The sequence below is a fragment of the Choloepus didactylus genome, chromosome 3, assembly GCF_015220235.1.
Source record: "Choloepus didactylus isolate mChoDid1 chromosome 3, mChoDid1.pri, whole genome shotgun sequence".
Lineage (NCBI taxonomy): Eukaryota > Metazoa > Chordata > Mammalia > Pilosa > Megalonychidae > Choloepus > Choloepus didactylus.
Window position 1 is genome coordinate 97,126,846 of NC_051309.1, and position 144,179 is coordinate 97,271,024.

The 144,179-nt window shown below is 36.1% G+C and overlaps 2 protein-coding genes and 1 pseudogene across 4 annotated transcripts; 2 read left to right on the top strand and 1 right to left on the bottom strand.

Annotated features, from left to right (window-relative positions):
* Positions 1 to 671: 671 nt before the first annotated feature.
* On the top strand, positions 672 to 85,969 carry MMRN1 (multimerin 1). 3 transcript variants are annotated; one of them, XM_037829008.1, is made up of 8 exons: positions 672 to 1,317; positions 36,512 to 36,631; positions 39,096 to 39,202; positions 66,332 to 66,445; positions 67,747 to 67,920; positions 72,142 to 74,130; positions 83,773 to 83,922; positions 85,179 to 85,969. In XM_037829008.1, the coding sequence occupies exons 1-8, from the start codon at positions 716 to 718 to the stop codon at positions 85,598 to 85,600; spliced, it is 3,678 nt and encodes a 1,225-aa protein (XP_037684936.1). In that variant the 5' UTR covers positions 672 to 715; the 3' UTR covers positions 85,601 to 85,969. The 3 variants fall into 3 exon arrangements, with proteins under 3 accessions (XP_037684936.1, XP_037684938.1, XP_037684937.1); XM_037829010.1 differs by having other exon boundaries at positions 83,776 to 83,922; XM_037829009.1 differs by having other exon boundaries at positions 67,750 to 67,920.
* A 17,659-nt stretch (positions 85,970 to 103,628) lies between these two features.
* LOC119528728 (ubiquitin-like) lies at positions 103,629 to 104,087 on the bottom strand. The gene has a single exon (XM_037829011.1). It carries the CDS (start codon positions 104,061 to 104,063, stop codon positions 103,629 to 103,631), a length of 435 nt encoding a protein of 144 aa, XP_037684939.1. The 5' UTR covers positions 104,064 to 104,087.
* Positions 104,088 to 132,169: 28,082 nt separating this feature from the next.
* On the top strand, positions 132,170 to 139,174 carry LOC119530364 (annotated as a pseudogene).
* The last annotated feature ends 5,005 nt before the right edge of the window (positions 139,175 to 144,179 follow it).

Genomic DNA, 144,179 nt, shown 5'->3' on the forward strand with positions numbered 1-144,179 from the left:
TGTTCCTTTTTTAATATTACTTGTGATCATTGAGATTAACTTCAAATAATGCTACAGTGGAACTGTATTTATGGAAATAGTGTTGTGTATATACATTTTTTTTCATAATTCATCCTGTGATGTGTGAAAGGGCAGAGATGCTATAACTGAGTTTTTTTTTTTTCGTTTTTTTTTTTTAACGTGCATGTGTATATTCTCTTGGCACAAAATGTGGCTGTCTGGGTGGGGCACAGTGGAAAAGAAGTATTGCAAAACATTTCACAATTTCCTCGAGTAGTAGAACAAAATGTTAAACTCCCTGATTCAGCCTGTCGTAACAAATTACACACTCCCCATCATCAACATGAAGTGTCTCTTTGAAATCGGTGATACATGAAAATAATTGTACCTAGGAAAGAAAGTTACTTCATGCCTTTTTCATGGGTTTTCCTGATAATAATTGCCTGTGTTTTTCCATTTAACCTTAGCATCATCAGAAACACTTCACCACTTCCACTGATCCATCCTACCAGAGGGCACAGGTCACAAAAGCCTACAGAAACAGGAAATCGAACTTCCCCAGTCTGCTAACAAAACACAGAAACCTGTTTCCTTTACACATCTCAAACTGGCAAAGCTTTATCCTAGCAGAATCAGTGTGGAATCAGCTGTCGAAGGGGATAGAAGGATTCTGTCCTCCAATTTCACCTGAGCTTCCTTGTTCCAAACTACCGCGATGAAGGGAGTAAGTCTATTTGTCCTGCTTTCCAGTTTGTGGAGAGGGGGCACTATGGAGTTTATTGGAGTTAACAGCACTATGCCTTCTTGGACTACAACTAAGGATGAAAATTCCCAGAAGGTTATGACCTCTGTTTCAGTTCTTCGAAATAAAACACAAAGTCTCCAGATGCTCCCAACCACACAGAACATATCTGCTAAGATAGTTACAATTCCTGAGGCAAGAACTTCAGAAGAAAGTCTGCTAAAATCAACGATGCTTCTCCCAGAAACAAGTGCGCCACCTCAAGGTGTGAGAAACCAAACTCTCGCACCTACAGAGAAAGCAGAAGAAGTGGTGATGAAGTCACAAAGTCTTGCCTTCCCAACCAGATCTAGCCTGAAGTTTAGTCCTGGGGCAGAGTCAGTGGTCCTTTCCAACTCTACGCTGAAATTTCTTCAGAGTTTTGCCAGAAAGTCGAATCAACAAGGTAGCTCTCTAAACTCAGTTGGTGGTATAGAAAATCAGACCCCACGGGAAACATACCTCAGCAGAGGTGACAGCAGTAGAAAACAAGGAATCAACTACCAAAAATCAAGTTTTGAAACAACTAGAGAAAAGTAAGAAAATTTCTTTTCTTTTTTTCTCTGACTATAAGGTGGATAAGATTGTGAGGTAAGGATTAAATTATCTAACTCCCAGAAATTATTTCATCTTCAAGATGAAATTGGATCATAGTCATAATTTCACCATTTCATTAGCTAAGGCTATATTAATTATTGCCTTATTTAACAGGGAAGATATGAACAAACAAAAAATACTGCAATTTTGCTATAGTGTCTCTTTTCTATTCACTGTATAGAGATGCTTTTACATGTGATAGACAATACCAAACGATATTGCATCATAGTGGCTGTTAGTTTTTTAAATTCAGCTCAAAAGTATGTTGGTTGTGCTCAGAAATACACCCATAAAATGAAAGGAAAAAAAAATCAATAAAATTGGTACCTGAGATGATTCAAAAATTGGAAACAGCCTGGGGCTGTGGAAAGTATATAGGTATTGAAGTTCCAACCCAGTAGCCCTGGGTTGTAATTTTGACTCCAGTACTATCTAGATCTGTGAGTTTGAACAGAGTCAATTCATCTCCCTAAACCTCGGTTTCTTCGTTTGTAAAATACAGATATGATACAGGTAATGCATATAAAAATATCAAGTTTGCAGGCTTAGCAGGCAGATTCAAGTTAATGAAATGTGGTTAGCATCATGCTTCTCACAGGAAAGTTGCTCAACAAATAGCATTTTACTAGAATTTATATATATATATATATATATATATATATATATATATTGAATTACATTGTCATCATGAATGTGGTACATTGGAAAAGTCTGTTTTTCAAAATGATTTTGATCTAAAGTGAGAGCAAATTCAATTTTAATTGTGGAAGTAAAATAATAAACCAAAGCTTAAAGACTTTCAAATTAGGTAAAGACAAAAAGAAAAAAAAAAGCCTGTGAAAAATGCACATCAATCTTCTATTCATTTAATGTTCAGGTTTATATATATGTTTGGAATGCTAAATGCTTATTATTACAAGCCTAAATTTTCAATTACCTTTTATTATAGACAAAGCCAAATAATTTCAAGACACCAAACAATGCCTTGGAAGCTTAATTGAGTTAACCACATTACTAACAATGTGATATAATTGAAGTTAATGATAGTAACTAAGACCTACCATTTGAAAGGCATTTTGTTGAAGGAGTTGTTGATATAAAGATGAGGAAATGCTGGGAAGAATACAAGCCAATCAATTCATATTTATATAGGCTTTGTTTTTCAGATACAGTTTTCACTGTAGGTCAAAGAGTATAGAAATTTTAAAAATATGGAAGTAAAGCTGATTTAACTAATAACCTGTTCACTTGGAATTGAATCAGTCTCAATTTACCAAAAAGAAAATTCTACAGATTATAAAATGTTCAACTTGGGGTAGGTAGATTTTGTCTATAATAGACATATTAACAGACATGCATTAATCTTACCCATGTTATTAGACAACAGAATGTTGTCTATTTAATAATAATAACAAATAATATTTATTGAGAGACTTTTCTAAATGATTTACAGCTATCATTTCTATTCATTATATATATATTTTTTTTTTTTTTAATCATTTTATTGAGATATATTCACATACTCATTATATTTTGTTAGAGTCTAACACAATTCTTTTTTTTTTATTTTATTGATTACATAGACTCAGACACTCAGGAAATTATTGTGAACTTTCAGGGATGCTGTTGTCAAGAGGTTTTTAAATAGAGTAGGAAATGCAATCAAAGAACAAAGGGGCAATTCAAATTAAAATACCACTTTCATTTTACATATCATGTAGAAAGTGACATTACTGTTTCATAATTGCAATTAGTAATCCATAGCTTGATAAATACTAGTTGTTAAATAAATGCTAGCTGTATTCCTCTAAGGATCTCTCTTTCGAAACTTGAGAGCACTTCCTCATTCAATGATTGTTTATGAATTGCCTATTATGTGCCTAGCATTGTACTAGGCTCTGAGGACACATAGAATTTAAAAACATAATAATAATTCCTATCTCCAAGGAACATGTCCTATAAAAAGTAAACACTAACATGTCTGGCTATCAGATTTCTAAGAATTCAGTATGTGTGAGGAGGAAATAAGCTGTTTAAGGTATAACTTGCCAAGCTATATATAACTATATAGCTCATTCTATGGATCTTCCAATAAAAATATTAAAACTAAAATTATTTAGATAGAAAAAGTATTAAAAGATTCTACAGCCTCAGGTTCTGGAGAATTTAGGGTTTTCTTCTGGTAGTGCTTTCCATTAAGTCCAAAACTTCTTACTCATTAAGTCAGGCAAAGTAAGACACTAGCAGGTTATTTGATGTTAGGGAAAAGCTAGTTCCTTCTCTTATGGGCATAGTGCTGATGCAAAAAAGTCTTGATAGGATCAAAAGAAGTTTTTCATACTTTCATCTCATTAGCAAATAATAATAATGGTAGGAAATATAATATCAGACACGTATATGGAATTTGTTCCTAGAACCATTCTAAGAGCTTTATATAAATATATTCACTCATTTAGTCATTATCAAACACCGTGAGGAAGATACTGCTATTATTCCCTTACAGAGAGGTAAAGTATTTTACCAAACATCGCTCAACTAGTAAATCTAAGGACGAAGACTCAAACCCAGTTTGACTGCCTTCAGAGTCAAAGCTCTCAACCCATAGATTATGCACCCCCTCAACAGGTACAGTCTATAACCCAGGTGGGGATGGGAGGCTAATAATCCCAAGAGTGACCAGTGCACTTTGCTTCTCATGAGCCTTCAAAGGCTATTTGTACCTTGCAGGAGAACTCCAGATTCCTTACAGTAGTCATGCATGCCATCCTTGACTTGCCGCCTACCTCCTAGCCTCATTTTCTGCTAAAACTTGTCATTTTCTCGTCCACAATGTACTGTTGCAAAACCTACATTTGTCCCCTCTTGTCTTCCCGGTTAGCATGATCATATTTTCCCCTCACTTATTCTTTCTATACCTAACAATAATAATACTTTCAGAAAGACTTGTAGGCTAAATTAGGCTGTTCTAAGTGCTCCTATAGCTCTCTTTTGTATTTTCCTATCACTTATTGCATTTATAATACTGTATTATAATTAGAGTGAACTTGTGATCTCCTTGAGTATAGGGAAATATTTTCAGTGTTGGTTTATAGTAGGTGCACAATAAATATTTAATCAAACAATGTAAAATTGGAGGGTCAAAATATGAGTATAAAGAAGAATACTTTCCAAGGAAATATTCTTATTTCTCTATTCTGAGAAAACCTGGTTGATCAGGGATAAACTCATCTTCCTCACCCCACCACCCCCTCCCTGCCCTTGGGAATTGTATGATAATTCTTAGTAAAAAGAACACTTCTGTCTATCGCACGCTCTTTTCTGCAAGATTTTTTTTTTTGGCATTTTTTTCTCTTATCTTCCACTCTCTTCTTAGCATTGCAGGAGCTCCCGGCTACAACAGAGCTGTGATTTCCTGTCTGGCAGAGTAGTTATTGGTCAGTGAACAAACACTTTGAAATAGGCAAGATAAAAGAATAAAGATTAATGTAATTATGGGTTGAACAGATATTTGTTGAGCATCTGATATGTCTGGAGCAGTTTACTTGTGCTGGAAATAAAATGGTCTACAAAAGCTCATCCATGCCCTGCCTCCATGGAACCTATAATCCAAAGGGAGGGGTGTGGGGAGGAAAAACAATTAATCAAAAAAATTGATGTTGATTCAAAAGAGGGTAAATATACTGAAAGAAGATTCTGAGAGTATATAATAGGGTGAATGGCCTAGGCTGGGGATCACTAAGCTTTCCCTGAGAGGGTAGTATTTGAAATGAGGCATGATATAGATCCAACTGCTTACCTAACTTCTTCAATGGGTATCTCTAAATGGACTCAATTCCCACAATTCCCAAGCCCTGCAAACACATACCTCAGTCTTCACCATCTCAGTGAATGTCTACCTCCATCAGTTAGAAACCTTGGATATATCCTCTCCTCCCTAGCCTTTATTTAATCTATCAAAAAATCTGGTATATCCCAAATCCCTTTTCTTCTCCTTCTTGTTTTCTTTATCCTATTCCCAACGAACATTATCCAAAACTAATCTCCTAACTGGTTCACAAATTTCCACTCTTGCCTCTTGTAATTCTCCACACAAGTACAATATCTTTTAAACATTTAAGTCAGATTAATGCATTTCATTGGATTAAAGACTTCATCTATTCTAAGAGACACATTATTTTGGGTACTAATCAGAAAAGTTATTGCCCATGGAAATATGACATCATGCTTTCTTGTCACTTAGAAATTTTAGATGTATTTATCTCTTTTAGATTTGGATAGAGGTTTTTAAATCACACATCACTCTTCTGCATATTTAAAAGGAAAATATAAATGAAATAGATTGGTTAAGGTATTTCTAAGGCAATGACAGTAACTTCTCTCTGACCCATAGTGACTGAAAGATACCATTGATTTCAAAATACGTTCTTGGTTTCAAAGATGGGTGTCTTAAAATCTGTGAAATACGGTATTTCTCTTGCTTGCTTAAAATCACTCAATAGATTTCCATTGCATTTAGAGTAAAATCCTAAATCCTGATCATGGCCCACAAGCTCTTTCAATATGGTCCTTGCCAACTTTATGATCTCATCTTTCATCACTCTGTTCTCCCTCACTCTATTTTCTCCAGCCACACTGGCCTGCCTTCCTGTCAGTGAACATGTCAAATTAATATACTCTTCAAAGACACTTCCTTTGCTCTTCCTGGAATGCTCTTCCATAAGCGTTTAGAATGAGGGACTCCTTTTCCTCATGTAACTTCAGCTTTAAATGTTCCCTCCTCAAAGAGACCTCTGATGGATTGTATGGTATGTGAAAAAGCTGTTAAAAAAGTAATAATGGGGAGAGGGGTATGGGATAGTTTTGGTTTTATTTTATTTTTATTTCTTTTTTTTGGAGTTATGGAAATATTCTAGACTTGATTGTGGTGATGAATGCACAATGGTATGATGATACTGGGAGCCATCAATTGTATATTTTGGATGGATTATACAGTGTGCAAATATATCTCAATAAAATTGCATTAAAATATGTAGGCAAGATTGAAGACTAAAAAAAAGAGAGAGAGAGAGAGACCACCTCTGACCCCACAATATAAAGTTTTCCTTCTTGCCCACCATTCTTAAACATACCATCTTTTTTTTTTTAATAATACTTGAAACTATTGGTTCTGTTTATTTAGACAGTTGTTTTTATTTTTTTGGTGTCTTTCCACAATAGGACATACATCCTATGAGACCAGATAACCTTATCTATCTTATTTACTATTCTATGCATAGACTGGAGAGAATGAATACTGGGGCTCAGAAGGGAGATTAAGACTAGAAATATAAATGTAGAAAACATTGGTGTACAGAAATATATGAAGTCATGAAGGCATTTTATAGTCAAAGAAAAGGGGAACTAGAATTATCTGAAAAACTCTAATGTAGAAGGGACACTTCACAAATCTGGGTTTGTTGCTCAGCATGGCCAATAGAAGTCACACCAAGCCAGGCTGAGGAGGAAAAGAGGGTTTATTTGCACTGGCAGGAGGATAGGGGGAAGATTTCCCAAATCAGCCCCCACAAAGTGATTTTTTGATGGGCTTTTGTACCCATCAGAGACAAAGAGAGATAATCATCGTATTTAACAAGCAGCAGAGGTTTAGAGCAGGGTTTACAACTTGTGACACCTAGGAAAGTTGCCTCTTAGTCTAGAGAGACAGTTGAAGGGCTTATTCATATCTGGGAGGTTTGGGCAATAGATTAAAGCAGATTCAGGTCTGGGTGCAGACTTTACATTTACATACTACTACTGACTTTACATTTAAATATTACTCCTTTGTGAGGCTAAGAGCTCTCATTATAGCCTGCTCTCAGCTTTGAATGTTAACATTTTAAGGCTACTTTACAATTTCCAGATTGCTTACAGTTTTAAGATTGTGTTTAAACAGTTACTGTTACACTAATACCCAATGGCCTAAGAGCAGAGGGAGCTCTCAGAAGAACCTCAGATGACAGAAAGGAAACTAGAAACATGGTGTCATATAGAGCAAAAGAAGGAAATATTTCAAGAAGGACTTGAATTGTCAACAGGGTTGAACACTGTGAAAAAGAGCATAAAATGAGGATAGAAAATATCTACAACTTTAGTGACATGGAGATGATAAGTAGTTAAGTGCTGTGCACTAGCATGAGGGTATTGAGGCATGAACGAAGGTGAGAAAAGATGAAAGCAGAGAAGGACAATTCTATTATGATTTTTTTTTTTTTATGAAAGGGAGTAGTGACATAGGTCAGACACCAGTGTTAGTCCAGAGAGTTTCCCATTTTTGTTTTTGTTTTTTTTAAATTTTATGTACAGAGGAGTGATAACTATGTTAAAATTGTAATGAAAAGAGCCAGAAGGAAGGTAAAAGAAAAATATGTAGGAAAGATAAGATGATGTTGTCTTTGTGAGTTTCATGACTTGATTTCTTTTAAAATTTCATTTATATTCTTTTTCTTTAAGCGACATAACTTTTTATGTACAAGGAAGTAACTTGTTAAGTGGATTATGACTTCTAATATTAATGTCTAGATTAAGTTCTAAATGTCTTTTATTAGAACACTTGCATATAAAAAATTGATGCCTCATTTTTAAAGTTAATGCTTTAAAATTATGAAAACTAACCATTGAATTAATTCTGCCATCTATTATATGAATTTTTCTGCTCATTTTTGTGAATAACAAGTAGGTTTCAGAGGTGAAAAAAATGATCAGTTGAATTCATGTGTTGTTTGCAAAGTTATTGTTATGCCTAATAATGTGCAAGGGGGTTAGTCTCATGTGCTATAAAACTCTAAAAGGAAGCAGAACATTATATTATAGAGTATATATTTTTATTTCCTTGGGAAATAAATGTGTCTACTACATTACTGCGTATGAAAATAAATACTAAATAAAGTACATTCTGTATCTCAGTTTTTACTCATTAATAATTTTATTTCATTACTTTGCTATTTCTACTTCCTTCATTTCTACCAAATATATAAACATATTGTGTGATACATGCTAGAATTTAATGATTGTTTATATAGTCTAGGTTAATCAAATGAGAGATTTTTTTTGTATTTCCCCATATTTCATTTTTCTGAATTAAAAAATAATATATATTATTTACTTGAAATGCTTAAGGAAGTGTATTCACTATAGAATTAAGCATCAGCTTCTGTTAGCCTGCTTTTCTGAAGACTTTCTAGTCTGTACACTTGGAAAGCCTGACACCTACTGGATTAGATACAGTTTACAATTTACCTGAATATGCTGAAGTTATACTTTAAGGGGAAAACAAAACAACAACAAAACAAAAAACAAAAAAAAGAAAAGAAAATTAGGTGAAATAAAACAAATTTATGAAAATGTTATATAAATGATTAACTTTAAGGATGTTCATTTGTGAAAGATAAATATATTATACATATTTTATTAAATTTATCACTTAAAAATACAATATGTATGGCTTTAAGTATTAGAAAATAGATTTGATATAGAAAAGTAACTCCATGCATATTTTGAGATGAGCGACACATTCAGCTCATTCTCCTAAAACTTTATTTTAGTATTGTATATACATAATGAAAGATAATTCTGAGGCACTGTACAATTGTCAATCATGGAAAATTCAATTATGTTCAACATACTGTGCCCTCTAAAGAAGAAAAATTAATGATGCCTCAAAAAAGACTTTAATTGCAAAAGTTGGTTAAAAAGGGATTTCTTCTTAAAACATAAAATAACCAGAAAATCAAAGTATTATAAAGTCCCCATGGTCTGATTTGAGTTTTGCATGATTGCCTTTCAAAAATCTGTTTCAAATATTAATTTATTTACATTATTCTTTTTTAAAACTAATACTTCTATCTAAGATTGAGTATTACATAGAATTTTGAGAAAGAATGAATTACATAAACGGCCTGCACTAAAACAAAGTGAATTTACAAACAAGTTTTGTTGTTTGTTTAAAAATAAAGCAGTCATTTTCTCATGGAGCTTAGTATCAAGTTGAATTTGTCTTTTGGACTATTAGCCAAAGGTAAATATAAAGTCTAGTGCTTTATTTAAATGTGATTTACAGATCAGGATTCTTTATACTAAATCTAAATTCCTGTTTCCCATCTCTAGTCCCTTGAACTACTTGCTCTTGTAAATACTCATTTCTCAAATTAATAATTTGAAAAGGGTCTTCCCTTTTCAGTTTTATTGGAATAAATAAAGATTTTTAAAAAAAATAAAGATTCCATAACACTTTGGAAGTATTAATATTCATGACTTCTTAAGATTATAGAGACATTTTGAATATATTTCATCTGAGAGCTAAGCCTCGTCATCTGAATTCAGCATAAACAGTGACAATAATCTTTACTGGTTTTCTGGAAATTATTATTGACCTGAAACATAAAAGCAGTTATGGGTAAGATGAATTTATCAGATCATTAAAGAAGAGAAAAAGAAACTATGTCTCTACTTGAACATGAGGCAAAAAAATTGGGGCAGATATATATATATATATATACATATATCCCTTCATAAAGAATCCCACTAAAGTCTGAATCATTTAATCATTATCATCAGCAGCAGCACACAGACTTTTACAATACTAACTGTTTTACAGATGTTATTAACTCATTTAGTCTATCCTGCGGGATAGGTAATATTTTCATCTTTGTTGTTCAGATAAGACAGCCAAACTTTACAGACGGCTAATAAGTTTTTAAGTCAAGATCCAAATGCAGGCAGCCTGGCTCCAGCATATATTGCCAACAACTATGCTACAGGGCTCTCAGTTTAGGGGAAAATTTACCCCATTATTTGACTTTGCTTAATTTGGCAATAGAAAATTTAAAAATGCTCCTCTCTTCTTCATTTGGCCCATGTGTGAAGTAAAAAAAGAGAATGAAAATCTTGTTCATCAGGTAATCTTTCATCAAGAGAAATGACCTTCTAAATTTGACTTTCAGTGCAGGAAAAAGCACGGGCTTATGGCTGTGACTCTGAGAGAAACCCCTTCTTTTCCCTTGTTCCTTTTATTCTCTTCCCCTTTCCTCCTCTCTTTTCTTCCTTCTTTCTCTTCATTCTTTCCTGCATTTATTGATTCACCCTTTCTTCTTCAACTCCTTCTGATTTTGGCAAGAGTGATGCAAAATTATTACCTATTACTTTCGATGGCATTTTAATGATGTTCCCTGATTAGGGTAGTGTATTAGGAAGAACAATTATCCTGGTTGTGTGATCCAAAATCTGTAGTCTTTTTTACTAACTTACAACACTTATTTATCCTTAGTGATTTAATAACTGAACCACTGAACAAAATTTGGCTTTATTTGAATATTTTTCTCCCTAATTATTGACATCAATAAAAAGAAGTTGTTTGGATATAATCTTGCCTTTAAAAATTTAGTTTTCTCTTAAAACAAACTAATTTTTACAAATTTATAGAACAAAAAGAAGGAATTGACCACATATGTCTGACTTATTATGGAGTCTGGAAAGAAATAAGCAAGTTATATTTACAAAAATAGTAGATATGTGTCATTAAAAATACATGACCACCTTTGATATGGTTCAGATATGTTTATCCCACTTATGTTTTTTTAATTGAGTGAAGATTTAATTGTTATGGACTTGACGGATTTATTGTATGGTATGCACAATTTTGCTCTTAGTATTCTGTGTTCAGGTAGGTTTTGTTGGGATGTTCTTCCATGTAATAGCAATTTTATAATGAAGAAAACAGTGTTCTACATAAAGTAAAGTGTGACAATATGAATTATTTTCTTATGAATAGTTAATATTTTTCTCTACATTAAATCCTGTTACTTAGTCCTTTCCCCAAGGCATTTATGAATCCATTAATACATGTATATGCTTTTGTTACTTCGTAGTTTGTAGTTTTCTTTAGACACAAAACAAAGAAGTGATCATTTAAGCTCTTATATTTTCTCAAGTCAGGGATGCAATGCATGGGTGTTAGATGAAGTGTGGGAAGTTGGTAGAAGGGTCAGGAGATAATCCTCTTTCTCAGGGAGAGTGTTAATTTGCAGCGGCAGCCAAGCTGTCTTGTTTTATTTTCCTCTTGTTCTCCTTTGAATCCCTAGATTCATCTCAATGAAGAGACTACAGGAAACAAAGTCATATCTTCTTCAATCCGTAAAATCTCCCTCAAACATAAAGTATTCCACAACTTCCTAGAGAAAATAGCATACCATTGACCTGAATTGTGGTGGTAATTTTGCTGATTTACTGTGACTTCTAGTGTATGGCCTCAGGACCTTTTATTTTCATCCTGTTGTGTCAATTCGAGCCGCAGGTTATCAGTATGAGTCTTTAGACATTTAGCCTTTTAGGAATTGAATTACAAGCAATTTATTAATCTGAGTATTTTAAGGATTAGTAAAATCAGACAATGTTAATTCCTAGATTGTTGGTCTTCATATTTTTAAAGGAACACTCTATCTGGTCATTGTTTAAAAGCATCCTTCATTACTTCACTCCACTTTCAGTTCAGTATAAGAAAGGAGGTGATTAGGCCATGGGTTGGCCACTTCAATGGCAAATGACCAATAGATGGTTTTTAATTTAATCTTCCCATTATCTCCCTGAAGAATTGGGTTTCTAAAATGTTTCAATCAAATGTAAACAGATGTGTTTTTTAAAAAATTAATTACCCAAAAGACTTCAAGTTTTATAAATTGAAATAGAATCCTTTCCCATCTTCTGTCCTGTCTAGTGGGCTAGACCTCTGCTACTAAATAACCAAAGATGTCTGCTTTTGCCTAGAACAAACCTTTCCCATTAACTTGGAAAATATCCAAAGAATCAATACAAGCTTTTTTCAGTACATGTTGCTGCACAAAAGCAGCAGAGTTATTACCATTAAAGAGAATCCCAAATGCAGTCTGCTGGGTGGAGGGCTGTGACCCCATGGAAAGCTAAGCACTTCAAAGTAACTGCTCTCCATCCACCATAATCAGTGTGGAAAGGTGGAAAGGATTTCTAGATGTAAGCAAAACGCTTGTCTGGGATCATCGCATTTGCCTTTAAACTGCCTGTCACCATTTTGTCATGCTTAATTTTCTATTTTTAAACCTGCATTTTCGGATAATTTGGTTTTAAAATTATATTTACATTTTTAACATCCCTTAATGAGCTTATTTCATTGGTAGCAAAAACCTAATTATGAGTCACACCGGGGGCCCTTTTCTGTGACTGGTTCTTCCAATTTACACTGGATCAAAGATTGCTGGGCCATGAGCAATCTGCTGATATGCTTCTTTGCTTACTCAACTACTTTAGTCATGAGATTATTTTAAAAGGACTCTTTGGGTGACACTGCCATTTAGTCTCACAAAAAAATGTAATTGTTTTTTTTTTTTTTTTCAAAACTGAGAGTATGTAGGGATGGTTTTTTTTTTTTCCTTTTTGCTGCTCCACTCTCCACTCTCCACTCTCCATTGTTATTCAGCAAATGTTCATGTGACAGACAATTCATGCTTTTTCTTGAAGTTAGTGTTCTCAGTAATTAGGATAATCGGTGGATTTGCATGAGGAATTTAGTTAAATTTCGTAAGATCCCTACATTGCGGTCCCCTTCATTGTAAATCTTCCTTATTTTTATGTTTTACTTTTTTGCTATTTCCTTTTCATTGTCTCATATCATTTTTGCCTTAAGATTCACTATGCTTTAATGAAATGTTCAGGGTGTCCTTTTTTTAATCTGTTTATGGAGCCTGAATTTTTAAAGGTCTCATTCAAAAGAACCTTACACAATAAGCTGAATAGTGCTTAATTTATCTGCCTCAATTAGATGGAAAACTGTCAGCCTTATTTGTAGAACATTTGTTCCTAAGAAGACTAATCATTCCAAAGCGGATGTTTATTACCTTCAGCATCCCTCCTGTGGAGAGAAAAGTGTTTCTTTTTTGCCTTTAACAGTTAGGTTAATTTTTGCATTATTTTATTTTTAAGCTGAATAGATTTATTACACTGTACCGATTTAGAGGCATGTGTCCCATGCAGATTTGAACTTGTAGTGATATGATTTTGCAGTCATACAACATTTCCCTTAATTCTATGTATTGCAAATTCCTTTTCCCTCTCCCCTACTCTTCCCCCCTAAAAAAACCTCAAAAAAAATAAGAGGCATGAATGCAAATTAAACTGAATAAATTAAGTCTCTATTTTTGCATAATATATTCAAAATAGGAAAAAATGAGTAATAGAAAAGCAAGGGGAACAAAAGTCTTGATTTAATTCAATTATTCAAACAACCTGCAGGGCTTTCTACAGTTTGGCGTGTAATATTTTATGATAAAATACCCTGTATTTGAGGCTGATCCTTCTTTTCCTAAAGTGTCTATATATTCCACTCTGCCTTTAAGAAATAAAGAAGCAATTTATGTCATATATTATAAGCACAGTAAAAACATTTTACAGACTTCTTCCTGTGGTAAATAGGTTTCATCCGTTTATATTATGTAATTAATTTTCTCATATGTTTTATGTTTGATAATTCATTTTCTTATGCAATTGCAAATACTTAATCTTCTGTGGCTGCACTTATTTATTAGTTAATATTCAATTCTCTCTCCACTCTCTACAAATCCATTTGTAGCATTACTATATATTTTCAATTGAAAATTCCTTGAGGAAAGGTAGTATATATCTCCATAACTCATTTTGGATGCTTCTACCAAAATGCCATCTAAAAATAGGTACTTGAATAAGTACTACTTTTGTCCTGGGATAATGACATTTTTGTGGCAAATGACTCTGTTGCTGTTAAAGTTTCTGAGCTTTATTTGAGCTTTGTGAATTCATATTCCTATTCTACCCTATTGTTAAAGAGAATGGATAAGTGGATGGATCTAATTACATTTTATTAGAAACTTTAGATTTGAGAAGAGTTTTAATGCAAGGAGGTCTAGTTGATAAGACAGGAATCAGAACAACATGTCAGCTGAGTCTTTCTGTAAGACAGGATTTATTTTATTTTATTTTTATTCATAATATTTTACATTGTACTATGCTTGATGCATACAAAATAAATGCACTACATCTATTACTACATATACCTGTGTTCCTAAACAATATACCATTCACTTTTATTTTTTAGTTTTACATAAAAACTGCATCATATTGTATTTACGTGACTTGTTTTGTCATTTAAGGTAAGTTTGTTTTATTGGATAATATAAAAGTTCCTTCATTTTTACTCATGAATAATAAACATTGTATAAATATATTTACAATATATTTAGTCATTCTATGATAGATGGACTATAATTTCAAGTTTTGGTTATTATGAATAATGCTGCTATAAATATTTAGGCATATGGTTCCTAGTATACCCGTGCAATAGTTTCTCTAAAGTATATATACTTAGAAGTGCAAGACATTGCCAAATTGCTTTTCAAGGTGGTTGTACCCATTTACACATCTATCAGCAATATATGAGATTCCAATTTTCCATATCCTCTGAACACATGGGATTATCATATTGTCAATTTTTGTTAATTTTGAGATATAAAATAGTATCCCCATTGTGATCTTAATTTGCATTTTCCTGATACTAAGGAGACTGAGTTTCTTTATATATGTGTAATGACCATGGATTTGTCCACTTTTCTATTATCCTTTTTTTTCCTAACCTCTATTTTGCTTATTGGTAGGAATTTGTTGTATATTATGGATGCTAATCCTTTTCATGTGTGTCAGATATCTTCTCCTAGACCATGGTTTCTCTTTGCAAATTACTTCTGGTGCCTTTAGATTTAAAATTTTTTTTAAATTTAATGTACTCTAATATATAAATCTTGGCTTTTATGGTTAGCCATTTTTGTGAACTAACCCATATTTTCCCCCAAGAACATAAAAATATCCTCCTCTATTTTCTTTAGTGGTTTCAAAATGTTGTCTTTCACATTTAAATATTTAATCCATTAGCAATCTGTCTTGTGAGATATTGGCATGGTCTTATTTTTCACCCATAGGTTGACCAATTGTCCCATTACAATTTCTTAAATAATCCATCCTATTCCCAGTGATCTACAGTGCTGTTTGTTGTGTTTTTCTTCATTCTTTCATTTAAACCATATTTCCTGGGTGGCTACTATGTGACAGCCACTATTCTTGAGATACAACAGTAAATATAGTAGATAAAATCCATGTCCTCAGTGCTTATATTCTAGTTGGGGGAGACAGACAACAGCAATAGTAAACATTTGCATAGCCCTTGTTATGAACCAGGCAGTGCTCTGAGTTGTCAACATGAATTTTGAAACCTTTTATTGAATTAATACATATTGAGGATTATTACATTTTCCTGCTGAATTGGTCCTTTTATCATTATGAAATTTCTCTTTTTTTTCCCCTCTGGTAATACTCCTTGTCTTGAAGTCTTGTCTTGATATTAATACAGCTAGTCTAGGTTTCCTATAATTAGATTTTAAATGGTATATATTTTCATCATTTATAACATATCTCTGTCTTTAAATATAAATTGCATCTATCATTAACAGCATATAATTGGGCCTAAAAAGAAAAACTTCCCAGTCTGAAAACCCCTGCCTTTTAAGTGGAGTAATTTATTTCCTTTGCATTTAGTGCAGTAATTGATTTTATTAATTTTGTGTCTACCATCTTGCTATTTAGTCTTTCTCCCATCTATTTTTGATCATTGATCTTCCTTTCCTGCTTTCTTTACTATTAAACAAGTGCTTTTTAAAATTTCATTTTATCTCTTCTGTTGGATTTTTATCTTTACCTCTTTTATATTTGTCCTAGAAATTACTACATGCATGCTTATTTATAGTCTTCTTTGAATTAGTATTAAGCCACTTCACACATCAGAAATTTACTGTACTTAGTAATTCCATTAACTTCCCTCCCATCATTTATTCTATTGCTCTCATATGTTTTACTTTAACATGAATTCTAAATGCCACAAAATATTGTTAATTTTGCTTTTAATGGTGACTTAGCTTAAGGAAATTAAGAAATCGGATAAATAAAAACACATTTTTAGATATTTTTCCCCATACTTATTTATTTTTAATTTTGATGTCTTCTATTCCTTTGTGAATATCCAAGTTTCTATTTGGTAGCAATTTCTTTCAGACCAAAGAAGCTCCTTTAACATTCTTGTTTTGAAATCTGCTGGTGATCAATTTCTCAGCATTTTCTATGTGAAATACCTTTATTTCACCTTCATTTGGAAGACTATATTTGCTGGATATAAAATTTCTACATTGACATGCTTGTACTTTCAGAATTTAAATATATTGTTCCATTGTCTTCAGGCTTGCATTTTTTCCTGATTGGGGGTCAGTGGTTATTATTATGATTCTAATATGTAATGTGTCCTTTTTCCTCTGTCTGCTTTTATGGCTAACATTTTCTTGATATATAATTCACATACTATAAAATTCACCCTTTCAAAGTGTACTATTAAGTGATTTTTAATATATACACAAAGCTGTGCAACCATCACTGTGGTAGGGGACAGTCCTAGCATGGCCTGTTGCCTTTCCCTGGGAACCACAAATGCCTGTTGGCATGATGGGACAGAACACAATCTCCTAGTAGACTGGGGGACTGCCAGTACATTCCTTCCCCTATCGTCCTGAGCATGTGCAAATATTTTGCTGGAGATGGTGTGAATCTGGTGGGCATGTTTTAGGATATCCAGCTTACACCCCAGTGGTATATCTGTCCCTGGCAGGGAGGGTACATGGTTCTTCCACTATGGCACACAAACACAAGAGGGAGTGCTGCATGGAGAACATTATCCTGCATCGGTCCTGGATTGAGACCCGCTGGCTATGGGGAATCGACACTCACCTGAAGCTGACCTTGCACTGTCTGTTCTCTATCTGAGGAAAAACATTGTTTCATCCAGTGCTGTGTGAGTCGCGCTTCTCTGGGTGACCCTAACACCTGTATTGTTGGAGGTTGACATCTCTTTAGGTGTCTCTCCTTCTGAACAGCAATCGCCACTATCTAGTTCCTGTACATTTTCATCACCCACAAAAGAAACCCTACAGTCAGTTCCCATCACCTCCCACCCCCAGACCCAGACCAAGGAACCCCACTAATCTACTTTCAGTTTCTATAAATTTGCCTATTTTTGATATTTCATACAAATGGAATCCTCGTTAACATTGTAGCATTCATCAGTACTTCATTCCTTCCTACAGCTAAGTAATATTCCATTGAATAGATATTCCACATTTTGCTACCGATTCTTCAATTGATGGACTTTTGGATTGCTTGCACTTTGGGCTATTATGAATAATACCATGATCATATGTGTACAAGTTTTTGTGTATACGTATGTTTTCAGTTTTCTTGGGTATATATCCCTAAGATCAAAATTTCTGGGCCATATGGTGCCTCCATGTTTAACTTTTTGAGGAACTACAGAACTGTTTTCCAAAGTGGGTGCATCATTTTACATTCCCACCAGCAATGTGGGAGAGTTCCAATTTCTCCACATCCAAGAGAGTATGAAGTGGTATCTCACTGTGGTTTTTGTTTGCATTTTCCTAATGACTAATGATGTTGAGAATTTTTTCACATGATTATTGGCCATTTGAATATCTAACTTAGAGGATTGTCTACTCAAGCCTTTGCCCATTTTGTAATTGGAATATTTGTGTATTGTGAGTTTTAAGAGATCTTTATATATTCTTGATAATAGACACTTATTAGATATATGATTTGCAAATCTTTTCTCCCAAAATGTAGGATAATTTTCACTTTCTTGGTAATGTCCTTAGACATGCCAAGGTTTTTAAAATTTTAATGAAGTCCGATGTTTCTCTTTTATTCCTACTGATTGTACTTTTGTTGTCACAAATAAGAAAACCATTGCCTAATCCAAGGTCATGAAGATTTAAGCAGATTTTTCTGCTAAGAATTTTACAGTTTTAGCTCTTATTTTAGGCATTTGATCCATTTTTGAGTTAATTTTTATATAGGGTGTGAGATAAGGGTCCAAATTCATTCTTTTGCATGTAAATATCCAGTTATCTCAGCAGCATTTGTTGAAAAGAATATTCTTTTCCCATTGAATTGTTTAGTACCCATCTAACTTATCAACTGAGCATTTTTGTAAAGGTTTATTTCTGGACTCTCACTTCTATTCCATTGATCTATATGTCAATACTTTTGCTAGCTAAACAGTCTTAAATACTGTAGATTTTTAGTAAGCTTTGAAATCAGGAAGTGTAAGTCCTGATTCCTCCAAAGTTGTTCTTTTTAAAGATTGTTTTCACTTTTCTGGATGCCTTGCATTTCCATGTGAATTTTAAGATCAGTTTGTTAGGTTTTTTTCCAAAAAGGCAGCTGAGATTTTGACCGGATTGCCTTGAACTGTACATCAATTTATGGAGTATTGCCATCTTAATAATTTATGACCTCCAATCCATGGGCACAGAATGTCTTTTCACTTATATATTTTGTCTTTCATTTCTTTACACAATGTTTTGTAAATTTTTGCACTTGATTATTTGTGATATTATTGTAAATGGAATTGTTTTCTTAATACCATTTTCAGATTATTCATTACTAGTGTATAGAAATACAATTGATTTTGTGTATTTATTTTCTGCCCTGCAACCTTGCTTCTCTTGATGATTAGCTCAAATAGCACTTTTTGGATTCCTTAGGATTTTCTACATACAGGATCTTCTTGTCTGTGAATAGAGATAGTTTTACAGCTTCCTTTCCAACTTGAATGTCTTTTATTTCTTTCTCTTTCCTAATTGCCCTGACTAGAATCTTCAATAAAATATTCAATAGGAGTTATGAAAGCAGACATCCCTGTCTTATTTCTCATTCTCGGGGTGCAGAATTAAGTCTCTCACCATTTATTAAGGCATTAGGTGTGGGATTTTCATAGATGTCTACCCATTATGAGGCTGAGGTAGTTCTCTTCTATTTCTAATTTATTGAGTGCTTGTCTGCTTTTGATTTTTTCTCTTTGTATTTTGTTTTCTGCCATTTGCCTATAATGCTTCAGTAAAGTTTTATTTCCTATTTATCATCTTGGAATTCACTGAGCACCTTAGAATTGAGAGTTGCTGTTTTTCATTAAGTTTAGAAAATGTTCAGCCCTTATTTCCTCAAAAGTTATTCTACTCCAAATGAACTCTCTCCCTTATGGAACTCTAATTATATTTATCCTAAACAAGTTGAGGTTCTGTTCATTCTTGTTTTAATATCCCCCCTCCCCCCACCATACTTCAGTTTGGATGGGTTCTATTGCCTTATCAACAAGTTTATTGCTCTTAACTTTGGCTTTGTCCAAACTTATGTTAAGCCCATCCAGTCAATTTTTAATTTCAACTATTTTATGTTTCTTGTTCTATTTAATGGTTTCTATTTCTTTTTTCAAAATTTCCCATTTGTTTATTAACTGTGTTCATCTTTTCCTTTATATTCTTGAACAGATTTATAACACTCATTTTATTTTATTTTATTTTACTATTAACTTTATCAAAAAATAAAAAAAAAAACATTTTCAAATAAAACATAGAAAAGGAATAAGAAAAACAAATATCCTGAAATAACTTCATTGCTTCCAGTATGCTACTACCATACCACAAGAAAATTAACAAACTATAGTCATTCCTGAGCATTCCCATATCATTAAGATTACCCTCAATACCTTATCTGTTCTTATTGGATTATTATTCCCCCTTCACTAGCTGCTGTCTACCTCTAGGTCCCCTATATTCTACAATATAATACATTTGTTTTACATTTTTCACAGAGTTCATGTTAGTGGTAACATACAATATCTCTCCTTTTGTAACTGAGTTATTTCATTCAACATTGTGTCCTCAAGGTTCATCCATATTGTCATATGCTTCACTACCTCATTCCTTCTCACTGCTGCATAGTATTCCATCATATGTGTATACCACATTTTGTTTATCCACTCATTTGGTTTAGTGCATTTAGGTTGTTTCCATCTCTTGGCAATTGTGAACAATGCCACCATGAACATTGGTGTGCAAATATCTGTTCATGTCCCTGCTTTTAGGTCCTCTGAGTAAATACCAAGAAGTGAAATTGCTGGATCATAGGTAACTCAATACCTAGTTTTCTTAGGAACAGCCAAACTGTCTTCCAGAGTGGCTGAACCATTATACAGTTCCACCAGCAATGAATAAGAGTTCCAATTGCTCCACATCCTCTCCAGCATTTGTAGTTTCCTGTTTGTTTCATGGCAGCCATTCTTATTGGTGTGAGATACCTCATTGTCGTCTTGATTTGCATCTTACTAATAATTAGCAAAGATGAACATTTTTTTCATTTGTTTTTTAGCCATTTATATTTCCTTTTCAGAGAAATGTCTTTTCATGTCTTTTGTCCATTTTATAATTGGGCTGTTTGTACTAATGTTGAGTTGTAAGATTTCTTTATATATACAATATATCAGTCTCTTATCAGCAGACAGTTCCAAATATTTTCTCCCATTGAGTTGGCTGTCTCTTTACCTTTTTGACAAATTCTTTTGAGGTACAGAACCTTTTTAATTCTGAGGAGTACCCATTTATCTATTTTTTCTTTTGTTGCTTGTGCTTTAGGTGTAAGGTCTAAGAAGCAACCTCCTAATACTAGGTCTTGAAGATGTTTCCCTATATTATCTTCCAGGAGTTTCATGATGCAGTTTCTTATATTGAGATCTTTGATCCATGCTGAGTTAATTTTTGTGTAGGGTGTAAGGCAGGGGTCCTCTTTCATTCTTTTAGATATAGATATCCAGTTCTCCCAGCCCCATTTGTTGAAAAGGCTGTTATGTCCCAATTCAGTGAATTTGAGGGCCTTATCAAAAATCAGTCAACTGTAGATCTGGAGGTCCATTTCCAGATTCTCATTTTGATTCCATTGATTAATATGTCTTTGTGCCAATACCTTGCTGTTTCGACTACTGTGGTTTTATATAGGCTTCAGAGTCAGGCAGTGTATGTCCTCACACTTCATTTTTCTTTTTAGAATATTTTCAGCAATTTGAGGCATCTTTCCCTTCCAAATAAATTTGATGACCAGCTTTTCCAAGTCTGCAAAGTAGATTGTTGGAATTTTGATGGGAATTGCATTTAAATCTGTAGATTAGTTTGGGTAGAATTGACATCTTAACTATGTTTAGCCTTCCTATCCATGACCATGGAATATCTCACCATCTCTTTAGGTTACCTTCTATTTCCTTTAGTAAAATTATGTAATATCTGTGTAGAGGTCTTTTACATCCTCGGTTAAGTTTATTCCTATGTACTTAATTTTTTTAGTTGCTATTGAAAATGGAATCCTTTTCTTGAGTGTCTCTTCAGTTAGGTCATTTCTACTATGTAGAAACATTACTGACTTATGTGCATTGATCTTATATCTCGCCACTTTGCTGAATTTGTTTATTAGCTCAAGTAGGTGTGCCATCGATTTCTAAGGATTTTCCAAGTAAAAGATAATATCATCTGCAAATAATGAGGGTTTTGTTTCTTCCTTTCCAATTTGGATACTGTTTATTTCTTTTTCTTGCCGAATTGCTCTGGCCAGAACTTCTAGCACCATGGTGAAAAAGAGTGGTGACAACGGACATCCTTGTCTCATTCCTGATCTTAGAGGGAAAGCCTTCAATCTCTCACCATTGAGTACTATACTGGCTGTGGGTTTTTCATATATGCCCTTTATCATACTGAGGAAGTTTCCTTCAATTCCTAACTTTTGAAGTGTTTTTATCATAAAAGGATGCTGGATTTTGTCAAATGCTTTTTCAGCATCTATTGAAAGTATCATTTGATTTTTCCCTTCTGATTTGTTAATGTGTTTTATTACATTCATTGATTTTCTTATGTTGAACCACCCTTGCATGCTTGGGATGAACTCCACTTGGTCAGGGTGTATAATTTTTTTTAATGTGTCTTTGAATTATATTTGCAAGTATTTTGTTGAGATTTTTGCATCTATATTCATTAGGGAAATTGGCCTATAGTTTTCCTTTCTCATAGCATCTTTATTTGGCCTTAGTATTAGAGCAATGTTGGCTTCATAAGATGAGTTAGGTAGTGTTCCATTTTCTTCAATTTTTTGAAAGAGTTTAAATAGGAATGGTGTCTGTTCTTTTTGGAAAGTTTAGTAGAATTCCCCTATGAAGCCACTGGGCTTGGGGTTTTATTTTTAGGAAGCTTTTTGAGAACTGATTGGATCTCTTTACTTGTGATAGGTTTGTTGAGTTCTTCTATTTCTTCTTTATTCAGTCTGGGTTGTTCATGCGTTTCCAGGAAATTACCCATTTCGTCTAAATTTTCTAGTTTATTGGCATAGAGTTGTTCATAGTAGCCTCTTATGAAATTTTTGATTCCTTCAGGGTCCATAGTTATGTCCCCCCTCTCATTTATTAGTTCGTTTATTTGAGTCTTATCTCTTTTTGACTTTGTCAGTCTAGCTAAGGGTTTGTCAACCTTGTTGATCTTCTCAAAGAACCAACTTTTAGTTTTATTTATTCTCTCTATTGTTTTGTTTGCTTGTTTGTTTTCCATATCATTTATTTCTGCCTTAATCTTTGTTATTTATTTTCTTCTACTTGCTTTAGGATTAGTTTGCTGATCATTTTCTAGCTTCTTCAGTTGTTCCATTCTTCCTTTTTAATGTATGCATTTATAGCTATAAATTCCCCTCTCAATTCCACCTTTGCTGCATCCCATAAATTTGGATATGTTGCATTCTCATTTTCATTCATCTCTAGATATTTAGCAATTTTTCTTGCCATTTCTTCTTTGACCCACTGATTATTTAGGATTGTGTTGTTTAACCTCCAGATATTTGTGAGTGTTCTGGTTCTTTGATAGTTATCTTCTAGTTGTATTCCATTGTGGTCAGAGAATGTGTTTTGAATAACTTTAATCTTTTTGAATTTATTAAGCCTTGTTTTATGCCCCAGCATATGATCTGTCTTGGAGAAAGTTCCATGAGCACTAGAGAAGAATGTATTTCCTGGTAACTTGGGATGTAATGTTCTATATACATCCATTAAGTCTAATTCATTTATCACATTAAGTTCTTAATTTCCTTATTGGACATCTGCCTAGATGACCTATCTATAGGAGAGAGTGTCATACTGAAGTCTTCCACAATTATTGTAGGAACATATGTTGCTTCCTTCAGTTTTGCCAATATTTGTCTCATATACTTTGGAGTGCCTTGATTGGGTGGGCATAAACATTTATGATTGTTATTTCTTCTTGGTGAATAGCCCATTTTATTAGTATATAGTGTCCTTCTTTGTTTCCTAACATCCTTAAATTTAAAGTCTATTTATCTGAAATTAGTGTTGCTACCCCTGCTTTCTTTTGGGTTTAGCTTGCCGGGAATTTTCCATCCTTTCACTTTCAATTTCTTTGTGTCACTGTGCCGGTTTGAGTGTTTTGTGTACCCCAAATGCCATTATCTTTGTGGTCTTGTGTGGGGCAGACGTTTTGGTGATGGTTGGATTTGCTTGGAATGTGCCCCACCAAGCTGTGGGCAATGATTCTGATGAGATGTTCTCATGGAGGTGTGGCCCCGCCCATTCAGGATGGGCCCTTAACTGTGTAGCTATATAAATGAGCTGACTCAAAGAGAGGAAATGGAGTGCAGCTGGGAGTGATGTTTTGAAGAGAAGCAAGCTTGCTGGAGAGGAATGTCCTGGGAGAAAGCCGTTTTGAGGCCGGAGTTTTGGAGCAGATGCCAGCTGCCTTCCTAGCTAACAGAGGTTTTCCGGAGGCCATTGGCCATCCTCCGGTGAGGGTACCTGATTGCTGATGTGTTACCTTGGACGTTTTGTGGCCTTAAGACTGTAATTGTTTAGTGAAATAAACCCCCGTTTTATAAAAGCCTATCCATCTCTGGTGTTTTGCATTCTGCAGCATTAGCAGACTAGGACAGTCACTAAGTCTAAAATGAGTCTCTTGTAAACCACGTATTTTTAGTCCATTCTGCCAATCTATATCTTTTAACTGAGGAGTTTAATCCATTCACATTCATTGTTATTACTGTGACAGCTGTTCTTGAATCAGCCATCTAATCCTTTGGTTTTTATTTGTCAGATCTATTTTTGCTCTCTCTTTATTTCATTTAAGGTACCCTTACTAAGACCCTTCAGTTCTGTGCCCTCCTCCAGACCTCCCTCTCCTTCCTTTTGTTCTCAGCTGGTAAGCTCTCCTAAGTAGTTCTTGTAGGGCAGGTGTCTAGTTTTCATATTCTCTTAACATTTGTTTGTCTGTGAAAATTTTAAGTTCTCCTTCAATTTTGAATGAGAACTTTGCTAGGTAAAGAATTCTTGGCTGACAATTTTTCTCTTTCAGAATTTTTAATGTATCATACCACTGCCTTCTTGCTTCCATGGTGCCCACTGAATAGTCACTCCTCAATCTTATATTGTTTCCCTTGCATGTGGTGAATTTCTTCTCTCTTGTTGCTTTCAGAACTTTCTCTTTCTCTTCAGTATTTGGCAATCTGATCAGGATATTCTCGGAGTGTGTTTATTTGGATTTATTCTATTTGGAGTTCATTGGGCATCTTTGATTTGCATATTTATGACATTTAGAAGGGTTGGGAAATTTTCCCTAACAATATCACCAAATACCCTTCCTAGCCCTTTACTCTTCTCTCCCCCTTCTGGGACACTGATAATTTTTATATTTATGCACTTCATATTGTCCATCATTTCCCTGAGCCCCATTTCAAATTTTTCAAATTTTTTCACCATTCTTTTTTTTTCTACATTCTTTATTTTGAAATATAGCATATGCTCAGAACAGTGATAACTTTTGAAATATGATTTAACAAGTAGTTACAGAGCAAATTTCAATGAATGTTAGGGGTTACAGTTCCACAATTTCAGTTATTTATTGTAAAATATAACATATACAGGAGGCGGGGCAAGATGGCAGACTGGTGAGCTGTAAGTTTTAGCTACTCCTCCAAGAAAGTAGGTAAAAAACCAGGAACTGCGTGGACTGGACACCACAGAGCAATCTGACGTTGGGCATACTTCATACAACACTCATGAAAACGTGGAACTGCTGAGATCAGCGAAATCTGTAAGTTTTTGCGGCCAGGGGACCCGTGCCCCTCCCTGCCAGGCTCAGTCCCCGGGGAGGAGGGGCTGTCAGCTCCGGGAAGGAGAAGGGAGAATTGCAGTGGCTGCTCTTATCGGAAACTCATTCTACTGATTCAAACTTCAACCATAGATAGACTGAGACCAGACACCAGAGACTCTGAGAGCAGCCAGCCCAGCGGAGAGGAGACAGGCATAGAAAAAAAACAACACGAAAAACTCCAAAATAAAAGCGGAGGATTTTTGGAGTTCTGGTGAACGCAGAGGGGGGAAGGGCGGAGCTCAGGCCTTGAGGCGCATATGCAAATCCCGAAGCAAAGCTGATCTCTCTGCCCTGTGCACCTTTCCTTAATGGCCCTGGTTGCTTTGTCTATTAGCATTTCAATAACCCATTAGATCTCTGAGGAGGGCCCATTTTTTTTTTTTTTTTTTTAAATCCTTTTTGCTTTTTCTAAAACAATTACTCTAAGAAGCTCAATACAGAAAGCTTCAAAGAATTGCAATTTGGGCACGGCAAGTCAAGAGCAGAACTAAGAGAGCTCTGAGACAAAAGGCAATAATCCAGTGGCTGAGAAAATTCACTAAACAACACAACTTCCCAAGTAAAGGGGGGTGTCCGCTCACAGCCACCATCCTGGGGGACAGGAAACACTCCTGCCCATCGCCAGCCCCATAGCCCAGAGCTGCCCCAGACAACCCAGTGCGACGGAAGTGCTTCAAATAACAGGCACACACCACAAAACTGGGCGTGGACATTAGCCTTCCCTGCAACCTCAGCTGAATGTCCCAGAGCTGGGAAGGTGGAGCAGTGTGAATTAACAAAGCCCCATTCAGCCATCATTTGAGCAGACTGGGAGCCTCCCTACACAGCCCAGCAGCCCAGAACTGCCCTGGGGGGACGGCACTCACCTGTGACATAGCACAGTCATCCCTCAACAGAGGACCCGGGGTGCACGGCCTGGAAGAGGGGCCCACTTGCAAGTCTCAGGAGCCATACGCCAATACCAAAGACTTGTGGGTCAGTGGCAGAGACAAACTGTGGCAGGACTGAAATGAAGGATTAGACTATTGCAGCAGCTTTAAAACTCTAGGATCATCAGGGAGATTTGATTGTTAGGGCCACCCCCCCTCCCCGACTGCCCAGAAACACGCCCCACATACAGGGCAGGCAACACCAACTACACACGCAAGCTTGGTACACCAATTGGGCCCCACAAGACTCACTCCACCACTCACCAAAAAGGCTAAGCAGGGGAGATCTGGCTTGTGGAGAACAGGTGGCTCGTGGACGCCACCTGCTGGTTAGTTAGAGAAAGTGTACTCCACGAACCTGTAGATCTGATAAATTAGAGATAAGGACTTCAACTGGTCTACAAACCCTAAAAGAACCCTATCAAGTTCAGCAAATGCCAAGAGGCCAAAAACAACAGAAAATTATAAAGCATATGAAAAAACCAGACGATATGGATAACCCAAGCCCAAGCACCCAAATCAAAAGACCAGAAGAGACACAGCACATAGAGCAGCTACTCAAAGAACTAAAGATGAACAATGAGACCATAGTACGGGATATGAAGGAAATCAAGAAGACCCTAGAAGAGCATAAAGAAGACATTGCAAGACTAAATAAAAAAATGGATGATCTTATGGAAATTAAAGAAACTGTTGACCAAATTAAAAAGATTCTGGACACTCATAGTACAAGACTAGAGGAAGTTGAACAACGAATCAGTGACCTGGAAGATGACAGAATGGAAAATGAAAGCATAAAAGAAAGAATGGGGAAAAAAATTGAAAAACTCGAAATGGACCTCAGGGATATGATAGATAATATGAAACGTCCGAATATAAGACTCATTGGTGTCCCAGAAGGGGAAGAAAAGGGTAAAGGTCTAGGAAGAGTATTCAAAGAAATTGTTGGGGAAAACTTCCCAAATCTTCTAAACAACATAAATACACAAATCATAAATGCTCAGCGAACTCCAAATAGAATAAATCCAAAAAAACCCACTCCGAGACATATACTGATCACACTGTCAAACATAGAAGAGAAGGAGCAAGTTCTGAAAGCAGCAAGAGAAAAGCAATTCACCACATACAAAGGAAACAGCATAAGACTAAGTAGTGACTACTCAGCAGCCACCATGGAGGCGAGAAGGCAGTGGCATGATATATTTAAAATTCTGAGTGAGAGGAATTTCCAGCCAAGAATACTTTATCCAGCAAAGCTCTCCTTCAAATTTGAGGGAGAGCTTAAATTTTTCACAGACAAAGAAATGCTGAGAGAATTTGCTAACAAGAGACCTGCCCTACTGGAGATACTAAAGGGAGCCCTACAGACAGAGAAACAAAGACAGCACAGAGAGACTTGGAGAAAGGTTCAGTACTAAAGAGATTCGGTATGGGTACAATAAAGGATATTAATAGAGAGAGGGAAAAATATGGCAAACATAATCCAAAGGATAAGATGGCCGATTCAAGAAATGCCTTCACGGTTTTAACGTTGAATGTAAATGGATTAAACTCCCCAATTAAAAGATATAGATTCGCAGAATGGATCAAAAAAAATGAACCATCAATATGTTGCATACAAGAGACTCATCTTAGACACAGGGACACAAAGAAACTGAAAGTGAAAGGATGGAAAAAAATATTTCATGCAAGCTACAGCCAAAAGAAAGCAGGTGTAGCAATATTAATCTCAGATAAAATAGACTTCAAATGCAGGGATGTTTTGAGAGACAAAGAAGGCCACTACATACTAATAAAAGGGGCAATTCAGCAAGAAGAAATAACAATCGTAAATGTCTATGCACCCAATCAAGGTGCCACAAAATACATGAAAGAAACACTGGCAAAACTAAAGGAAGCAATTGATGTTTCCACAATAATTGTGGGAGACTTCAACACATCACTCTCTCCTATAGATAGATCAACCAGACAGAAGACCAATAAGGAAATTGAAAACCTAAACAATCTGATAAATGAATTAGATTTAACAGACATCTACAGGACATTACATCCCAAATCACCAGGATACACATACTTTTCTAGTGCTCACGGAACTTTCTCCAGAATAGATCATATGCTGGGACATAAAACAAGCCTCAATAAATTTAAAAAGATTGAAATTCTTCAAAGCACATTCTCTGACCACAATGGAATACAATTAGAAGTCAATAACCATCAGAGACTTAGAAAATTCACAAATACCTGGAGGTTAAACAACACACTCCTAAACAATCAGTGGGTTAACGAAGAAATAGCAAGAGAAATTGCTAAATATATAGAGACGAATGAAAATGAGAACACAACATACCAAAACCTATGGGATGCAGCAAAAGCAGTGCTAAGGGGGAAATTTATAGCACTAAACGCATATATTAAAAAGGAAGAAAGAGCCAAAATCAAAGAACTAATGGATCAACTGAAGAAGCTAGAAAATGAACAGCAAACCAATCCTAAACCAAGTACAAGAAAAGAAATAACAAGGATTAAAGCAGAAATAAATGACATAGAGAACAAAAAAACAATAGAAAGGATAAATATCACCAAAAGTTGGTTCTTTGAGAAGATCAACAAGATTGACAAGCCCCTAGCTAGACTGACAAAATCAAAAAGAGAGAAGACCCATATAAACAAAATAATGAATGAAAAAGGTGACATAACTGCAGATCCTGAAGAAATTAAAAAAATTATAAGAGGATATTATGAACAACTGTATGGCAACAAACTGGATAATGTAGAAGAAATGGACAATTTCCTGGAAACATATGAACAACCTAGACTGACCAGAGAAGAAATAGAAGACCTCAACCAACCCATCACAAGCAAAGAGATCCAATCAGTCATCAAAAATCTTCCCACAAATAAATGCCCAGGGCCAGATGGCTTCACAGGGGAATTCTACCAAACTTTCCAGAAAGAACTGACACCAATCTTACTCAAACTCTTTCAAAACATTGAAAAAAATGGAACACTACCTAACTCATTTTATGAAGCTAACATCAATCTAATACCAAAACCAGGCAAAGATGCTACAAAAAAGGAAAACTACCGGCCAATCTCCCTAATGAATATAGATGCAAAAATCCTCAACAAAATACTTGCAAATCGAATCCAAAGACACATTAAAAAAATCATACACCATGACCAAGTGGGGTTCATTCCAGGCATGCAAGGATGGTTCAACATAAGAAAATCAATCAATGTATTACAACACATTAACAAGTCAAAAGGGAAAAATCAATTGATCATCTCAATAGATGCTGAAAAAGCATTTGACAAAATCCAACATCCCTTTTTGATAAAAACACTTCAAAAGGTAGGAATTGAAGGAAACTTCCTCAACATGATAAAGAGCATATATGAAAAACCCACAGCCAGCATAGTACTCAATGGTGAGAGACTGAAAGCCTTCCCTCTAAGATCAGGAACAAGACAAGGATGCCCGCTGTCACCACTGTTATTCAACATTGTGCTGGAAGTGCTAGCCAGGGCAATCCGGCAAGACAAAGAAATAAAAGGCATCCAAATTGGAAAAGAAGAAGTAAAACTGTCATTGTTTGCAGATGATATGATCTTATATCTAGAAAACCCTGAGAAATCAACGATACACCTACTAGAGCTAATAAACAAATTTAGCAAAGTAGCGGGATACAAGATTAATGCACATAAGTCAGTAATGTTTCTATATGCTAGAAATGAACAAACTGAAGAGACACTCAAGAAAAAGATACCATTTTCAATAGCAACTAAAAAAAATCAAGTACCTAGGAATCAACTTAACCAAAGATGTAAAAGACCTATACAAAGAAAACTACATAACTCTACTAAAAGAAATAGAAGGGGACCTTAAAAGATGGAAAAATATTCCATGTTCATGGATAGGAAGGCTAAATGTCATTAAGATGTCAATTCTACCCAAACTCATCTACAGATTCAATGCAATCCCAATCAAAATTCAAACAACCTACTTTGCAGACTTGGAAAAGCTAGTTATCAAATTTATTTGGAAAGGGAAGATGCCTCGAATTGCTAAAGACACTCTAAAAAAGAAAAACGAAGTGGGAGGACTTACACTCCCTGACTTTGAAGCTTATTATAAAGCCACAGTTGCCAAAACAGCATGGTACTGGCACAAAGATAGACATATAGATCAATGGAATCGAATTGAGAATTCAGAGATAGACCCTCAGATCTATGGCCGACTGATCTTTGATAAGGCCCCCAAAGTCACCGAACTGAGTCATAATGGTCTTTTCAACAAATGGGGCTGGGAGAGTTGGATATCCATATCCAAAAGAATGAAAGAGGACCCCTACCTCACCCCCTACACAAAAATTAACTCAAAATGGACCAAAGATCTCAATATAAAAGAAAGTACCATAAAACTCCTAGAAGATAATGTAGGAAAACATCTTCAAGACCTTGTATTAGGAGGCCACTTCCTAGACTTTACACCCAAAGCACAAGCAACAAAAGAGAAAATAGATAAATGGGAACTCCTCAAGCTTAGAAGTTTCTGCACCTCAAAGGAATTTCTCAAAAAGGTAAAGAGGCAGCCAACTCAATGGGAAAACATTTTTGGAAACCATGTATCTGACAAAAGACTGATATCTTGCATATACAAAGAAATCCTACAACTCAATGACAATAGTACAGACAGCCCAATTATAAAATGGGCAAAAGATATGAAAAGACAGTTCTCTGAAGAGGAAATACAAATGGCCAAGAAACACATGAAAAAATGTTCAGCTTCACTAGCTATTCGAGAGATGCAAATTAAGACCACAATGAGATACCATCTAACACCGGTTAGAATGGCTGCCATTAAACAAACAGGAAACTACAAATGCTGGAGGGGATGTGGAGAAATTGGAACTCTTATTCATTGTTGGTGGGACTGTATAATGGTTCAGCCACTCTGGAAGTCAGTCTGGCAATTCCTTAGAAAACTAGATATAGAGCTACCATTCGATCCAGCGATTGCACTTCTCGGTATATACCCGGAAGACCGGAAAGCAGTGACACGAACAGATATCTGCACGCCAATGTTCATAGCAGCATTATTCACAATTGCCAAGAGATGGAAACAACCCAAATGTCCTTCAACAGATGAGTGGATAAATAAAATGTGGTATATACACACGATGGAATACTACGCGGCAGTAAGAAGGAACGATCTGGTGAAACATATGACAACATGGATGAACCTTGAAGACATAATGCTGAGCGAAATAAGCCAGGCACAAAAAGAGAAATATTATATGCTACCACTAATGTGAACTTTGAAAAATGTAAAACAAATGGTTTATAATGTAGAATGTAGGGGAACTAGCAGTAGAGAGCAATTAAGGAAGGGGGAACAATAATCCAAGAAGAACAGATAAGCTATTTAACGTTCTGGGGATGCCCAGAAATGACTATGGTCTGTTAATTTCTGATGGATGTAGTAGGAACAAGTTCACTGAAATGTTGCTATATTATGTAACTTTCTTGGGGTAAAGTAGGAACATGTTGGAAGTTAAGTAGTTATCTTAGGTTAGTTGTCTTTTTCTTACTCCCTTGTTATGGTCTCTTTGAAATGTTCTTTTATTGTATGTTTGTTTTCTTTTTAACTTTTTTTTTCATACAGTTGATTTAAAAAAGAAGGGAAAGTTAAAAAAAAAAAAAAAGAAAAAAGACAAACAAGGAAAAAAAAAAAAAGATGTAGTGCCCCCTTGAGGAGCCTGTGGAGAATGCAGGGGTATTCGCCTACCCCACCTCCATGGTTGCTAACATGACCACAGACATACGGGACTGGTGGTTTGATGGGTTGAGCCCTCTACCATAAGTTTTACCCTTGGGAAGACGGTTGCTGCAAAGGAGAGGCTAGGCCTCCCTGTATTTGTGCCTAAGAGTCTCCTCCTGAATGCCTCTTTGTTGCTCAGATGTGGCCCTGTCTCTCTGGCTAAGCCAACTTGAAAGGTGAAATCACTGCCCTCCCCCCTACGTGGGATCAGACACCCAGGGAAGTGAATCTCCCTGGCAACGTGGAATATGACTCCCGGGGAGGAATGTAGACCCGGCATCGTGGGATGGAGAACATCTTCTTGACCAAAAGGGGGATGTGAAAGGAAATGAAATAAGCTTCAGTGGCAGAGAGATTCCAAAACGAGCCGAGAGATCACTCTGGTGGGCACTGTTACGCACACTTTAGACAACCTTTTTTAGGTTCTAAAGAATTGGTGTAGCTGGTGGTGGATACCTGAAACTTTTAAACTACAACCCAGAACCCATGAATCTCGAAGACAGTTGTATAAAAATGTAGCTTATGAGGGGTGACAGTGGGATTGGGAATGCCATAAGGACCAAACTCAACTTTGTCTAGTTTATGGATGGATGTGTAGAAAAGTAGGGGAAGCAAACAAACAGATAAAGGTACCCAGTGTTCTTTTTTACTTCAATTGCTCTTTTTCACTCTAATTATTATTCTTGTTATTTTCGTGTGTGTCCTAATGAAGGTGTCAGGGATTGATTTAGGTGATGAATGTACAACTATGTAATGGTACTGTAAACAATCGAAAGTACAATTTGTTTTGTATGACTGCGTGGTATGTGAATATATCTCAATAAAATGATGATAAAAAAAATATATATAACATATACAGAGAAAGTGATCAATTTCAAAGTATGATTTAACAAGTAATTACATATGTAAATTCACAAAATGTTACAGTTTACAATTTCACAGTTTCAGTTATTTCCTTATTGTAAATATAACATATATGAAGAAGGGTGATAACTTTCAAAGTAATTTAATGAGCAGCTATAGAGCAAATTTCAAAGAACGTTATGGTTTACAGTTCCACCATCTCTGTTATTTCCTTCTAGCTATTCTAGTACTGCAGCATCTAAAAAATATATTTATATTCAGATTCAGTGTTTGTAATCTTTTGTTAAATCCTGTCTTGTCTGCTTCTACCCCTTCCTCTCATTTAATCATTTTTTAAATGTTCAGGTATGTCCAGGTAGTGACCAATGTAATTTGTTTATATTGGAAAGGGATGTCAACATTATGGGGAAGGGGTGTGCATCTGGTTGATGCTCTTGGAGAATTTGTTGCCTGTGGGTTCAGGGACTTAACTGGCATAAGAACACTCTGGAGGATTTATGTTTCTGAAAAATAAACTTAGTGAGAGAAACTTATATATAGTCTCAGATAGGGTCTTAGGTATTTAGGGACTATTGATGATTACGGCTAGGTATACTATGGCCATTTGGGATACCTAGCTGGAGCTTGCAGAAAAGTAACCTCCAGGATAGCCTTTGGACTCTATTTGAACTCTTGTAGCCACAGTAATCTTATTTTTTGTTGTCTTTCTTTCCCCCTTTTGTTCAAGAAGACATTTTCAATCCCTCAATGCCAGGGCCAGGCTTATTTCTGGGAGTCAAGACCCACAAAGGGGGGAGGTTAATAAATTTATTCACCATTCTTTTTTTGTGTGCTTTCACTTCCCATCAGCCTATCTTCAGGTTTGCTAATTCAGTCCTCCACCTCTTCAAATCTAATGTGTCTCAAGAATATTTTTAATTTGATCAACAGTATCTTTTATTTCCATAAGCTAACTATTTTTTTAATTTACTCTTGCAAATTCTTCTTTATGCTCTTCTAGGGTCTTCTTCATGTCCTTTATATCTGGAGCCATATTATTAATGTTTATGAGTACTTCTTTGATTAATTGTTCCAGGTTCTGTGTCTCTTCTGGGTTTTTCATTTGGATGTTTAGGTTATCCATATCTTCTAGTTTATTCATATGCTTTGTAATTTTCTGTCATTTTTGGCCTCTTGACATTTGCTTATCTTGATAGGGTTCTTTTAGAGTATGCAAGATTATTTGAACATTTATCTGTAATTTGACAGAGGTACAACTTGGTGGAGTGCACTTTCCTGACCTACCATCAGATGACAAACCTGAGCCACTTTTTACCCTTAAGCCAGTTCTCCTCAACTTCATTTATGTACTGAGTGGGAGTCCAGATCATAACAGGGTTCAATCAGTGTACCAATTTTCCGTGTGCACTGGGGACTGTCAATCCTATGGGTGGTTGGCATGCCCTGTGCAGTTTGGCAGGGAGTCCACCTCAGGAACAAGTCATCCCAGCCATTCCTGGGTCTGAAGGTGGAGTACTCTGGGGCTGCAGAGCTTATGTCTCACCTTCCAGCTCAAATGGCCCACTGTCCCTCTCTGCCATGCACTCACAAGTCCCTGGAATTAGGTCATTTTAAAGTCATTGGTTAATTTCAACATATGTCATATCCAGTTATTTTTTTCCCATTAACTAGATTTTTACTCCATGAATGGGTCCTATTTTCCTGCCCCCTCTCACATCTAATGATTTTTTATTTTATACCTGCATTGTTAATGTTGTGTTGTTAAGAGTATAGGTTTTATCTTCCATTAAAGAGCTTTGACTTCTGTTCTGGCATGGAGTAGACTTACTGATGGATAAGCTTGTTTCTGCCAAGGATTTTGTTTTTAGATTTTCTAGGGTGTATCTAGAGTAACTGTATCATATTGTGTATAATCTTTCTTTGGTTTCAGCTGAATGTTTTAGGTTTTTAGTAAGTACTTCCTTTTCTGGCTGATCATGATTCCAAAGTGTCCACTGCTGGGTGATGTCTGGAATCTCTGTTCAGTTCATGTATCTCCTCAATAGTTGTTTGCTGCTGTTTCTTGCAGAGACCCACTCTGTATAATCGCAGCATACTATTCAGCCCAAGATTCAAGGAGCCCACTATGTTGACTTTTGGTTTGCTTTAATTTTTGTTATAGTAGCATACATACAATGTTCATCCAATGTTCCCTTTCACCCAGTGTTCTCTTTCTTTAGGCTCCACTCCCCTGTGATGCAACTAGAACATTTCTTCCAGGTAGTAAGTCAGATTGAATGTGAAGCTCAAAACATGTGTTTCCCTCTCTTAAGGATCATAACACTATATTGTCTGTTGTCCAACATCTAAAAATTGTTGCTTTATATAGTTTGTTGAGTTTTACATTTTTTTCCATAGGAGAACAAGTCTGATATTCTGTTATTACCAGAACCACAAATCACTAAAATATATGTTGCTAGTTCATTTCATAAAAATTAAAGAACAAGTTTTTTAATTCCTTGTATCAAACTAGGGTTTTGATAAAAATTGCATTGAATCTGTCATTTAATTTAAGGAGAACTGACATATTTGCACTGACCCTTCCCATCAATCAACATGACTTATTGAATTTTCTTTAAGTTCTTTCAATAAAGTTTAAAACGTTTATATAATAAATCTTACACTTTTCTGTTGGATTTTCCTAAGTACAATACTTTTGTTGCTTTTTTTGTTATTGTAAGTAGTATCTTTATGAATTTGTTATCAGTACATAGAAATTAACTGAGTTTAATCATGTGGTTAAACTTCTTTTATTCATGATTAAAACATTATATTGATTTTAATCATATTGCTGAACTCAATTAAAATAGCTTGTTTCTGTAATATTTTATGTTTTCGTTACTCAAATCATATCATCTGCAGCTAACAACAGTTATTTTTTAAATTTTTTTCCCTATCCTTACGCCATTTACTTTCTTATTTATACATATGTCTTGCTGGAAATTGTTGAATAGAAGTAACAGACCTAAATCTGAGCCTCCATTCTCATCACTGATACTAATATTACTAATATTACTAAGGTAATCCAGGATTTTGACATAGCTTACAGCTAGACACTACAGGTTCTAGTTTTAGCTCTTTGTTCCTTGTTTATTTCAGCCTCATAGAGTTCCCTGACTTCCCAAGAATACAGCAATGCATTTATGAGTATGTTTTCTCTGATATTTAGACCTCTTAAAATTGGGTATCAAGCTTTCAAGTTATCTGATCTACAATGCTGTCAGAAACAGATATATGTCTTTGAAAATAATTGTGGTGGGAAGAATTCTTTTTAACAATGATTTTTTTTTTCTAACAAAAATTATCTCTTCCTTAGGAATTGGTGTGCTTATGTGCATACCAGGTTATCTCCCACAGTGATACTGGACAACCAGGTCACTTATCTTCCAGGTGGGAGAGGACCCTGTGGCTGGTCCAGTGGATCCTGTCCTCAAAGGTATGTAAAGTTTCTTGATAATACCCATGAATTGTCCTGGGATCATGTATGGCTGGCCATAATAAAGGTAGTTAGTCTCCCAGGGAGGGTCAGAAGAGGGTCATCACTTTCAAGCTAAATGTATGACCCTGAAAAAGTTAAAATGCAGCTACTAATAATACTTGCCTAAAACATTTTTAGAATCATATGAGATAATGCAATAATATAATTAGCCTACTGCCCGGTATTTTGTGAGTCTTCAACAAATGATAACTCAATAAATGCTTGTTCCTTTGTTTACTACTACTGTAACTTTTGTCCTTGACTTGATCAACAATCCTGTCCTTTAATTCCTTATTCAATTCATACAGAGTTTTGAAGATTTAGTGATAATTTCCCTTTCGTACTAGGTCAGAGAGAAATCCATGACTTGGCTCATATTCTAAAGTTCCTGGAAAGTCACTAATTGCACTGATGCATGCTAAAGCAACTAAGTGAGAGCTTTCTTCTTGTGTCTATTTTAATGACCTATGTTATTTGTTTTTCATTTTTAATTGTCCTAAAAATGTGGGGCAAATTGCTAAATTCTCTGAATTTCTACTGCTGGAGTAGCTCAAATGCATTCTTTCAGAAGAGCTTGCAATATAAACTAAAATTGTTCTTCAGGCCAAGATGGATAATGTTATGCAAATACAAATAACTCAGGCAATGAGTCCGACTCCTTGGTCATCTGCAACAGTGTACAGTGAGGACACATAAAAATCACAGTGTTTCTTAGTTCCTTGAGAAATAGCCAAGGTTCGTGGTCCAGAAAACTAAGCACATCTTAGGAATTTGGGAAAGCTGAGCTGCAGTTGTGGCAATTTCTTTGTCTGCATGAGATACAAAATATGCATTGCCAATTCATCAGTAATGAAATTATTATGGTAGTAACCTCTATGATACTGCCCCTCTGGGTTCAAAGTGAGCTTTTCATTTTATTTTTCTCTTTAAACAGACCAGAAATGTTTACCTTTTTTCTTATCTCTTGTCTCTTTCTGCCTTTGAATGGATCTCCATTCATTCACTATGTCAGTACTTCTGCAACATTTGTCACTTTTTCTTTTATTATATCTAAGCTACATACACCAGAAATTCAGTTTGCCAAAGCAGGAACATTGACTACAACAATAAGCAACTACCTGCTTGAGTTCACCTCTGCAAACTAAAAATGTCCCTTTACAAACTATCCCACTTCCTATTAACCTTTATCATTAGACTGGAGATCAGAATTCACTAGGCAGAAGTTTTGAATGAATACTATTTATTGAATCAAATATAGCTACATGATAAGCCTAGTTTTAGTGATAGAAGGAATCTCATCGTCCATTTTGCAAATGAGGAATGAGCTCAGAAATATTGAGTTACCTGTCATGTTACGGCAGGAAATGAAACCCAAGTCCTCTAATGCCCAGTCTGTTACAATACATTTCCTCCACATGTTCAGGATTTATCAGTGAAAGTAACTCCTCTTGTATCTACATAGTTGTATGTTACTAGCTATGGAATAATAATAAGGGAGGCTATTGGCTGACACAGCTTAGATTAAAATCCCAGCCCTACCAAATTTAGCCTAGGGACTTTGGGCAAGTTATTTCATCTCTCTGGTCCTTAAATCATCATCATAATAATACCTTCCTGATTGATATGAGGATTATAGACCCATTTGTTAAAATATTGTCTAAAATTGAAGTCATGGGGCTAAGAGGAGTACAGTCAATTATTGGAGTTATGATGTATATTTACATACACAGAACCTGTAATTTAGTACCGTTAACTATTTAAATTGATTTCTGTTTTGAAATGTTACAGTTTCTTCACATTTCCCCCCTTGGTTTCTTCTTAGAAATAATATCTTCTCATGTTAGAATCCCTCATCTCAGGCAGTGATATTTTATGACAGAAATAGTAAATAGTATATATTGTTTTAAAGCCTTGGGAGATGAGAAGGTAAAGGTTTAAAATGACAGTTGTTATCATTATTTTAATTAGATCACTAATATCCAATTTGTTTCAAGTTGTTTGATATTAATCCAGAGGGAAAAGCAGATTCCTTGAAATATAATGATGTAGAAAGTAATAGGAATTGAAATAAAAATAAATTAGCCCCATTATGACTAATTCAAAATTGGAATTGAAATGAGTTTTAACATTGGTTTAGCGCAAAGCATTATCAAGGACAAAACTGTAGTCTCTTCAGAGAATGAAATGACAGATACTAATTTAAAATACCAAATAGTATAAACACTAATGCTTTTTGTAGTGTATTTAAAGAAATCTAGGTTTGGTAATAATATTGATGATGCATATATTAATAATAACAGCTAACACTTACTGAATTTTTATTATATTTCAGGTATGTGCCAAGCACTTTACATTTATCATCCCACCTGATAATTTAATGTAAGATAAGTCATCTATTTTCCCCAATTTCTTTCCTCTCTAGATCTCAGAAGATGTCAAATCCTGTCTATAGGATGCAACATAAAATCGTTACCTCACTGGAGTGGAGGTGCTGTCCTGGATTTAGTGGAGCAAAATGTCAGCTAAAAGGTATTCTAATATTATCTTTTTAATTACAATTAGAAGAATACAAATTCTGGAGAGTAAGCAACTGATTCCAGTGAAGAAAATCCTTGCATTTTCCTTTTGAACTAAGGTAAATTTACATGTAGTCTTACTATTGGGACTATTAATTTTTTCAAAATTCCTAACTGGGTAACTACTATAGTACTCTAAAATATCATGTAAGTTTTCCTTTAATTTATACCTCCATTTTTATTTTGGTTTCATATGATGAGTTAATGGAGAGCTGACTAAATATCTTACTTTTTCTTAACTATATATGTCAGAGGTATGCCATATTAAAATACCAGGAATGTAATTATATATTTTTAAATAAATTATCATTATAAGTGACCCTTATGCAAAAATAAGAATACCCTCTAATTTTGTTCTGGTTCAGGATTTGAAGGAAATATTGTGACTAGGAATGAAATTCTATTTTAAAGAATATTCAAAATATGCCAGGAATAATTCTGTTTTGTTTTTTTTTTTACCCTGATGGAGCCATTTTTAAACTGCAATTTTAAGGACTTTCCTGCTGGCAAGATTGATAAACACATGGTAATCCACTGTGGCCTAACATCCAAGTGACTATAATTTTGCTTTTGGCTTTAAACAGGTTTCTTTTGAAAAATAAGATATGGCATCAGCATACATATTTTAAATGAATAAATATCACAAGAAAGGCCATGGTAGCAGTGGTGGGGAATTCAATCAACAGTGTAAGGGACTGATTAAAAATTAATGTAAGTGTGGAGAAACCATTATGAATCACATTAAGAAAAAGAAAGTCATACTACAAAAGCTCTAGGAACCTTGCGGTTTAGTTAAGGATATTATATATGGCTTTGCTAACCCACATAATGAGAATCCACAGATAAATTTCACTGTAATGCAATTTGTTCTGGGTCTGGACTGAATTTGAGAGATGCTATAAAATTTAATACATTTTAGAATAGAGTATGAATATGCACTACATTTGCAATCAGGAAAAATAAACTTTTAAAGAAAACATTTGAAAGTGAGATATTTTCAAATATTCTAAGGAGATTAAAATATAATTTTGCCTTCAAAGGACTTCTAATTTCTACAAGGTTGCACAGATACACTTACAATTGTAAAACATGTTTATTGTTTTTAGACTGTATTTGGTTGAGAAGTTCTGAATTCAGAATTAAATGTATATGGTGTGGTGGTTTGAAGTTGTATGTACCAGAAAATCATGTGTTTGAATATAATCCATTTCTGTGGATGTGAACCCACTGTAAGTAGGACCTGTTGATGAGGCTACTTCAGTTACAGTGTGACCCCTTCATTCAGGATGGGTCTCAATCCTATTACTGGAGTCCTTTATAAACAAAAGCAAGACAAAGAGAAAAAGCCACAGAAGCTAAAGAAACAGAAATCAACAAAATCTGGACAAGAAGGGAGAGACAAACACGTGCCGCCATATGCCTTGCCATGTGGCAGAGGAGCTAAGGATCACTGGCAGCCGGTTCTTTGGGAACAAAGCATCACCTTGACAATACCTATATTTGGGTATTTCCTTGTCTTCAAACTGTAAGCTAATAAATTCTTATTGTTTAAGCCAACCCATTTCATGGTATCTACTTTGAACAGCCTAAGAAACTAAAACAGATTTTGGTACCAGAAAAGTAGGGTGCTGCTATTGCAAATACCAGAAATGGAAATGGCTTTGGAATTAGGTAATGGGTAGAGGCTGAAAGAATTGTGAGCCGTTTAATAGAAAAGGTTTGGATTGCTTTGAGGAGACTGTTAGTAGAAATATAGATGCTGAAGTTACTTCCAATGAGGTCTTAGATGGAAATGATGAATGTGTCATTGGAAGCTAGAATAAAGGCAATCCTTGTTTTAAAGTGGCAGAGGACTTGGTAAAATTGAGTTCTGGTGTTGAATGAAAGGCGGAATTTGAAAGCAATGAGTTTTGATATTTAGCTGAAGAGATTTCCAAGGTAAACATGGAAAGTGCAGCCTAATTTCTCCTTGCTGCTTATAGCAAAATGCGAGAGACACGGAATAAGTTGAGAACTGAACTCCTGGGCACAAAGAAACCAGAAATTGATGCTTTAGAAAATTCTGAGATGGTGGAAAGCAAGTCCTCAGAGACTAGTGCTCCATGTGAGGGTTTAACTGAACATGGATCCAGTCAGCCATTTCAGTACAAGTCAGGTTTGGAGGTGCACTTGTCCAGGAGATATATGTGGAAAGTCACACTGTTGGTTTGGACCCCTATGTAGTACATGCAAAACCCACAAGTTTTTTGTGAGATCTGTATGAACCACTGCCAGCCTGGACTAAAAGGGACAGAAAAAGGACAGACTGAAGGAAAAATCACTTCAAAGGCAGAATCAAGGAAGCTGAGGTCTGAGCAGAACTTTTCTCAGGCCAAGAGAGCAGGCCCATCCATGTGTGTGGAAAGGGTGAGTTTTCCCTGGTTGGAGATGGCAGGCCTTCTACGCTGTTGTTCAGGAAGGGTGCTGCTGCCACAGTCTTCAGAGAGGGTGGACCAGAAGCCCCAGAGATTGCAGAGAGTCTGGCCACAACCCCAATGCTTGATCAGGGTGGAACATTTGCCCTGGCATTTCAAGAGAGCCTGGATGCCATCCTGATACTTGAAGAGGATGGATCCTTCACCCCTGTGTTCAAGGTGAGCAGGGCCACTGTGCAAGTGCTTGGAAGGGGTGCAGCTGCCACTTCATCAGTCTGCGAGGACAAAACATTTTTCCATAGATGACTCTCAGACCTTGAAATCTAAAGAAGTATGCCTCCTTGGCAGGGTTTTGGAACTGTTGTCCTTCCAATTTCTCCCTATGGGAATGTTTATTCTATGCCTGTCCCTCCACTGTATATTGAAAGCAGATAATTTGTTCTCTAGGTTTAACGGGTCCACAGATGGAGAGGAATTGCGCTCCAGCACAGAACATGCATATAAGTGATTCTGATCAGACTTTGTACTTAGTATTGTTACTGGATTTTTGACTTACGGCTTTGGGGATATTGGGATGGAATGAACATATTTGGCATATGGAAAGAACATGTCTTTTTGAGATCTGGAGGGTGAAATGTGGTGGTTTGAAGAAAAATCTGTTCTTAAATCTAATCCACTCCTTTAGGTGTAGACTTATTGTAAGTTTTTTTGATGAGGCTACTTTAGTTAAGGTGTGACCTACGATTCAGGATGGGTCTAATCCTATTACTGGAGTCCTTTCTAAATAGTATCAAGACAGAGAAAGAAAGCCACAGAGGCAAGAGCAAAAATCAGTAAAACCTGGAAGAGAAGGGAGAGAACAGCAAATGCTGTCACGTACCTTGCCAGGTGGCAGAAGAACCCAGATCACAGGCAGACGATCTTCAGGAGGAAAACATTGCCTTGATAATGCCTTGATTTGGACATTTTCATGGCCCTCAAAACTATAAGCTAAAAAATCCCCATTGTTTAAGCCAAGCCATTTCATGGTATCTTCTTTAAGCAGCCTGAGAATCTAAATCACAAGGTATACAGTTAGTTTTTATATTTCAGTTCTTATATGAAATAGGATATTATGGGAATATTATTTGAAGGATATCCAGAAATATTAGTTCAATTATCATTTCTTTAGGATTCATGTGTTTGTTTTCAGAGTACCTTTCTAGAAATTTAGTATGTCCTTACATACCTTACATACAAGAGACTGGATGCAAATATGTGGCAGGGAACACCGTCTATCTGTCAAAGAACATCATGGGCTCCACCCGATGAGATGGCTTTTGCTTTGTGCTCTTATTAGCCTCTATGGTGAGTTATGTACACCCGGTTGGGGAGGGGGGGAGGGTTGAACTTCATCACTGTAAACATATATGCAAGGAAAAAAAACTGGTTTTCAGGTTTGAATATCTACTGTGTACTGTCATTCCTTTTTTATGAAACTGCTATGTGAATAATTAAATTGAATTCTCATACTTTAGCTTTTATTGTTTAATGATGCCTTGTGCTAATTGTAAGAAATCTGTGGATATTTTAATAATTGATTTACAAATCACTGTCTTGAATTCCATTGACAAAAATGTTCCAAACAGTTGAATATGACCTTCTGTCAATTCAGTATAATTGGAACTACTCATAATTCAGATCTCTGCTGATTAAGCTGTTGTGGAGAGCTCTCCTTTTTATTGAAATCTATGGTGGGGATAATTATGGGCAGACAGAAATGCCCATCATGTCATGCTATCGTACAATCAATTTGAATAGCGACATGATTCCGAAAGAACCTCTTGTTGCTGCCTACAATAATCTGACCATGCTACCCTTCATTTTTATTATGGTTCATAAAACTGTTAAATTTTTTATTAGTAGCAACCAATGCACTGATAATTTAAGAACTACTGTGTTCCTCTGTCCCTTGCACCTTTCTTCATTCTGTCATCTAGCCTGAATTTTTTTGCAATTTTCTCTTCTGATACCTACCCAATTATATGCCACACTTCCCCTCCCCATTTTAATATACTTTGTGTATGTGCCAACAATCTTTTATTCTTATGCAGAGAGAAAATTGTCAGGTTTCCTTTGACAGCAGTGCCCATGCTGTCTTGTATGATAAGCTGCCCCATATCTGGCAAGAATAATCAGCTTGGTTGATCCTTAAAACCTCATCCCAGCCTTTGAGGGATTGGAATAACCTTGTAATGTAACTACGATGACAATTATTTCAGTGCTAGTCCCTCAAAAAAATCAGATTATTTTATATATATAAAAGTTGTATAATACTACATACACTTGACAAATCCCTTCTTCCTCAAGTTTTCTCCCCAAACCTAAATAAATTCCCTGATATAGAAATAAGGATTTCCCTTCCAATTAGATTGCAAAAGGGAGACCTTTTTAAATATACAAGAAATATCAATAAATCAGGAATAAAATGGAGCTGCAAGCAACTGTACTCTCTTTTACTTCTTCTCTACTTTCATTCCTCTCTCTTTCTCCCTCTCTCTAGGTAGATCCACACCCAATCTGGTAATAAGGAATAGTGTGACTCAAAATTCATGGTTCAACTCTCCCTGTTTTATTCCACAGTAGGCTGTTTATGATACTGCTGATAATGAACACATACTCTTTAGCTGCAAATGAGACAATCAAAATACAGTTAATCATAGTTTTAGATTACCTAATTAACAATATTGTTCATACTATCATAAGGAAACCAATTTTTTAAAAGCCTAACTGAATAGAAGATTGTTGGAAAACAAGGAGCATTAAGTTAATATCAGATTAATAATTTTGATGTATTTTACATTTTTTTTTTAACTTTGTCAGTTACAGAAAGAGTTTTGCATTTGGATAGGGACCTGATTTTGTAATATGGTATGCAAGACATTTTTTTTTTTTTTTGTAATGTCAGGAGTAACACACTCTTTCAATCTATTTTGTAAAATTTGCAATAATGCACTTTTCCAGTAGATGTCTCTAAAATGTTCTGAAATAGAATAAGGAAATTGTGACTCGGTTTAATGACACAAAGGACAAGAATTTAAGATCAAATGGTGTTAAATCATAAAGGAGGGTAAGAAAAACTTCTTTGCAGATCTGTAAAAAAGAAAAAAACAGAGTCAGCTTCAGCTAGTATTTTATAAAATTATATTTTCTGTCACAGATATTATGAATACTGAACACATGCTAACATGTACAGTTATTGGAATAAACTGATCTCTAACACATGCTATGAATATATAACAAATACTTAGTTTTACAAATTCTCTGAAATAATTCAAAAAATTAAAAATAGCTACTGTTGCTAACATTTTAAATATGGGGCTTCTCCAGTAAAATTTTCTTTTTTAATATTATAGCAAAAAATACAAAATGAAAGTTATAGTATTTAAAGGAGAAAAAAATCCAAGTTCCTTATATTTTTGCATATTAATTCTTCCCAGGGGTGGTTAATGCTTTCCTCCTTGAAAAATGAATATTACCTCCTATAAGCATTTTTGCTCAATAAAACTATGATACATTTAAAGAATGCCATGTACCTTAATTTTTTTTTGCACCAAATTGCCTACCTTAACTAAATATCAGTGTATCTTTATATATGCTCTAAATATTAACTGTGCAAGAATTCACTTGCTATTGCAGGATACATTTATCTTCAGCTGGAAACCAGAGTCTTGTCAAGACATGCAGGAAGGTTTTCTGGTACTAAGGGGGAGAGGGCAAGTGTATGCATTACCTGAGGTACCATTAATGACCTCCTCCAATATATCTCAGTGACCTGGAAGAAAGAAAAACTCACAAATAAAACCTGTCTAATTCAGGAAGAAAAACAGCAACTAATAAGGAAGATACTGCTCTTGACACTTAGACCCTTAATCCACCAAGGTCAGAGTTTCTGTTGCGGGGGGATGGGGTAGGGGACTAACTGTGTTAGGAGAAGAGGAAAAAAAAGGGATCCAATTTTTTTTTTTAAATATGTTGTATTTTTAAAATATCTGAAGTGAATAAAGATCTTTAAATTATTTGACTTAAGTAGATGCTCTTCTGTCCTTATACCTATCTCAGCAGGAAGGCTTAGAAGAACCTAAGATAAAAATACTTGGAAACTTGTGCCCCATGGAACAAAGCAAAGATTTGTGCTTAAGTGAAAGATACGATCAGTTGCCTGGAAAACTAAAATCTGTGGCAGTCCTAGTGGTAGAGAATACACTTGGGAAGACAGGAAGGTTGGTCAGTATAAGAATAAAACGGAATCGATCAACCAGGCTCTTTATCAGGCAAGTAACTGACTCCACTCACTGTCAGAGATCCTATCAGCACTGCTCCTCACTTCAATCCCAGGCAATAAATTGGGATGAATGTAAGTATTGAACTTCAGTCAACAGTAGAGCTAGGAAAGATAAGGTAAACTATTGCATTTAGAAAACAGGCATTTCAAGTTTTTAGCAACCTTGGCAGGGAACACATCCAATGAATTCCAGGAAAAGAGGGTCCTGCGACAGTTTGATTTCAAGGATCTTTGTGTGATGCTTAGTAATAGTTTCTTTAATTCAGAATTACAATTTCTTCACCTAGTACCCCCAAAAACAATTAATTTGAAAATAACTATAGCCAAGAAGAAAGGAGAAATTTAAATATGCACATGCAATTGCATTGGTTTTTATCATTAGATACTTTGAAGTATTTTACTGATTCCGTTTTCTTTCAAATTAGTCTTCAAAGCTTTACAAATATATGGAATAAGTTTGATTTTTCTCATTTCATTTGTATTGCTTCCACATAATTAGGAGTGAACTTCCAATGATTAGGGTGCACAAGAAAACTGAAGACTTTCATTTGATTCTTCTATATATTATTCTTTCCCCTTTTAATTTCTTTCTTTTTTTCCTTCTGATAACCTTCTTTATTTTCTCCCTCTTTTCCCACTAGCCACTGGTTTTAAGGTTTTTATCTTATGCTTTTAGTTTCTGTTTCTAATCTAGTGATTTTTCTATAGTGGGTCACTTTCTATTCCCTTGTTTATAATGCAACATAATCTTTCCAGATCCAGGAATGATATTTTATCTGAGATTTTTAAAATATAAGGTCAATTGAAAATTAAACATTTTATTAGAGAAGTTGTGGGTTTACAGGAAAAAAAAGCAGAAAATACAGAGTTTCCATATAGCCCTCTTCACAAATGCAAGTTTTCCCTATTTGGCATTAGTGTAGTGAATTGAATGGACTTGGCTCACTTGTCAAAAATCAGCTGGTTGTAAATAAACTGGTTTCTGAACTCTTAATTTGATTCCATTGGTCTATATGTTTGTCCTTGTGCCAGTGCCATGCTGTCTTTATTACTGTATCTTTTTAATAACTTTTAAGATTTGGAAGTGTGATTCCTCCAAATTCATTCTTCTTTTTCAAGATGGCTTTGGCCATTTGAGACCCCTTTTCCTTTCTTATACATTTGACGATTGTCTTTTCTATTTCTGCAAAGAAGGCTTTTGGATTTTTGTTCTGGATTGCACTGAATCTGTGAATTGCTGAATACAATTGACATCTTAACAATATTTAGCCTTCCAATCCATGAACATGGAATAAGTCCTTCCCTTTATTTAGGTATTCTTTGATTTTTTTTTTTTTTTTTAGCAATGTCTTGTAGTTTTCTGTGTACAAGTCCTCTACATCCTGTTAAATTTATTCCTAGGTATTTGACTCTTTTAGTTGCTATTGTAAATGGAATTTTGTTTCTTGATTTCTTCTTCAGATTGTTCATTACTAGTTGTTTTAGTTTCCTGAGCTGCTTGAGTAAATGCCATGAAATAGGTAGACTTAAACAACAGGGATGTATTAGCTTGCAGTTTTGAGACTAAAAGAAAGTCCAAATCAAGGCATCATGAAGGCAATGCTTTCTCCCCAAGGACTGTGAGATTCTGTCATGTGGCAATGCACATGATGGTGACTCCCGGTCTTTTTCTTCTCTTTCTGGTTCTGTTTCAGCTTTTTGCTTCCTGTGGGTGTCTCTTTCTTTGTCTGAATTTCATTCTGTTATTATGAAGGACTCCAGTAATAGGATTAAGGCCTATCCTGATTGAGATGCCACACCGTAACTGAAGCAACTTCACCAAAAGGTGCTACTTACAATGGGTCCACACCCACAGGAATGGATTTGATTAAAGAACATGTTTTATTCTGGGGCACATAGAGCTCCAAACCACCACACTAGTGTATAGAAACTACTGATTTTGGCATGTTGATCTTGTACCCTGCCATTTTGCTGAATCATTTATTAACCCTAGTAGTTTTGTTGTGGTTTTTTTCAGGATTTTCTGTATATAAGATCATGTCATCTGCTATAGAGAACTTTTAATTCTTCCTTTTCATTTGGATGCCTTTTGTTTCTTTTCCTTGACTCATTGCTCTGGCTAGAACTTCCAGTACAATGTTTAATAACAATGGTAACAGTGGGCATCCTTGTCTTGTTCCTCATCCTAGAGGGAAGGTTTTCAGTTTCTCCCTGTTAAGTATGATGCTAGCTGTAAGTTTTGCACATATATGCCCTTTATCATGTTGAAGAAGTTTCCTTCTATTCCTAGTTTTCTGCATCCGTTGAGACAATCATGTGAAGCCATCTGTTCCTGGGCTTTTTTTTTTTTTTTTTTACCTTTTTTTTTTTTTTTTTTTAATTACTGGTTCAATCTCTTTACTAATAATTGTAATAATCGATTTGTTGAGAACTTCTATTACTTCTTGAGGCATTATGGGTAGTTTGTGTGTTTCAGAAATTTCTCCATTTAATCTTAGTTATATAATTTATTGGCATACAATTGTTCATAGTAGCCTCTTATATTTCTTTCCATTTCAGTGGGATCTGTAGAAATGCTTCACTTTTCACTTCGGACTTTTATTATTTGTATCCTCTCTCTTTTTTCCTTTGTAAGTGTAGTTAAAGGTTTGTCAATTTTACTGAATTTTTCAGAGAACCAACTCTTAGTTTTGTTGTTTCTATTTTTTGTTGTTGTTGTTTTCTATTTCATTTACCTCTAATCTTTGTTATTTCCTTACTTTTGGTTACTTTGGATTTAGTTTGCTCTTCTTTTTCTAGTTCTTCCAATTTTGAGGTTAGATGTCTGATTTTACACTGTTCTTTTTTAATGTATGCATTTAGAGCTAAAGATTTTCCTCTGAGCACTGCCTTCACTGCATCTCATATTTTTTTTGTATGTTATATTTTCATTTTTTTTCACCTCAAGATATTTCCTAATTTCACTTCTGATTTCCTTTTTAATCCGTTATTTATCTAAGAGTTTGTTGTTTAATTTCCACATATTTGGCAATTTTCCATTTCATTGATTTCTACCTTCATTCCACTGTGGTCAGAGAATATACATTATATGATTTCAATATTTTTTAATTTATTGAGAGCTGTTGTGTGACCCAACATATGGTCTATCTTGGAGAACAATACATGTGCACTCAAGAAAAATGTGTATTATGTTTTTGTTGGGTGAAGTTTTCTATAAATTGTTCAAGTTTTGTATTTTTTATTGATCTGCTGACTAAATATTCTATCCATTATTATAAACAGTGTAATGACATTCCTATTATTGATGTAGAACCATAAATTTATCCCTTCAAATCTGTCAGTATTTGCTTCAGATATTTTGAGGCTCTGCTGTTAGATGCATATATATATATTTGTAATTGTTACATCTTCTTGTTGAATTGTCCCCTTTATCAGTATATAATGACCATGTCCTTCATAACTGTTTTTGACTGAAAGTCTACTTTATCTGATATTATTATAGCTACCCAAGCTCTCTTTTGGTTACTACTTGCTTGGTATATTTTTTCTATCCTTTCACTGTCAGCCTACTTGTATATTTGAAAGTAAGGTGAATCTTTTGCAGACAGCATGTAGTTGGGTCATGCTCTTCTATCCATCCTGCCAATCTTTGCCTTTGGACTGGGGAGTTTAATCCACTTATCTTTAAAGTCATATTGATAATGCAGGACTTTCTTCTGCTATTTTGCTTTTTAGCCTTTTTATGTCTTACACCATTTTTGTCCCTCAATTCTTCCATTAATGCCTACTTTTATATTTATTTGATTTGGGGGATTGTACCATATTGAGTGCCTTCTCTTTGCTATCTAGATATATATTTAATCTATTTTTATGGGGTTAAAATGTAACATACTAAGCACTTAATAATCATATTTGGTTTGATACCAATTTACTTCAATAGCATGCACATATACTTTTCTTATATTTCTCTGACCTCCTCCCCCAACTTTTTTTTTGGACATTACTGCTTATATATCTTTACATTGTATGCCCCAAACCATAGATTTATAATTACTTTTCATGCATTTGCATTTTAGCACTGGTAAGAAGCAAGAGGTGGAATTACATACCAAACAATATACTACAATAATACTAAAATTTACAGTTACTCAAATGGTCACCTTTACCATAGGTCTTTATTTCTTTATGCCACTTTGAATCACTGTTTACTGTCCTTTCCTTTCAATCTGCAGAACCCCCTTTAGCATTGCTTATAGGGCAGGTATAGTGGTGATGAACTCCCTTATATTTTATTTGGGAATGTCTTAGTCTTTCCCTTAATTTTGGAAGAAAACCTCACTGGATATAAAATTCTTGGTTGGCTGTTGTTTTCTTTCAACACTTCAAGTATTTCAACCCACTGCCTTCTTGCCTCCATAATTTCTGATGAGAAATCAGAACTCAATTGGGACTCCCTTGAATCCCAATTAATATATGTAACACATTGCTTTCTCTTGAGCCTTCAGAACTCTCTCCTTGTCCTTTGCATCTGATAGCATGATAAGTATATGATAGGGTATCTATCTTCATGTTTATCCTATTTGATGCTCTCTGGGCTTGTGTGTGCATATTCACTTACTTTCTAAGTTTGAGAAGTTTTCTGTATTATTTATTTGAATATTCCTTCAGCCTCTTTTTCCATTCTTCTCCCTCTTGAACTCCTGTAATGTGTGTATTGGTATGCTTGATGGTGTCTCAAATGTGTCTTAGGAGGAGAGGCGGGGCAAGATGGCAGACTGGTGAGCTGTATGTTTTAGTTACTCCTCCAGGAAAGTAGGTAAAAAGCCAGGAACTGCGTGGACTGGACACCACAGAGCAATCTGTCTTTGGGCATACTTCATACAACACTCATGAAAACGTGGAACTGCTGAGATCACCGAAATCTGTAAGTTTTTGCGGCCAGGGGACCCGCGCCCCTCCCTGCCAGGCTCAGTCCCGGGGGAGGAGGGGCTGTCAGCTCCAGGAAGGAGAAGGGAGAATTGCAGTGGCTGCTCTCATCGGAAACTCATTCTACTGATTCAAACTCCAACCATAGATAGACTGAGGCCAGACACCAGAGACTCTGAGAGCAGCCAGCCCAGCAGAGAGGAGACGGGCATAGAAGGAAAACAACACGAGAAGCTCCAAAGTAAAAGCAGAGGATTTTTGGAGTTCTGGTGAACACAGAAAGGGGAAGGGCGGAGATCAGGCCTTGAGGCGCATATGCAAATCCCGAAGCAAGGCTGATCTCTCTGCCCAGGGCACCTTTCCTTAATGGCCCTGGTTGCTTTGTCTATTAGCATTTCAATAACCCATTAGATCTCTGAGGAGGGCCGTTTTTTTTTTTTTTTTTTTTTTTTTTTTTTTTTAAATCCTTTTTGCTTTTTCTAAAACAATTACTCTAAGAAGCTCAATACAGAAAGCTTCAAAGAATTGAAATTTGGGCACGTCAAGTCAAGAGCAAAAATAAGAGAGCTCTGAGACAAAAGGCAATAATCCAGTGGCTGAGAAAATTCAGTAAACAACACAACTTCCCAAGAAAAGGGGGGTGTCCGCTCACAGCCACCATCCTGGTGGACAGGAAACAATCCTGCCCATCGCCAGCCCCATAGCCCAGAGCTGCCCCAGACAACCCAGTGTGACGGAAGTGCTTCAAATAACAGGCACACACCACAAAACTGGGCGTGGACATTAGCCTTCCCTGCAACCTCAGCTGAATGTCCCAGAGCTGGGAAGGGGGAGCAGTGTGAATTAACAGAGCCCCATTCAGCCATCATTTGAGCAGACTGGGAGCCTCCCAACACAGCCCAGCAGCCCAGAACTGCCCTGGGGGGACGGCACTCACCTGTGACATAGCACAGTCATCCCTCAACAGAGGACCCGGGGTGCACAGCCTGGAAGAGGGGCCCACTTGCAAGTCTCAGGAGCCATACGCCAATACCAAAGACTTGTGGGTCAGTGGCAGAGACAAACTGTGGCAGGACTGAACTGAAGGATTAGACTATTGCAGTAGCTTTAAAACTCTAGGATCATCAGGGAGATTTGATTGTTAGGGCCACCCCCCCTCCCCGACTGCCCAGAAACACGCCCCACATACAGGGCAGGCAACACCAACTACACACGCAAGCTTGGGACACCAATTGGGCCCCACAAGACTCACTCCCCCACTCACCAAAAAGGCTAAGCAGGGGAGATCTGGCTTGTGGAGAACAGGTGGCTCGTGGACGCCACCTGCTGGTTAGTTAGAGAAAGTGTACTCCACGAAGCTGTAGATCTGATAAATTAGAGATAAGGACTTCAACTGGTCTACAAACCCTAAAAGAACCCTATCAAGGACAGCAAATGCCACGAGGCCAAAAACAACAGAAAATTATAAAGCATATGAAAAAACCAGACGATATGGATAACCCAAGCCCAAGCACCCAAATCAAAAGACCAGAAGAGACACACCTAGAGCAGCTACTCAAAGAACTAAAGATGAACAATGAGACCCTAGTACGGGATATGAAGGAAATCAAGAAGACCCTAGAAGAGCATAAAGAAGACATTGCAAGACTAAATAAAAAAATGGATGATCTTATGGAAATTAAAGAAACTGTTGACCAAATTAAAAAGATTCTGGACACTCATAGTACAAGACTAGAGGAAGTTGAACAACGAATCAGTGACCTGGAAGATGACAGAATGGAAAATGAAAGCATAAAAGAAAGAATGGGGAAAAAAATTGAAAAACTCGAAATGGACCTCAGGGATATGATAGATAATATGAAGCGTCCGAATATAAGACTCATTGGTGTCCCAGAAGGGGAAGAAAAGGGTAAAGGTCTAGGAAGAGTATTCAAAGAAATTGTTGGGGAAAACTTCCCAAATCTTCTAAACAACATAAATACACAAATCATAAATGCTCAGCGAACTCCAAATAGAATAAATCCAAAAAAACCCACTCCGAGACATATACTGATCACACTGTCAAACATAGAAGAGAAGGAGCAAGTTCTGAAAGCAGCAAGAGAAAAGCAATTCACCACATACAAAGAAAACAGCATAAGACTAAGTAGTGACTACTCAGCAGCCACCATGGAGGCGAGAAGGCAATGGCATGATATATTTAAAATTCTGAGAGAGAGGAATTTCCAGCCAAGAATACTTTATCCAGCAAAGCTCTCCTTCAAATTTGAGGGAGAGCTTAAATTTTTCACAGACAAACAAATGCTGAGAGAATTTGCTAACAAGAGACCTGCCCTACTGGAGATACTAAAGGGAGCCCTACAGACAGAGAAACAAAGACAGGACAGAGAGACTTGGAGAAAGGTTCAGTACTAAAGAGATTCGGTATGGGTACAATAAAGGATATTAATAGAGAGAGGGAAAAATATGGCAAACATAATCCAAAGGATAAGATGGCCGATTCAAGAAATGCCTTCACGGTTTTAACGTTGAATGTAAATGGATTAAACTCCCCAATTAAAAGATATAGATTCGCAGAATGGATCAAAAAAAATGAACCATCAATATGTTGCATACAAGAGACTCATCTTAGACACAGGGACACAAAGAAATTGAAAGTGAAAGGATGGAAAAAAAATATTTCATGCAAGCTACAGCCAAAAGAAAGCAGGTGTAGCAATATTAATCTCAGATAAAATAGGCTTCAAATGCAGGGATGTTTTGAGAGACAAAGAAGGCCACTACATACTAATAAAAGGGGCAATTCAGCAAGAAGAAATAACAATCGTAAATGTCTATGCACCCAATCAAGGTGCCACAAAATACATGAGAGAAACATTGGCAAAACTAAAGGAAGCAATTGATGTTTCCACAATAATTGTGGGAGACTTCAACACATCACTCTCTCCTATAGATAGATCAACCAGACAGAAGACCAATAAGGAAATTGAAAACCTAAACAATCTGATAAATGAATTAGATTTAACAGACATCTACAGGACATTACATCCCAAATCACCAGGATACACATACTTTTCTAGTGCTCACGGAACTTTCTCCAGAATAGATCATATGCTGGGACATAAAACAAGCCTCAATAAATTTAAAAAGATTGAAATCATTCAAAGCACATTCTCTGACCACAATGGAATACAATTAGAAGTCAATAACCATCAGAGACTTAGAAAATTCACAAATACCTGGAGGTTAAACAACACACTCCTAAACAATCAGTGGGTTAAAGAAGAAATAGCAAGAGAAATTGCTAAATATATAGAGACGAATGAAAATGAGAACACAACATACCAAAACCTATGGGATGCAGCAAAAGCAGTGCTAAGGGGGAAATTTATAGCACTAAACGCATATATTAAAAAGGAAGAAAGAGCCAAAATCAAAGAACTAATGGATCAACTGAAGAAGCTAGAAAATGAACAGCAAACCAATCCTAAACCAAGTAGAAGAAAAGAAATAACAAGGATTAAAGCAGAAATAAATGACATAGAGAACAAAAAAACAATAGAAAGGATAAATATCACCAAAAGTTGGTTCTTTGAGAAGATCAACAAGATTGACAAGCCCCTAGCTAGACTGACAAAATCAAAAAGAGAGAAGACCCATATAAACAAAATAATGAATGAAAAAGGTGACATAACTGCAGATCCTGAAGAAATTAAAAAAATTATAAGAGGATATTATGAACAACTGTATGGCAACAAACTGGATAATGTAGAAGAAATGGACAATTTCCTGGAAACATATGAACAACCTAGACTGACCAGAGAAGAAATAGAAGACCTCAACCAACCCATCACAAGCAAAGAGATCCAATCAGTCATCAAAAATCTTCCCACAAATAAATGCCCAGGGCCAGATGGCTTCACAGGGGAATTCTACCAAACTTTCCAGAAAGAACTGACACCAATCTTACTCAAACTCTTTCAAAACATTGAAAAAAATGGAACACTACCTAACTCATTTTATGAAGCTAACATCAATCTAATACCAAAACCAGGCAAAGATGCTACAAAAAAGGAAAACTACCGGCCAATCTCCCTAATGAATATAGATGCAAAAATCCTCAACAAAATACTTGCAAATCGAATCCAAAGACACATTAAAAAAATCATACACCATGACCAAGTGGGGTTCATTCCAGGCATGCAAGGATGGTTCAACATCAGAAAAACAATCAATGTATTACAACACATTAAAAACTCGAAAGGGAAAAAATCAATTGATCATCTCAATAGATGCTGAAAAAGCATTTGACAAAATCCAACATCCCTTTTTGATAAAAACACTTCAAAAGGTAGGAATTGAAGGAAACTTCCTCAACATGATAAAGAGCATATATGAAAAACCCACAGCCAGCATAGTACTCAATGGTGAGAGACTGAAAGCCTTCCCTCTAAGATCAGGAACAAGACAAGGATGCCCGCTGTCACCACTGTTATTCAACATTGTGCTGGAAGTGCTAGCCAGGGCAATCCGGCAAGACAAAGAAATAAAAGGCATCCAAATTGGAAAAGAAGAAGTAAAACTGTCATTGTTTGCAGATGATATGATCTTATATCTAGAAAACCCTGAGAAATCAACGATACACCTACTAGAGCTAATAAACAAATTTAGCAAAGTAGCGGGATACAAGATTAATGCACATAAGTCAGTAATGTTTCTATATGCTAGAAATGAACAAACTGAAGAGACACTCAAGAAAAAGATACCATTTTCAATAGCAACTAAAAAAATCAAGTACCTAGGAATCAACTTAACCAAAGATGTAAAAGACCTATACAAAGAAAACTACATAACTCTACTAAAAGAAATAGAAGGGGACCTTAAAAGATGGAAAAGTATTCCATGTTCATGGATAGGAAGGCTAAATGTCATTAAGATGTCAATTCTACCCAAACTCATCTACAGATTCAATGCAATCCCAATCAAAATTCCAACAACCTACTTTGCAGACTTGGAAAAGCTAGTTATCAAATTTATTTGGAAAGGGAAGATGCCTCGAATTGCTAAAGACACTCTAAAAAAGAAAAACGAAGTGGGAGGACTTACACTCCCTGACTTTGAAGCTTATTATAAAGCCACAGTTGCCAAGACAGCATGGTACTGGCACAAAGATAGACATATAGATCAATGGAATCGAATTGAGAATTCAGAGATAGACCCTCAGATCTATGGCCGACTGATCTTTGATAAGGCCCCCAAAGTCACCGAACTGAGCCATAATGGTCTTTTCAACAAATGGGGCTGGGAGAGTTGGATATCCATATCCAAAAGAATGAAAGAGGACCCCTACCTCACCCCCTACACAAAAATTAACTCAAAATGGACCAAAGATCTCAATATAAAAGAAAGTACCATAAAACTCCTAGAAGATAATGTAGGAAAACATCTTCAAGACCTTGTATTAGGAGGCCACTTCCTAGACTTTACACCCAAAGCACAAGCAACAAAAGAGAAAATAGATAAATGGGAACTCCTCAAGCTTAGAAGTTTCTGCACCTCAAAGGAATTTCTCAAAAAGGTAAAGAGGCAGCCAACTCAATGGGAAAAAATTTTTGGAAACCATGTATCTGACAAAAGACTGATATCTTGCATATACAAAGAAATCCTACAACTCAATGACAATAGTACAGACAGCCCAATTATAAAATGGGCAAAAGATATGAAAAGACAGTTCTCTGAAGAGGAAATACAAATGACCAAGAAACACATGAAAAAATGTTCAGCTTCACTAGCTATTAGAGAGATGCAAATTAAGACCACAATGAGATACCATCTAACACCGGTTAGAATGGCTGCCATTAAACAAACAGGAAACTACAAATGCTGGAGGGGATGTGGAGAAATTGGAACTCTTATTCATTGTTGGTGGGACTGTATAATGGTTCAGCCACTCTGGAAGTCAGTCTGGCAGTTCCTTAGAAAACTAGATATAGAGCTACCATTCGATCCAGCGATTGCACTCCTCGGCATATACCCGGAAGATCGGAAAGCAGTGACACGAACAGATATCTGCACGCCAATGTTCATAGCAGCATTATTCACAATTGCCAAGAGATGGAAACAACCCAAATGTCCTTCAACAGATGAGTGGATAAATAAAATGTGGTATATACACACGATGGAATACTACGCGGCAGTAAGAAGGAACGATCTGGTGAAACATATGACAACATGGATGAACCTTGAAGACATAATGCTGAGCGAAATAAGCCAGGCACAAAAAGAGAAATATTATATGCTACCACTAATGTGAACTTTGAAAAATGTAAAACAAATGGTTTATAATGTAGAATGTAGGGGAACTAGCAGTAGAGAGCAATTAAGGAAGGGGGAACAATAATCCAGGAAGAACAGATAAGCTATTTAACGTTCTGGGGATGCCCAGAAATGACTATGGTCTGTTAATTTCTGATGGTTGTAGTAGGAACAAGTTCACTGAAATGTTGCTATATTATGTAACTTTCTTGGGGTAAAGTAGGAACATGTTGGAAGTTAAGCAGTTATCTTAGGTTAGTTGTCTTTTTCTTACTCCCTTGCTATGGTCTCTTTGAAATGCTCTTTTATTGTATGTTTGTTTTCTTTTTAACTTTTTTTTTCATACAGGTGATTTGAAAAAAGAAGGGAAAGTTAAAAAAAAAAAAAAAAAAAAAAAAAGAAAAAAGAAAAACAAGGGGAAAAAAAAAAAAAAAAGATGTAGTGCCCCCTTGAGGAGCCTGTGGAGAATGCAGGGGTATTCGCCTACCCCACCTCCATGGTTGCTAACATGACCACAGACATAGGGGACTGGTGGTTTGATGGGTTGAGCCCTCTACCATAAGTTTTACCCTTGGGAAGACGGTTGCTGCAAAGGAGAGGCTAGGCCTCCCTGTATTTGTGCCTAAGAGTCTCCTCCTGAATGCCTCTTTGTTGCTCAGATGTGGCCCTCTCTCTCTGGCTAAGCCAACTTGAAAGGTGAAATCACTGCCCTCCCCCCTACGTGGGATCAGACACCCAGGGAAGTGAATCTCCCTGGCAACGTGGAATATGACTCCCAGGGAGGAATGTAGACCTGGCACCGTGGGACGGAGAACATCTTCTTGACCAAAAGGGGGATGTGAAAGGAAATGAAATAAGCTTCAGTGGCAGAGAGATTCCAAAAGGAGCCGAGAGGTCACTCTGGTGGGCACTCTTATGCACACTTTAGACAACCCTTTTTAGGTTCTAAAGAATTGGGGTAGCTGGTGGTGGATACCTGAAACTATCAAACTACAACCCAGAACCCATGAATCTCGAAGACAGTTGTATAAAAATGTAGCTTATGAGGGGTGACAATGGGATTGGGAAAGCCATAAGGACCAAACACCACTTTGTCTAGTTTATGGATGGATGTGTAGAAAAGTAGGGGAAGGAAACAAACAGACAAAGGTACCCAGTGTTCTTTTTTACTTCAATTGCTCTTTTTCACTCTAATTATTATTCTTGTTATTTTTGTGTGTGTGCTAATGAAGGTGTCAGGGATTGATTTAGGTGATGAATGTACAACTATGTAATGGTACTGTAAACAATCGAAAGTACAATTTGTTTTGTATGACTGCGTGGTATGTGAATATATCTCAATAAAATGATGATTTAAAAAAAAAAAAAAAAAAAAAAAATGTAGCTTATGAGGGGTGACAATGGGATTGGGAAAGCCATAAGGACCAAACACCACTTTGTCTAGTTTATGGATGGATGTGTAGAAAAGTAGGGGAGGGAAACAGACAGACAAAGGTACCCAGTGTTCTTTTTTACTTCAATTGCTCTTTTTCACTCTAATTATTATTCTTGTTATTTTTGTGTGTATGCTAATGAAGGTGTCAGGGATTGATTTAGGTGATGAATGTACAACTATGTAATGGTACTGTAAACAATCGAAAGTACAATTTGTTTTGTATGACTGCGTGGTATGTGAATATATCTCAATAAAATGATGATTTAAAAAAAAAAAAAAAAAAAAAAAAAAAAAAAAAAAAAAAATGTGTCTTAGACTATTTTCACTTTTTACAATTCTTTTCCTTTCTTTCTGCCCTTCAGTCTGTCTCATTTTAAGTGTCTTCTCTTTGAGTCTATTATTCTTTCCTCTGCCAGCTCCAATCTGTTCTTGAAACTCTGCTGGACATTTTTCATTTCAGTTATTGTGGTCTTCAACTCCAGTAATTCTATTTGGTTCCTTTTCAAAATTTCTCTTTACTGAGAGTCTCATGTTACTCATTCATTGTTTTTCTGATATTCTTTAGTTCTTTGTCTGTATTTTCCTTCATCTCCTTAAGCATTTTTAAGATCATTCTTTTAAAGGCTTTTTTTTTTATGGCATTTTCTGGATTTTTATCCTCTTCCTTTAGATGGACCATTATTTTCTATTTCTTTGTTTGTGTTGTACTCTTTTGTTACACACTGTGCATTTTAATATTTTAAAATGTTAACTCTGGGATTTAGTCCCTGAGATGTCTGTTTCTTGATTTTGAAACAAGCTGGTGATAAGACAGAGATTTCTTGAGCTTCAAACCTCCTATCAGGATGGCCTGACCAAAGTTTTTCCCTGTATTTCTGGGCCTGTCTTGTCCTGGGATTTTGCTTGTTGGTTGTTTTGGAGTTCCAGTGTTTACAGGAGTTTAGTTGTCCCCTCTGTTTCCCAGGAAACAGATATCCCTCATCTTGGAGAGAAGCCTGGAAACTTCTGCCTCTATTCCTTCTTACTCTCCTTTCATTGTGTTAAACTGCTTTTGCCTGGAGGTCAAATTCTGTGAAGAGGGGTCTGCTGGAGAGGACTTTTTCAAGTTAGTCTTTCCCAACTGAAACAGAGTCCGAGATGCATGAAGGGTGACCAGACCAGCTCCAAAGTGCACTGGGGAGATAACCATGAAGGGTGCCAAGGGCCTCTTCCATGGCTTCCCAAAGCTGAGCTTCCTTGGACAGCAAATGCAGCCCTTCAACTAACTGTCCTCTGCAGCCCTGAGGAATCGTAGTGCTTCAAGTCTCCTCTGTCACAGTGTGATGGTTTTAAACAATGGCCACTGGTGCCTTTGTCTGGGGAAGGTTGAAATAATGACTGTGCCAGTTTGAAGCTGTTTGGACCCCAGAAGAGCTATGATCTTTTAATCCAATCTTGTGGAGTGGAAACTTTTGATTATGTTATTTCCATGGAGATGTGACCTGCCCAACTGTGGGCAAGATCTTTTGATTAGATTATTTCCATGGAAGTGTGGCCCCACTCATTCAGGGTGGTAGGTCTTAATTAGATCATTAGAGTCTTTAAGAGAGCTAAGAACTGACACAGACCCAGATGTCTGGAGATGCTGGGAGATGCAGACAGAAGGATGTTTGAAGATGTCAATCTAAGAGAAGAAGCTCAGAGTTTGCCCCAGAGAAGCTAAGAGAGGACCTCTAGATGCTTAGGGAGAAATGCCCTGGGACAACATGCAAGAATGCATAGGAGCTGAGAGAGACAGAAGGCTGGAGACATTTTGGAGAAAGCCATTTTGAAACCAGAACCCAGGAACAGAGGACCAGCAGATGCCAGTCACATGCTTTCCCAGCTGACAGACGTGTTCTGGATGCCATCAGCCTTTCTTCAGTGAAGGTATCCACTTGTTGGTGCCTTAGTTTGGATACTTAGAACTGTAAATTTGTAACCTAATAAATTTCCTTTATAAAAGCCAATCCGTTTCTTGCATTTTGCATAACAGCAGCTCTAACAAACTGGAACAATGGCCAACCTCAGATCCTGACCCCCAGCAATATGAAGTTGTGCTCATATCATTTCACACCCTATTAAACAAACAGGATACTACAAATGTTTGGAAGGATGTGGAAAAATGGGAACATTTATTCACTGCTGGTGGGAATGTATAATGGTACATCCACTGTGGAAGACATTTTGGCAATTCCTCAGAAAACTAAATATTGAGTTGCCCTATGACCCAGCAATTCCACTACTTGGTATATACACAGAGGTTCTGAAAGCAGGGACGTGAACAGAAATTTGCATGCTGATGTTCATAGCAGCATTATTCACAATTGCCAAAAGATGAAAACAATCCAAGAGTCCATCTACGGATGAGTGGCTAAACAAAATGTGGTATATACATACAATGGAATATTACGCAGCAGTAAGAAGGAATGAAGTCCTGAAGCATCCAACAACATGGATGAACCTTGAGGATATAATGCTGAGTGAAATAAGCCAGACAAAAAAAAAGGACGGATATTTTATGATTTCACTAATATGAAGTAACTAAAACATGTAAACTTGGGGTCTGAAAATGTAGAAAATAGGGTACCTAGAGGTAGACAGAAGCTAGAGAAGGTAGAACAGTTACCTAATACGTACAGATTTATTAATTAACAAGGTTGAACTTAAATGTTTGGGAATGAATAGAGGTGATGGTAGCTCATTATTGGGATTATAATAGTACCATATTGTAGGTGAATTTGATTGAAAGTGGCTGTTTAGAATAATGTATGTAAATAAGTTCTTGCATGAACTACTACAAATGTAAAAAAAATAATAGAGGAGTATATGGAAAAAACATAGCTAATGCAAACTGTGGACTATAGTTAATAGTAATATTTTAGTATTCTTTCATCAACAGTAATAAAGGTACTACATCAATATTATTGGTCAACAATGTGGGGGGAAATAAAGGGTATGGGAGGATTTGAGTTTTAATTTTTATTTTTATTTCTTGTTCTCAAGTAATGAAAGTGTTCTAAAATTGATCATGGGGATGTATGTACAACTATGTAATAATACTGTGTGCCAGTGATTGTATACTTTGGGTGGTTTGTGTGGTGTGTGAATATATCTCCGTAAAATTGAAAAAAAAAAAAAGCAATGCTCATTGGTTGGCCATGCCACCCTGGTTGTTCTGGTTTGCTAATGCTGCCATTATGAAAAATACCAGAAATAGATTGGCTTTTATAAAGAAGGTTTATTTGGTTACAAAGTTACAGTCTGAAGGCCATAAATTGTCCAAAGTAAGGCATCAACAATAGGGTACCTTCACTGGAGAAAGGCCATTGGCATCTGGAAAACCTGTTAGCTGGGAAGGCACATGGCTGGCGTCTGCTTGCTCCCAGGTTGTGTTTCAAAATGGCATTCTCCAAAATGTCAGCTTTCAACAGCCCTCTTCAAAATGTCTCTCAGTTGCAGCTTCTCTGAAGTCCTTCTGTTTCTGAACTTTTATAGTGCTCCAGTAATCAAAACCAAGCTGAATGGGCGGGGCCACACCTCCATGAAAGCAATCCCATCAACAGGTCACACCCTAATCAAAGATGTTACTAGTCACATCTCCATGGAAACAATCAAAAGGTTCCAACCTAATCAACTCTAATACATCTGCCCCAACATGATTGCATGAAATAACATGGTGTTTTGGGGGACATAACACATCCAAACCAGCAAACCAGTCTTGGGAGAGAGGATTTTTATGTCCCTTTGTCTTCCCAGTGAATTAGCCAGGGGTTTGATCCCCACAGCAGCCTGCTGTGAGAGTGGGGGATGGGAACCAGTAGCTGCCAAGCAGAGAGAGCAATTGACTGTTCTTTACCGTAAGTTAGTAGTCTCTTCCTTCTGCTCTTCCCTGGATGCTGTACAGTGTTCTTCTGGCCTTCAGACTTTCAAAATATTTGTTTTAGGCAGTTCCTTCTTATTTAATAGTTGTTCTGGTAGATGGACTGGTTCTTGGAGCTCCCTACACTGCCATCTTCCCACAATCCCCTTATCAATATTTTTGCTAAAATATTTTTGAAAATTTTGCTATTTCAAAATCTTTGCTTTACTTAAAAGTTTTTGTTATTACAACTGTTTATTTTGTGAAACTGATTTTATGACATTCTTTAATATTTTCCTCTTGATGATTGCAAATATGTTTATATTTACTGTAAAGTTTAACAGAATGTAAATGCCCTTATGAAGAAAAATGAGTCAGTAATTTCAATTTCAAATTATACAAATTTGGAACATTATTTTCAACCAACATTTTATATATCAAGAAATAATAATCCATTAATTTATATTGAAATTCAAATTGATTTTCATTCTAGAAAAACAAATTTGTTTTATTTTGTCTTGCTTTCATATAATATTATAAGATGTTCCAGATTAATTTATTTTTGTACAATATCATTAGATTATCCAGGTCTAAGTTTGTTATTAATAAAATTTCTAAGTATTTTCTCAGATTCAAAAATTTCTTATTCATGATATCCAAAAGAAATGCTTAGAATTTGTTTAAACTTTTTTCTCTTTTTCAGTGTTATTAATAATTTAGTACAAGTTATTAATTATAATTATTAAAAAACTGTGCACTTAGAAAAATTAACATATATCAGCAAACTGCAGTAAATACTAAATGCTTCTGAAGTTCTAGCATCTACATAAATCATAGGTAGTGATAAACTGATGATTCTCCTAAAGCACTGAATGCTTCATAAAGCTGATTTAGGACAACCACGTTATCTGTCATGACATGGGCCCAACAATCTGGTAGCTCTGAAAATAGTTCTCAGATGTTGCTATAACAGGAATTCCATTCATCCTATATCCTATAAAATGCATACTTAATGATGTATCTTACCACAATTAACTTAGAGTAAGTTTCTACTGTAATTTTCATAACACTAATTTCATCGGTTTTACATTTTACTATTTTATATTTGCCAGGAGGTATGACTGAATTTCAGTATTTTAACAGTTGGTAGGACGTATTGATGCCTAGGGCTAAATATACTTGTGAAGTTGGAGAATGTAGATTGTTGTTAAATGGGGCTGTTGTTATAGCCTAGCATTGAGTAGAAAGGGGATTTTATTTCTGAGAGATTCAAGGATTAACATTAGGGACTGTAAGATTATCAGTGGACTCTAAATATGAATGCTGGGAAGGTGGCGTAAATTCTCTTCATATGCTTCCATGTTTAGCAGTTATCTTTTTAGGCATCTTGTGTTTTGACAAGAGAGAATGGCAGTATCTGTATAAGGGAATCCAGGAAGCTATGAAAAGCACCTTCCACTCCACTTCACTTACTCTTTATAATACCCATTTCTCTATGGAATGGTAAGAGACTCAAAGCTTTCATTTGCTCGAGTTTTAACAAAGCATGTCTTTAAAACTTTGCTCTTTTTATCAACAGGCATGTTATTTTTTTAAGTCTTTGAAGATTGATACTGGATTTCAATTTTAATATGAAAACATCTGGCATTTTCTCCTTTATAACAACGAGTTTATTTTTTAGAATTAGAAATTTTTGTAACTAGTTCTAAATCAGTGGTTCTTAACCTCAGAATTAATGAGGTTTTTTTTTTTTTTTTGGTTGCACACATGCCTAATTCCCCAAAACCGATCTACCATATCAGAATCTTCAGGTAGGGGAATGGAAGGAGCATGCACACTTTTATTTTGTCAAAACTTTATAGATGCTTCTGATTTCCCTCCCTTATGAAAAAACAATGTTATTTTAATGAAATGTAAAAAAGAATACATAATGTGTGCTACAAGTCAATGACAGCCAAGAAAATTTGAGTACTAATGAAATGATGTAGCTCTGTTTTTCCTATAGTTATGCATTGCTTCCTAACAAATTATTCCTGGCCTGACAAGTTATGATCATGCCTTTAAAGGAAGCGACTCTATTGTCTTCTGTATGTTCCAGCTCAAAAAGGTGAGCAGTAAGAAAATGAAAGGACCATTGGTTCATGCTTTTAAACTCACTTCTTCCTTCTCCTGTAAATACTGGATGCACTTCCACTGCTAAAAGAAATAGGGAAAGTAGTGAGGTGGGACTTGTTAAGGAAGCTTTATCTTGGGCCTTTATTGCAGTTGTTCTTAAATTTTAGCATGCATCAGAATCAATTGGAGGGCTTGATGAAACACAGATTGCTGCTCCCCTACCCCCGAGTTTCTGAAATTAGGTCTTGGGAAGAGTCCTACAAATTGCATTTCTAAAAGTTTCCAGGTAGTGCTGATACTGCTGGTCTAGACATCCCACTTTGAGAAACACTACTTTATTCTCTGTTTACCCTCTTGTATAGACTTAGGTTTAAGTGGCCAGAAAATGCTTTGCCATATAATCTAAGTAAAATCTTGATAGAAAAAATTTATGCTATTATTTAATATATATATATGTATATATATATGAATTAATTTCAATTTAGGCTGTAAGAACCTTATTGCTAGATCTTACCAGAAGATTAACACTTTTCCACAGCTGCAGATTATTTCTTCCACCAAATAAAGCAACAATTGCACAGGACTTTCTATAATACAGTGGAAAAAAGAGAAACACACTTAAAAACCTTGGACATGAATGGAAATTCATTAATTTAGATCAGTTCCCTGAAAAAAAAAGCCATGCACAATTCAATCTAACAATAGAGATGTACTGAAATTACTGCAAAATATATTAACTTTTATGGAGTAGAGGTGCTTTAGTATTATTTCACCACCATATATGCCTCAAGGAGCATAATTAACATATGCCAGAGGTAGAGAGTTTCATTGGTACATGATTTCACATGGGAAGAAGCACAGCCAAATACCACACTTGTTTTCTCATGTCTGATATGCAAACTTCAATGAATATATTAGTTCACTAGAAGTCTGTAAAATACAGACATAAATTATTTGATGTGTTCAATATTTTTTATTAATCCTCCCGCTAAATTGTTTTCTCCAATGAAAAATTATATTGCTATTTAAAATATTGCTTGATTCTTGGGAAAACAATTCTTTAATAGAGTAGATTGACTTTATAAAAACTTCTATTTTCCTGAGATTTCCATTTATTTATGGGTTGATCTTGGTGAAGTGCCCTATGAAAGTTTACTTTTACTTGTAGTTCATTTTGAACCTATATATTTCTTTAAAATCTGGGGAAAATCCAGGTATATGGCACTATTAATTAAACAGACATTCTTTTGGTAAAGAACCTGCAGCCCTCTCTTATTGCCAGGTAGACATCAGTTGAAATTTGTATGGTTAAACAAGCAGCCTTGTGGCAGCCCACTTATAAAGCTGCTATAGCTTTTAACATAGGTGATTTTAAAGTCTTAATTAAGCAAGCAGTTTAAATTGACTAGTTTACACAGCTTCCCCAAACTGCCATACAGTATCATGTAAAGGAGACTTGAATTCTTTTTTCCAGAGACCTGCAATTCAGATTCCAAGGGTGGGTCACATTGCCCTACAGACAGGGGTAGGGCATCTTACTCTGCAATCATCACAGACCATCAGGCTTCAGCACACAGGAAGATGGATGTTGGCCACATTATTCTTCAGGGCTGGAAGAAATGAGCCTTTCCCATTGCTTACCACTCTCTTCTTCTCTTTTTGCCTCGGTCTAGCCCAGGAACAGCAGCAACTGATACACAGCAGCCAGGCTGAGAGTCACACAGCTGTTGGCAAGGGGATAGCCAAGCAGCAGCAGCAACAGCAGCAGCGAGACTGTGAAGACCCAGGTCATAGACAGTAATTACTATCATCTCACCCCAATTACTGCCAACACTAGTTATGATAACTTCCAAAGAAGAAGTCTCTTGGCTGTCAAATGTTTGATAGTGACACATACTCTCAATCCCTTTATGTTGGTGTTGGATGTTGGGGCAAACTGTAGATGAGCTATAGGTTCCCAGACTGAAAGGACCATGTATAATTATGGAAGCACCGTGTGAAAATACAGAAGGAACATCAAAATATTGTGATGCTGGGTTGCAAGGAAATCACGGGCTTACAAAATAAAATCAAATCTCTGTCCTCCAGAGAGTACAATCATAGAAGACTCTTGACATGCAAGTGTCTTGATCATATTAGGGTGGCCAAGAAGGCAGCCTTCCATTGGTTGATGAGAGATGGCTAAGTGGTGTTGAGCACTGACTGGGGAAACAAATTGGGTCTAAGAACCAATCAGAACCATTTGTTGATGCAAAGTTGATACATCACATATTTTTTCATCTTTCTAATAAGGCTTTTACAACTTCTTTTAAGGCTCAAATTTAGCCCTTAGAAGCATAGGTTTGTTACTGTTAACAATTCCACTTCAGTGTGTTTGGCATAATTCTAGTCATACAAAACAAGGCATTCAAATTGAGAAATGTGACTTAAAGGGATCTTTTTAAGGAGGTAGGTGAATATACCTTGAAAAATGGTAGTTCCATTTTTTTTAATGGATTGAAATTGAGTGTCTCTATAAAATGCCATAAATTCCTCTTTGAATTATTGAAGTTCAAGTTAAGGGGATAAGAGTACCATTGCCATAGAAAGAGATTCAAACTGAATTCTGAGTCTCTTCATCACATATTAAAAATACCTCAAAAAGAATAAAACTCTCAGACTACTGACACAACTACATACACATATATATGGCTAGGTATATTTAATGCTTTGCATTGGATTTGGAACCAGAAGATGAGCCATTGGCTCTGTAACCTCAAGCAAATTTCTTAGGTTTTCTGAAATTCACTTTCTTCAATAATCTCTACCTTTGAGGTTTAAATGATGATATAAAAAAGAAGACAAAGAAATTGGTGGGCAAAGTTAAAACACTTTAAAAATGTAAGATATTACAATAATTTCTACAAATGTATATCTCTTAATAGTCTAACATTCAGGTTGTCATTTGTTAAGTGAATATAGTCTATATTCTCAAATACATTACAACAAATGTGTTTTATTTGAATTACCTTTAACCCTATCATAAAATTGGAGTGGTTTTAAAATATATTTTTTAAATGATTCAAGTTGTCTCTCCTTCTACATGCAGCAGTGATGCAAAAAATGACTGACCAGATGAACCACCAGGCTATGAAATTGACTCTCCTACAGAAGAAGGTTGACAATATTTCTTTGGCTGTCAATGATGTAAAGAACACATACTCCTCCCTAGAAGGGAAAATCAATGAAGAGAAAGGCAGGGAATTTCAATCTTTTCTAAAAGGTAAAAATAAAATGAATTATTCATTAAGTTGTAGCAAAAAACCAGTGATTGATTAATCTTTTCTCACATCACTTTGGAATCTTTGCTTTAAATCAGGTGGTGTGGAAGTCTAAGAAATATTTTTTAATCAGATATTTAAAAGTCACTAATTTCCCCCAATATTTTGAAATATCTACATATTTTATACTATACAGTCAAATCTTTGGCTGAATATTTTATATGGTTGATTGACATTATGTACCTAGTTACAGCCTAATATTTATTTACAGATAGTATGAGCATACATAGTTTACTTTCATTGTGGTATATAGTTCAAAAATGGAGAAGAGGATAAGGCCTGAATTATCAAGGCAAGTAGAGGCATGATTTTCTCAATAATATTGATGGAGATATTTAGGGTGAATCTAAGATGATTATTACCCCTGAAATGACCTCGCTCATATAGTATAATCAGTAAAATAAACCACAAAATATCTCAAATCAGAAAAATAATTTCTTTATGAATGTGATTAGACTTTGCCTGAATTTTGTGTTTTTAAAACCACCCATATTTATTATCTTGCAGTTCTCTAAGTTCAGATCTTACTGAGCTAAAGTCAAGATGTCAGCAGGCTGTGTTCATTTCTGGAGACTCTAGGGGAGAATCTGTTTCGTGCTCATGTGAATTGTGGGCAGAATTCAGTTTCCTGTAGTTGTGAGAATGAGGTCTCCATTTTCTTGCTGGATGTCAACTGAGGGCCATTCCCAGTTTCTCATAGTCACCTCATTCCTTGGCTCATAGTCCCCCTCCTCCATCTTCAAAGCCCACATCTTGAGTCTTCACGGCATCTCTCTGAACCATGCTTCTACCTTCCTCCTCCACTTTTAAAGACTCCTATGATTAGAGCGAGCCCACCAGGATAAATTAGGATAATCTCCTCATCTCAAGGTCCCTAACCTTAATAATATCTGCAAGGTCCCTTTCGCCAAGTAAGGTAACATGATTAAGGGTTCCAGGGGATTAGGGTGTAGACATGGGCATTACTCTGCCTACTACAGAGATTTGTATATAGTGAGTAATCGCTATGATAGGGGTATGCACAGGGCACAATGGGCCCATATAGGAGTGGTAACTGATCCAGTTTAAGGGGACCAGGGAAACCTTCCAAGAAGAAAAAGCACTTTGACTGATAAGTGATGGATTTAGCTATATAAAGGGAGGATTAACCATATAAAGGGGTTTCACGTAGACAATGGATGTTCCACAGAAGTAGTTTGATTACTAGGAGTGTCGCAATTCATTGGGGTTATTGAATGTTTCCAAATTTTGAATGCCTTCACTTTGCTTTTATTCCTAAAAATAGTCTCAACATACAAGCCTCAATCTCATGATTTGCAAGTTATCTTTTCTCTACAGTGGCTTACAGATAAAAGAAATAAATATGTGGAGGTTTGCCGTATCTTTTACCAGTACAGACACTTCCATAGCTCAATAGCAACCATGATGTTTTTATAAGCAGCTTATCGGGGCCATTCAGCCACTGAAAGAAGGATCTTGGTTTATATATCCAGCATGTCCCCTACAGCCAGAACTTGCCAATGGCAAGCATGAGAGAAGAACATTTTTTTTTCCTGAATTGATAACATGAGAAAGAAGTCAAATAGAAACTGCTGTATAATTGACTATAACCAACTCAATGAAATTTGTTTAACAAAATTTGGTTATCATGACCTGAAAGAATCAAGTCTGTCAATTGCTTTTTGTGAACCATCTAATGATATTTCTGTCTCTGGCACTGACATAGAAAAAACACACATTCAACAACAATATGAATTCCTCCCAGTAGGAGGCATCAATTGTGTGCTGAACACAATAATTAATTACAAGAACCAGAGTGCTTGTAGTTAATGAATGTTCTTAAAGGCAGCAAAACCTAAACCCACCCCAAGGTGACTTTATTGCCTAGCAACACCTCAGCTTCCTCCCTTGCTTTACATACAAGGTGAGAAATCCTGTTTTTCCCTCCAGTAGTCATAGAAACTATTCAAAATCAAATGTCCCAACTTCTTAAGAGGATATAGTATGTTATGAAAAAGCCATACATTCACAACCACTGAAGGGACTGCCAAGGTATCTGATATCAAACATATCTGTTAAATCCTCAAATATAATACCATCTTGTTAAGAATGTAGACATACATGAGTCACACGAATCAGAATCAAATAGAATTAAAATGATGTTCCCCTCAGATATTAACATAAAACACCTCGATGTATCTTTGCAAAATCAGAATCTTGCACAGACATTTCTTTAGTAACAAATTATAGAAATGTTATCTGAAAAGCTCCTTATCCTGAAACAAGGATTTTAGCTAGTAATCTATTTGATTTTTTTTCAGACAGTTCTGTGAACTTACCTTTTCTCCAATTTATTTTTCAACTGAAGTTTTAAAGCTTAACAGTTGAAGGATTTCCTACTTTTCAATTCCATTTTATAACTTTTCATTAATTAATTTGATCAAGATTCTGTTTATGTATCTATAATATTTTCACCTATATCATTCATATTCTGACTTCCAGGTCATATAGCTTTTTGTTTGCTGAAGAACACCTATTGTCGTTGTCCACCTTAATCAATTAATTCAATTATGTTCAAGTATTATTTTACCTTTTCAATCTTGAAAATCATCTTAAAGCCAAAATTATAAAGGTTATAAATTTCCTGAAGGGCTGATCCTACTAAACCTTAAACACTTTATTTTATTTCAGCAAGTTGTTGGTGTTATGAGAATTAAAGAGAAGATTAACTAACATGAAATGACTAACGATCTTTTAGGAATGGCACTAAACCTAATTTTATTATTGAGTAGCACCTTACACTTAGTGAGGCTTACATAGTCTATTTTTAAAAATAGAAATCTAATTTGCCAAATTTTACTTCCTGTGTGACATATAGAACAGAATCCACAAATATTTGTGAATAAATGGAAGAATTGTTAAATGCTAAGCAAAACTTAGAAAATAAAATACTTTAAAACCTTTCTTGTGTGATTGTCCACACAATTATATTGTTTCAGTATAATTTCTCTTAATCATGGTTAGTCTTTTCTAATTAATTTGGCCTTTCCTTAGTACTTTGCTGCAGTGTATTATTAATTACTATTTCATATTTCATCCATATTTTTAGATTTTTTTCCCTGGCACACAATTGATGTTCACCTACTCATATTTTTCAGACTTTCAAATGTATTTCAGTTTCTACAGGTTTAGTAAAAAATGAAGTAACTTATATTTTCTTTTTCTTCATTTAGCAACTTTGATTTTGAGCATATGTTTTATCCCTGTTTTCTGTTGCATATGCAACTTTTTTTTATGTTTAAATACTAATTTTTATTCTAAAGAGGTCTGAATAGTCCTGTATTATTTTCATGTTCCTTTAAAAAAAAATAAAAGAACAGTGCTGCTTCTTAGAGTTTACCAAAATCCTGGCTTAGGACCAATCCATAATGTTAATGCTAGATATGCTCATGCGTTCATTTGTGGCAAGTTTCCTCCTCTCTTTTCTTTTTTTCCTTTTTTTTTTCTTTTGTGAAGAACTAATGTCATATGATAGTCAAAGTAGATCTGAAACTTCTGCTTTCATTTAAAGTTAACTTAGTTTTGTGACTCCAAAACCTCCCATTATTATCATTTTATTGCTCTTATAAACCATTTTGAATCATGTAAATACTACTTCATGTTGTTCCTGATTTGGGAATCTCATTAAATATCTTCTCTGCAGTCAATTTTCCGGCTTTTATAAGCTCAACACAAGCTCTGAAACCTAATTACTAGAAACCTAATACCACAGTCATGAGCTCACACCAGATATTATTTACTAAGGCAGAAAGCCCAAAGCTATAAATTTTCATACAAGACTAAGATTAGAACTAGAATTATTGAGCACAAGGGTCTATTATTGGAGTCACTTGTACCTCCTTCATGTCTTTTTTTCTAGACAACCTTAGTTTTATGGTTATAGTGTGTTCTACACTGCAACTTGGTTTCTGTTCTCAGACTTGTCAGTAAGAAGGTGATCTCCTTCCATGAACTATAGTAATTATTTGAATTTCATAAGTAAATATAGTTGAGAAGCATTTTCATTATCATATGTTATGAGTTTAGTCTCAAATTTTTTTGTCTAAAGATATCTAAAGTTTTACCACATATCAATTGCTGTTTTTCGTTATTTCTTTCCCTAGCTCTGAAATCTAAAAGCATTAACAGTCTGATAAAAGATATAGTAAGAGAACAATTAAAAATTTTTCAAAATGACATGCAAGAGACGATAGCCCAGCTATTCAAGACCTTATCAAGTCTCTCAGAGGACCTTGAAAATACTAAGCAAATAATTCAACAAGTTAATGAGTCTGTGATTTTAACAGCAGTCCAGCAAAAGTCCATTTTAACGCAAGAAAATAGACCCATTTTGACTGATATCCTAGATCTAAAGAATCACATTGCGAATATAAGGCAAGAAATGATTTTCACATGTGAGAAGCCCATTAAAGAACTAGAAGCAAAGCAGATGCATTTAGAAGGTGCTCTAGAACAAGAACACTCAAGGAGCATTCTGTATTATGACACCTTCAACCAGACTCTTTCTAAAATGAAGGAAGTACATGAGCAGGTTTTATCAGTTGAAGAAGCATCAGATCAGAAGAATGTTCTACCTGCGAAGTCAGTTAGCAATAATGTTACTGCGTACATGTCTACTGTACATGAAACCATAAAGAAGCAGGGTTTGATGATGCTGCAAATGTTTGATGATTTGCTCATTCAAGACAGCAAAATTAACAATCTCACCATGACTTTGGAGATGGAGAAAGCATCTGTTAGGGATGAATGCAAAGACATGTTTTCCAAGTGCAGAAATGATTTTAAATTTCAAATTAAGGACACAGAAGAGAATTTGCATAGTTTAAACCAAACATTGGCTGAGGTTCTCTTTCCAATGAACAATAAGATGGATAAAATGAGTGAGCAACTACGTGATTTGATTTATGATATGGAGATACTTCAGCCCTTGCTTGAGCAGAGAACATCACTGAGGCAGACAGTGGCATATGAACAACCAAAGGAAGCAATAGCTACAAGGGAAACAGTGGAAAATCTGGCTAGTGCTGTCAACAGCCTAAATTTTATTATCAAAGAACTTGCAAAAAGACATAACTCACTTAGAAATGAAGTACAGAGTCGTGGTGATGCTTTAGAAAGACGAGTCAATGAATATGCCTTAGAAATGGAAGATGGCCTAAATAAGACAATGACCATTATAAATAATGCCATTGATTTTATTCAAGATAACTATGTGCTAAAAGAGACTTTAAGTAGTATAAAGCAAAAACTTGACGCCCATAGTGAATGTTCCCGAAAGATGGAAGCTATTTTGACCTTTATTCCTCAATTTCAACGTTTGAATGATTCTATTCAGATTTTGGTCAATGATAATCAGAGATATAACTTTGTTTTGCAAGTAGCTAAGGCCCTTGCAGATATTCCTAAAGATGAGAAACTAAGTCAGTCCAACTTTCAAAAGACTTACCAAATGTTAAATGAGACCATTTCCCAAATGACAAAATACCAGAAAAATATGAGTCATTTGGAGGAAAAAATACTCTCAGCCACAAAGATTTCCAAAAATTATGAAACTCGGTTACAAGAAATTGAGTCCAAAGTAACCCAGACCCTCATTCCTTATTATATATCACTAAAAAAGGGAAATGTAGCTACAAATGAGAGAGATCAGACTCTTCAGTTGCAGGTATTAAATTCCAGATTTAAGGCATTGGAAGCAAAATCTATCCGTCTTTCAATTAACTTCTCTTTGTTTAACAAAACTCTGTATGAAACTTTAGCTATGTGTCATGATGCCTCTACAAGCATATCAGGACTGAATGCTACGATACCTCATTGGATTAAAGGTTTCCTGCCGGATACTCAGCTTCTACAGAAAGGTCTGACAGAATTTGTGGAATCAGTAATTGAAATAAAAACTCAAGCTGTCCTATCTAATTTAACTTGGTATATAGATCAATCGTTATCTGGCAATCTTGCAAATGTTGTCAAGTCTCAGAAGCAAGTAAAGCAGTTGCTGAAGAAACCTAATACACTTAAGAAACCAACAGTGAATCTCACCACTGTCCTGATAGGCCGGACACAAAGAAACACAGACAACGTTATGTTTCCTGGTAAGCTATTACTGAAACATAACTTTCCATCTCTCTTTTTATTTAAATGATATTTAGTACATCTGTACAGTTTAGCAAGACCATAAAATGTAAAATGTGTTTTACTTGAACTCAGGTAGATAGTCAAATAAGGCAAAGTCTCTGAAGTATTATTAGAATCTGATTCTATGCTATGAAATTTGGGTATCAACAGAAACCACATACTTATGGTATAACTATTTGTCTACACATTCTTAACTTTTTCTGACCAGACCTCTATAAAGCACTCAAATTTGCCCTTGTAGAACATTTTTCTTTGCATACATAGTTTTTTAAAAAGAGCTTTAAATAATGAATTTCTTGATGAATTAGACTGGGACGTGTCTTAACCATCTTGCAATATGCAGTAGGCACGCAAGAAATATCTGTTGAATGATTGTCCAATTAAATGAATGCTTAAGTAAGCAGGAATTAGATTTGGGTAGATTGCAGAGGGCCATGGCTACGGGGCTAAAGCATTTAGACATGATTTTGTAAAGTGTGAAATGTATTTGGAAATTTGAAGCAGAGGGTTGAGTGTGATAAGAACTGCGACTCAGAAGCATGAACCTAGCAGCAGCATGTAACATGATTGTAGAGAATGAACTTGCAGATATCAGTTCAATCATCATGGGATAAATATCACAGAGCAGAAGGGGCCTGATTTAAGGTAGAGGTAGTCGGAATAGAGGAGACAAACGTGAGAAATGTTGTGAAAGTAAAATTGACAGAAAGAGTTGTGATTGGAGAAACAAGAGATCTGGATTCTGGTCCTAGTTGTAGCAGTAAATTTCTGTGTAATGTGGGAGAGAAGTTCATTATAATTCAAGCTTGTACGGTGCCATAAATGTGTTGCCAATAAACTTATTACACAGTGTTTGGAGAACTAAAGAAATCAGTGAACGTTACTGCATGTCATTGTGCCAGTACGTTGGAGAAACTGACATATACATCCACTTTTTAAGTAAAGGAAACCATTTTCTATGGTTAATCAACACTTCTTTATAAAAGACTTTATAATTTTAATCATCTTAAATTTTAAAATTTGCCTGGAGACTTAGTTTTGGAGGCTTTAGCATAAAGATGGTATTCAAACTCGGCGTGAGATCAGTCAGGGGACATAGTAGCAGTCAGGGGGAAAGTATCCTTTAAAGGAAGGTTGGAAAGAAAGAAGTCAGGAGAGAATACCCAGAATCAACAAAGGTAAGACAATGAGCCTACTTTATGTGGACAGCAGTCTGATTGTGTTTCCCAGTTCCATCACAGTAAAGTGGAAGTTATAAAAAAAAATAATAATAATCTGAATAATAATCAGAAAGAGGTAGAATACTTCTAATGTAGAAATAACTTGAGGACACATCAACACTACCCTTCAAACAGCCTAAACTCAGTGACTTTAGTCATTTATCAAAAACTAATAGATTTACTTAAAAATGACAAACTGCATACCTACCACAAGATGTTTGTAAAACATTGTCCTAGATTAAAAGTACAATAAAGATACAAGATCTTTTTTGTTATTATTCAGTGTAATATTAACTCAAAATGTTGTTCTAAAATCCATTTGAGCAGGTTTTTTTAGGGTCCATATAAATTATCTTTACAGTTACTAATATTTGAAAATCATATTCATTAATAATCATTCAACTCATCAAAGACTAAGTTTCAAATGGGATCAGATACTGTTCTAGATGCGTGGATACATCCCAATGTTAAAAAAAATTCCTTCCCCTTAGAGTTGCTTTCTGACAGGTATAGAGGGGCAAAAATAAAAATAAAGAAGGCACAATAAACATAATAAATAAATAGATAACCTATATAGTATGTTAAAAGATGTTAAGTATTTTTTGCAAAATAGAAAGTACCAGAGGATGACTGTGTTGGGCAGGGGCAGACGTTAGCATTATTAAATAAGACGGTTAGGATAGACTTCATTTGTTGGAAAAAGGCAGTGAACCCTGCTAGGAATAGAGGATATAAAGGAATGGTAAGCAAGGCCATGGCTCAGAAAATTTTGTAATTTTGTTTTAGAAAAAGTTGAAAGTGGAAATTGTAGTATGTGGATCAAAGTGATGTTTTTATTGTTATGTTTTTTGTCTTTGTTTTTTGTTTTAATTTTTGACCTTGCTTATGGATCCAATGTTATAATTATTTTGCATATGAAAGAAAGAAACAAGATATTGTAGCATATACTAAGTACTAGATGAGTGCTATAGGTGTTCAAAGACTTACCAAGAACTGGCTGTCTGAGCAAAACTCATGGAAGAGATGGACTTAGATTCGGCATTCATTCATTCAACCAGCTACACACTAGGTCAAGTATAATATGTTTAGGTTCATTCTGTTGATAACGATGAACAATTAAAGACTTTTGAGCAGAAGCATAGCAATCATGCATGTTTTTTATTAAGATTTCTTTTTTATTAAGACAGACCAGTTAAGAAATCATTACATATCCAGGCATGAATAGGTAAAGACATCAACTAAGTGACAAGAACAGGAATACAATGGAAACCGAGAATGTGAGTTAAATGCGAAAATATATTTGGTAGAAAACAACTACCCAAAATGGAGACTCTTAGAATAAAGGGTAATACCAAAATTTAAAGTGTTGGTGATTAGGAAGGTGATCATTATTTTAATGGAAATAGAACATTAAGGAGAAGGTACAGATGTACACAAGAAGATAAGTTTAGTCTGTGATACATTGGGTTAAATAGCTATTATCTTTTTTAATATGTCCAGAAGTCAATTAGAAATGTTGGAACCCAGAAGATTGTTTTTAGATAAAAGTTGGAAATTATTTGTACAGAGCTAATACTTGGAAACATTGAAGTAAATTAAATAGCTAGAGAAGAGAAAAAAAAAAGGACTGACGATAGAAACATGGAGATTGCCTATTTTGAAAAGAACAGAACAAAGAAAGGCAGATAGAGAGGAAGACATAGATGTGTGTGTGTGTGTGTGTGTGTGTGTGTGTGTGTGTGTGTGTGAGAGAGAGAGAGCACTGAAGAACGAGTGACCAGAAAATCGGCCAAGAAAGTGCATGTGACTTAGAACTCATAGACTTTTTAAAAAAAGACATAGGGAGATAGAAGGAGGACTTATGAAAATGAAAGAACAGAGGTTAAAATGTTGAGAGAAATAATAACCATATCTGAATGGAATATAAGTCCATCTTAGGGAGTACTGCAAATATGATTAGAAAGTCATTATGACCATTTGAGCATCTACCTACAAAATTGTACTTACACTTCAGCTGTGAAAAGGATATTCAAGTTTGTGTTTTTTAAAACTCTTTTTTCTGACTGCATGAGCAATATGCAGGAAAATATGTAACTCCTATAAAATACAAAGATAAAATAGGCTGGCATATACTAAGCACTAAAATAATGTTAGTTTTCTATTTTATCATACATTTTATACAATAGTAAGAATGATAATTAAAATTTATCATGAGCATTTACTATGCAATTAGCTCTCTTATTCAGAACAATTTATTTCATGTACTCTAATATGATTTGCCAGGCATATGGTGCTTTATATTCATTCATATATTTAAGTCGCAAAACAGTCTCTGAAGGAGTTACTGTTTTTATTTCCATTTTACTGATGAGGATACTGTGGCCAAGAAAGTTTAAGTAATTTTCCTTAAGTTGCAGAGCTTATCAATACTGAGCTGGGATTCAAACTGAAGCAATCTATCTTGTGCTCTAAATGTTGCATCATCTCTCCATTATGTGAAAGAATGTACCAAAATTTACTTAACCTGTGTTCTATTGTTGACCTTTAGGGACATTCTTTATTTTAAGTAAAGCTGTACCAATAGGGAAATCTTTGTGCACATCTCTAATTTTATTTTCTTAAGGTAACATCCAAGAACTAAAATTGTAATTCAAAGCCCATGTGTAATTTTTAAAGAATTTGATAAATATTGACAATTTTTTTCTGAGAGTATCAATTGACAATCCCAACAACTTACCAAAGTGCGTGAGTATTATATGTATATATACACGTACACACACATGCACAGTTTAACTCTGCTCAAAAAATTTGCCTGAAAAATTTAAAATCTTACAATACAATATTTTAGCAGGCAATGATATTTGCAAAGTAAAGTATTAGGGGAATGTATTTCATAACAATATACTCTGTTTTTTTGAGGCAGGACAAGTGGTTTTAAGACTACAGCAATCTTCTAGACAGAACATAATGAGAACGACTAAAAAGGTTAATGGGGATGAAATGGAAATCAAAATCAGGGATGTTCCTTGTGGGGCATATTTGGCAAGGGATAAAACACTAGAGCCAAAAAAAACAAACAAAACAAAAAGCCTGGAATATGACTCCAGTGATTTTGAAATCCTAGGTAGGAAGAACTTGAACCAGACCTTGTTTGCTTGTTTGTTTGTTGTATAATTTAGGTTCAGCTAAATTTAATGCTTTTGACATACAGTTCTGTGAGTTTTGACAGACACATAGCTGTGCAAACATCACCACAGTCAAATATAGAATAATTCCATCACCTCCCCAAATTTCCTTATGCACCTCTGTAGTCAAATCCTGCCCCTATCCCCAGTCCCCCTGTTCCCTGCCCTTATTCCTATTTATCTTATAAATGGAATTGTACAGTGTGTGTAGCCTTTTGAGTCTGGCTTCTTTCAGTTGGTAGAAAACATTTGAGATTCATCCATTTTGTTGCATGTATTCCTTTTTATCACTGAGTTGTAGTCCATTGTATGGATGTGTGTTTTTCATTTACCAGTTGAAGGATCTTTTGGTTGTTTCCAGTTTTGCATTATTTTGGATGAAGCTGCCATAAACATTCACATACAGGTTTTTATGTGAACATAAGCTATCATTACTCTTGAATAAAGATCCATGATTGGGAGAGCTAGGTTGAAAGGTAAGTATAAATTTAACTTTATAGGAAATGGCCAAACATTTGGTATTTTCACCAGCAATATATGAGAGTTCTAATTGCTGCACATCGTTGCCAGTACTTGGCATTGTCAATATCTTTTATTTTACCCATTTTTATAGGTGTGTAGTTGCAGCTCATTGTAATTTTATTTTGCATTTTCCTAATACCTAATGATGATGAATAGCATCTTTTATGTGTTTGCCAGACTGCTGTAATTACTTCTTTGGGTTGAAAGTTAAGATTTTGGAGATAAAAGGCAATATAGACTATTGATAATATCAAATAAAAACATTTAATTTCCTAGGTCATGGCTTAAGATAACAGAATAATAGTTTAATGGCAAGAGTTAGAGTAAATCTTATGAGACAGGGCTAATCCTTTTGACAAAGACTGCTGATATAATCAAATCTGATTTAAAATGGTATTTGAAGGGTTGAGAGGAAAGATCCCAGGAAAAAATGTATCAAGAACAACAGATGTGATACAGAAAGATGAATGAAAATGAAGATGATACTGATAGCTTTCTTGAAAGGAAAGCAAAGCAGTAAAGATGATTGCAAACAATGCTTCCTTCCATCAATCTCTGCTTCAATGAACAGAATATGAGGGATTAGAACAACAAATGTAAAACTTTAATATAAGCTAATTAATAAATATTGGCTAGTCTAGGAACTATTGGGCAGGGGCATATGAAATATTTCTGGAACAATGGAAGTATAAACCTTGTTCAACAGAAACAATTCTAATAAAAGGAAAGACAAAACTGCATTAAAAGTTGAAAATATATGTGCCTTGCCTTAGAATTCCAGTCTGCTATCACAAATACCACAGACTGATTTTGGTTTAACAGGAGGAATTTATTGGCTCACAGTTTTGAGGATGGAAGAGGTCCAAACTCAAGATACTGTCAAGGCTTGCTTTCTCCTCAAAATCTGTAGCGTTGTGGTGCTGGCTGCTGGGAATCCTTGGGGTTCTTTGGCTTCTATCTTTTCCTCCTGTCCAATGGGGGTGCCCTCTCCTTTTTCCCCTTCAGTGACTTACTAGTTCTCTTTATAAGGCCACCAATAAGGTCTACCCTTCTTCAGTTGTCCACAACTTCTTCAAGAGGTCCTATTTACATAGTGTTTATACCCACAGGAATGCCACACACCTCTATGGAAAATCCAGGGATCTTAGAGGAAATGTCCTCCTTTCTAGAAGAGGTTTGTTCTCTGATTCCGGGGCAGGATGGGGTTTAAAGGTTACAGTGGCATTTTCTCATCTGAGAAAATTGGAATTATAGAGCTGATCAGATTATATAAATAATTCACTGTTCCCCAGCTTCATTGCACAGATGACTCATTCATTCCTAACTAAATACATATTAATGGAACACCGATCATGTGAGGGGATCATTATGATAGATTCAGAAAATGTGAAAGTAAATGAAATCAGTGCTTTGACAAATAGGATTTACACGTATATAGGTAATAAAGAATTACCGCCATTTTGAAAGCTGTCAAGTAATGAGTTTGGTTTTAGAATGAGAACTGTGGGGTAAGTTGCTCTAATGAAGCATTGTGGGAACACAGGTTCAGGGCACAACAGAAACTTTCGGCAAATGTACCTTTGCACAGTACAGAGTCCAGAAGGGCAAAAATCTCTGTCATTTACACAGCACAAAGAGTCCGAAAGAGCAGGGGAAGTAGTCCCATCTCTGCTGGTCTCCTGAGGTGGCCAGTTGGCTAGAGATGAGGGTTGGTAGATGGCAGCTCTGCAGACCGCATGTGGTGTTTATCCTTCTCAGTAGAGAGGGGGCCCTGCCATTGAGAATTCCTGTTCTGGTAAGTATCTGGGGCTGCTTAGTCCAGGTGTCCAGGTTTAAGGTCTGTCCTGGCTTTTTCATTAGATGTAACATGTCTCCCAGGTTGTGGAACGGCACACAATCGGAAAGGAGATGGAGGTAGCAGAGGGCCTGAAGATGGCTGCTTAGGGTGTGTTGTGATTCCCCCAGAAGGAGTTGGGGGTTGGTGAGTTTTAGGCGTTGGTCACCTCACAGGTATCTCTGACTTCTCTAACAAAGATAACAGCAAATGAAAAGAGTTTAATAGCCTCTTCACATGGTTGGTAAAAGCAATGCTGTTAAAGAAATGTATGATGTTAAAAGGTATTGCATATGTGTAATATTTATCACAATTTTCTTAATGAGGAAATCAGTTTATAGGTTATCATATAGAATATATTGAAATTATTCTTTAATTACGTAAGCAATATATTAATATAATTTCTTTGAAAATTTCTAATTCAGGCATGCAGTTGGGTCACATTTTACATGAATTTGAATTATGCAAATGTGAAATAGAAAGACTGTAAAATATTTCTCAATCTTACTTCATGAGCAAAATATTAAACAAAACAAATAAGCCCAAATTTAAAAATCGTTAATCACGGTATTTAAAATGAGTAAATTGTAAACTTCACACTATTACCACCAGGTGGCACCATAGCGGAAACTGGCCAGAAGTGTAAGGAGTTCCAACCCCTTTCTGGCGTTTGCCTAATTGTGTAATTATGTTTATAACCATATTCATAGTTTGAAGTTTTCTAAATAAATAAAATTATTTTATATGGACTGTGTGAACTGTAACTTGATATCTTCAGTAAACCAAATGTGCTGTGTATCTACTTCAATCTTTAACTGCTGTCTAATATTCCTCAATGGGAACATATTGCAATGTATTTGACAAGTCCCACATCACTGATCAGTTAGGTGTGTTTCAATTTTTCACTAATGCAAATGATGTCATAAGGGACATCCTTGAACATCTTTGTACACTTGGGGAAGTGTCTGTAATATGTATTTCCAGTAGAAGAAATTTCTGGCCCAAAGGAAGTGAACCTTTTAAATTTTGATAAATATGGTCAAATTGCCCTATCAAAAGGTTCTGATAATTTAAACTCTAACCAACATGGTGTGAAATTGCCAATTTTCCTTTATATCACCTTGACAGAACATTTTCTATCTTTTTACATTTTGTAACTTGATGTAAAAAATAATTTCTTCTTTTAATTTATCATTCCTTAATTAGCAGTGAGATGAACATCTAAAAATTTTAGAAGGCTTGTTGCTCAGATGTGGCCCTCTCTCTCTGGCTAAGCCAACTTGAAAGGTGAAATCACTGCCCTCCCCCCTACGTGGGATCAGACACCCAGGGAAGTGAATCTCCCTGGCAACGTGGAATATGACTCCCAGGGAGGAATGTAGACCTGGCACCGTGGGACGGAGAACATCTTCTTGACCAAAAGGGGGATGTGAAAGGAAATGAAATAAGCTTCAGTGGCAGAGAGATTCCAAAAGGAGCCGAGAGGTCACTCTGGTGGGCACTCTTATGCACACTTTAGACAACCCTTTTTAGGTTCTAAAGAATTGGGGTAGCTGGTGGTGGATACCTGAAACTATCAAACTACAACCCAGAACCCATGAATCTCAAAGACAGTTGTATAAAAATGTAGCTTATGAGGGGTGACAATGGGATTGGGAAAGCCATAAGGACCAAACACCACTTTGTCTAGTTTATGGATGGATGTGTAGAAAAGTAGGGGAAGGAAACAAACAGACAAAGGTACCCAGTGTTCTTTTTTACTTCAATTGCTCTTTTTCACTCTAATTATTATTCTTGTTATTTTTGTGTGTGTGCTAATGAAGGTGTCAGGGATTGATTTAGGTGATGAATGTACAACTATGTAATGGTACTGTAAACAATCGAAAGTACAATTTGTTTTGTATGACTGCGTGGTATGTGAATATATCTCAATAAAATGATGATTAAAAAAAAAAAAATTTACTACAAAAAAAAAAAAAAAAAAAAAAATTTTAGAAGGCTCTCATATTTTTTGTTTATTGATTTGCCTACCCATATCCTTTAACCATTTTTTTCTTGTTTTTTTTTTTTTTTTACTCTTCAGAGCTCTTCTTATATTATGGGTATCAGTCATTAGCTTGTTATGTCTGTTGAAAATCTTTTCTCCTAATCTGTCACTTATTATTGTGGATGTTACTCATCAGGTTGTTATAGCTGTTGAAAATCTTTTCTACTAGTCTGTCACTTATTGTTGCGTGTTAATAATGGTGGCTTACACTGCACGAGTCTAATTTTCAGGTGGTTTAATTTGGTTGCTTTTTCCTCTCACAGCTTCTGGTTTTTGTTTTGTTTTCAAACAGTTTCTCCAAATTATAAAGGCCTATAAAGATATTTACCTGTTTGATTATAATGCAATTATAGTTTTATTTTTTTACAGTTAGTGTTTTTTTACTCATGGAATTTAAGTTTTTTATGGAATCCAAATAATTCAGCACCATGAATTGAATATACATTTTTTTCTCCAATGATTTGAACAAGTACATTTATCATGTTCCAGTTCCAAATATACATGATCTGTGTATTCTTAATCTGTTCTACAGTTGACCAAAATCTAAACTTTCTCATACAAATAAATGCAATCGATCTGAGAATTATCCCCACTTCACAGAAAAGGGAAGGGAGCTCAGAGAGCTGAAGGATTTGTGTGAGGTCCTGCAACTACATTGGCTGGTGACCCCGGCCTGGGAACCCATTCTGATTCCTAGTTCGGTGTTCTTCGCATTCTGCCGCAAGCTACAATTTGAGAACAGCAGGAAAATAGGTCACTTAATCTTCTTTTATCTCAATTCTTTCTCACAGCAGAGGAGTATTCAGGCTGCAGTAAGTCCCCATGCCAGAACGGGGGCACGTGTATCAATGGAAGAACTAGCTTTACCTGTGCTTGTCGACATCCTTTTGCTGGTAACAACTGTACTGTAAAGCTAGTGGAAGAAAATGCTTTAGCTCCAGGTAAGAAAAGTACATGCATCCTTGGCTTTGCTCAATGTCATAAACAGGAACTGTTTTTGAAAATATGTATGAATAAATATTTAAGCCTGCATAATCTGGATTCATTTAAGAATTAATTCCTTTTACTTCCAAAATCTGCTGAATAATGTAAAATGCTTATTTACAAATGGAAATGTGTTTTCATCTGTTAAATTCATATTTATATGTACTTGTTGGTATTTGCAGTATTGGTATACTGGAGGCAGTTTGTTGAAAATCCTACTTCCCCTCCTTTTTTTACTTTTGCTTGTATATCTTAAAAGAAAATGCAGATGTTTATATCTGATTGGTATAAACTCTTTCTCCTCAAACAAGCTGTTAGAGACATACACTTTTAATTCATGTCAGATATGGTCATTTTAATAAGGCTTTAATATGTGTTTAGCAGCATGGCTTCTTTGAAGTTTAACCTAATAGTGCCATTTTGTCTGGGTGAGGGCAGTTAGGAAGTACTCAAATATATTCAGTAAGACAAAATGCCTTTTTTATCCCTTTGGCTTCTTAAGTATCTGTTGCTTTAGATTTACTTCAAAAGCACACCATTCCTGATTTTTATACAAGAAAATATGTGCAGCATTTAAAATAAGTTCTTAATGGCAGCAAAAACCATTTGAAATCAGGCTTTTCTTAATATGCTGTAGAGTGAAAAGCAGATTTTTTTTAGTCTATTTTAAAATATCAGCCTTTGTAAGTATATTTGGCATTAATTACATAGAAAATTCCTTTTGTCTACTTCTCTTTAGTGCATATGACTTCATTTGGTTTCCATTTCAGCCTCTAGAAACTGTTTGACAAGGTACTGGAAAAATTGCTTCCATATCATGTCAGCTTCAATTCCTGCAAGGGGCTTTAAAACATTCTGCATACCATAATAATCAAAGAGTGCTTTGAATTCCTTTATCTCTGGGGAGATCAAAGAAACATGCAAATTAATCTTTGAGGCATTTCTGTGAGGGAGGTATCAGTGTTATTTTCATTGTCTCCTGATATAAATGGAGAAACTGAGTCTGGCTCTGGGAGGCTATTTAGAGTAATTGAGCCAACAGAATGGGCACATATGCCCTTGTTAAATCTGTTGGATAACCTTTTTGCTTTTAATAATCCTTTTTATAATGGAATTAGAAGGATAAAGATACAAGAGAAAAAATGATACGAGGAAAGACAAAATAAGATGAAGACATGAGAATTAACCCTTTCCATTTTTTTTTCTCTAACAGATTTTTCCAAAGGATCTTATAGATATGCACCGATGGTGGCATTTTTTGCATCTCATACATATGGAATGACTACACCTGGTCCCATCCTATTTAACAATTTGGATGTCAATTATGGAGCTTCATATACTCCAAGAACAGGAAAATTCAGAATCCCCTATCTTGGGGTATATGTTTTCAAGTATACCATTGAGTCATTTAGTGCTCATATCTCTGGATTTTTAGTGGTTGATGGAAGAGACAAGCTGGCATTTGAGTCTGAAAATATTAACAGTGTGATACACTGTGATAGGGTTTTGACAGGGGATGCCTTATTAGAATTAAATTACGGGCAGGAAGTGTGGTTGCGACTTGTAAAAGGAACAATTCCTGCCAAATTTCCACCTGTTACTACATTTAGTGGTTACTTGTTATACCGTACATAAGTTAGTAGGAAATGCAGAAACCTCTACTGAGAAACTGCAGTGTTTTTATTTATCTTTGTATGCACGTCTGCTCTGTTTTTCGTTTTTTGCTACATGAAATGAAAGCCAACTTAAAAAAAATCTGAGTAAAGCTGTAAGTTCATGTGTTTCATAAAATTATTTGAATACCTTTTGGATAGCCCATATATATTGGAGTTCTTGCTCCTAAAGAGATTTGGTGGTACAAAACAAAGTGCATTTATTGGTATAACTATCCTATTTTAGTTTTGTCACATTAAGTCATTTCAATGTAAAGAAGTCTAATAAAATGGAAATCACCCAATATTGTCAGTTACAGTAGTCTTTCCAATAAAACACTTAATTTTGTTATTCTCTGTGTATATAAATAAATAGCATATATTTCCTACATTCACATATTCAAGTAAATTGCTTAAAGACTAAATGTTTTTTAAACTTTGATTTTTACTTATTTGCTGTTGAGTTGATTTTTTTTTCCTTCATACTTAACATTTTTATTATGGAAAATTTCAAATGTATACAAAAGTAGAGTGAATAGTATAACTACCCCTATGTATCCATCACCTAGTTTCAGCCATTTATCAACACATAGCCAATCTTGTGTCATCTATCCTCCTACTGATTATCCCTTCCCTTCCTGTATTATTTTTAAAGCAAATCCAGGACATTCTATCATTTTATCTGTAAATACTTCAGTTTGTATCCATAAAAGATAGGGCCACATTTTTCTTAAACACATAACCACAACACCATTATCACATCTGGATAAATATTTAATATCATCAAATATTCAGTTTACATACAAATTTATTAAAAAACATAGTTCTTTTACAATTGTCTTGTTGACTAAAGATCCAAAGTCCACATATTGCATTTGGTTGATAAGTCTCTTAAGTCTTTTTTAATCTGTGGGTTCTCCTTAATGTTTTTCTCCCTTTCAACTTATTCGTTGAAGAAATTGGGTCACTCATCTTGTAGCATCTCTTACATTCTGGATTTTGCTGATTGCATCGCTATGGTATTGCTTAACGTGGACTTTTTATTTCCTGTAAACTGGCAGCTAGATCTAAAGGCTTGGTCAGATTCAGGTTTGATGTTTTGGGCGAGAATACTTCGGGTGTATGCTGTATAGTACTCATCGTGTGGCGTCAGGACAGGTAACAACTGTCTCTCTTTTTTGGTGATTTTGTGGGTTTAGGAGTCTGATTCATCCATTAAGAAGTTCCCCATCAATTTTTCACCTAATATTCCTACCAGTCCCTGATGATGATTACCTATACCCATTATTTAATTAGGGTTTACAAAATGGTATTTTATCACTCCTTAATTTGTGAACAAGAATACCTCAATAAACAAAACCAAAGTATTTCTTCCATAATTATTTGGTTATTCTGAGGTCCAGTTTATATAGGAAAGTCAGAATACATGCTTGATCCTTTCTTTTATCAGTTTTCAGAATAGTTAGGTGGAGCCTCTGCACCTTCCAAAGGTGACTGACAAGGGATGTTTTCCCCTTTGCTAGTGTTTAGGAATTCATGGATTTTAGCATATTCAACATATTTGTTACAATTCACTGCAGTTAGTATTCTTTTTGATGCTCAAATTATTCCATCATTGACCAGTAGCAGCCTCTTCAAGCTGGGAGATGAACACAGTAGTCTTTGATAGCTTCCTTGTTTCTGGTGTGAAAACATGTTCCCGGCTTATACGTTTCCTGTCCCAGACCTGGAGTCGGGCCTGGCTCCATATACTTTCCTAATACTTGCTGAAAATCTGCAGCGACTGCATGTGAAGGAGAAAAATGTTCTTGTGACATCAAAGGGTTTTTCACAAAAGTATCACTAACCTTCCCATTTGAGTTATGGTCTTTGCTTCAGCTCTAAGAAGCACTAGTCAAGGCACTGTTGCTGCTGCTTCCTGATAGGAGCAACCAGTGAGGGCAGCTCCGCTAGGACCCCTCGGCCATTAGCAATGCAGCTGTAGGTGATCCTCATAGCGGGCGGGCCAGTGAAGGAAATTAAAATTTTCCTTTGCAATCAAAATCAAGAAATTTGAATTAGAAATTTGAAACATGTTTAACAATTTTATTTTCCTCTTCCTGTAATAATTGGATAAAGTAGTAATTAACAAATATTTGAACATTTGCCTCCAAGTCTGAGGATACATAATTGGATCATTTGACGGCTCCCATTATACATTGACAGGGGCAAAAATAAAATTTTCTTTCTCTAGTATCCTTCCACTGCAGTACACACAAGTCTGCCTCTATTCCTAAAAGGGTACATAATATTCTGTATTAATACTAAGATCTTTGGGGTGCACACTATGTCCCAATTCTCTTTTAAACAATATGCATATAATATCTCATTGATCCTCCAAAAAAATTGTTGAAAAAAAATTAGTACTTTTATTAACATCACTTTTATAGTTGAAGAAGCAGACATAGACAAGATGTTTTTAAAGTGACCACATTCCACAGCTAGAGAGGCTAGAGGCAGGATTTGGAATAATGAAATTTGTTTTTTTGTTGTTATGGCAAGCAATTTCTATGAATTAATTTATTTAATGCCGACTATAACCCAACATATTACGTATTAATATCATCCTCTTTCTACTCATGAGAAACAAAGGCACATAGAGGTTAAGTAATTTTCCCAATATCTTAGTAAATTAAGGAAACTTTCTAGAACAAAGGATAAACATTTTTCAATTTTGATGAGCACTATCAAATTGTCCTTAAAATGATTTGTACCAATCCTTATTCCCATCAATTGTAAGAGTGCTCTGTACCCCCCGCCCCACACACACCATTCATGAAAACTCACAATCTCCTTGTAACAGACTATATTTTCCAAAATTTTGCCAAAACTTGAAAACATACATCCATACAAAGACTTTAAACAAATGTTCATAGTAGCTTTATTTGGAATAGCCAAAAACTGGGAACAGCCCAATGTCCATCAACAGGTGAATAGTTAAGCAAATTCTAGTATATTCTGTACAATAGAATGCTTACCCTCTAATAAAAGGAATGGATGCACTACTGTATGTATAAGTCTCAATAATTATGCAGGAGGTTTTAAACTGCAGCCACACTGGCCTGACAAAACCTAGCCAACTCTGCAGGGAACTCTGAAGCGAGTATTGTCTATCAGAATGCCCCACGATGAGCCAAAATATCTGGGTCTTCATACCCAAACTCTCCTCACTACGAGATTCAGGCTGCCGGGGAAGAGGGTGACCTAGGGGCTGACAACTGGAGGGTGGATGAATGACAATTTCTATCCTGTTATATGTATGTCATGCCACTGCTTTCTCACCTCCATGGTGGCTGCTGAGTAGTCACTACTTAGTCTTATGTTGTTTCCTTTGTATGTGGTGAATTGCTTTTCTCTTGCTGCTTTCAGAACTTGCTCCTTCTCTTCAGTATTTGACAGTCTGATCAGAATATGTCTTGGAGTGGGTTTATTTGGATTTATTCTATTTGGAGTTTGCTGGGCATTTACGCTTTGTGTATTTATATTGTGTAGGTTTGGGAAGTTTTCCCCAACAATTTCTTTGACTATTCTTTCTAGACCTTTACCCTTCTCTTCCCCTTCTGGGACACCAATGAGTCTTAAATTTGGATGTTTTATTTTACCTATCACATCCCTGAGATCCATTTCAATTTTTTTGATTTTTTCCCCATTCTTTCTTTTGTTCTTTCATTTTCCATTCTGTGATCCTTGAGGAGGCTGAGTCATTGTTCAACTTCCTCTTATCTTGTATCATGAGTATCCAGAGTCTTTTTAATTTGGCCAACAGTTTCTTTTATTTCCAAAAGATCTTCTATTTTTTTATTTACTCTTGCAGTTTCTTCTTTATGCTCTTCTAGGGTTTTCTTCATGTCCTTTATATCCCATGCCATGCTCTCATTGTTTGTCCTTAATTTTTTGATTAATTGTGCCAAGTAGTGTTTCTCTTCTGATCTTTTGATTTGGGTATTTAGGTTTGGGTTCTCCATATTATCTGGTTTTATCATATGCTTTAAGATTTTCTGTTGTTTTTGGCCTCTTGGCATTTGCTTTACTTGATAAGGTTCTTTCCAGATATAAAAAATACCGATTTCTAATTTGTCAGATCTACAGCTTGGTAGCATTAACTTTCTCTATCTAACCAGCAGATGGCATCTGCACATCTCCTATTCCCCTCGAGTCAGTTCTCCCCAGCTTCATCTGCATGGTGTGTGGGGATCTGATTCTTGTGGGATTCACTTGGTGCACTAAGTTTGGATGTGTTGTTGGTGCTGTCCATCCTGAATGTGGGGCGTGTGTCTGGGTGGTTAGGGAGGCAGGGGAGCTTTAATAATCCAACCTCCCAGGTGTTCCTGGAGGTTTAAGGTTGTTGCAAGAGTCTAAGCCTTCATTTCAGTCTTGCCACAGATTGTTGCTGCAGCTGACCCACAAGCCCCTGGCATTTGCGTAGGTTCCCTGAGATTTCCGAGTGGGTCCCCCCTCTCAGCTGTGCTCTTCCAGGACCTCTGCTGAGGGAAGGCTGTGCCACATCACAAGTGCACGCCGGCCTGCCAGGGAAGCCCTGGGCCACCAGGCCATGCAGGGGTGCACCCAGCCTGCTGCAAAGATGGCTGAATAGGGCGTGTTAATCTCCCCCTCCTCGCACAGCTCTGCCTTCCCAGTTCCAGGACAACCAGCTGCAGGTGCACCAAAGGCCACTGTCCACAGCCGATGTTGTGGCCTGTGTGCACAGTGCTGTGGGAAAAATTCCCCATCACACTGGGTTTCTTGGAGTGGCTCTGGGCTGTGGGTCAGGCCCAGGCAGGAGCATCCCCTGCCTGCCAGGGAGATGGCTGCAAGAGGTGCGGTTTCTTTCTCCTTTTGGCTCCATTCTGCCCCCCTGGCCCTGAGACAATCAGCAGCGGGCTATCCTCCACACCAGACACTGAGACGCTGGCACAGTCTGCTCCTGCCATGCTTTACTGCGTGGTTCTCACCATCTTAACGGCAGCTGCTCCTGTGTTTTTTTGTTTTAAAAGAACTAGTCCATCTCCAAATGCCAACCCATGGTTTCCCCATACCGCAGCATGGCCACTGGACTTTCAGCCGACTCACTCACTCCTTTCAGAATGCAGACTCCCAGTTTCACCAAGTGCACACTCCCTGTGGATTTAGCAGACTTTGTCTGGCTGCTGCATCGCTGGGAACTGGTGTTCTGGGTCACTTTCTGGCTTTTATCTAGTATTTTTCACAGAGGTGTTTTTTTGCCCTGTCTCACCTAGCCGCCATCTTAGGTTCTGGTATCCTGTTATATGTAGATGTGTCATTTTAAAAAACCTATGAGAAGTTTTGATACTTTCCCCAGTTTCTGCCTAAAAATTCATAACAATGTAAAATGTTTTTCATTTTACTGCTTCAAGCACTAATAGATTAAATATAATTTTTATTTTCCAAATATACTTTTCAATTCAGAATCATCAAGTAACTTCAGTGTATTGCTTTTTCTTTCATGTTAGCAGAACAGAAGAAAGTAAGTCATTTGACAATATTTGACACTGCCATGCACAATTTAATATATTGATTTTCCAACTGGATAATTAAGAACTTTTAGGATTAAATGATGCTGTCAAGTTTGGAATTTTCATTATTTTATTCTTTATAGTATTACATATTTATAGATATTATATATAGATACTATATTATACATATTTATGGATACTATATATAGATACTATATTAGTATATTTATACACTAGTATATTTATACTAACTCAAATGAATATCTAGTTTGTAGAAATTCAGTTAAATTATATTAAGTTACAACTAAATTACAAATTGCTACCAATAGCAAAGATGCATTATAGCAACTTTTAAGTTATGGTCTTACTTTGCTATTTTTAAGACAGTCACCCAGTATAATGTAAGACAATTACTTTAGTAATGCATGCTAATTGACATTATCAAATTTACTCATGTAGAAAAAATTTAGTGTTGTGATTTTTAAAAAATTTCTTCCATGGGTCAGCAGATATCATATATATTATTCTTTAGATTAAATTGCAAAGCCTTTCTCTCTCACTAGAACTTCCTCCCCAGCAAACTCCCAGTATACTAAGACCCCAATCTCATATTTATTCATTCATCAATTATTTAATAAATAGCTACTTTGTGACAGACATGATAAATCACATACAACAAATAATATGCAAATAAATATCAAGTAAGTCAATTTAGATAAATGTTGCATTTGAAATAAATTTTCCAGAGTCACACTGGCCTTTGCTAGCCACTTTGACTCAATTGTTTCTTACACTGCTTTAGCTATCCACAAGCTGCTTCTGCCTGCAGGATAGGTTCTGGGAGGCTGAGCCTGAGACAAGTTTCCTGGTTCAGATTTCAAACTTCTACCACATAGCTAGGCACTGACTTATTGGCACCCCAGTGTGCACATAAGGGTTACTCTGCTCCCTTCTGAACAAGCCCAGGGACCCACGATGGGAGTGTAGGCTGGTTTCACACCACACCACTCCCAGCTCCTGCTACTGTTTTTAAAGCTGTGTTTTCTTAGTTTGGCACTCACCCAGTAACTGCACCCCTTCAACTGTTTTCCAGAATTTTGTGGAAGGAGGGTCTGCCAGTTTTTGCTACTTGTTCACTTCTGTGAGGGAATAGTACTCAAACATCTTATGCTGCCATCTTGGTTGACCCTACTTCCTAAAATTGTTTTTTCTTACTATCTTTCACCAGTCAAAATTCTCCTTTAGGAAGAATGAGCTAATATTATTTAGGCACTAAGAACTGATTAAAAATAAGCCATTCAATATTTCTGTTATCTTTATTATTTAGTCCTCAAAAGGATTTTTCTTTTTACATCTGCCTATTTGTCTCAAAATATAAATTTACTAACTCAAATGAATATCTAAGTTTGAAAAAATGAGTACATAGCTTGATAGCTTAGAAAAGGACCCTGATTTTTTAAAAATTACTATGCTTTATTAGTATCAAATTTTTTCACATTGGAAACTAGTGAGTTATATTCTTTGTCTTCATCGAAGGCAATTTTAACACAGCAAAATTTTCACAACGTTAACTTATCATCTATTATTGCAAAGCATATGTTGGACACATAAAGCAAAACAAATACAGGCTTGAACTTCCTAGAGAGTACAGTTTAGCTGAGTTGCTCTCTCTTGTTGAAGGAAAAGATGCTTGTTGCCTCAATGGTTTCAAACCCAAGATTTCATAAAAAAGCCAGCAAATGTTACTAAGCACCTTCCTTTGAATGTTTTTATCATAGCTCAGAGAGAATGAGCTGTGCTGCATTTGTATTTAGAGAAAACAACAACAAAAGTAGTATTAATTTCTCTGTACTGGCATCCTAATTAAACAACACACTCTGGAAAAAATACAAATTTTTGAATTTTTATTACTTTTATTTATGGATGTCTTCATGAATTATCAAAGCGCAGGCTTTAGTCAAAACATTTTTCTAGGTACTAAGTGTTGAATGTAATATTTAGAATTGTGCTTTAAAACATTACGTTCATAGGGTTTTTAAATATCAGCCTACAATAGAACCCAGTTGTAATGTTATTTACTATTATTTAGATTTAAATCAATACTTATAAGAAGTCCACTGAAAGTAACTGTGAAAATCCTACCTGACACAGACCAGGAGTAGGTGTTTTTCAGTGAATTATCTGTATTCAGATAATTTGGATTTCCTATTTTACGGGATTCAAATCAATGCTTACATCAAGTCCACTCACATTAACAGTGGGAATACTACGTGATATAACCTTAGAGGTGGATGTCTTTATAAACATAAATATTCTATTTTTCTTTGCTTATTTTAGTCACTAATAAAGAAATTGATATACTGTTTCCTCTTACCAAAAGTACAATTACAGACACTTTCTAAATTGTGTTGTTTATTTCCCCTCATTTATCTTTGTTCTCAACACCATAACCATCAGCACATTTAATTGTGCATAATCTGTTTAAAGAAGACCACAAGTCTATTTCTTCATCTATATGAATCTGTGGATTAGGATGACAGTAACTTACCAGAAAATATATGTAGAAAAATGTATTTTTTCACCTTTTCTAGCCATTATCAAGAGTAATTTGAGGTGGATGGATAATATACATGGTAAGAAAAAAATTAAACACAGACAAAGACAGTTATTTGCCATTTATGCATCAAATATATTTCAAGAACATGTGCTTTCCTTATGTTGATATTTTAGATGTATTCTCATGCAGGAATTTTCGTGATTTGTTGCAGAATAATCTTGATAACAAAGAATATTCTAGAGTCCCAGCCCTTCATTCAGTTCCCTGCTGTATCCTATTCCCTACCCCACCATGTAGACAGATTTAACAGACCTGTTTAAATCTCTTTTTTCCTGCTGAGGACTAAACTGTGGAAATTACGCTGTAGATGAAATCCAAAAGACCGTCCAGAGATTGCATCTTTTATTGTGACTTTCATTTCTTTTTGTGAATCTCAACATTACATCCTTCAATCATGATTCTATTTCATAAGCTCTAATTCTGTTTCCTTTAAATGGTTGGTATACTGCCAGGGCATCAGTGGGCTTTGGCCTATCCCACATCGCTATATTCATCCAAATTTGAACTCTACTCCATGCAATGAATGGAAGCAATAAACAAAGGCCATCACAGCCATTTCTGTATAATTTTTTTTTTTTTTTTGGCTTTTATAAAAGGGGGTTTATTTGGTTACAGAGTTACAGTCTTAAGGCCATAAAGTGCCCAAAGTAACACATTAGCTATTGGGTGCCTTCACCGGAGGATGGCTAATGGTGTCTGGAAAACCTCTGTTAGCTGGGAAGGCACATGGCAGGCGTCTGCTCCAAAGTTCTGGTTTCAAAATGACCTTCTCCCAGGATGTTCCTCTCTAGGCTGCAGTTCCTCAAAAATGTCAGTCTTAGTTGCCCTTGGGGTATTTGTCCTCTCTTAGCTTCTCCAGAGCAAGAGTCTGCTTTCAATGGCCATCTTCAAACTGTCTCTCATCTGCAGCTCCTGTGCTTTCTTCAAGGTGTCCCTCTTGGCTGTAGCAGCTTGCTCCTTCTGTCTGATCTTATATAGTGCTCCAGTAATTTAATTCTGACCCACCCTGAATGGGCGGGCCAACACCTCCACGACAATTATCAAATCAGAGTCATCACCCATAGTTGGGTGGGGCACATCTCCAAGGAAACACTCAACATTTCTGTATAATTTTGACTTCTTTCTTCCCATGTGGTACACTCAAAATAGCACATCTGCTTTGAGGGAAAAGTAATCTTCAGCATCATCCACAACAATATACCTACATACCTGAAAAGCATTCTTGGGTATCATAAAAGAAACTATCCTTTCAAATTTAAGGAATACATTTCAGATAATTTTGGAGAAATATTAGTAACAAAAGACTGATTCTGTAGTCAGTTCTCAAGAACAAGCAGGCTAGGATGCTGATACAGCATCGTGGTATTCACCATGAGAACACGTTCCAACTGCATATCAGTAAAGTTTTTGGTACTGCGGGCAGTGAAAGATTGTTGAGATCAGTAAATGCATCGCACATCCTAGGGATGTGGCAGGAATTAGATGTCTCAAATTTGTGGGGATCCTTTTAGAAAGTTTCCTAATAAAATTCATTTTACTCAACCTAATGGAGACACATATTTGAAACTGTAACCACCAATCCCCAAACTCCTCTTAATTTCTTTTTTAATCTGGACAGTTAAAATGTGACATTTATATTTGGCTAATATTATCGTTGTTGGATAGAGATTTTAGATTTGTAATGAAAATGTGAAATTTTCTTATGATATTCTCTTTCTGGATTGTAATAATCAGCCCTACCTGCCCTAACTATATCCTTAGTACACAGATGTTGTTTTGCCAACAAGTTAGTCTCATTCACTCCAATGGAAAGAATATCTTGGTAAGTGGTCTGTTAGAAAACTGTTTGCAGTGGGGCCAAATGGTCCCAGCCTCAAGGAAAATGACTACTTTCAACAATAAATATGCAGAATTTGATCTTGCTATTCTCTTTTTGGTGGACACATGACCCAAAGTTACTAACTACCTTATTTCATGATTGTATAAAAGTTATAACTTGTCTACAGTTTACCATTTTTCAAATCTTACAAATCAAAAGCAACACAGAATTTTAAGGAGAAACTCCAGAATATTTTCTTTGTCTATTGATTCTCACTTCCTGGTGGCTATCTGGTAGATTTTATGGCAGAGACAAGAGGCAGAAGAACAAAAACAAGAATTAGAGTGAGAAGAAGGAGAACAACAAAAATCAGGAGGAGAAGGAGGAAGAAGGAGAGGGGTAGAAAGAAAGAGAAGGAGGACTCCAAGGAGAGAAAGAGGGAAGGAGGGGAATAAGAAGGAGACAGAGAAAAAAACAGCAATGGTCAAAATGGTCAATGTTGAGAGATAGAACATAGCCAGTATAAAATCATCCTCTGTGGTCAGATACAGCATGAGACAGCTTGGAACAGTGAAAAAGCACCAGAGATGAAAGATACTGCACCATTTCATGTATGTCCCCCAGCCTAGATGATCTAAAACACAAGCAGAGGTCATCTATAATGTATGATAGGGAATCACTGCAGTCTCTACTTTCTCTACCCACAGCAGTTCCTGCTTTCAAACGTCATGAATTCATCCTGAAACAATTTTAAGTCATTCACTGTCCTTTGGGTTTGTGGAAATGTCATTCTCTGAGTAATTTAGTAACTAGCTTCATAAACCAGGAAGGAAAAGGACAAAGATTACTACCTTAATTCCAAAAATTATTTGCAGTTATGTGTTCTTTTTTTCCCTCTCTCTTGTTTTAGTACTCTTGAAATTTGTCCCACAAGAGAAAAACTTGACATTTTTACCAGACCAAGGTGGTGGGTTCTTTGGCCCTATGTGCTCAAATGACCAATTCCTGAGACACTGGGGTTTCAAAGTGGATAGATGCAAAGCTGGAGAACAGATGGCCTATAGGTCCAAAATCTGTCTCACTGAATAGCAGAAATTCTGATAATTTTATAGCATCAAAAGATTGGCAGGTTTTAGGATAATGAGTATAGTGGCCCCAGATGATGTAATTAGAAGTAATCTAATTGTTGAGCATGTGCAGATTGATTACATGCTTAGTTACAGAACATATGTAAGAAAATGGCAGCCTTAATATGATAATGGGAGTGATTTTTAGTATTATAATGATGTATAGGTGACTTGTAGGTTAAAGTCTAAGCTACTGCACATGTCAGGCAGACCCATTTGGTTAGATCCAGCTTCGGTTATCAAGATAACTTTGGAAATTGGGTGGGTTAGTTCTGGGCTGACCAAGACCCTTCATTAATAAACACTAGGATCTGTCTTAAGTGAACATAAGACTCTAAAGTAGCAAACCTGGATAAATGGGTACAAATGAAGGTTAGTCACAAGGTTTTTACAATCACAGGGGCACAAGATGGAAGTTATACAATCTTTATCAGAGATCAAGGCAAAGGCAGCTGGATTACAGTTCAGGTCAGTTATTTCCCTCTGTCAACTCTAATATACCAGAAAGTAAAAAGGAATGTCTATATAATGATTCAGTAATCAACATCAGTCCTTAAATCCTAACTTCTCAGTTACAACATCACTGCAAATTTTCTTTTAGTGGAATCCCAACATTATTTTCTTGGTATAATTTTATTATCAGTGTGCTTGCATACTCCTTGAAGTGATATGAGGTAGTTTTGTACATTAAAACAAAAGTCATGAATGGGGGGAGAAAAAGATTTTTTTTAAAATTGAACTTTAGCTTCAGCAATAGAATTGCTGAGTTTCTACATAGGCATTGCTGATGAATAAATGTAGAAAGTTAGCAAAATTATTTAAAATTTCAGTGTTTTCTGAGCTCTAAAAGTAAAGAAAATGTTACATGATTTTTTTTTTCTTATTTCTTAGAGTAATGACTCTGTTTAGGATTGTCCATTTAAAATGAGGCTGCACTGAATTCAGACTTCATTTAATATAAAGTTTGTTATGTATAAATATTGATCAGAAAATAATCTGCAATAATATGTATTTCTCTCTCTCCCAAACAGCTATTAAAAGAAAAAGAGAAAATACATTTTCACTTGGAGTAGAATTTCATTGATTTCAGTCTCCATCTTTTTTTGGAAATGGAGAGTTTACTGATAAACAAACACACAAATAAATCTGGGTATGGAGTTTGGGAAATGAAGCTTTTCATAAAATTTCAACTCATATCAGAGGCTGATTTTTCCTTAATAAATTATTTTATCTCGTTATCCAGGTGTATTAGTTAGGGTTCTCCTTGGAAACAGAATCAATGAGAGATGTCTCTTATTATCAAATTGTAAAAGTGACTCACGCAACTGCAGGAGCGCACGAGTCCAAATTCTGCAGAGCCGTCAACATGCTGTCAACTCCAAGGAAGACGTCCGATGAACTCCTCGGGAAATGAACCGACAACTTTGACGAACTCCTCAGGAAACGAACCGGCAACTTTGAAGAACTCCTCAGGAAACGAACCGACAACTTTGACGAACTCCTCAGGAAACGAACTGGCAACTTCGACGAGCTCCCCAGGAAAAGCTTCACTGAGCAGCTGAAGAAGAAGTGAAGGTTCTCTAACCGTCCGGCTTAAAAGCCTCCAACTGATCACCCGGACCAAATCCAGCCAATTGCATTCTCTCACTGTGGAAGCACGCCCCTTGATGAGTCATCAGTCAGCTGCAGTCAATTGACTGATGATCCGACAAACCAACCAGCCTCAAATAGCCTCAAGAAATCGTCAGGCCAGTGCCCGCTTGACCAGACAGCTAGGCCACCTAGCCAAGTTGACACATGAACCCAACCATCACACCAGGGTTACAATACAATTTTTCAGAATGAATGGAGGTATTCTAGAAAGTATATTGTTTTCTTTTCCAACCCTTTTGTTAGAAATGGCAAAGAAATGAGGATAATTCTGTTCCTTTCGCTACTCACTTTAAATCTTACCCTGACCTCTGGATTCACCCTACCTGTGTTTCTTGTAACACCCCACATTTCTTAGGGAGCCTCTCAAACTATTGTCATGTACCCAGCAATCACAACTGTTAAAGTCCCAGATAAATGGCAGTCGCAGTATTTACCTGAGGACTAGCCAAGATCTAATAGCCTCTCCCCACATTCCATTGGCAGGAACTTTTATTCATTTTTTCCCCTACATCCCCTCCTTTTCTGTGAATGCAAGCCTCAAGGCATCACCTTCTCCTTACCCAACAGCTTGATTCTCTACGTGATCTCTGAATGTCAGCATGTGAATGTCTGGTCTTGCAAGTGAAAAGAAAAGTTGTTGGTCTTTTTGCTTGCATGATCCTGTTTCTGCTTTTGCTTCTCTCTTCTTTTTTTCCTTTTATAAATGCAGCACTCATATATGTACTGCTCTTCTTTCAATTATACTTTCTGTCTCTCTTTTGCTCTTGTCCTTGTCCTTCCTTCTTCCCACCCTTCCTTACTCACACTCATTTCCATATAGCATCATTTAAAGAATAAACAAAGTAATCATGCTGTTTCTTTTTCCTCTTTTACTTTTTGCCCCATATGTTTTAAGGCCCAGTAATAATCATAAACACACTATAGAAAGTATTGCATTTTCATTGAAATTTATTTCCATTGTATTTAGTACTAAGGCAGAACTAAGCTGTATTTTCTTTATGAAAGTATTATTACTAATGTGCTGTTCAATAGGATTCTATAGCTATCTAAATAAACCTTAAAAACTGCTATCTAGATAAGGTATTTCAAAGAAAAATTTACTTATGCCATTATTTTAAAATAACACTTAGTTTAATAGATGACATTTTTACATATGCAAAGAGACACAGGAAATTAAAAAAAAAAAAAATAACCAAAATCAAAATCACATGTATGAAAAAAGATATCTACCTTTATGATCAAGTAATATTAAAGTAATACACAATAAATAAAATTATTTATAATAACAGGGGCTGAAGAAATCCATGGGATAAATTAGCGCCTATACAAAAAGAAGTGTCTCAGTCAAAAAATTTTTTCGTAAGTACCAGAGGCTTTTGAATGCACAGGGCTCACGTTATTGAAAATCAGTCCATTTCAACTGATGAAGATTAAGCATGATGAGTGCTAGATTGTCTCGGATGAAATCACATGTGCTGAAAGAACATCTGTTACAGATTCCTTTCTTGTTCTTTTATTGCAAATTTACAACCTATTGCAATTAAAATAACATGATTACAATTACAGACATTTTGAATAAAGGATAATTTATAGACATCTGTAAATAATCAAACCTATTTTGCAAATCACTGAAATAAAAAAAGAAAAGATTTTGAAACCCTCATGTATATTGCTTTTCATTACAAAGAAACACTGTTTCCTAGTATCTATATACAGGCATAACTACTACAGAAAAAAATAAAAAGAACTCCCAGAAAAAGAAGTATACTTGTAATATATTTGTTGGAACTATTTCACAGGGTGCTAACAATGGTATTTCTTGTTTGTGATATCTACCAGATCCAGCCCAATGGTCAGCATATAGTAAATGTTTACTTAGTATCTGTAGTGAATGCTTGATTTCATAAATACGTGTATTATTGAAGTATTCATAAGGCCATATGCTTTAGGTGCACAAAAATATATGATGTTTACTGAGAAAGAAACTAAAATTACTTCAACCAGAATTGCATAATTTATACAAGAAGGTATATGAGAACAGTAAAAGCTGTGTTAAATGTTAATAAAAACAATTTCTCTCATATAAATGGATTGCCCTCTTCTCTGTTCAGCATAATAATTACATTAAATCTCTGCAACTGGATAAACTCCAAATAGAAGGCTACAAAATCATCTGTAAAGTAGTTTCCCTATCTGCATGTTGCTGAAAGCTCCGATTCACTATTTGGTGACCTTATACAGATAGAATTTTCTGACTAGAACTAATCACAGATTTAGGAGTCAAATTAATCTGGCCACCCCTGTTACTTTACTTTTCTTCCTTTCATTTTATTCTTTCATAAAATAGGCATTAAAATAGTACCAACTTATTACTAAGAGTTCTATGAAGACTAAATGTGATAATGCATGTAAAACATTAACTACAATGGCTAGCCCCCTTCAACCCCAATCAAGATGATGGAGTGAAAAGATTCAGCCCTGCCCCACCAACACAGAAGCTTTGAACAATGATCAAGAATGGCAGAAGCATCTTTCTCAAAGTTTCAGCAAACAGTTAAAAGATTGCAGTAACAGAGTGAGAACAAGATCAAGAAAAAGGCCACTTAAAAGTGGTAGTATCTTGTGGCACACTGGCTGGCACTGCTCCTATCCCCTCACCAGCTCAGCAGGAGCTGGCCCATGCTCCCAGTTCTAGAGAGAGCAGAGTAACCTTGTGCACATACTGGGATCATCTACGTCTGGCACAGTCTGTCTGGTGGTAGCATGACGCTTGTCACTGGCTGTGCCTGTTTGGATATATTATGTCCCCCAAAATGCCATGTTCTTTGGTGCAATCTTTAGGGGCAGATGCATTGATTAGGGTGGAATCCTTTGAGTGTTTCTATGGAGATGTGACTTAATCAACTTGGCAATACCATTTACGGTGGGTCTTAATTGAATCACTGGAGTCATATAGAAGTGTTCATAGACAGAAGGAGGTGCTGCAGCCATGAGGGACACTTTGAAGAATAACAGGAGCTGAGAGAGGAACTGAAACAACCTAGGAGCAAGAATATGCCAGCCACGTGCCTTCCCACCTAACAGAGGTTTTCTGGATACCAATAGCCTTTCTCCAGTCAAGTACCAGATTGTTGATGCCTTACCTTGGACACTTTACGGCCTTAAGACTGTAACTGTGTAACCAAATAAGCCCCTTTATAAAAGCCAATCCATTTCTGGTATTTTGCAAAATGGCAGCATTAGCAAACTGGACCACTGGCTCACCATCCCAAAACTTGCCCCATGTGTAAAGGTAGCTCACAGAGCTCTCTTACAGAATGCTGTTGAAGAGCAGTCAATTGTGGCTGCCTGGAAGCATGCACTGCTGGTTGTAGGACATACAGTGCAGGCCCAGGACCACAAGGAAAGAATTTCCTAGGGAAGACTAGACATTTGTATCCATGTAAATGGGGGAATTCCTAGGAATACACGCTTATGTTCAAGACAAGCTACACATTCAGAAAGGATCAGGGAGACCACTTTGGCCAGGAGCTGTTCTTTAACTCATTGCATGAATAACCTCCAAAGGAGAACACTCACACAGATCAATCCGCAAAGACTGGGAAAAGTGTTTTCCTTTTTCCTTTTGTTTTTTGTTAGCTCCTGGCATTGAAGGGAAGCGCTATCATAACACTAGCTGAATACTAGCTTAAAGAACAGATGCCTCAGAGTCTAAATTCCAGTGATAACAAATTAAAATATCAAAATGTGCAGGTTTCAACAAAATATTATAAAACATACAAAGAAACAGGAAGTGGTGGTCCAGGCAAAAGAGAAAATTAAAGCATCCATCAATTTCTGTCACCTTTCAAAGCATGCTTCATGTATGATCAAATATCTAATCCATGGTACAGGTAAATCACAGATTTCAAACACTCCAAATGTATTCCTGCATGCTTGATTTAGTTACGTGTCATTCAAAGCAGACATTCTACAGTCATCTAATTAGCTATTTTACAGGTGGATAAATTCACTCACTATAAGGAGATATCCTGAGTCAAGGAGTATTTATGAAAGAACAACCATATTAAAACAACCCCAAAACTTATTGACAATGACTGGAGGTGGGTGAAATAATGCAGGATTAAGATGAGGCTGACTCACTTGTGTTGGATTAGCAATTTGGCTGAGAGAGAGAGAGAAGCAGCAAGATGAGAACTGACAAAATACTAAAAGATACCAAGTCTTTTATCATATACATCTGAACGTACATATACGAATACATCTCAACTATTCAGCACAAAAGATGAAATACTGAAAAAAAGAAAAACCAAGAGAAAAGGTTTTGCACTCTGTATTTCCTACCTACTTCTGAAAAGCAAATGTGTCACTAACCTCTTGCAAACAGTGTGTTTGTGGAAAAGGCCAAATACTTAAAATGAGAGCATAGAAAAAGGAAGATATAATATGAAATTATTTTCTGAAACTCAAATTACATATAAATTACCACTTATCTTTATAATGCTGTGTAAATCAAGTAAACGTTTTGTTCCATTTAGAATTGAAAGTAATAACGTTGGCATGAACTCTAACATGAATGTTTAGAGATTAAACCTATTTTCATTATCTAAAATCTCCAAATTTAGAAATATCACAGTGGTAATATTTCTATTATTTTCATGAGATATTTATCCACTTGACTGTAAGAAAATATTGGACAGAAGATTTTTTTTATCATGCAACATGAAAGAAGGATAAAGTTACTTGTTAGATATAGCAGTATGAATCTCAGTCTTTGCAAGTGTGAAACCCACTTCTCTTTCTCCTACTACTGGTCCCCCACACCTAGACCTAACTCCTGAATGCTTGGTCCTTTCCAGCGTGTGCATCACCCAGAGAAATGTAATCCAGTCACTCCTACCAACCTTCACCCTCTCATCTTCTTCCCTCTTATTCCTACTTCTCCCTCAGGGAGCAGCTCCACCAAGCAGAGTGCTTTCTAGATCCCTGGGAATAAAACTTACTTCAGTTAATTTGTTCTACTCATTTTTTGGTCATGAATTAAGAGACAACACAGATGACAGATGTACAATCAGAGGAGGTCAATATTTTTGAAATAATTTCAAAATATCAATTTATGTCCTATGGCATGCAATCCACAGCTCTTAAACTGCAGAATGGACTCCATTCTGTGGGGAAAAAATGGAAGCATCAGTGCACAGTTATTTTTTTGTTGTTGTTAGTTCATGTTTTTTATTAACCCACAGATAATTACTTGTCTTCTGGTTTGTTGAAGCAGCAAGTCAGACAACACTTGCCACAGTAATATCTGTCAAAGTGGCTGGCCATGAAAACTCAGCACCATACTCATCTGAAGGGCACTCCCAACGAAGGCAACTAATTTTGCTGTTCTCATCCACCTTATAGTATTTCACGACAGCCAGTTTAACCTTCTTTCTCTTATGCTTATTCTTCTTGGGAGTAGTGTACGACTTCTTTCTTTTCTTAGCACCACCACGAAGTCTCAACACAAGAAGAAGAGTGGACTCCTTTTGAATGTTGTAGTCACACAAAGTACTTCGATCTTCCAGTTGTTTGCCAGCAAAGATCAGTCTCTGCTGATCAGGAGGAATTCCTTCCTTATCCTGGATCTTGGCTTTCACATTTTCTATTGTATCCGAGGGTTCAACCTCAAGAGTCATGATCTGTCCCGTCAGGGTTTTTACGAAAATCTGCATCTTGGTGGCGGCTCCACCACAGATGGCGGATTGGAAAGCAGTTATTTTTATCTTAAGGAAAAGATAACTACTTCATTCAAAAAATCAATAAAAAGAAGGCATTCTCATGTTGATTTTAAAAAACAATTAAATCAATTTTATAATTAAAAGCCCATGAATATTGAAAAACTGAAGGAGAATAACATGGTAACTATCCCATTGTATTTCATAGTCCTTGACCTCCCAGACATCATAGTATCCATTTTTTTCACTTCCTTTTCTCTGGGAAGAAGCAAATCAGAAATCATACTTGTGCAACTTAACTACTTGCAAAAGAGTCAGTTCCTTTAAGAGTAGAAATTGAAAGAGAAGACTGTTTCTTGGAGGTAGTATGGGGGAGAAGAAAGGGTGGGATGGAAGAAGACTGAAGAAGGGATATTAAATTTTTGGGCAATGGGGAGTAAAATGGTTGTCCTAATAATGATCGTTTAACCGATGAGAGAGGAATAACAGGAAAAAAGCCAAATTACAATAAGTAGCCAAGGCATTTCAGTGCTAGGGTTGAAACAGTAGGACATATGAGAAAAGCTAGATGGATGGATCTGGGAATGGATAGGTAGTGCAGATTCTTTAACAGTATCACGCATGTCAGAGCTGACGATGAGCAGAATGGACATAGGAGAGTGCATGGACAGTTTTCACTTTCTTGTTTTTAGCACATTAGTCACTGGCACTATTTATTAGTTGATATCATAATAAACATAACTATAAAAATTGTTATTAATATTTGGGCTTCTTAGAAGCTTTACAAGAGGTAGATTTCAAAATATGTATTTATGTAATATGGCACAGATTTGCTTCTGCTATATAAGTGTATTAGAATTCAAGGTCCATTTTATCAGAGGGAGAGCATTGGGCTTTACCTAGCTAACATATTTCATGCCCAGTGCAAAAATCCCATCCCAGATGTTCTAGATTATCCCATCTTTGAGATTTTATCAGACCAAATAGGGCATTAGCTAATGAGAAGTTTATTCTATCTCAAGGACACATTTAATTTTTGTAAACTTTTCCCCTATACTGAGCTAAAGTATCTTTCTTTGTTATTTCTACAAGTTAGTTTAATTCTTTCATGTTGAGTTATGGAGAAGATAATTTCTATGGTCTTACTGCTGCTTATCAATACCCCTTTTAAAGTGTTTCATGTAACAGGGAATGTTCTGCTCGAAGTGTGGTCACTTGAACAGAAAAGAGGGTTTTCCTCTCCCTCAGTTGGGATACGATGCTTTCATAAATAGAATCAGAGTAAATAACTCAAAATGATGTTAGAATGTGTGGCGATACTTCAGTTAGAGGAACAGGATACAAGAAACCACTGATTTGTTCTTCAGAAATTATAATTCTTCATAACTCATGAAACTGAACAGGAGTAAAGGGCTGATTTCTTGGTGTGCTAGGAAAATTTTAATCTGAGTTGATGAAGGCAGAGAGGCAGCACTGACAAACCTGAAGGAAGTCAGGCCAATTCAAATATCATGGGGGTGGGGGGATGCTCAGAAGCTTCTGATCAACAGGAATTGCCAGGGACGGCACGTACTTGACACTGAGATTGCCGATGTCTACCCGTCAACACTTCCTGTTTCCCCAGAAGTGCTACTCAAGGATTACTGGGGATAAGACTGTAGGCAACCTTCCCCGCTATTATAGCAGCTAAGGTCTAAAATAAGCCTGGAACCATCTCACATTACTTAAGGCATTCTATAAATGAAAACTAATCGCTGAACCTAGTAGTAAACTTCAGCAACTGTAATCAAACTCATATAATTAATACGTAATGTATATAATATACATATATGTGATTAAAAGAGTTTATAGCATTATGTCTAGATCATCTATATCTTAGCTATATTCATACATTTTCTCAACAGCATGAATTCCCTTGGGAGAGATGATATTAAGGAAAATATCACCTATTAATAGCATGCCAATCTTTAAAGGAAGTATTTGTCTATAATTGGGAATCACTAGGTGTGAAATAAGAAAAAAAAAATCCAGAATGACAAAAAAATTATTCCTCATGGGTAGCTTGTGTGAGATGTAATAATACCACTGCTCCACCAAGCAATTTGCCTTTTCTAGCCAAGAACATTTTAAAAAGTGCTAACAACACACTCACACAATTTCCTCCAAATCAACAACCTTAATGAGAAATTTCTATCTGTGTTGTGATCTTCCCTCAGCATGATGATGCCTCTCTCAGTGTATTGTACCAATCATTTGCTCATATATGCTAATAACAGCCTGCTGCCAAGTTTTGCATTGTTGGACCTGTCTATTATATTTGACAAACTTGATCACGAGTCCTCACATTCTTATATGGCATATGTTATTGACCTAAGTAAGGCCTATTCTTTGTTCTTGCATCATATGCAGTACCTCTCTGTTAATATTACCGAGCACTTTCCTATTCATTTTAAACATGCTATTAAGACTCATGGTTTTCAATTCTTGAATAAAGCTAGCTCTGGAATTCTTGAATCTAAGTTTTATTCTTCCTTCCAAGAGCATCATTCCAAAGTACAGTTTTAGTTGACATTGTTATGTTGATGATATATGTTTACTTTTTATTTCTCAAAAAGCAATTTAAAAATCAATTAAGTACCTGAATGTCATTTTAAAGTAAAATTTGGGGCATCCATCCATCATCTGAACAGTGCTTTATAATTCTCACTTTTATAAGAGTTGTATTTATTCTGAAGCTATGTGGAGATTTTGATTCATGTATTTAGTGACAGTAGGAAACTATACTGAATCTTTATAATTCAGGTTACCAGTATTTTGGTATTTTTCTTCTTTTAAATGATTTCAAATGTGATATTTTAGAATATTCACTAATCTGAGCTAGATGGCAGACGCTGGATGTGAATGACATCTGTTTGATGCCAAAATCTACTCTCTTACCTACTATGCTATACTTTCTAACAAATAATGTCATTTAAAAAAAATTGTGAATGAATTCTTATTGGGTTCTGCACTTGAAGATTCACTGTTTTGAGGCTGATGTTATTCAATAGGCCAGGTGTTTCAAAATAGTTATTTAAACTCATGCAGCTTGTTTATCAGATGATTAAAAATCTAGCACATTCAAAAACCTAGTTCTAGAAGCTCAAAAAAAAAAAAACAAGCATTAAAAATGATTATGTTAGCCCTACTGTAATAGAAAAATATTGATATATTGTTTGATACTAAAATTAATAATTGGTCAATATAAAAAAATAACATTAAGAAAAGGTATCTTGCAATGTGGGAATGATATTCTCAATACATATATCCACAGAAAAGTTTATATTTAGGACATATAAAGAGTTCCTACAATATTAAATTTATGACCCATGGTAACCACAAAGAAAATATCAGAGAATATGCACATTCAGGCAGAAAACAGAGTGCAGGTTACCAGGGGCAGGGGACTAAGGGTAATGGAGAATTAATGCATAATAGGTGTAGGATTTCTGTTTGGGGTGATGGGAAAGTGATGGGAAAGGGGTGATGGCATGATGGTACTGCAACACTGTGAATATGATTAATCTTACTAAATGGTATATGCATAGGAGTGGTTGAAATGGGAAAGTTTATGGTGTTTATATGTTTCCACAATTTTTTTTTTTAAAAAAAGAGCAAGTTAAGACAATGAAAATTAAATGCAATATGTGATTCTGGGAGGGATCTAATAATGGAGGAGAAAAGGCTCAAAGGAATATTGTTGGAATACATGAAAAAATTGGAATGTAAACTGTGAGCTTTATGTCGATGTTAAATTCTTGAACTTGAGAACTGCTTTTAAAGTGGTTACATAAATGAATATTCTTGTTCTCATGGAATTTACATGGCAGTATTAAATGTTTAAGGAGCATGATATATACAAACTATGCCCAAGTGTTCAGAAAATGGATAAATAAATAAATGGATGGATGGATGGATGGGTGAGTGGATGGATGGATAGATAGATAGATAGATAGATAGATAGATAGATAGATAGATAGGTAGGTAGATAGAATGATATGGCAAATGTGCAAAATGTTGAAATTGGTGGATCTGGGTATCTGGCGTGGGGAGGTGGTGGTATGTCGAGTTTTCTCTATGGATTTTGGATAATTTTTGCAACTGTCTTGCAAGTTAAAAATTATTTCAAAATAAAAAGTTTAAAGAAAAAATTAACTCCTACAAATCAATAAGAAAAATATAGCTTAAAAGAAAATTGGGCATACATCTTAATTCAGGGACTTGATGAAAAAGGATAGATATCCCAAGGGCCAATGAACATAAGAAAAATTGTTCAACATCTGAGAGATGCAAAATAAAAGCAGAATGAGATATGAGTACATAACAACTGGATTGCTAAAAATAAAGTGACAGAATGTAAGTATCAGTAAGAGTATAGTGCAATGAAACTCTCAAACACGGCTGATGGGAGTGTAAATTGGCTCAATCATGTTGGAAAACTGTTAGGCAGTATCTACTGAGCATATTCCTAACCTATTCCCAATACGAAATCAATCCATTTCTTCCACCAAAAGCTATGCACTAGAATATAGTATTCTTAGTAACAAGATGAACAATGGTCTCAAGTAGGCAACTGCATAAATATCAACAAAACGCAGAATAGATAAATACATCATAGTATATTCAAATAATGGAATGCTATGCTAAAATTAGAATGAACAATCTACATCTACACGTGGTTATTTTTATATTTTAAAAAAGTTTTATGGATGATTCTCACAAACATACAGTTTAATCAAAAAAACCAAGCACAAAATAGTATGTATTGTATGATTCTATTTAAGCAAAGTACAAAAACAGGCAAAATTAGTTTATGCTCTTAGAAGTTAGGATGGTGGTTACCCAGGGTGGGGGGCAGTGCTTGGAAAGGAGCACAGTGGGAGCTTGTGAGGGTTTGGTGGTGTTCTGTTTCCTGCACACAGGTGTGTTTAGTTGTACACTTTTAAGAATATATGTTATGATTATTCTTCAATAAACAAGAAAATAAATACAGCCCAAATATCTCTAGGAAGTTCTCAAGACCAGAACCACTTCACCAGTTTAGAGGCAGCCAAGCACAGATGAATGAACCCTAAAACAATCTTCCAATCTGACTATTCCTGTCTAAACCTACACAACTGGGAACACTCAGAGGTACTAGAAGTTGATCCAGGTTACCACACCCATACTCTTGATATTGAACTGTCAGACTTGGTGGGATATACATAAAGCCATTTTCTCCTTTACAAAGAACACACACACATTTATATACACACACTCATACATATATACATACACGTATCCATATATATAGAGAGAGAAAGAATATAAATGACAGGTTTTAAGAATTTTCCTAAGTTCAGAAGTTAGAATAAAAATGTGGTATTTCTCAAAGTTCATCTTTCAAACAAGGCGTGGTGGGGCTGAGTGAGTTGATATTTTGGAAAGGGCTTCTCACTAAAATTCTAAGGTGTGGAAAGCCGCCTCCCGAATCGGGCCTAGCGTATGCGCTGCAGCCTGCTCTAGAGTTACCCCCGCCCATCGAGTGAGCCAAGATGGCGCCTGCATCCTGTTTCCGCATAGTGACGCATGTATCCGCCACCCGCTCCTACCAATCGAAATCCTGTATACGCGATACTAGCCTAGAAGCTTATTGGTTGTTAATTGTGTATAAAAGGTCTTACCCGGACGGGGTAGGGTGAGACAGCCCACAAGGAGCCGTGCCTGACGGCCACATCGAGGCTGCTCTCCCACGAGGCGCCGTGCCCCGTGTGGGAACCAGTAACACAGAATGTTCATCTAGCTGTAGTAAAGGGCTTGCTTTCACAACTGCCGTGTGGTTCGAGTCGTGATTCATGACCAGGTTAGTTCGCGCAGTCTGCATCTCTCTCTCTCCTTCCCTGTTTCCCCTCGCCGGCCGGGAACCGGGGACCGAGCGGGGCAGCGCCGGACACTAAGGAATTTTAAATTCTAAATTCTAAAGCGCTACAGCCCTGGGTTTCTTAAGATCTGTGACTGATTGGTTGAGAGATTGGCTCTGATTTTTTTTACTTAAGTGAATGTTTTTTACTTAGAAAGTAAAACCAGTCATTTTTTCCTATTATGGCACTGACCTAATGTCTAAGTTCTGCTACTTAAACTACAATCCCCTATGACCTTCCTGCCCTTCACCATTCCCTTCCACACAGCTCACCTGTGCTCGCTTCACACTTCCCATTTACTGGCAGTCCAGTTGGATGCCTGGATCACCAATTGATCTTAGAAACTCATTCTTTCTCTGTTTTCCTTCATCACAAACCTCTCAAAGTGTTTTCTTAACACATTGTCATCTTTAATCCTTCAACTCCCTTTTAGCTCTTCAATGTATTCAGGTAAGGCTGTTGCCTCCACCGTTCTAGTGAAACTATTTTCCTCAAGATTACAAACATTCTCCACACTGCCAAATATAAGGGGCACTTTTCTCTCTTCTCACTTCACCCCTACCAGCACTGGACAGAGTTGATCCCCTTAACTTGCTAATGAAACAATTTCCTCTTTTGACTTCCACTTCACCATGTTCTCCTCTCTGTGCTATTTCACCATCTACACCTTCTTGATCTCTTCTTCTGACCTCTAATATTTAGAGTTACTCAAACTAAAGCTTGATTCCTATTACTTTCTGTCTTTTCCCACTCAGTCTAGATGATCCCATTCCTGTGGCTTTACATGGCTTCTTATTCTGATGTTTCCCTGACTTATATATCTGAACTTCACATTTACAAATCCAACTGCCAGATTTATCTTGAACATCTAGGGGTATCTGAAATTTAAATTGTGCAAAACAGACTGTACTTTTCTACTTCCACCTGCCTTTCCCATCTGTTCCTTCTCCAATGTTCCCTATCTTAGTAAATGGTGCCACTATCTACCAAATTGCTCCAATCAGAAATATGAGAATTACCCTTAATATCTCCTTTTTCATCAGCTACCATGTCTGCTCCATCCCCTAATTTTGTATATTCTGTCTCTAAAATACATTTTGTATAACCACTTCTCTCCATCTCCATTGCTGCCGTTGTCTCTAGCTACCTCCAAGGTGATCTGCTACTTCCAATCTTGTCTGTTTCCAACCCATTCTCCACATGGTGGTGATCTTCAGATAAGTTTACTTCCTTGCTTTAAACATTCTAAATTCTTCTAAACAGTTTTCTTAATAAGTATAATCCATGCACAACCTAGTCCTTTCCTGTTTCTCCAAACTCATCTCAAACTCTCCATCATATCCACTATGAACCCTTAGAATTTCCTTCAATTCCTTTAAAATTCCAAGCTTTTTCCTGCTTTAAGGTCTGTAGACTGATATTTCCTTCTGCATGGAACACTCTACCATCCTACCCCAACTATTCTCATGCCATGGTTTCCAATTCTTGTTCCAACTTATATTTCACCTCATTAGAGAAATCTTTGCTGACCACCCAATGCAAAATATAAAATTAAGACATAATCTCTCCAGTTATTCTCTATCAGGTCACTCTTTTTATTTCCTTCAGCACACTTAGAACATGTTTCATTAATTTGTTAATGCACTAATGAGTTATCCATTTCCTTTAATACACTGCAAGTTTTATGGGGGATGGGACCACATTAGCTACTGTTTTGCTTTTATTATTATTTTTTTACTTTATTTTTATTTCTATTAAAGTTTTACATGCACAGAAATACTTAAAAGACAAACAAATGCATACATTTTGTAATAACAAAAAGACAATCCCCTGACCCTGTCCCCCTCTTTCCACTTTTCCATAGGCAATGAGATTCATCTCTTTTAACTATCTACCATAGTATTACCTCCACAGTTCTCAAGTACATGCTTGTTTTGCTACTTCTTGATTTTTCAGTTTTAGGAATTATTTGACCACTTCCTATTCTGGAAGATGAGCATTTAACCCTCCTTCTTCTCCTAGGCTCCACATACTATACACCTTTCCTACCACCAAGCCTCCCAATCTATTTTGCTTGGTTAGAATTTTATGTTTATGTTATGATGATTATGCAAATGCTAGTCACAGATGAGTTTTCTCTGGAGTTAAAAATTATCTTGATTTTTGTTTGTTTGCTTGCTTACGTTTCTGTGTACTCATCACTAATTCAATCTCAAACACTTTGCCAATTGTCTAAATCTCCTCTTTAGATGATCAGATTCTTGAGTCATTCTACCAATTTCACTTTTTTGAAAATATCTTTCCTTCAGCCTTCTCTGGCTCTAATCTATTTTTATTGCCCCCAGTACACATCTGTCATCCTGGGATTCTTCTTCTGCCCATACTGGGTATTCTCTTCACTTCTTTTCATACTGAATCTATTCCATGCCTTCCTCTTTCTTGATTTAGTCCCTCATATTTTAATGGGGCACATTCTCCAGCTTCCTGAGAGAGAAATCTTTGCTACCCTTTATGACTAGAAATATCTTTATTCTATCCTAAACCTGGATTCAGTGTGGATTGATATTGAATTCTAATTTAAAATCATTTTCCTACAGCATTTTTAGCACATCCATCCACCATCTTGTTAGCTTCCAAAGTGGCTATGAAAGAGAAGTTCAAAACCATTCCAGTACTTTATCTTTTATTAGTGACCGCCTCCTTTACCACCACCAGCCCCCACTTTTATTTTCCCTCTCTGGAAGCTTTTTATAGAAGTTTCTCTTTTTCTATAGTGTTCTGAGTTTTCAACATACATCTTGGTGTGTGTTTTTTTGTTTGTTTGTTTGTTTTTCCTATCCATTAATTTAGGCACTCGAAAAGAATTGAAGGATAAAAGCAGGATCAGGTATATTTGTAACTGGGATGGCAAAAATTGAGGTAAATTTATGGGGAATTGTGTTTTTCCAATGAGGTAAGTCCTCTACTGATGGACAAAAGAAAAATTTTTGAAAGTTTTCCAGGTCTATTGTGGAGAATGGGAAGGAGAGTGGGACTCTTTGGATCTCAAGTTCAGTTTAGGACCCAAAATTTTGAGAACTAAGAAATTGGTTGTGTTTCCTCATTTCATAATCATGTATTAGACATATATGCAGGACTTTTGCATCATATATCCATTTTGCACACCTAGCCCAATACCTGTTCCAATGCCATCTTCCCTTAGAATTCTAAAGGTTGAAAGGACAAGAGAGAAAGAGTTTGAAGAACACTGTTGACTGCTGATCCCTTTTCCCCTCACCTCCTGTCTATCTGCCAAAGAAGAGAGGAACAGGTTTTCAGCCTTTTCCCATGAGCCTATTTAGTGGGCAATAAAGAGGACCACTCAGAGAGCTTGACTTTGGGGAGTGTTCAAAACCAGATCGCAACAGCACTGGTAAGTATGCTGATTTCCTGATCCTTATCTTTTACATTCCATGCAATTATTCCAGTCCTAGAGGAGGCAAAAGCAGCAGGGGAACTGAGGAAAAGTGAAGGATCCCACAGGCATACCACTTCTCTGCAGGCTTCCAGCTGGAGAGGAGGGGGTGGTGGCCAAGAAGGTGCCCCTCACAGACCTCCAGCCACAGGGAATTAAAATTTTTTTTAAAAAAATAGCCCTCAAAAATATCCAAACTGTACAGAAGGCTCAGCACCTCACAGAGAATTGGATGAGACATGGATTTTTTTTTTCTGAATTTGACGATGTCTTTCAGGTCACTAAAGTACAATTTATTTCACAAGAAGAAATAATTTGCTAAATGTATTCTGGAGGAATCCCTGAGCCATGTATCACTGAAAATGAGCAATTTGTCCCTTTCTTGTAGTATCAGGCCCAATAAATTATATAGAAATAAGGGAAACAAGAAATGTCATTAAATATATTGAACTGGCTAAAGTAGTGGTTTTCAAACTGTGTTCCAAGGTCAGAGGCCACTTGCAGAAGGGCAAAAAGGAGGTGGCTTCAAATAGATCAGCTACATTTTAATCTGTTTTAATATTGGGTTTCTAAATGAGATTACCTTTAAAAACAGGATTCTTTTGCAAAATCAGGTAGAAAACTGCCGGTCTTCTGAGGATGGAAAAAAATTTGGCACATCTTTAAAATACACCACACAGCTATGTTTGAATAGACTATATGACATATTAATAAAAAATGATACTTTAAATTTCTGTAGATCTTTGCCATTTACACAATACCATCATATATCTAATTTAGTCATTTTAAAATAAAAAGAAAGGAAGACAGAACTAAAGAAATGGAGGAAGACAGACATGCTGGCCTGGAATCAATTTTATTCATCTTTAAGGTAATTTTTCCCTCTAGAATTGAGTTCACCTGAAAGACTATGATTACATAAAAATAGATAATAAATAGACATGAGATTATTTCTTTTATTTCATAAACCTATTAAAACATTGTTTTAATTTCTTAGGGAAAGGAATTGAATGATGTTAAGATATGACTAGGCACTCCATAAATATTTGTTAAATGAAAAATGAATAATGTTTCAGAAAAATATATACAATTATAATATCATCCATTCAATCAAGTATAAAATGATTATTAGAATGCTGTGAAAATATATGGTTCTACATGTTGTCAGGAAAAACTTTAACTTTCATTTGTTCTCAAGAAAACAATTTATTTGGCTCTTTGGCTCTCTTTCGTTTTTTTTTGAAATGAAATGCATGTAACATAAAATGAACTAGTTTCAAAACATTTTCATCACCCCAAAAGAAAATCCTGAGCCCATTAAGCACTCACTCCCCATTTCCCTTTATACTCAACTCCTGGCAACCACCAATATTTTTTCCAACTCTATGGATTTATCAATTCAGAATATTTCATATAAATGGAATTATACTGTAGGTAGCCTTGTGTGCCTGATATCTTTCACTTAGTGTAATATTTTTGAGGTTTATCCATGTTGTAGCACTTAGCATCTCATTCCTTTTTATGACTAAATAATATTCCATTGCAGGTATACCACAACTTGTGTATCCAGTCATCCATTAATGGATAGTGCTATGAATATTCTCATATAAAGTATTTGGTTGAGTGTCTGTTTTTTGATTCTTTTGGAATATATCTAGGAGAGGAATTGCCAGGTCATGTGTTAACTCTGTTTTTAATTTTTGAGAAACCTCTAAACTGTTCTCAAGTGGCTGCACCATTTTACATTTCTACCTGCCATGCATAAAGGTTCCAATATCCCCATATTCTAGCCAATACTTGTTGTTTTCCATCTGGCTTTCTTTTAACCAAACATTTCTGTGATTAAATATGATTATTAAATTTATAGGGGAATAAACTAATGAGTACAAAAGATAATTTCCCTTCTCATGTAGCTGCCTTATTTTACCAAAATTAAATTCCTTATTCCTCTCCATTCAGTGTATGCGAAGAATAGTTTCTGGCTTTATTAAATCCCAGATATAGAGCACAGCATCATAATACTGTGTGTATCTGCTTTCTCTAAACAGAAAACCAGGATTCATTAGAAGCCCAGGTAACATTCTTAGCACTTTTTCATCAAGTCCCAAACTGTTCCCCTAATGCCATAAGTTTCTTTACCACTAAATGCTTTTGGTGTAGCATATCTAGGTCAGTGATAGTGAATGTTGGGAGAGAATAGGGAATGTGAAAGCAAAGATTTGAATTAAAAAATGTTATTTTAGAACACAGTTTAAGCAGGTATATGCATAACAAATTCTTTTTCACATCTATACACCAAACCATTTCATAGAACATCTCAGAACAATAGAAACATGGGCATTTTGACCCAGTTTTAGATATTTTACCATTACTTCATGTGATTTCACTGGTATTTTTGCTCAGTGTTGGTGTAATTTTATTTTCTGCTCCATGGCTACTCTATCATTTAGAATTGATTGTTTCAGTGACTCGAATGTGGCCACATATCAGTTTAATACATTTCTGCTCAAGCAGTGATCAGTCACACGCCACCTGCCAAGTATTGAAACCAAACGCCAAGTAGACAATTTTGACAGGCTGTTCCCAGGGGATTCCTGTGCTGTGTTTTGTAACAGGCAGTCGGCCAGCAGGATCACAGTCTAAGAATGTCAACCCCAAAACAAGATGGAGAAAGCAGGGAAGTAGAGACTGAAAGTGACTAAGCACAGGACAAAATCTTTAAAAATTAAAAGCGTTAACATGAACACAGGAGGGAAACAGTGTACAAAGAAGATGAGAAATTAAAGAAGAGAGAAATTTTAAAAGATTGCACTATAGGATGAACAATGTAAATTACATATATGGTAAACAGGATTCAGAAAGTGACAAAAGGGAAAACACATATGCGCATTTGGCAGGTTTTGCAAAATAAGTTGGAAAAATAGAGGACATAAAGCCCAAGGTAGCAAAGAAACAATAAGTTGCACAGAACAAAGCAATAATTTCTAAAGGATGTAGTTCATTGAGAGCACACATTCTCCCTATGTATGAAGCTTTGGATTTAGTCCTATCTTCATCATCCATTTATAGGAATTCAACGAATATTTGTTGGTTTTATAAGAAATAAATAAATGTTATATGGAATATTTACATATGTAAAAAATAAAGAAAAAAGCATTTATTTTTTCTTCTCCTAACACAGGAAACATGTTCACTTATATTATTAGTATTTACCAATGTGTCTTTCCTTCCAACTATATGTTGTACTCACCAGAAAATAACACCTGATAAACTGTAGAAATATAACCAAAGTCGATTGCTTCTTTAAAGACTCTGATCAGGAGGTGTAAGTTGTACTTTAGAAGTGAATGTGGGTGCCCAAATGTTTCGCTCACTCTTGGCTCAGCTTGCTGGTGGGGGTGGTGACGGCCACAGACACATGCTCTGCTTCCTCCTGTCATGCTGAACAGCTTGGAGAAGCTGCCAGCAAAGAAACAAGGGCTGTTGCCTTGAATCCTGTTCAAGAGGAAGACAAAGGCGTCTTTGTACTTGTTCCTGCCCATGGGAGAGTCTCGTGAACACAGGGTCTCTTATTGAAAACCTGCCTAGAAGGAAGGCGTATTTGAGAACAAACTATGGGTAATTAGAGATTCAAGCTTTTGTGATGCTAGAACCTGTAAGTGACTGTCTTGGTTTGATTGGTAAATATCGGCTCTCTGCAAACTGTGTGGTAATATCTTCTTTTGGCGAAGACACCAAAGCTGACGTGGTGGTGGAAAACTATTCTAGCATTACACTTGTTCGCCTCATTGATGTGAGTTGCAGAACAGAACAAGGTAAACAAAGGCACAAAGACAGAAAGTCTATGGACATAAGAAAAACTAACTGAGTAGCTCTTTGAAAAGAGGGTGGAGAAAATTTGGGAGAGCTGTACAAAAGGAGGGGAGGTGAATGAATACACAAGAATCAAAACAAGTTGCATAAGGAGCACCATATAGCTATTACAAATCCTATTTGGTAAAAGGAATGTTATAAAAATTAAAAAAGATTATGTCTTCTAATTCTAGAATCTCTATTAGTTCTTTAGAATTTAAATATAAAATTATGTTTACATGTTATATCTAGTCTTTCTTTATTAACTCATTTAAATAAAACCTGCCCACAATGATATCGCAAGAAAATTACCTAACAATTATAGAAATGAAGTGTTATTAGCTTTTCACACAAAGTAAATTAGATTTTGTTATAATCACTGATGGATTTTTGAAAAATAAGGTATTTCTGATAATGATTAATAAAAGGCATAGCAAAACTAAGCATAGACGGATCTATTAAGACACCATTTGCTAAGGGATGCTTCTTGCCTTATCAGCTCACATGTATACCAGTTTTTTTATTACAAAAATGGATTTGGTCCACACATTCAGACAGCTCTCCTTAACAATATCTCTAAAGGAACTCTTGAGTTTATAAGGTCAACAAGAGACTGTTGATGACAATTGATGAAACATTATGGAATGAGCATGTGATTTACTAAACAGAATTAAGTATTCTATAACAAATTCAAATAATATGCAGTTATAACTAAAATGGAATTCTTCTGAATTACCAATACACTTACTTAACCATTGAAGATACAATTAGCCCAATTGATCAATGGTTCTATAAGGATCCTTTTGTTCTTTTACCTTCTATTTCTACGTCTTGTGATAATTTATGTTCTACATAGGGTTTTTCTGAAACATATCTGATTGATCACTTCCTTATATCAGTATTGATGGAAACAGTTCCAAAATTTCTCAGTAATTGAGAAAGCATGGACTTGGAGAAACACCAAGCTGGGTTTGAATCTTAGTTCTGTGGCCTTAGGTGAGTTATATTACCTTTCTGACCCTTGGACTCCTCGGTACAAAATGGGACTGTCTACTATTCAGAGTTGTGGGAGCACTGGAGATACCCTGCTCAGAGCCTGGTGCATAGTAGGTACTTAATAAACAGCAGATTGCTTTTCCCCTGAAATTGTTCTAACTTCAGTCTTAAATGTAATGACTTTCTGTCTCAAACAAGCTTCATTTTTTCAATGTTCATTGCTCTGTTCCTTTAATGAATGGTTGATACACATATCCATGTAACAAAAGAAATATGGTATTACAAGATGATCAGATCTATACACACAATCTACAAGTCTTGTGTATACTTTTCACTTATAAAGTATCTTCTACTGTAGCTGCAGGTGGACTTTAATCAGCATCCCTAACTTATATGAGGAAAGAAAATCTTCTAGGTTGAGTGTGGCCTTGGACACTCCTGTTAATAAAAATGTCCTTTAGTCCATCATATTAGGTGCATCTTTTCTATCTCAGAAACAAATGTGTTCAAAATCTGTTCCTTTGCTAAATCATGTATTATCAGTATGTCATAGTCTGCCTGTTTCTTATCTACAATACATGTTTTCCAAAATATAACCCATGTATCACCTGAGGGTTGCATCATGCCTCAAAATCTAGTCTGAAATCTTTCTCTGAAGTCTATAGCCTTCTGGTAGTGATTTGTTGGTGATCCACAACTCAATCTCTGTCACGTGGTCATCTCCTCCCCTGTCAGTCTCCTACTACTGGGTCCAAATTTCCTATGCAAATAAGGACTCCAGTCATATTGGATTAAGTCCCTGATTCAGTTAGGCCTTATTTTACCTAACAGGATCTTCAAAGATCCTATTTATAGATGAGTTCACATCCACAAGACTGGGAACTAGGATCTGAACATGTCTTTGTGGGGGACATCATCAATCCATAAAAATACCCATGTAGAAATTAAACATTTGCTAAGATTTATGAGAATTTCTAATGGTTTACATTCAAATTGTCAATTCTGGTTCCAGGCTTCTACTTGCATACAAGCTACATCAACTCATTCATGAATCTCAAGCTAATACCTCAAGTTCTACTAAAATTACCCAGTACATGCAAGATGCATGTGTGAGGGAGACTTCTTCAAAGACTTTTGTGGGGATGATGGAGTTGAGGAAGATTTACATTGAAACACCACCACCACCTTCCAATGAGACATTGACACTCATGTTCTTTCAAATCCTTTTGATACCCACTTGGGGGTATCTCATCAGCATCTTGTTCCATATAGTGCAAATGTTGCAACCACCTCTCTCAGTCCTCATTCCTACCCATTTTCTACTCCCTTTTTTTCTAATTCAGTCCCTTGAATTGTTTTAGTTTTCTGAAGTAGACCTTTCATGCCTTAAACTCTAGTATAATCTGAAGTCCTTAGTAAAATTCATTAAATTCTCGTAGGATGTATTAGTCTAGGCTTCCCTGATAACAGGCAGAGTTAAACCAGTTTAGTCTTTGTAGCGGGCAGTGTGGTGTGCATCAAGATCCCCCTTCAGGAGTGAAGGACTTCTTCCCCAGCTGCTGGTAAAGTTGTTGCCATGAGCCCACCACAGCTATTAGCCTCCTTCAGGAATTTGCTCAGCTGAAGAGAGTCTCCTTGCCCAAGGTCATGTTCCCATTCTTGAGGCAGCCTATATCCAGTGACTGGTTGATGTGGAGGCACAAAGCTCCAGCCCCCTTGCTTAAACTCAGGATGACTTTGAAAGGCCATTCCAGCCTCAGAGCTCCCTGTGGGATTCATTGATCGAACTGAGGTCTTCATGGTGACTATGGTATATTCCAGCCTCTCCCGCTGCTTCATCCTACTTTCCTCCTTTCCCTTTCACAGTTTTAATACCTAAACCACTTTCTAATGAGCCTCCTGCCCTTAAGTTTCACCTCAGAATCTGCTTCCCAGGCAACCCAACATCCAACAGTATCTTATTAGTTAAGAGAAAGTAACAAGATAGAGTAAAAATGTTTGAGAGGGAAGGAGAAAATATTGAGTTTGGAGAGACCTATAAAAGTAATTTAGGATAAGAGAAGTGTAAGGGGAAGTAACCAAGCATTCGAATCTTGACAGTATCAATCTAGAAATAGGAGAACTAGCAGTAATTGACAGAGAAAAAGAGAGTAATGACCCAAATAGAAAAGTTTCATTACAGAGGAATATTACTCTACAGCTGTCATGTTATAGTAGGATTTAAATTACCTTTCTGAGGTTGATAATGTTACACGTCCATGATACATGATTTATGGTTCAGTGATTACAACTCCAAAGATTCTGACTTTTCATCTAAACACAGAACCATGGGATAAATGCCTGATTATGAAAACTGGGACTATTTTAACAACCTATGTGAAAAAATGATTCCCAAAAGACTTTGGTTGTGAAAACCATTGAAAGATATTTCCTTGGTTTTGGTCACGGTAGGTTCTCATCTGGCATTTGGTCAATCACTCATTAAATATTAATTAGCATTATTGATGCAATTGCAATGCTTTTTACCTTCTTAATGTGGAAAATGAAGAAAAGGGACTCTTTAAAGGATATTTAGGTTATTTTTCACTAATCTGCAGTTTACTTATCCAATTTAAATAAATTTATTTTCTTCTCATTTCTCTTTACCTTAAATCTGAAATAGAAACAGTGAGTTAAGTGCAATGAAAAAGTTTTTACTTTTCAGTATGCAATTCCTTTCCAAATAAAGTTAGCCAGTTAATTTAAATGGCTATACAAAAGAAATCCTTAAATTACCTAACATTTCCCATGTCTGTATTTTCAGTTTTTTAAAATGTGTAGTATAATTTTCAAATAACAAAATTCAAACACTGAGAAGTTTTATACACAAAAAGCTATGCATATGTCTAGCAACAGCTAAAACATGCCATATATATCTGTCTCCTAAATGTGCCAAAGGCCTAGAAATCATTCAATGACAATGCAGGAATTTAGAAATACTTTTAATACTTTTAATTTTTGGAATGCTAACATGCCTCAGTGAAGTCATTTAATTCATTTTCAACACAGGTTTAAGGCTCTATAATGTGCCACACATTGTGCTCAGGGGGTTCGGAGACAAACATGTCCTCCTGCCTGCTCTTCAGGAACTTAACTATTGGGGAAGATAGTACTAAAAAGTTAGCAATTAGAGTGAGAAAAATATTATAATAGTCTTATGCATAGAGCATAGGGAGAGGAAAGGACCTGATTCATCCTGAGAAATGAGATATAATCAAGAAATACCTTCCTACAGAGCCTCAAAAGATGAGCAGGAGTTAGTTATGCCAGGAGAGAGGTAAAGCAAGGGGATAGGACAAAGATGGAAAGAAGGAAGAACATGCACAAAGCTGAGGTTGTGAGGAATCTCAACATATTCAGAGAATGGCAGGTGTATATACTGTTGGACAAAAAGTTGTGTGTTTAGGCCTATGTGTGTGTGTGTGTGTGTGTGTGTGTGTGGCAGCAGCCGAGGCTGAATTTTCATGCAGCAACAAATTAGCAAAGGCTCTTGTATGCTCTGCTAAGAATTTTAACTTTTTCCCAAAGGCAAAGGGGACATGACAAAAGATATTCCAAGAATTGGTTACCCAGGAAAGAAAGAGGAAGTCTCAGCTTTAAGAGATTGTTTAGGTTAACCTGTTCCATACTGATGGCGCTGGGATAGTACAGGGTTCTGCGGACCATAAGACTAGGTTTTGCTCCATGCAAATTCCAGTGACACTAGAAACACACAACACAAAAGACCAGACCTCCTTAGACAACCTGTACCAGCAATTTCACACAAGAATCATCAGAATACATGCTTTAATTGGTCTGAGAAGGTCTATAGGTATGGGTAATTTTCTTAAAGCACTTTAGGTGATTCTAATGGGCAGTAAAGATTGGAGCCACTAACTTAACCCTAAGTCATGGAAGGTAATGAATAAAAATACAATGCTGTGAGGTTTATCATGATGGAAGAAACTCTGCACACTATTATTCAAACATCTTCTGCATTTTTACATGAATGTATCTTTGGTAATGCTTTCTTACTATCTAGAAAATTGTTTCCCAATCTATTAACATAGAAGCATCCTACCCCATTTCAAGGTTGCTTTGTAAAGTCTTCCCCAGCACCACCTCTGCTTCCCAGATAGAAAGGATGGCTCCCTTCCCGAGGCTTCTCCAGCACATTCTCATAACTCTGGAATAGCACTTACCAACTTCTATCTGCTGTCCTTGCTGGGTTGTAGACTCCAAGAAGTGTAACTCACCTAGACTCCTCCCATGGCACCTAGCAGCAAAAGAATAGCTTTGAGTACGGAAAGAGGAAAAAGAAAGTTGTGGGTTGCCTATTCAAAGATGCATAATGGGGAAGGTGAGTGAGCAGAGAACAAAAATTCATTTCGAAAAATACTTTGCCTGACTGACATAATAGAAAGAATGAAGGTTGGAAGAAAAAGAGCATTGCTTGTTATGCAGTATTGACACAGGAGGGAAATCGTCACACATTTCTATCTGCAGTACAGGCTCGGACTGTTTCTGGATTGAATGGGAAAGGATAGAAGTGACCCCACAATTCCAGTTTGCATTTGCATAAGCGCTGAGTATCTGGGTTAACAAGTCCTGAGGGAAATTCTCAAAGCTATTTGTGATCTAAACAATTACTTGGTAAACTAGGAAAGGTACTTCTACTACTCTCTAGTGTATTGTTGCTTCTACAGAGTCAGAAAGCTCTTTTGTTTTTCTTTTTTCTTTTTTTCTTTTTTTTTAATTATTTGGGATAGAAAGGCTTTGCGAAAGGAGACACCCAAAGACTTCTTGTACCATTTTGGATAGAAAACACAAAACAAAACAAAAAGAAAACCATTGTGTGTGGTATGCCATTAACATTTATATGTCTGAAAGCATATGCCCAAACTTAGTCTTTAATTGCACACATGGTAACAGGGCCCATTATGTCACATCAGCACATACTGATGTGGATAATTTAGATAAGCTTGAATTAGGAATTCTGTCTTTAATTTTCTTTGTTATTTATTACTAGAACTACAAAAAATAAATCTATTCTTTCCTTTTCCTTAACACTTGTATGTTCCAGTTATGTTGGGAAAGAAGTAAGGATATTTTATCCTCTTTAGAATATTAGCATCTCTACCATTAGTTTTTTTGGAAATAACACTAAATCTGAACTCTAGGCTGTTTGTGATGTACCAGAGATTATGAAGCCTCTGTGTTATTACAATAGTTGATAAAAATGGAAGACATACAGATCAGGTGTTAGGGATTCAAATGTACAACTCTAATATGTAGGATATAATCAAACCTAGGTTTGCAGATTTGAGTTTCTATGGCATCAGTGTAAAAAACCTTCCAATTAAGGATTAAGCAAAACTAAATAAAAGTTCAGCTTCTCATTTGGTTCCTCATTCCTGCTGATATGGTTGAAAAATGAAACTCAGATGTCAAAGCTACTGTTCACATAGCGTAAGGAGTCTGATTTGATTTTGCCATCCATACACTATAACGATGGAGAATCCTTTAACCTTTTTGAAATTCACATTCACTGTGTCAAAAAGGACTTTATTACAAGGTTAATAAGATCATGTCTGTAGTGTATTTTAAACTCTTTATTTTCAGAATGATAAGCAAATGTGAGGTTTTATTATCATTATCATTATCACTGGCTTCAAAGGGAATTTGGCCTTCATGGCTCAGTAAGGTTAAAAAAAAAAAAGATAAGAACTTGGCTGCTGGTATTCAAATAAATGTCAGGGTTAAAAGTTCCAGGAGAAGGTGAGGAGACAGAGGGGAAAAAAACCTCGTTTCATTGATACATCAATGATGAGAGCCTGTTTGAACAAGATTGAATCCTAAATAAACTGGCAAGGCAAAACATTCTCTCTCTCTCTCTCTCTCTCTCTCTCTCATTCCTTCCTTCCTTCCCTTCCTCCCCCACCCTCTCTCTCTCACATATACACAATCTTTTAAATTCAGTCCTCTGTTATTCAATCTAATATATCACATCCTCCTGTGTTAACTTCACAAGGATAAGCAAAATGACTCTAAATGTATTTCTGACTGCTTTTCCTAATGAATGTTAATGGAATTTCCCTACATGTTTAATGTTGCATATATTAATGAAAAACATGTCAGAGAATTTCTGTTAGATTAGTCCAAAATGCAGCTCTTTAGTCCTAACAAACATCTGTAATCTCCCAGTTTACGATGGGAGTTAACATTGTGTGGAGGAATCTTATCCTTTTATGATTGTTTTACTCATGTTGTAATGAAATTTAGAGGGACACATTTTAAACATATTTTAACATTTGCATTTTCTTGTGCACAATTGGCAGCAAAAATACATCTAATACTGCTCTTATATCTAATACTGCTCATTCTAATGTAAATCACAGTAAATGACACGTGTAGAAATAAATGGACAAACAGTGGAAAAAATGAAAATGTATTACTTCTACACAGCCATTTGTCTTCAGATAGCATGAGTAAAGATCAAGTCAGATACAATTAAATGGACTGAAGCTTTACAGTGACTTTTGAACTGCTTGAATTAACAAAATCAATCCTCATAAATTAAGCTATCAGTGATCTATGACACAATTAAGTTCCATAATCAAAAAAAGCTACAGTGCATGCAGTGTCACTTGTGCTATTTCTAACACTGAATGTTAACTACTGCTGGCTAACTCTTCCTGCAGGGTGGTGTAAAACTCCATCTGGCACACTAGACGCTAATGGTATGATACGCAGTTTCTTCTCCATTCTTCAATTTAGGCTGACATCTGGTGGTCTAGGAAAATGCTTCTGAATGTAAACCAACTCTCGAATGTGGTTTTTTTCAGTTTTCCTTTTGTCTCTCTGAAGTGCTTGAAATTGCGACCAAACCAGTTAATTACATGGAAATTCACAGAGAATAACAATTTAAAAGGCAGAACAATAAGGGTGAAGAAAGTGACTTTCGCGTGATGAATTATATACATGCAAGTATATCGAACTCACTGGTGAATAAAAAGCATCAATAGAAAGCACCATATATCGGCCAGTTAGGCCCACTCAGAAAGGGAACTATTTAATGGCACCACACTGGGGATTATAATGGAAATGTGGCACATGTAGGATTTCCTTCTTTCGTTCTCTTTGTCAGGATAGCTGGAGGGAGAGAGAGATGACGGGAATGAGGGGGAGGGGAAGAGGGAGCTACTGTGTATAATCAGAAATTGATGTTTCAACAGGCATAAGGTACTTTTCAAAAAGCATTCATCTTTTATTTTTTCTTTGGGAGGAAGGGGACACTTCCAGCAGCTACTGGCAGTCCAGATGGTAAAACACATTGAGCCAGAAGCAGGAGCAATTCAACTCTCCCTATGCCTGGGATTAAAAAAAAAAAAAACCTCCAATTAATTTACTATGGTATAGTCTGCTAATTACCAAATCATGAAGAAGCAGAATGATATACTGTCAGCCTTATGACTTTCATACCATTTGTACAATTTACCAAAAGGGAGGAAAAAAAAGAAAAAAATTCTATGAGTTTTATCATATTCAGAATGAGGAAATATTCTGCAGCATTTTAACCATGAAGAATCATTTTTAAAATGGGCATTTTTATGTTCAGGTTTTGGCTTTTTTTTTGCATTTCTCCTGCAGTGATTGCAAATAGTACAGAAATAAATACAATGCTTGGAATGAGTTTGTTCCATTTTAGTATTTATGTAATATTCTAGATTGACAGAATATGGACAAAGCTCCTTGTTATCAACAACAACAAACAAATTTTTTTTAAAAGAAAGACTTTAACCTTGTCCAAGGAAGATCATTCTGAATGGTTTGCTTGGTCTGTTTCCACTTAACCTGGTGACTCTGAAAAGGTTGTTGGAAGGTGTGCCAATTATGTTGGTACTTTTGAAATATGGCCGGTTCCGCTAGGAGGTAGACTCAAGCTGCCAATACCTAATCTTATAAAGGTCACTGAAAAGTTCAAATGAAATTGCTTTTGGTTACTATAAAACTCAACTTAGATGAAATGAGTAAGTGGAAGAGAAAATGTTTCTGTCTGCTCTTACCACTCCTTTCTCACCCTTTATAACCCAAGTTTAGTTCTAATTCATAGCCATAAAATCTCTCAAAAAAGAAATATTTTATTTTCTTATAATAAACTTATAAGTAATATATAAGGCTACCCAGAAGAAGAATGAATATAAATTCCATAAGAATGTTGAATGATCAGAATGTCTACAATAAACCATCAACTGGAAAGCCAATGAGTTGTAGTAGGCTTCATGTGACTTTTATATTTATTAAGAGATAGCAGAGAAAAACTTTTACTACGGTTTTAGGAGTACCCAAAAAAGTCTTTCTATCTCTCACAAGTATCTTCAATGGCTTAATAATAAATGAGATCTTAAAACTAGACATTAATTCTCTGGCATGGGCTTTTTGGCCTCCCAAAATTCAAATATTTCTTCAAGAAATCACTTTTAGAACTGAGTCTCATTTTTATCAGTCTAGTTTCCTTTTGAAAGAAGTTTTGTTTTGTTTTCATAAATATAAGTTCTGTTTCTTCCAGCTATATCTGTATAGTTGTATGGCAGATTGAGTTCTATATGGGCATACTTCAGAGACATTGTGGGTTCCATTCTAGACCACTGCACTAGAGTGAATATTGCAATAAAGCAACTCATGCATGAAAATTTTATGGTTTGTGCATATGAAAGTTATGTCTACAATATACTGTAGTTTATTATGTGTGCAAAAGATTATGTCTAAAAAAACAATATACTTTAAAAATATTTTATTGCAAAAAAATATGCTGTCATCTAAGCCTTCAACAAGTTGGAATCTTTTTGCTGGTGGCGTGTCTTGCCTTGATGTTAATGATGGCTGACTTATCAGGGTGATGGTTGCTGAAGGTTGGAGTGGCTGTGGCAATTTCTTAAAATAAGACAAAAATAACATTTGCTCATCAACTGACCCTTCCTTTTTTTGTAGCATAAGATTTTTTGTAGCATAAGATGCTATTTGATAGCATTTTACCCACAGGAGAACTTTTTTTCAAAACTGTAGTCAGTCCTCTCAACCCTGCCACTGCTTTATCAACTAAGTTGATGTAATATAGTAAATCCTTTATTGCCATTTAACAATGTTCACAGCATCTTCAACAGGAGTAGTTTCCATCTCAAGAAATGACTTTCTTTGCTCATCCATAAGAAGCAATCCCTCATCCATTCAAGTTTTAACATGAGATTGCAGCATTTAGTCACCTCTTCAGGCTCCACTTCCAATACTAATTCTCTTGCTATTTTCACCACATCTGCAGTCAGTTCCTTCACTGACATCTTGAACCCCTCAAAGTCATCCATGAGGATTAGAAACAACTTCTTCCAAACTCTTGTTAATACTGCTATTTTGATCTCCTCCTATGAATCACAAGTGTCCTTAATGGCATCTAGAATGGTGAATCTTTTCCAGAAGGTTTTCATTTGACTTTTCCCAGATCCATCAGCATAATCACTATCTATGGAAGCTCTAGTCTTACAAAACATATTTCTCATATAAGAAGACTCACAACTTGAAATTACTCCTTGATCCATGGGCTGCAGAATTGATGTTGTGTTAGTAGGCATGAAAACAACATTAATATCATTGTGTATCTCCATCTGAGCTCTTGAGTGACCAGGTACATTATCAACTAACAGTAATGTTTTGAAAATAAACTTCTTTTCTTTTCCTGAGTAGTAGCTTTCAACAGTGGATTTAAAATATTCAGTATATCATTTTATAAGCTGATGTGCTATCATCCAGGCTTTGTTGCTCCATTTGTAGACCACAGGCAGAGTAGATTTAGCATAATTCTTAAGGGACCTAGGATTTTCTGGATGGCAAATGAGCATTGGCTTCAACTTAAAGTCACCAGTTGCATTTGCCCTGACAAGAGTATCAGCCTGTCATTTGAAGCTTGGAAGTCAGGCATTTACTTTTCCTCTCTAGCTACAAAAGTCCTAGATATCATCTTCTTCCAACACTGCATAAGGCTATTTTGACTATCTTGAAAGTCTGTAGTTTAGTGTTACCACCTTTATCGGTTATCTCAGCTAGATCTTCTGGATGACTTGCCACAGCTTCTACATCAGCACTTTCTGTTTCACCTTGTACTTTTGTGTTATGGAGACGGCTTCTTTCCTTAAACCTCATGAACCAATATCTGCTGGCTTCAAACTTTTCTTCGGCAGTTTCCTTGCTTCTCTTAGCCTTCACAGAATTGAAGAGAGTTAGGGCTTTGCTCTGGATTAGGCTATGGTTTAGGGGAATATTGTGGCTGGTTTGGTCTTCTATCCAGACAACTAAAACTTCCTTCATATCAGCAATAAGGCCATTTCACTTTTTTATCATTTTTAGTCCTTTACTGGAGTAGCACTTTTAATTTCCTTCAAGAACTTTTCCTTTGAATTCCTTACACTTTGATTTCTGATACTCTAGCATGAAGGCACCCTAAGAGCACATTGCTTTCACTTTATAGTTCTCATATAAATGTGTACTCCAATCCTACCATGTGATGTAAGGCCTAAAATTATAGTCCAATATTGATTGCTGCCTTTATATCAATCAATAGAGCACCAGATTCCCTAATTTACCCTATGCCTCTATTTCCATGATGAGGTTCCCTAGCTACACAACTCTCCTTATTGAGGGAATCAGGCACAGATCCTGCTACCTGGCTATTTGGTGCAAGAAGCCTAGCTTTCAGCCTTTTTTTTTTGCTTTTGGCATGCCGTCCTCACTAAGCTTAATCATTTCTAGATTTTGATTTAAAGTGAGAGACATGCAACTCTCCCTTTCACTTGAACACATGGACACCATTGTAGGGTTATTAATTGGCCTAATTTCAATATTGCTGTGTCTCAGGGAATAGGGGGGCCTGAGGAGAGGGACAGGGATGGAAAGAGCCTTTCAGTGAAGCAGTCAGAGTACACAAAACATTTATCGATTAAGTTTGCTATCTTTTATGGGTGCTGTTCGTGGTACCCCAAAACAATTACAATAGTAGAATCAAATATCACTGATCACAGATCACCATTACAGTATAATAATAATGAAAAAGTTTGAAATATTGTGAAAATTACCAAAATGTGACACAGAGACATGAAGTGAGCACATGTTGTTGGAAAAATGGCCCAAGAGATTTGCTTGATGCGGGTTGCCAGAAACCTTCAATCATAAAAAGTGTCATTTCTGTGAAGTGCAATAAAGCAGAGTGCAATAAAATGGGGTGTACCTGTACCCCAATTTGGACATGTTCTTAATCTTAATCTGTGTCCCTGTGAGTGTGAACCCATTGTAAATAGGATCTCTTGAAGATGTTATTTTACTTAAGTTTTGGCCCATCTGAATGCAGGTGGGCCTTAGTCCAGAGATAAAGCCAAGGATTGCTGGTAAGTCAGCACTAAAATGCTAATGACTGCAAGAGGAAGCAAGCCTTCTAGTGTCTGAAACCACATGACAATAAATTCCTGTTGTTTATGCCAACCCATTGTGTGGTATTTGTTGTAGTGGTATGGCAAACTAAGACAAGATATACAAAGGGCACCATGTTAAGAATAATTAAAATGATTTCTTCGGAAATCTAATGTAGCACCTTTATCCTTTTCAAAGACTTTTTCACATACTAGGAAGAGTCCCAAAGACGTCTCTCATGTGTGCTCTTGCATAAGTCTGATTCTGATCCTGATCCTTCCATTGATGAAGAACCCACTTGAAACGTCTTCATCAGTTCTACCAGCCCCATCTCCCTCCCCCTGCACTGCCACCTGTGCTATCACCACCTTCACCACTGCTTCCTGCTGCTGCTTCTGTGGTTGGTGCCAGTGAAAACCACAAATACCAGCACTAAACCTCCTAATGAGAACACTTCTGATAATTGCGGTTTTGGCATTGCAGCACAGCGGCAAAAATCCTCTTCTAGATTCAGATTTAGATTATCTGCCTCTTTCCCCCCTTCCCTTCCTACTTTCCTTCCTTCCTTCTTTATCAAAAAACAGTGGTGCGCACGTAATGTATACAGATACTGTGCTATTTACATGAAGTTGGAATATGGTTATTATGGAATTTTGTAATGTGGTCCCTAGCTTTTAAAAAGAAGCATGTTTCTACAAAAGTGATTAAGACAAGAGCAAAGAGTGGATAATTCTCTTTGTAGTGGAGCTAGATAATTTTTAAATAAATACTTGGCTTCCTCAATTGGTGCTATTTTTATTGGTGGTAATCTTCTTCTAGGATCTATTTCTCAGAACTAAACAGATCCATTCTTTTAAAGTTATTATAAACAGATGATAGCGTAATGAAATGCATGCTAGGCAAAATTTAAAGATCAAATAAATACAGTTATGTTGATGTGTATGTATTAAATTAGTGTCCTCATTTCTCTCATAGCTTGTATGAAGCATGCCTGATTTATAGATGTTACCAGTAACAGAACATTGGGAAGGAAAAGGAGAGAGGGAATTATTGAATCTAGAAAGTGCTTTGGTTTTTTTCACATTGGTTCCTCAAAATTTTCATGAGATTGTGGAGAGGGCAAGACAAGTATAATAGTTTTTTTCAATAGAACTGTTGTGGAAACGGCTTCATTTCTTTTCTTCTATAAGAAATGGACATCTTTAACACATTAAAGGTGTTAACACTCTACTGTAGATAAAAATAGTAATTGAAATAAAAGAGAATAGCAATATGAAATATGTTAAAGCAAGGTAAGATATTTATTATGAATAAAACATTTTAAGTTTGGTTTTATGCAAAATATAGAAAACATGCTTAAACTTTAACAGGTGTTTATATCCTCAGAAGTAACAATCATTGATTCATTTTTCTTTTTATGAAATTTGACCCTTTAACAAATGAAATGCTGATATTTCTGAAAGTCTGATATTAATGTATAGGTATTAGGAGGTCCATTCCAACAACTTATTTTTAACAGAACATTCTGTAACTTGAGCATATGGACTTAATGTTTGCTTCCAGATTTAAGATATGGGCCTCTGGCTTCTGGGCCAGGGCCTATGCCTAGATGTAGTACACACAGGTGGCTCATCTTAGCAAGCACGTTCCATTTCGTGGTGGTTAACTGAGTAGACAGTAAGATTAAATGCCTCTCTCGTCAGGGACCCAAGAGTTGCTGGGATAGTCCAATAACTATGCTCCAAAAAAGTAATGACTAGACTAAAGAGGCTAACATGGTCACTGACATTTCCTTGGTACACAGGGTGTGACTGCTGTCCTTTGTTGAGAGGCTGGGTTTTTGTTGCCATTGCTTTAATTTTTACCCGTATGGGCACAGCAAGGAGTAACATCATTGGTATTTGTTTATCTCCTTTGAGAGCCAGTGCTTTTCCTGCCCAGCTGCCTTTAGTTTCAGAAGCCATTATGCATGAAGTGATAGAAGCCAAGTAGCAGTTTCCTGTATTTGTTCCTTAACAACTTTTCCTTCTATACTTTCATTCCCTTATGTCCAAATGGTCTCTTTAAGGGAGCCAGAACCCAGAAAGTGAGTTTCCCAAAGGTAAAAGAATAGCAGTGATTAAGCCTGCCTTAAGCATAAGGGGCTTGTTGTACCATTGAAAAACATAAGTGATTTAATTTCTTTACCTTCTCATATATCTAATCTGGACTTTCCATCATTAAAATCATTTTTGGGATGAAGTTATTATCTTTGTTAAAACGAATTATTTGCAAATGTTTACTCTGTTAGGCACTGGATATAAAAAAGGAGTTCTCAAGCCATTACTGGATGGTATATGATGGGATAATGCTTCAATAGGGATGCATAAGGTATTGAGAAATGGAAAAGGATGAATCTGCCTAAGCAAGAGAATGGAGTTGGTGAAGGTGAGACTTGAGAAATGAGTGCACTTAGCAGGTGGAAGGAGAGGTAGGTGTTTCAGAAAAAAGAATTAAAAAGCATGTCCTGTGGAAATAGTAGGAGACAAGAAAAGAATGGAAGGCAAAGTCAGAACATGGAGGGGTGTGCATAATTGAATAAACAGTTTACACTATATTTATGGTTTTGAGAAATGCTGAAATATTTTAAGCAAACAACCAGCATCATTAGATTTCCAGCAACACAGATGAATTTGAGTACTAAAGGCTGAGAAAACAGAAGTTTGATGCAGAGGTCCTTGTTAGAGCTGGTTGGGATGGAGAAATGCCAATGACAGTGGAGAAGTAGGACCATGAATGGAAAGTATTTAGGGATACTCAATGTTTTCTTCTGAAGAACATCAAAGAGCATAGTACAGAGACATATGCATTGGATCAGTTACCTGTCAAACTGCAAAATTTGAAAAAATATAGCACACCTTGGGTAAGTTCTAGGTGCAAAATAGTCATTTAGGACTGAGAAGTATTGCTCCAGGAAGAGAGAAAACACTTGAGTTGAGCATGCTGCAACAGAGCAGTAAGCGGGTGTCAAATACACAACACTGTGTAGAGAACCCCAGGTGTGAGGATTATTTGCTTCCAAATTGCTCGTGCATTGCTGTGTGAGAATTTTTCAGATGATAGCAGCTAATATTTCTATCCTTTATTTTCTAATTATTAACTGTAATAACTCACAATTTACTTTATTGTAGAACTTTTACAAAACTTTGAGAAAATGAAATTAATTCTTATCAAAGTCTGTCCTCCACCCCACCCCCCAAAAATGTAGCATGTAGCATTGTGCTGGAGGTTTATAAAGGCAGCATCAATCTCCTAAAATTTTTACCATGAATATTTAGCAAATAACTTAAAACATTATTTTCTATCAAAATTACACAGATAAATTGATTAAAACACAAAATGCACATAAAACATTGGACATATAATTAATTTACTGTGAGAAGTCAAATCTCAAAGTTACATGTTTATTCCTCCCTGCTATGAGGACTATTTCAATGAGAATATTTCAAATACATTGTGTGGCGGCTTGGAACTATGTACCCCAGAAAAACATATTCTTAATTCATCCCTGTGGATCTGCACCCATTGTAAATAGGACCTTTTGATGAGGTTACTTCAGTTAAGGTGTGGCACAAGAAAATGAGGATGGGTCTTAATCTATTACTGCAGTCCGTCTATGCAGAATGAAATTTACAGAGAGAACATCAAATGGAGCAGCCAGAAGCTGGAAGTCAATGGAACCAAGAAGCCAGGAGAAGCCACCATGTGCATTGCCATGTGACAGAAAAGCCAAGGACCAAGGATCACTGTCAGCCAGTGTCAGAATGCCACAGTCTTCTGGGAGAAAGCATCACTTTGATGACAACTTGATTTCAGACTTCTAGATTCAAAACCATGAGCCAATAAATTCCCATTGTTTAATCCAACCCATTGTATGGTATTTGTTTCAGCAGCCAGGAAAATAAAACATATTGCATTAAGATATTTTCCAAATAATAAATTAACCTTATGTTTCTAGCTGAAAATGATAATATTTGAATGTATCCAGGGTTTATCAAATCAAAAGAGTAAAATTTTCAAATATGTTCTATTTTGTCGTATTACGGTATCTTTAACGGGACCTAAAATAAAGCTCCATCATATTTCTTACAGTCAGTTGAACTCTTGGTGGACTTGGTAGGCAAAGAAAAAAGATGGCTTTTGTTTTAAAATTGAAACAGTTGGGACATTGTGGTGTAGGCTTTCTCTCTTTAACGCAATGAGCACATCTCAGTCCAAAACATCACACCATTTGGAGTTTTGTCTTGGTTTAAAAACGAACATACCTTTCTTGATAAAATACTTGATCTCCAGTTGAGCAATGCTATCCTGGTGTAACATAGTAGCAGTACTGACAAAATATGAAGATAATGAGATTGGATGCTTCTTTTCATTTCCAAAATCATGTGTTCCAGTTCAGGACCTCATTTATTCTTGTCTGTCTTACTACAATAGCTTCCTGACTGGTCCCTTTGCCTTTGATCTCTCCTCACTCACATCCATCATTCCACTTGATTAATCTTTCTTTAGTACCATTCTCCTCTTGCCACACTATCCTTCTCAGAAACTTCAATAACTCTTTACACTCTCCATTTTTAAATAAATATTGTAAATCTTTTATATCAATTATTTGTAACATTTTTGGCTCCTGGAGAAAGAAATCTGTTAATCTGCTGAAAGTTATGTACTCTCTCCCAATAAAATTGCAAGGATATTCACATTTACATCAAAGTTCTAATAAGTCTTGCTGATTCATGGACACCCTGAAACACCTAGGACTAAGAACTCCATTTTTCATTTATTCAACAAATATTAATGAGCTTTTTACTCTATGGCAAGCAGTCTTCTAGGTGCTGGGAATAAAGTATTGAATAAAACAGACTAAAATTCCTTCCCTCATCTGGTTTACATTCTTGTGAGAAAGGAGAGAATAAAGATATATAAATAAAATATACAGTATGTGAGACAGTGGTGAGTCCTACGGGGAAAAGTAAACACAGACATGAGACATGAAATGCTGAAGGGGAGTTGAGAAATTAAATATGTCAAACAAGAAAGCCATCACTGAGACCATGACTTTTGAGCAAAGTCCTGAAGGAAGCAAGTGAGCTAGCCATATGAATACTTAGGGAAAGAATATTCAGGCATTGGAAATAACGAGTGCAAAGGCCTGAGGTAAGTGTCCTTGATAAGTTTTAAAAAGGAAAGGAAGGAGAGAACCTAAGATGGCAGCTAGGTGAGACAGGGCAAAAAAAAAACACCTCCATGAAAAATACTAGATAAAAACCAGAAAGTGACCCAGAACACTGCATCCAGTGTAGCACAAGCCAGACAAGATCTGCTAAATCCACAGAGAATGTGCATTTGGTGAAACCAGGAGTCTGCATTCTGAAACGAGTAAGTAAGCCAGCAGAAAGTCTGGCAGCCGTGCTGCGGTGTGGGGAAACGGTGGGCTGGCATTTGGAGATGGACTAGTTCTTTAAAAAAAAAAAAAAAAAAGCCCGGGAGTGGCTGCAGATACAACAGGGAAAGCCTCACAGTGAAGCTTGGCGGGAGCGGGCTGGGTTAACCCCTAGGTGTCTGGTGTGGAGGATACTCCTTCTCACACCTGCTGCTGATTGTCTTGAGACCAGGGGAGCAGAGGTGAGCCAAAAGGAGAAAAAAACACATTCCTTGCAGCCATCCCCGCAGCGGGCAAGGGATGCTCCTGTCCGGGCCGGACCCACAGCCCAGAGCCGTGCCAAGAAACCCAGTGCGACGGGGAGTCTTTCCCACAGCACCACGCACATGCCACAATATCGGCCGTGTACAGTGGCCTTTATTGCACCCACAGCTGATTGTCCCAGAGCTGGAAGAGTGGAGCTGTGCAAAAAGGAGGAAGTTAACCCATCCCATTCAACCATCTTTGAAGCAGGCTGGGAGCGCCCCCACACAGCCCAGCGACCCAGCGCTTCCCTGGAGGCCAGCGCGCACTTGTGATGTGGCACAGCCTTCCCTCAGCAGAGGTCCTGGAAGAGCACAGCTGGGAAGGGGGACCCGCTCGGAAACCCCAGGGACCCTACGCGAATACCAAGGACTTGTGGGTCAGGGCAGAGACAATCTGTGGAAAGACTGAAATGAAGGTTTAGGCTCCTGCAACAGCCTTAAATCTCCGGGGACATCTGGGAGGTTTGATTTTTAAAGCTGCCCTGTCTCCCTAACCACCCAGCCACACACCCCACATTCAGGACTGACAGCACTAACAACACATTCAAACTTGGTGCACCAATTGGACCCCACAAAAATCAGACCCCCACACACCACAAAGACAAAGTCGGGGAGAACTGACTTGAGGGGAATAGGTGACTCATGGATGCCATCTGCTGGTTAGTTAGAGACAATGTACGCCACCAAACTGCAGTTCTGATAAATTAGGGATCAAGCAGAGCAAATGCCAAGAGGCCGCCAACAACAAAAAATCTTAAAGCATATGATAAAACCAGATGATATGGAAAACCCAAACCAAAACACCCAAATTAAAAGATCAGAAGACACACAGTACTTGGCACAATTAATCAAAGAACTACAGACAGGCAATGAGAACATGGCACATGATATAAAGGACATGAAGAAGAACATGGCACAGGATATAAAGGACATAAAGATGACCCTAGAAGAGCACAAAGAAGAAATTGCAAGAATAAATAAAAAAAATAGAAGATCTTATGGAAGTAAAAGAAACTGTAGGCCAAATTAAAAAGACTCTGGATACTCATAATACAAGATTAAAGGAAGATGAACAACAACTCAGCATCCTTGAGGACCACAGAACAGAAAATGAAAGACCAAAAGAAAGAATGGGGAAAAAAATCAAAAAAATCGAAATGGATCTCAGGGATACAATAGATAAAATAAAACGTCCAAACTTAAGACTCATTGGCATCCCAGAAGGGGAAGAGAAGGGTAAAGGTCTAGAAAGAGTATTCAAAGAAATTGTTGGAGAAAACTTCCCAAACCTTCTACACAATATAAATACACAAAGCATAAATGCCCAGCGAACTCCAAATAGAATAAATCCAAATAAACCCACTCCGAGACATATTCTGATCAGACTGTCAAATACTGAAGAAAAGGAGCAAGTTCTGAAAGCAGCAAGAGAAAAGCAATTCACCACATACAAAGGAAACAACATAAGATTAAGTAGTGACTACTCAGTGGTCACCATGGAGGCAAGAAGGCAGTGGCATGACATATTTAAAATTCTGAGAGAGAAAAATTTCTAACCCAGAATACTTTATCGAGCAAAACTCTTCTTCAAATTTGAGGGAGAGCTTAAATTTTTCACAGACAAACAAATGCTGAGAGATTGTGCTAATAAAAGACCTGCCCTACTTCAGGTACTAACAGGAGCCCTACCAACAGAGAAACAAAGAAAGGATAGAGAGATATAGAGAATTTTAACAGACATATATAGACCATTACATCCCAGGTCACTGGGACACACATTTTTCTCTAGTGATCATGGATCTTTCTCCAGAATGGACTATATGCTGGGACATAAAAACGAGCCTCAATAAATTAAAAACAAAACAAAACAAAACAAATTTGTTCAAAGCACATTCTCTGACCACAGTGGAATACAAATAGAAGTCAATAACCATCAGAGACTTGGAGAAATCACAAACACCTGGAAGGTAAAAATGAAGGGGAGATGAACACATTCCTGGATAATCAAAAGCTGAGGGACTTCACTACCAGTAGATCAGTCCTATAAGAAAAGCTAAAGGGAGTTGAGCAGGCTGAAAGGAAGGGACATTAAACAATTGACTGAAACCACATGAAGAAATAAAGATTACCAGTAAAGATCACATGGTAAATATAAATACCAATACTACTGCATTTTTGATTTGTGACTCCGCTATTTACTTCCTACAGGATCTAAAATACATAAACTGTAATGATTAATCAGTGGTGTTGGACTCAATGTAAAATATGTAATTTTTGACAAGAACTACATAAAGGTGGGGGAATGAGGGAGTAAAGGAAGATAGTTATGTGTCATATTGAAGTTAAGTTTTGGTATCAAAGAAAAACAAGATTGTTATAGATTTAAGATGTTAAATTTAAGCCCCACGGTGAACACAAAGAAAGTATCAGAGAATATGACTATAGAGATGAAAAGTAGAGTAGGGGTTCCCAGAAGTGGGGGAAGGGACAATGGGGAGTTAAGAAATGAGTGCAGGGTTTCTGTTTGGGGTGAAGGGAAACTTCTAGAAATGGATGGTGGGAACGTGATAGCACTGCAACATTCTAAACGTGATTAATCCCACTAATGGAATGCAAGGGATGGAATGGAATGGGAAGATTTAGGCTGTGTACATGTTTCCACAGTTGAAAAAAAAAAAAAAAGACAATCTAAATAGATGACAATTAAATGCCAAGGATGATCCTGGATGGGATCTGAGGATGGAGGAGAGGAGGCTGAAAGGGACACAGATGGGACATAAGGGGAAAAAAAGGAAATATAGAATGTAAGCTTTGTATCAATGTTGAATTTCTTGAACTTCTTATCTGCGATCAATGGGATTGCATAAAAGAATGTTCTTGTTCATGGGAATTGTATATGTGAATTATAGAGTTTGTTCAAAGATGTGTGCAGCTTGCTCTCATATGTTCAGAGGACAGAGCAATAGATGATGGATCATAGATAGGGAGGGAAGGAGGGAGGGAAAGAAAGAAATGGTGATGTGACAGGATGTTAAAGGTGGTGGATCCGGGTATCAGGGGAGGGGGGTTGGGGTATGCTGGGGTTCTATGTCTGGGGTTTGAACTGTTTTTGCGACTGTTCCTGTAAGTTTGAATTTATTTCAAAATAAAATTTCTTAAAATAAAAAAAAAAGAAAAGAAAAGGAGTACCATCGTCTCTTTGAGGGGAACTTGGTCGCTGCTGCTGCAGCCGCCCTTCAGTTCCGGCTCCCCTTGACTCCCGTGGGTTTGCTCTCGCCGAGAAACACGTGGGTCAGGAAGCTTCGCCACAGCCAGGGCTTTTAAGGACACCGGAGAGACACCGGTAGAACCAGAGGCAGCGATTCGCTGCGTTAGAATCACCCTAACCAGGCGCAGCAGAAGTCCTAGCGAGGGTGTGTGCTGACTTGATTAGAGGCACAAAGGAAAAGAACCTCTAAGTGAAAAGACCTGTTGGGATGTCTACCAAGACTCTTGAGAATTCCTACAAGGAAAATTCCCTGCAGTGAAGGTTCTAAGATTTGGAATCCTTTCCAGATGAGAATCCACAGCAATTCATTGACTTGCACAGTCCTTCCAAGATTGTTTAAACAGATTACTTCCATCAGTATTAGGCCAGGAGTAGAATGGATATCACCTTAAAAGATGCTTAAATCAACTATTTAATAAACTGATTATCAGTTTCTGGGAGAAACAAAACAAACAAAACAAAACAGAAAGGCGTACCATCGGAGCTATAGTGGAAAGAAAGAGGAGGTGAGCAATGTGAAACCAGATTATGTAGGGCCTTGTAAGTCATAACAAGTACATTTAAATATCTCCATAGTCTGGTTTTAATCTATTTTTCATCTTGACTGTGTCTACTACTTTATTTATATATAACGTAATTTTATTCAAACCTCACAACAAGGTAAACTTTAGCCTTGCCATTCTGTGTGTGTGTGTATTTATGCAAATATTTTAATGTGACTATGTGTATATGTATATAAAATATCTTCTCTGCAATTGGTAATTAGTAACTAGTTCATGCAAACTAAAATTTCAGAGTTAACACAGTACCAAAGGGATATTTTAACTTTAGGGCTTATTAATCATCTACAAGTTTAAGAAAATAATGTCACACTGTTTTTAAAGCAAAAATAAATTACATCACTTAGCTCAGTTAATTCATGTTCTAGTAACCACTGAGGTAAAGTTGTTTTTATTCAATGTCTTAATTTTAAGCAATTAATCCAATCACAAAGGTGTTAAATAAAGATCTCAGAATTCTTCAAGTATTTTTTGATCATCTACTATGTGCCAGACATCTTGCTAGGGACAGGAAATGCAATGAGATGGCAACTAGCTTTCACTGCATAATAAACTGCTTAAAACTTAGTGACCTATCACAATAAACCTTTATTATTTCTCATGGTAGTGTAGATCAGCTGGCCAGGTCTTCTGGTCTGGAACAGGGGATATCTCAGCTCGGTCCATTTGTTGTAGGAGAGCCTCATACCAATCTGTGGTTATTGGCCAGGTGCCTGGTCTTGGCGCGTCATCTGGCATAGTTCAGGTCAATTCCATGTGGTCACTCATCTTCCGGGAGCCTAACCTGGACTTTTTACAGCAGAAGGAAGCAACAATGACCCCAGGAGCAGCAAAAAGGGAAAATCCCACAATTCAAGTGTTTTGCATGGCTCTGATTAAGTTAATATTTCCTTTTGTCATTGGCAAAAGCCAGTCACATGGCCAGGCCTGGAGTCAGTGTGGGAAGGGATTGCATAAGGGTGTACATATAGGAAGACATGGACAAATGGGTGGTCCTTACTGCAGTAGTTTACTTTAAATAGTATACATTACTGAATGTAACGATTCTAGTAGACTCTCTTGTTTACAACAGTTATAAAAAGACCTTGAATATTGCAACATATATGAGTGGCGTTTTTGGAGAAGAGCCAACATGCAAATCAAACCTTATAAAACAAAACATTTTTTTTTAAGGTCAGTCATTCTTCAGAGTGACATGTTACTACAAATAGCTTCTATTTTGATCTCCAGATGTCTGGCATGCATTTTTCTAATGTAATCTTTAGAGGAAATTTTCATGTAGGGATTATTACTCCCTTTGTTTAGACAATGGTCTGAGGTTCAGAGGATTTCAGTTACTTGCCCAAAGTCACTTAGTATGTTATCAAACCTAGATTTAAATCAAGGACCTACAAAACATGAAGTCTGTCCTCTTTTCTCTAACTCTCCCTCTGTAATAGAAAAAGCATGGACTAAGAATCAAGAAATAGGTTGTACTCTTAGTGGACATTCCTGGGGTAAGTGGAGTCACACCTCCTTAATGCTTTATAAATATATTCTTGATAAGAAATTTTTAAAGACTGAAAATTACCTCAAATACACCTGTAATGATTTTATATTTTTTAAAAGCCTCAGTATAAGGTAACTCAAACATGAGATTCCATTCTTTTTGTGAATCCAGCAAATCCTCCACATTGCATTTTGTAGCAATACCTTTAGTTTGCAATAATTTAAATATTTTATTTTAGAGTTAGAAATATTTTTATAATAAGCATTCAAATTTGTTCAAAATGAGTTGATTAATCTTTCACAATTATTTCTCTTATTGTGCTTTATATTTTTACCTGAAAATAATAATATGTATATATTGTAAGCCCTAAATGAAATGTGATTATTATTGACCTATATTTCATGTAAAAATTATCTTGAATAAACTAAGGTTTTCATTGACAATACGTATGAGTAGACTTCATTATTTGCTTTAGGAAACAAAAGCAAAAATAATCCTTCTGTTTACAATATATAACTACTGCCTAACTATCTAAATACATCCTATATTGCTGCATTACAATAATGATTATAGATTTTACCTGTTTCAGTTACTCTTAACACATTAATTGTAGAATCCATATAAAAGGAAATAAGCATTTTTTTTCTCAGCTCTCTGAGAGGATTTGTAATGTCTTTGGGCCAAACAGCCTAGCAACCACTGTAGAGCAATATTAAGCTCTATCTGATTATATGCATCATAAATGCATTTTTTCTCATTACTAGCCTTTAGAATAGTCCCCAGTCAGTGTGCAAATGTCCAGATCACTCTCCAGAGTTACTTCACAATGAAAATTAATTTTTGCAATTGAACTCCCCTTACTGAAAATGCAGTTACCATTTAAGTATATATTTAAATATATACTTAAATATATGTTATTATATTTACCATTTAAGTATATATTTAAAATATACTTAAATATATTTTATTATCATTGTTGTCTTTATCTCTAAGAATATCCATATAGTCAGAGGATTTCTAATTGGTCTCATTTTTATGTTTTATATTGACATCACTAAAAAATGCACACTTGTGTGGAAAATTAATTTCATTAGCCAATGGAAATGTGTTACTGCTCTACTTGTTACAGGTTAATATCTGTTTTGAGCAACAATTTATATTCATTTATATGAAAACTATTATGAGATCCTAGGTTGCATATTGATCTTGAGGGAAGAAAATTTTACCCTGGTTTTTCCTTGGGATACATCTACTCTTTGCTATTCAGAGAAATTTTTTATTATGGCCAAGTCCCTTTGTTGCAAAGAAGAAATGATCAAATTAACTTGTACCAGCTAGAAAGGAATGAGATTCTACACTGGGGGAGGGAAATGTTTGAATCATCCAAGAGACGGAGAAATGAATGGACTGATGGACTGACTCAGGTTTAGCAACCACAAGCTGAAGTGCAGACATTTAGGATTTTCAGGACTAAAGATTATGTTTTCTCTTCTTCAGGTGAAAGGAGCCAAAATTTGTTTTAGCCAAAATTCAATCTTAGGTAATCAGAGCATTCTAACTGTGTGTGGTCTTGGTAAGACTTTAAATCAAGCTAAAATATGGCACTTCACTTGCATAGCTGAATTAGTTTTTTTCCCTCCAGGCCCTGGAATATTGAGAGGAAAAATTTGGACCTGATTCAACCTATTGGTTGATTCATCCCTGAGAACTCTGTCAATTATATATATATATATATATATATATATAGAGAGAGAGAGAGAGAGAGAGAGAGGGAGAGAGAGAGAGACTGTTCACATACCATACAACTATGCACAGATCCAAAGTGCACAATCAATTGCCCATAGTACCACCATACAGCTGTGCATCCATCCACACAATTAACTTTTTTTCAATTTTTAGAACATTTTCACTACTCCAGAAAAGAAATAAAGATCAAAAAAGGAAACTCAAATCCTCCCATACCCCTAACCACACCCCCATCCATTACTGATTCATAGTTCTGGTATAGCACACTTGTTACTGTTGATGAAAGAATGTTAAAATACTACTAATTGTAGTATATAGTTTGTAATAGGTATATATTTTTTTCCTATATGCCTCTCTGTTATTAACCTCTAGTTATAGTGACATACATTTGTTCTAGTTCGTGAGAGAGATTTCTAATATTTGTATAGTTAATCATGGACATTGTCCACCACAGGATTCACTGTTTTATACATTCCCATCTCTTAGCCTCCAACTTTCCTTCTGGTGACATGCGTGACTCTGAGCTTACTCTTTCCACCACCTTCACACCCTTTCTGCACTGTTAGTTATTCTCACAACATGCTACCATCATCCCTGTCCATTTCCAAAGATTTAAGTTTACCCTAGTTGAACATTCTGCTCATAATAAGCAACCACTCCCCATTCTTTAGCCTCATTCTATATCCTGATAACTTATATTTCATGTCTGTGAGTTTATATATTACAACTATTTCATATCAGTGAGACCCTGCAATATTTGCCTTTATGTGTCTGTCCCATTTCACACAACATAGTGCCCTCAAGGTTTTTTCATCAACCCATTTCTTTTAAGATGGTTTTGTTCACACACTATCCATTCCATCCTAAGTAAACAATCACTGGTTCCCTGTATAGTCATGTATTTATGTATTTAGCACCATAGCCACTATCGGTATAAGGACATCTCCACTTCTTCCACAAAGAAGGAGGAAGAGTCAAAGCAGGCAGAGAGACAAAAGAAAAAAGAGAGACAGAGAAACAAAACAAAACAAAGAAAACTTGACAGCTAGACAGCAAAAAAGGAAAGATAGCATTAACCTAAAGTAGAATAAAGAGTCATGCAACATCACCAATGCCAGGAGTCCCCACCCCACCCCCAGCCAGGAGTCCCCACCCCCCCCCATATGCGTTTAGCTTTGATATATTGCCTTTGTTATATTAAGGGAAGCATAATACAGTGTTTCCAAAAATTAAGTCTCTAGTTTGCATTGATTGTATTTCCCCCCCAGTACCACCTTATTTTTAACTCTTTGCAATGTTGACATTCTTGACATTCTTGACATTGTTCTACGTCATGTAAAAACATATTTGTACCTTTTATTACAATCCTTGAGCACCTTAGGTTTCCCTGAGTTACACAATTCCAGTCTTTATCCTTCGTCTTTTGTTCTGGTGTCCCACATGGTCCCAACCTTTCTCTTCCAACCATACTCACAGTCATCTTTGTTCAGTGTACTTACATTGCTGTGCTACTATCTCCCAAAATTGTTTTCCAAACCTCTTACTCCTGTCTTTTCCTTTTTGTCTGCAGTGCTTCCTTTAGTGATTCCTGTAGACCAGGTATTCTGTTCACA

Coding starts and splice junctions, on each gene's coding strand:
- MMRN1 (XM_037829008.1), top strand. CDS start 716: ATGAAGGGAGTAAGTCTATTTGTCCTGCTTTCCAGTTTGTGGAGAGGG. Junction 39,203..66,331: donor AGCAAAATGTCAGCTAAAAG/GTATTCTAATAT, acceptor GCCTCGGTCTAG/CCCAGGAACAGCAGCAACTG. Junction 66,446..67,746: donor GCGAGACTGTGAAGACCCAG/GTCATAGACAGT, acceptor TTCTACATGCAG/CAGTGATGCAAAAAATGACT.
- LOC119528728 (XM_037829011.1), bottom strand. CDS start 104,063: ATGCAGATTTTCGTAAAAACCCTGACGGGACAGATCATGACTCTTGAG.